The sequence below is a fragment of the Xenopus tropicalis genome, chromosome 2 (genome assembly GCF_000004195.4).
Source record: "Xenopus tropicalis strain Nigerian chromosome 2, UCB_Xtro_10.0, whole genome shotgun sequence".
Lineage (NCBI taxonomy): Eukaryota > Metazoa > Chordata > Amphibia > Anura > Pipidae > Xenopus > Xenopus tropicalis.
This window is the reverse complement of record NC_030678.2, coordinates 49,432,224-49,576,402: the sequence shown is the minus strand read 5'-3', so window position 1 is coordinate 49,576,402 and position 144,179 is coordinate 49,432,224. Positions and strand designations below refer to the sequence as shown.

General features: G+C 37.6%; 1 protein-coding gene, 1 long non-coding RNA gene and 1 pseudogene across 2 annotated transcripts; 1 reads left to right on the top strand and 2 right to left on the bottom strand.

Annotated features, from left to right (window-relative positions):
* Positions 1-54,954: 54,954 nt before the first annotated feature.
* LOC105946529 lies at positions 54,955-120,276 on the top strand. Its single transcript, XR_001169966.3, has 4 exons — positions 54,955-55,024; positions 79,458-79,554; positions 80,393-80,440; positions 120,004-120,276. It is a non-coding gene; the product is annotated as an uncharacterized LOC105946529 (long non-coding RNA).
* An 11,445-nt stretch (positions 120,277-131,721) lies between these two features.
* On the bottom strand, positions 131,722-137,745 carry LOC100495736 (protein kinase C theta type). The gene is made up of 10 exons (XM_012957590.3): positions 136,247-137,745; positions 135,325-135,410; positions 134,914-135,081; positions 134,545-134,636; positions 134,345-134,407; positions 133,966-134,104; positions 133,039-133,200; positions 132,636-132,758; positions 132,174-132,388; positions 131,722-132,092 (listed from the first exon to the last, which is right to left on the bottom strand). Exons 1-9 carry the CDS (start codon positions 136,887-136,889, stop codon positions 132,329-132,331), a joined length of 1,536 nt encoding a protein of 511 aa, XP_012813044.1. The 5' UTR covers positions 136,890-137,745; the 3' UTR covers positions 131,722-132,092; positions 132,174-132,328.
* Positions 137,746-141,392: 3,647 nt separating this feature from the next.
* LOC100490300 overlaps positions 141,393-144,179 on the bottom strand; it is a 9,799-nt pseudogene continuing 7,012 nt past the window's right edge.

Genomic DNA, 144,179 nt, shown 5'->3' with positions numbered 1-144,179 from the left:
TTCTTAAACAAAAAGTTTAGGTCTATTTTTTTCCTTTTGAATATATTAAAAATATCACAATAGTAATAGCAATTCTGGACAAAGACAAATGTAGTAAAATATAGAATGCAACAAATATATTAAAAATGATATATATATTCTTTGTAGACATTATCAAATTTTGCAAAATGATCTTTCATGCATATACAAACAGAGTTTGCTTCATAGGCCAAAAGCTGCATTTGTATTTAATCATCTTTTTCAGAAATGGGTTCAGGTGTCTGTTACAATAAATTACACCATTAAAAGGCTTTGTTGAAGTCTTTCTTATAATCCAATTTGTGGCAGTAGTGTAGATGGTAAAGCCTGTTGAAAAAGTCAAAGCTAAACACACATCTTGTTTTTAATGTGAGGCTTGCTTAGTTCAGTAAGGGGAAAATCAATTTGTTTTTGCTGCAAATAATGAATCCATGTAGTGCATGCCCTTTTCTTGATTAACTGATTTTGTTCAGAAAAAAATAATACAAAGCAGTATTGTCTGTATTCATTACTCTTGCCCACAAATATAAGCAGATTTTCCTATTTCGACTTATTTAGAATGAAAGCTTTCTTGAAATGCAAGTTCCTATATGTCTTTTAAAGTACTGTAACCTACGCTTATTAACAATTGTTAGTCTCTTTTATAGCTGGGACCAGAAGAGTTTGCTGATTCTCCATACTTCTTTCGGGCGTATTGATACTGTGTCAGCAAAGTTTTAAAATTAAAAATCTTTCAATACCATTGAATACTTGTACAGGTATAGGACCTGTTATCCAGAATGCTCAGGACATGGGGTTTTCCGGATAAGGAGTCTTTCCATTATTTTGATCACCATACCTTAAGTCTGCTAAAAATCATTATACATTACTAAAACCCAATAGATTTATCTTGCCTCCAATAAGGATTAATTATATCTTAGTTGGGATCAAGTACAGGTACTGTTTTATTATTACAGAGAAAAGGGAATCATTTAACCATTAAACAAACCCAATAGGGCTGTTCTGCCCCCAATAAGGGGTAATTATATCTTAGTTGGGATCAAGTACAAGGTACTGTTTTATTATTACAGAGGAAATCATTTTAAAAATTTAAATTATTTGATTAAAATGGATTCTATTGGAGATAGCCATTCTGTCATTCTGAGCTTTCTGGATAACGGGTTTCTGGATAACAGATCCTTGATCCTTGTCACCAAGTGTTTGGTGGTAATGCGGTAACACATTTCCTCAGCACTTTTTTATATATATACAGTGGCTTGCAAAAGTATTCGGCCCCCTTGAGCTTTTCCACATTTTGTCACATTACAGCCACAAACATGAATCAATTTTATTGGAATTCCACGTGAAAGACCAATACAAAGTGGTTTACACGTGAGAAGTGGAAGGAAAATCATACATGATTCCAAACATTTTTTACAAATAAATAACTGCAAAGTGGGGTGTGAGTAATTATTCAGCCCCCTTTGGTCTGAGCGCAGTCAGTTGCCCATAGACATTGCCTGATGAGTGCTAATGACTAAATAGAGTGCCCCTGTGTGTAATCTAATGTCAGTACAAATACAGCTGCTCTGTGACGGCCTCAGTGGTTGCTAAGGGAATATTGGGAGCAACAACACCATGAAGCCCAAAGAACAGACCAGACAGGTCAGGGATAAAGTTATTGAGAAATTTAAAGCAGGCTTAGGCTACAAAAAGATTTCCAAAGCCTTGAACATCCCACGGTGCACTGTTCCACCGATCATTCAGAAATGGAAGGAGTATGGCACAACTGTAACCCTACCAAGGCAAGGCCGTCCCCCTAAACTCACAGGCGAACAAGGAGAGCGCTGATCAGAAATGCAGCCAAGAGGCCCATGGTGACTCTGGGGGAGCTGCAGAGATCTACAGCTCAGGGGGGGGAATCTGTCCATAGGCAACTATTAGTCGGGCACTGCACAAAGTTGGCCTTTATGGAAGAGTGGCAAGAAGAAAGCCATTGTTAACAGAAAACCATAAGAAGTCCCATTTGCAGTTTGCCACAAGCCATGTGGGGGTGGCAGCAAACATGTGGAAGAAGGGGCTCTGGTCAGATGAGACCAAAATTGAACTTTTTGGCCAAAATGCAAAACGCTATGGGGCTGATTTACTAATCCACGAATCCGAATCCGAATGAGAAAAATTCGGATTGGAAAACGAACATTTTGCGACTTTTTCGTATTTTTTGCGATTTTTTCGTCGCCGTTACGACTTTACCGTAAATTGTCGCGACTTTTTCGTAACCGGTACGACTTGCGCGAATTGTCGCGACTTTTTCATAGCCATAACAAATTTCGTAAATTGTCGCGACTTTTTCATTGCCATTATGCCTTTGGAGAATTGTCGCGACTTTTTCATTGCCATTATAACTTTCGTGAATTGTCGCGACTTTTTCATAGCCATTACAACTTTCGCGAATTGTCGCAACTTTCGTATTGAGAGCTCGAAAAAGTCGCAAAGTACCGATCATTACGAAAAAAAACGCATTCGGACGCTTTCCGGACGTTCGTGGATTAGTAAATGTGCCCCTATGTGTGGCGGAAAACTAACACTGCACATCACTCTGAACCCACCATCCCCACTGTCACATATGGGGGGGCAGCATCATGCTCTGGGGGGGCTTCTCTTCAGCAGGGACAGGGAAGCTGCTCAGAATTGATGGGAAGATGGATGGAGCCAAATACAGGGCAATCTTGGAAGAAAACCTCTTGGAGTCTGCAAAAGACTTGAGACTGGGGCGGAGGTTCACCTTCCAGCAGGACAACAACCCTAAACATAAAGCCAGGGCAACAATGGAATGGTTTAAACCCAAACATATCCATGTGTTAGACTGGCCAAGTCACAGTCCAGATCTAAATCCAATGGAGAATCTGTGGCAAGATCTGAAAACTGCTGTTCCCAAAGGCTGACCATCTAATCTGACTGAGCTGGAGCTGTTTTGCAAAGAAGAATGGGCAAGGATTTCAGTCTGTAGATGGGCAAAGCGGGTAGAGACATACCCTAAAGCCTGGCAGCTGGAATTGCAGCAAAAAGGGGTTCTGCACAGTATTGACTCAGGGGGCTGAATAATTACGCACACCCCACTTTGCAGTTATTTATTTGTAAAAAAATGTTTGGAATCATGTATGATTTTCCTTCCACTTCTCACGTGTACCCCACTTTGTATTGGTCTTTCACGTGGAATTCCAATAAAATTGATTCATGTTTGTGGCTGTAATGTGACAAAATGCGGAAAAATTCAAGGGGGCCGAATACTTTTGCAAGCCACTGTATATAAATGATATACTGTATATACATTATTTATATCAGTCCCTGTCCCAGGTAAGCTTACAATCTAAAGTCCCTACCACATTTACACACAGTAGGGCCACTATTTTCAGGATTCAGTTAACCTGTGAGTGGGTTTTTCGAGAAAACCTACACAGCCATGAGGAGAAAATACAAACACATTGAAGAAAGTACCCTGGCTGGAATAGGGAAGGAAGCACTGATCCATTGTGCCAACCATAAGATTTGACCATAAATTCTATTTTATTATTAACAATACCATAACAGCATACACATGATAAATGCATGAAATATTTTTACAAATAAATGGCATTTCTTAATCCACACACATTAATAACATGTAGAATTGGTAGAACAGGTATTAAATAATGAATAACAATATCCAACCCAAATTTCACTAATCACATATATTGTTAAAACCCATCTTATTCACAATGATCACATACAAAGTGAAAGTGACTAAATTTTACAGGATAGAAACAATGATTAATTATCTATTCTCTCTATGTATGGATATTTTTATTTATGTAGCGTTACATATGTATGCACCACTGTACAGCAGAATATTATATAAATATAACAAACAGGGTAGCCCATGTTAACATGAAAATTAACCATATTCAATTGTTGCAGTATAAATTAACCGTGACTATGTACTGTGTGTAGTATTAAATCATTCTCAACCGTGACTATGTATGTACTCCTGTCTAAATCATGTTACATATAGCTCATTCAATTGTAAACCTTTCCAAACCAGCCTCACCCTTATGCCGCACTGGTAATAAGAAAGAAGGAGGAGTCCTTCTTGTAATATAGAAGTGTGATTATATAAGCCAGGGTAGTACACATAGCAATTTAGGGGTCAAATGTCATTGGAAACTAAGAGGAAAGGGAGAAAGTTACTAGAGTGGGAAGAAGGGAAGGAGAGATAGAAAGTAGAACAAAAACAGGCAGTGATGGTTATCTAACATTCTCCTCATCACAGCACTAAATATAGTCGGACTTCAATCTGGATTTTTTTCGTGTTTCAGTATCTGTCATATTAATTATTTAGGGCACCCCAGATGACTAAGTGCTTCTACACTGATCCTCACTCATTACCCAACCACCATACACAAAGAGAGCTCTCATTTATAGGAATGGCACAGAGCTCATTTTGGACTGTGCTATGTACTTCAAACTTCATGTTTAGCTTTATCAATTCATAAATTCAGTTCCCAGACCATATACTGTATGTATTAAAAAAAAAGCTGCTGATAGATGTTTCCCTGTAATGCTGTAATATCTGCAATATTCAATACTGAGAATAGTTTTATATATAATTGACTACATTGACTAAAATTTTCCGTTTAATCTTTACACATAAGTTTCATAAATAATACTGATTGTATTAATACATTAACCTGGACTAGACACATTGGTGAATGAAACTCTGTTGAAGTCCCAGTTCAGTATAAAGTTGAACACAGAAGCCACAAACAATATGTAAGGGAAACAGCCTTGATAAAACTTCAATGGAAACAAAATTGGGGTTGTACATAAAACATTGGAAAACAAGGGTTGTGCTAATAACATTTTCTAAAATCGAAATCATTTCAGTGACTTCATATAGAGATGAGTCCATAATTCATAACGAAATAAAATTTGCAGTTGCATGTACCCAAAGTATATATTTAAAGAGGTCACAATCAGAAAGATCTGCATTTATTGACACAACAGAACCTTATAACTATAAATAAAAATAGAGTGAAGCTCAACTGATAAGATCTCAATGAATAATATATTAAGCTGGTAATCTTACAGAACACTGCTCAGATGAGCCCTCTTTGCTGAGCACGGCCCTGGTTAATCATATGTATCCGAAAATTCATCTTCATCACATTCAACTCATAAATATTATCCTGTAGGCTGTTTTTTTTTTTTTATTAGCTGCTAATTAGATTTATCTTTTCATGGCAAGCTACTAAAGGAGATAAAGCGATGGAAAACAGCAGTGCTTTGGTTCTTAACAATATACTCCTTTTGGTCGCCTTCAGAATGTGAGAAATGATAATTATACTTGTAGTCACAGATTGATTTTGATTTCCAGTAGGATATTTATTTATGGCATTATTTCTAACAAAAACCAACTGTATTTCAAGCACATATACACAATAAAGAAGTCCCATTGTTTTTGGAGTGGTATCAGTAGGGGCACAGCTCATAGCGATTTGCACATTATCCCAGGGATAAACATTACTGTAATACACTCCTTTGTACAGAGGAAATACACTGAAAGCTGATACATAAATGATATATAGAGAACACTATAAAAAACAAAGTCCTTCAGCTTGTATCCAGCCTTTTTCTTTAATAAGACCCTCTACCCACAGGAGGTATATCCAGAGTTAAATAATGATGTGTATTGTAAATATACAGTTCATTTTGAAAAAAACACTACATTGGGTTATTCGTTTGGGAAAACATAAAGATCCCAATTTAAATTTTTGTTTTCTGCCATCACAGATCCTGTTGCATGTGGTACTTTTTGATTTATTTATTTTATAAATACTTTTACCTGCACCCGGGCAAGTTAAGTGAGTTAGTGGGCGTTCTTCCTCGTTGCATAAATATGTATAGGTATGGGATCCAGAAACATCTTATCCAAAAAGTTCCAAATTACGGGAAGGCCCATAGACTTCATTTTAATTAAATAATCCAAATGTTTAAAAGTGATTGCCTCTGTAATGATTAAAAAGTACCTTTTACTTGATCTCAACTAAGATATAATGAATCAATATTGGAGGTAGAACAATCCTTTTGTGTTTAAATAATGTTTCAATTATTTTTCTATTACACTTTAGGTATGGAGATCCAAATTATGGAAAGACTCCAGGTCCCAAGCATTCTGGATAATAGGTCCTATAATTCACTTTCTCTAAAAATGTAAAAGGAAAAATGGCAAAAGCACTCAGTGTTTTAAAGAAAAAAGTCTTTACTCCATCAACGACATAATAGTACTGTATATCTTTGGACATACTTTTATGTCTTTGATGGAGTAAAGACTTTTTTCTTCAAAACACTGTGAGTGCTTCCGTTGTTTTTTGTTTTGTATTATTTTTGGTAGCACCCAGTGGCTAAATGTCTGGAAGTTGAGTTTCAGTATCAACTATACTATATATATACAGTGGAGGAAATAATTATTTGACCCCTCACTGATTTTGTAAGTTTGTCCAATGACAAAGAAATGAAAAGTCTCAGCACAGTATCATTTCAATGGTAGGTTTATTTTAACAGTGGCAGATAGCACATCAAAAGGAAAATCGAAAAAATAACTTTAAATAAAAGATAGCAACTGATTTGCATTTCATTGAGTGAAATAAGTTTTTGAACCCTCTAACAAAAAAAAGACTTAATACTTAGTGGAAAAACCCTTGTTTGCAAGCACAGAGGTCAAATGTTTCTTGTAATTGATGACCAAGTTTGCGCACATTTTAGGAGGAATGTTGGTCCACTCCTCTTTGCAGATCATCTCTAAATCCCTAAGGTTTCGAGGCTGTCTCTGTGCAACTCTGAGCTTGAGCTCCCTCCATAGGTTTTCTATTGGATTAAGGTCCGGAGACTGACTAGGCCACTCCATGACCTTTATGTGCTTCTTCTTGAGCCACTCCTTTGTTGCCTTTGCTGTATGTTTTGGGTCATTGTCGTGCTGGAACACCCATCCACGACCCATTTTCAGTTTCCTGGCAGAGAGAAGGAGGTTGTCGTTCAGGATTTCACAATACATGGCTCCGTCCATTTTCCCGTTAATGCGAATAAGTTGTCCTGTGCCCTTAGCAGAAAAACACCCCCAAAGCAAAATGTTTCCACCCCCATGCTTGACGGTGGGGACGGTGTTTTGGGGGTCATAGGCAGCATTTTTCTTCCTCCAAACACAGCGAGTTGAGTTAATGCCAAAGAGCTCTATTTTGGTCTCATCAGACCACAGCACCTTCTCCCAGTCACTCACAGAATCATTCAGGTGTTCATTGGCAAACTTCAGACGGGCCTGCACATGTGCCTTCTTGAGCAGGGGGACCTTGCGAGCCCTGCAGGATTTTAATCCATTGCGGTGTAATGTGTTTCCAATGGTTTTCTTGGTGACTGTGGTCCCTGCTAATTTGAGGTCATTAACTAACTCCTCCCGTGTAGTTCTAGGATGCTTTTTCACCTTTCTCAGAATCATTGACACCCCACGAGGTGAGATCTTGCGTGGAGCCCCAGAGCGAGGTCGATTGATGGTCATTTTGTGCTCCTTCCATTTTCGAACAATCGCACCAACAGTTGTCACCTTCTCTCCCAGCTTCTTGCTAATGGTTTTGTAGCCCATTCCAGCCTTGTGCAGGTCTACAATTTTGTCTCTGACATCCTTGGACAGCTCTTTGGTCTTTCCCATGTTGGAGAGTTTGGAGTCTGCTTGATTGATTGATTCTGTGGACAGGTGTCTTTTATACAGGTGACTAGTTAAGACAGGTGTCCTTAATGAGGTTGACTAATTGAGTAGAAGTGTCTAACCACTCTGTGGGAGCCAGAACTCTTAATGGTTGGTAGGGGTTCAAAAACTTATTTCACTCAATGAAATGCAAATCAGTTGCTATCTTTTATTTAAAGTTATTTTTTCGATTTTCCTTTTGATGTGCTATCTGCCACTGTTAAAATAAACCTACCATTGAAATGATACTGTTCTGAGACTTTTCATTTCTTTGTCATTGGACAAGCTTACAAAATCAGTGAGGGGTCAAATAATTATTTCCTCCACTGTATATATATACATTCAGACACAGAAAATCAGGCACTCACGTCTCATAAATGGGTCACAGATGCCTGGGTGCAGAATGTCAGAAGCATAGACATTATGAAAAAATATCCCGCACAAACTTTTATTGGCAAATGACTAACGTTTCGGCTGACATGAGAAAGGCTGCTGTGTCAGCCGAAACGTTAGTCATTTGCCAATAAAAGTTTTTCGTATTCATAAGTCCTGTGAGTGCGGGATATTTTTTCATAATATATATATACATTAATATGGACACTTTACATTGGGAGCAGGAGAGGAACCATATGCACATAAGCAGACTTATTCAGCCATGGGTTAATATATATGGAGTTATGTAATATAAGGCACCAAGTTTGCCTGGGAGCAGTAACCCATAGAAACTAATCATCAGGTAAAATGTAGTGGTCACCTGTTTAAAAGCAAACATCATGTTACTTTTATTACATATAGAGGATAGTTTCACACATAGTGGGTCTCTTTTGAAATAGAAAATCATATACCTGTACCACTATTTACACTTCTGAAATAACATGTTAATATAACAACATATTCAATATTAATATTATATAAGAATTTTACTGTGATTATTGGCTATAAGAGATGACCTTGTCATCTGCAAAAGAAATTTGGACTAAAAAAATGTCTGCAAACTAGTAATTGGGCCTTCATCTGCAATGCCTCCATCCATATAGCCTTGTTATATTCCAGATACACTAATTTGGAAATGGTTTCTGTTATACAGTTATGTATAGAACAGATTGTACTTCCTCATGCTGTAGTTTCAGTGTAAATGATTTTACCATGAAATGACACAAATTTCAGTTTTCTTGTGTGTTGCTTCATTTATGTATTGAAAAAACAATGAATCAGTGCAATAAACACACAGAAAGGTCAGATGTGTTAGTTCATCCATTTTATAATGAGTCAAAAATCCTTTATTAGAATTTGCCAGGAACAGATAATAACAGAGAAGGGCACGGAAGGGCTGCTCTTTAAGAAATGATATTGTTCCTGTAATTGTAAAGCAGCGTGTAAATTGTAAACTGGCCCAAATCTGCACACTGCTACATTACTGGTATTAGTATAGTATTAGTGGTATTAACACCAATATTTTCCCCTATTCAAAAGAAATTAATATTAATATACCTTAGTCTAACTGGATTCTCGATTGATCTGTATATAAATGAATACATTTTTAACACCAAAAACTATGCGTTTTAAAGTAATTTAAATATAATATGCTGATGTTTGCTTCAGAAATAGTGATGAGTAAATCTGTCCGGTTTTGCGTCACTGAAAAATCTGAAAGTGAAAAATGGCACACGTAAAAAAAAATTGAGAAAAAAATTCACTCATCACTATTCAGAAACACTACTATAGTTTATATAAATGAGCTGCTGTGTAGCCATGGGGGCAGCCATTCAAAAAAGGAGAAAATGCACAGGTCACGTAGCAGATAACAGATAAGCTCTGTAGAATACAATAGGGGTCTATACAGCTAATCTGTTATCTGCCATGTAACCTGTGCCATTTAGCCTTATTTCAACTTGAATGGTTGCAGTGCATTTATATAAATTATAGCAATGTGAAGCAAACACATGAATTTCACAAGTGCAGGGCAACAGTACTTTTTATTGTAATAACTTTAAAACACTTTCATTTGGTGTTACTGTGCCTTTTTAGTTTTATCTATTCTCTTTATATTTATTTACAGCTATTCAATTAAAAATCTAATCTTGGGAACAACAAAGGAGCATCTAATTACTTTCAAATAACCAACTTTCTTCATAAAAAAATAGACAAGGAACACACACAAACAAAGAACAGAGTCTGAAAGCTCAGGACAATTTCATATAACAATCAAACCTCAGAGCACAATTTTGTAATTTATACAACAGTGTAAATTAATGCTAATTACTATAGTATAAGCTTCTTATCAGGGAGACTAGAAAACCTAAATCAGTGCTGTCCAACTGACCCCCCTCTGTGTGGCCCCCCACCTGTCTGGCTGCATTGATGGCTTACTCTTGTGTAAGCTTTAAGTAGGGTAGGGAAGGCAGAGTATGGCACACACAGGCAGGGTAGGGCAGGCACAGCATGGTACACACAGGCAGGGTAGGGCAGGCAGAGTATGGCACACACAGGCAGGGTAGGGAAGGCAGAGTATGGCACACACAGGCAGGGTAAGAAAGGCAGAGTATGGCAGGTTTTTGCTGTACTACAACCATTAATATGGGTATGTTCATGTGATAACACGGGTGTGGTTTCGAGTGGGTGCAGTTTCAAAAAGGGGAGTGGTCAAAACTGACTTCCATTATCGGCCCTCCACCACGTAGGTCGGAAAAATTCTGGCCCTCGGTACCACAGAAGTTGGACAGCACTGCCCTAAATAATATACTATTAAGCTCCCCCCCCCAAATTGCAAGAATCGTTACAAGGACCTTGGGGTAATGATGGCCTGGAGGGGCCTGTGAACAAAAGGAATAGCATGTCGGCATGTCGCCTTTTTGTCAAGGATACTGAAACATTCCTGTTGCACATATGAAAATCAGTTCAGAGTGCGAGGGGAGGATAAGATGGAAGTAATTGCTTTTATTGCGGGAAGCTGTAAGACAATAGGAACATTCTCTTATTCCTGCACATGGTGCATCAGGTAAAAGTTCCTAAACTACTTAACATATATACTTTTATACATGTACTTCAGTATACAGGTAACAGACAATTAAAAATATAATACTCTACCAACAATACTGTTCTGGCAATATATCTTATAAAACAGTATAACTTATATCTTGCTCCATAAAGGATCTGTAGCCAGCATTAACTGCGCAACATTACTGTGCAACATGTGCACTAGGGTTGACACCTCTGCTGGCATCTGTCGCCGGGCAGGGGGGGGGAAGAGGTGCGGCTGTGATGTCATGGGGTGGAGAAGAGGTGGGACTGCAATGTCACTGGGCGGAGCTATGACACAGCGATCACCAGTTGCCCGATTGTTGGCGTCAATTTCAGCGAGTCCTGCCTGAAAACTGGGCTGTCTGGGTCAAAACTGAACAGTTGGCAACCCTAATGTGCACTGATTCTGCAGGTATAATGGTCTAGCTGCTGTAAATCACTGCAGGCTGTCTGTGCTGGATACAGTGTAAAACTGGTTTGCAGTGGCATGTAAACACTTTTCAGTAAGTTTATAAAACATTAAAGGGCACCTATCACCCCTATATTGTTTCCCCCACCAGAGGTGAGGGTTAATAGCCTGCACTCTAGATAGGGGAAACAATAGATTTTTTTTTTTTTTTTAAAAACTGCCCCTGTCAGTGCTGGGCTACCTGCACCAGGAGGGTAGCTCATTATACACATATGTGCCAACCAACATGGCTGCCCACACAGGGAAGGAGCTCCACAGTAGTGTTGGTTGGGGAGTTCTTTTTTTAAAAAAAAACTATTGTTTTCCTGTGCTTTAAGATAAGGATTTCTACCTGTAAGACAACAGGAATGTAGGGAGGTGGTGCTGGGTCCCCTCCCATAGCTGTCTCCTGTAGGGGAGCAAGCATTGAGCCTGCATCTGTCTGTTGTCAGCAGCTTCCTAGCAAGCACCTGACCAGAGATCTCAGAGCTGCAGGAAGTTGCAAAGCAGCCTGGGAGCCAGAAAAAAGGGGCTTGTAGTTGCACTGTATGTCTGTAGGTGCTGGACTCACCTGAAGATTCAGTGTAACATATCCAAAGAGATTTTGAAATGAGTATTTTAAGTGACATTGCACTAAAAGAGTGCTTTTATTGGACTGAGTTAACGGACTTTACACTATTAGTTAGTGAACAACCCCTTAGGTATTCATAACTTAGACAGAAATATCATATAAAGATATGTTGTGTAGAACATAGATGGGCTTGTTTATTAGAGCAGGGCAAGGTGCTCTTTTCACCCTTACCCTGTGCTTAGCTCTCCAAAATTAAGACCTAAGGGTTGATTCACTAAAGTGCGTTAAAACGTGTGCTATTTATAGCATGCGTTAAAAATTTTATCGCGTCTAATTTTTCACGTCTTAACACATGATTCACTAAAAGCATACTTGCGTTAATTTAGACGCGATGCTGCTTGCATTATTTAAGTCGAAAAGACTATTTTCGTGCGGTATTTGATGGAACGTGCGCTAATCAACGCATCTCACACAAATAGTCGCTGCGTGCAAAAACACATATTAGCCATACACGGCATTACTTTCGTAAAACTACTTTTCTGAAAATGACCATTTCCCTGCAAACTGGAGGCTGCATCACTCTAGGGCCAACACAGACTTGAATAAATCCCACTGCAAAGTCCATATTGTGTTGCCAAAAGCTCATTAACTGTACTTTTCTATAATTACCGCCTGCCACAAGTAGGTGTTAATTTTCGCACAGACAAATGCAATATTTAGCGCGTCTAAGTGTTTGTAAATCATGCGTTAGTATTATTTCGGCATGCAAATTAGTTAAAAAAAAATGAACGCATGTGGTAGCGCGAAATTTAAAACATGCGATATGCAACTTAACGCATGCGTAAATACTTTAGCGAATCGCGCATTTTTTTCGCGTCAATTTTATCCCTGGCTTGGGTGAAAACTGCACTGGCCCTTGGTAATTTTCAGCAGGCATCAGTCCTGCACCACTTTAGATTTTGCAGGTTTCCAGTTAATGGATTCCATACTTGTACCTAACTTTTCCTTGGCCATTAAAGTAAAAGAAATGTAGTAACCTGCCTATAGTATTGGACACCATTAAAACTAGCAACTGCTTAAAGTAGAAGGAAAGTCATTTTGGCATTTTACTGGTAATAAATTTGCTATATTAGTGCCACCTAGAATACTATATTTATTCTGCAGAAAGCATTACCATACATGATTAAAAAGCCCAAGAAGCTTTCACTCTTTGTTTAAGATTGCAGCTGCCATTTTGAATTGGTCTTCATAGCTTCATGCTTGCAGTCTAGCCCTTATAGCTCACATTACACATTTCTAAAGGTGGGGGGAGTGAGTTTTACAAATTCTTATGGGAGGGGGGAACAGGAGAGGGGAGAGAGAAGAGACCTGAACTGCGCAGACTCTTACCCTGGGAATGAAGGATTTTTCTGAGAGAGCAAGTCCAAGATACCCTAACAACATGTTTACAAAAAAGGAGAGAAGAAATCCTGTGTTTCTTTTGATAGAGGACTCAGTGTAGCATTACTGTAAGTGCATATGGCTGTATTTACATAGACCTTTCTGATAAAGCTTACTTAGTTTTTACCTTTCCTTCTCCTTTAAATATTATGCATGTTACTGTAATGAAAAGCATAGGCAGATCAGGTAGAACCTGTTTTGCTACATGTATTTTTTGTCTTTTGTTCTGATGTTTTTGGAAAATTTGTATTTCTTTACGCTTGTGTTTTAATTAGAGAGAAGGTGCAGCTGTCCTTTTGGGACAATTCTGTCTAACATATGTTCCTGTGGGTTTTGTTTTAATAATGTATGGGTTTTGGCTCAAACTGCACACCTCTTTCCACATTCTGCAGCTTTTTTAAGTTATAGTTGAGAGGTGTGAATTGTCATTTGTGTTAAATTGACAAAAGGATGTTTTACAGTCCAATGTTTTTTTTTGCATGATTCAAAATATTTTTTGCAAAGCAATCATAAGAGGTGACTTATGTGTGGCAAGGTGCACAGTGCAAATAAACAGGCACAACATGGCGGATTTTGTGACCATGATACCAATTCCTTTTTCAATTTTAAACCCCTTAGCGCCACTGCACATGATCATTTTATGCCACTTAATGTGCCAGCACGAGTTCCTCTCCAGTTATTAGTTAGCCTTTTGGGCTTTTTTTCAAACTATGTGCATTTCGGTTTCTCTATTCTGTTAACTGCTATGACAGCAAAGATTGATTTCACAACCACCAGAGAACTATTTTGCCAGCAGGGGTGAGAGGTTATATTCTTAGGGAATCCAATATTGTTAGGTATTACTACAACTTTGGTTTGTGAATGGAAGTCAGTTTAATGAAAAAAAAACTATGAAAAGAGCGTTTAAAGGAAAACTATACCCCCAAACAATGTAGGTCTCTATAAAAATTTATTGCAGAAACCAGCTCATATGTAAAACCCTGCTTCAGCTAAATAAACCATTTTCATAAAAATATACTTTTTTAGTAGTATGTGCCATTGGGTACTCCTAAATAGAAAATTGCCATTTTAAAAATTGAGGGCGGCCTCCTGGGATCATAGGATTCACAGTGCACACGTACATGCTAGGTTGTATCAGCCAATTAATGAACAGAGTTCTGTCTTTTGCTCCCACACTATTTCCTGTTACAGTTGAGCTTACAAGCATATAGATTGTAAGCTCTACGGGGCAGGGACCTCCTTCATCTTGTGTTTCTGACTCTTATTGCAACTGTACCTTGTATTTATTTGTATTTATTGGTGTACTTTGTATTTATCCATTATCTTTAACCCCCTGTTTGTATTAATGTATTCTACTGTACAGCGTTGCGTACATAGGTAGCGCTTTATAAATAAAGATATACATACATACATACATACAGTTGGAGCTGCATCACTTCCTGTCAGGTGATCTCTGAGGGAGCACACAGCTCATCACTAAATGGTGGATCAAGGGAAAGGATGTAAAAGGGCAAAACTTACTGATATATATATATTCCCTTTTGGCAAGATTATTTAATAGGGCACTTAACATGATATAAACTATCTGTTGGTTAAGTATTCATTCTAGGGGTATAGTTTTCCTGTAATATACAATTGAGGAAGCAGTGGAAAATCATGAAAGTTCACATTTACTATTTTAGATCCTTCAATGGGAGTTTTGATACAAGATGTTTGAGTGGATTTCAATCAACAAAAGATACAAAAGGCAAGAATATTTCAATTTTGTGACAAGAACAATAACCACTTGGCAGCCAGTGCCCTCTATTCCATTGCTATAGGAAAGTGTACTATAAATATGTTTTATGAAGATCTAAACAACACTTAATAAAAAGATGGGAAGATATTTCTGTCCATAGCCTGTCACAGAACAAATCAGAGATGTATTTTAAAAGAATCTTTTAGTAGGCATCAACTTGACTAGCCATAAACCTGTGTTCTTTAATGGCTAAAGGTCACCGCAGAATACATGGAGTGAAATAGTAGAGCAGTTTGGTCAGTATCAGCCTAACTATACAACAGTGACTATATTTATGAGCTGCTCAGAAATCTGCTGTGACAAACTGTCCTGCTATCATGTGGATACAAGTGTCCCTATCTGAACCCTGCCTGATGGTTTAACAAGTAAAGGAGACCTTTTTTTTCACAGTCTACAGCTTCATACCAAAACATATCTGCTTTAAATTAACACCCTGCTTTAAATTAAGAGCAAATGCTAAACCCCCTGAACCCCTGTGGGATGCCAAGTTTTTAGGCACCCAACCCCGCCACCCAGTGATGACAATGGCAGTGTTAAGGGCATACCGCACAAAACCCTACCACTTTACTCAACCTTGTACCTCTATTCCCCTTGGAATCCCTTCCCCCAAGACACAATAATGACATGCACATTTTTGTGAAAAGACCACAGCTTTTAATTACTGATCAAGATACAGAAACCTGATATTAACATATTAACTTAAACACCAAAGATAACAACTAAGAACCTGAGTTAAAAAAAAAAACCCTTTCCAAGGGGTGCTTGCTTGGCAAAAATCAACAACTAGGCTATCTGACATGCCAGCCACCCAACCCTTAGGGGTAATGTAGTCAAGTGAAACCAAGCAACTAATTGTCACCACTCTTGAGGGACCCATGTCCATCAATATCCTGCATCACTACTCGTTGAATATTTAGTCAAAATAATCCATGATCATAGCTCCCTAATGGGAAAAACAAAAAAAGAAGCAGGCAGGCACTCCGGAATTTTCAGGCAATTGTAGAGAAAAACAGCCAAGAAAGGGATTTAAAGTAAAAAAGTATAAATTTTATTTAATCCATATGTAAAAACAAGTAAAGCCTTACGCGTTTCGTACCGATGGGTACTTAATCATAGGCTAAATTCAATATGCACAAAACACACTATTTAAAGGCAAGTTAGCCAATAGGGAAGTTTCTATAATTGGCCAATCACAGACACTGGGGTCATATGACTAGGGAGGGTGGATAAAAAAGTCAATGGTTTACATAAGGATATATTGAAAACAGTGTAAAATACATGTAAAATAGAAAATCTGTATAATACATAGGCTAAATATTCATTAGACATAGCAAGCTACATCATAATCAAAGTTTAAACCATGTGGTTGTCTAGTTTTTAAGAAGAATATCCATTTTGTTTTCTTCCATTTTAGTGAGAAAAGAAACAAAATGCATATTCTTCTTAAAAACTAGGCAACCACATGGTTTAAACTTTGATTATGACGTAACTTGCTATGTCTAATGAATATTTAGCCTATGTATTATACAGATTTTCTATTTTACATGTATTTTACACTGTTTTCAATATATACTTATGTAAACCATTGACTTTTTTATCCACCCTCCCTAGTCATATGACCCCAGTGTCTGTGATTGGCCAATTACAGAAACTTCCCTATTGGCTAACTTGTCTTTAAATAGTGTGTTTTGTGCATATTGAATTTAGCCTATGATTAAGTACCCATCGGTACAAAACGCTTAAGGCTTTCCTTGTTTTTACATATGAATTAAATAAAATTTATACTTTTTTACTTTAAATCCCTTTCTTGGCTGTTTTTCTCTACAATTGCCTGAAAATTCCGGAGTGCCTGCCTGCTTCTTTTTTTGTTTTTCCCATGATGGCTCTCTAAGCTGAAAGGTCTGGGGCATGAGCAATCGGACCCACCTATACTTTGGGTAAGATTTATTTCTACACATAAACAACAGTGATCACCCCTAAATTTGTGTTTGCATAGCTCCCTAAGGCAAACATTAATTTGCCTGCTGTGACAAAACTGAAGCCCGAGCACCCATATATATCATCCAGATCAACTCCATAGGTGGATTGGTGGGATGCTGCCTGAATCAGGTAAGAATGGTGCTTGTGCTTCTCTTCCTCCTGCACTAGTTCCTAATCTATGATGCCTCATTCCACACCCTTCCTAGTCCTGTTACTACTCTCCTCTCTTGCCAGCTACTTTAGAAAAAACACATCAGCCCTGAGTATGATTTGTTAATTGTCACACCTACATCTTAGTTTGGTGTCTCTTGGAAAGACTATGGGGGGACTCGAATCCTGGAACACCAGAAGAAAATGGAGGCACAGCGCTCAGCAAACAGTTCCTCATGTGACTAGAATCATTGGGGGTGCCAAACAACTTGCCAGCTTAGGAATTTTATCTCCTTTAAGACAGTTTACAACCTCACATCACAGTCTCTGTCTGTAGACAACAATATGTGCTCAAGCTTTTCAGCTTCAGTAGGGCTTTCAAATGACTATGACTGTCAACTCTTGGGTCAGACAAGCTTTTTACACAAAGGTAAATTATATCCTTTGCTTGTAACATTTATAGGAAAATAAAACTGCATTATGGGAACCTTCTTTTTATTTGGAGACTTCTTAATAAGTGGTCTTTATAAGTGTAGCACTGCATGATATTGCCGCCTGAAGAAATAAAGCTCACTTAAGTAAAAATGATGAACAATAAGTGTAAAGTGCTGTGTAATATGTTGGAGCTAGAGAAATAAAGGATATTTACTTTATTGTAGTTATTGCCATTTTTTAGACTGCACTTGCTTTTATTGTATAAAGGCCAGGGGGAATGCAAGTAAATGTTTTAAAAACAAGCAGACTTTATTTTATAGGTAAATAGAAAAGGTTTCCTAATTGTGTATAACTGAATATAGTTAAAAATAAACCAACAACAGGCACAGCTGGGCTAGATGCTTATTAAAGCTTTTATAAATCTGTTGCAGGTTTTCAAGCTTAACAATAGTCATTTCCAGCAGATTTGGTCAGACAGCGAGACAGATTTTATTTGCTACCGTTGTCTCTGACTATTTTGCAACTGGGAAGAATGGAGAGGATTTTAGCAAATCATGAGAGAGAATCTTATAAATAAGGAGAGTTAAGCTAATGGGGTTTAAAAGTAGATGTCTGATTGAAAGCTGGTCTACTTCACTGTCATGCCCTCTGGCTACAGTACAGCTAACAATCTCTCTAGAAAGATGACAAGCATTTTAGATCATATTCCGATTTTTGCTAACATATAAGAAGTTGCATTAAAATGCAAAGTTCTCGAAGCCCTATTTTCTTGACAGGCCACTCAGAAAATAATTGGTGGAATTTACCATGCATTTTTTACTCCCAATAGAGAGAGTTTTATAAATCTGAAACTCTTTTTTAAAAGTCTACCTCTAGGCTACCCCACAGGCCCACACCTTGTCAGTGCTCAAGATAACTATGAACAACATGTCTGATGAAGAATCAGTGCATATAGTTAGAGAATAGATTTGTGTTAATTAGGCATGCATACAGAAATAGAATAGAGTCAATGCCCAACAGACCTTACAACTGATTTTTTAGTGAAACTGATAGCTTGTGGTAAAACTTGTTGTAATAGTTGAGGTGCTGCAGATGATGTCTGCCCATATTTATATGTCTATCAATGTACAGCCAGATAAACATACAAACTAAACTTTTGTGCTAATCTAATGTAAAAAAGGCAAATGTAATACTTTGCAGACCCACCCAGTGAGTTGATGGCACAGCCAAGAAATGGTCAACATTCAAGATACAGGTATGGGATCCATTATGCGGAAATGCATTATCCACAGTCCATTTTAAAAAATAATAAAAAATGTTAAGACATTTTCTCTTTTTCTCTGTAATTATAAAAGTACCTCATACATCAGGGGTCCCCAACCTTTCTTACTCGGGAGCCACAGTCAAATGTAAAAAGACTTGGGGAGCAACACAAGCACCATAAAAGTTCATGGAGCCAAATAAGGGCTGTGATTGGCTATTAGGCAGCCTCTATGCACACTATCAGCTTACAGGGGCTTTATTTGGTAGGAAATCTTGTTTTTACTCAACCAAAACTTGCCCCCAAGTCAGGAATTCAAAAATAACTCCCTGGTTTGGGGTCACTGAGAGCAACATCCAAGGGGTTGGGGAGCAACATGTTGCCCCTGAGCCACTGGTTGGGGATCACTGTCATACATGATCCCAACTAAGATAACTTATCCTTATTAGATGCAAAATAATTATATTGGGTTTTACTTAATGTTTAAATGATTATTTAGTAGACTTAAGGAACGGAGATACAAATTATGGAAATATTACAATAACACAATAACAGGTCCCATACCTGCATATTCAATTCTTTACAAAGGCACTGAAGGGAGAGCTCTAAGCTCTGTCTCAAACAACATTTAGCTCAGCAAGGGGTCATCTTCAATAATCAGCTCTGCATATTGTTGTGTACACAAATTATGTTTTGTCATCCTTGTAATGATGATACATACACATTTGGACTGCAGATCATGAAATGTATCATAAAGAAGGAACTTAATAAACAATGTATTTTACGGCCAATTTACTCATTATATTTTCTGTCCCATCAATCCTTTTCAAAATCCTCATCAAACAGTTAATTGATCCACTCTAAAAGAGGAATATCAATGAGCACTGTGGTACTATCTGAGATCACTTTTCAGTATTATAAAACCTAAAGATTGAGATTGATTATATTGAAAAGAACCTAAAGATTTAGTTCATCAGTGGCTTAGACGCACATTATAGAGCACTAAGGGGGTGTAAAATTGCACCGGTTGGAAGTGCTGAGCGAATCTGTCCCATTTGGCTTTGCTGAAAAAACTGCAAAAATATTGCAAAAAAAAATTGTCACATGCGTCATTCTTTTGACGGGTGCAACAATTCTTTGACACATGAGTCAAACTAAAATGACGTACAACTTTTTTTGATGAGCGCCCTCTTTTTTTTACATGCGCGAGAATTTATTTTTTTTTGACACGAGCGACAATTCTTGATGCGGGCAACAATTTTTTGACGTTTCGTGGAAATATCCTCAATGGCGAAACACTGAAATTCATCACGAATCCATGCCTGACAAATTTTTTCGCCCATCACTACCCATTAGAGCTTAGTAGCAGAGCACTAAGACTACACTTTGTACCTTACACATTTAAAAATGTGTAGTAGTGAGCACAACTTTTCTTTTTTATTTTTATGGCAGTAGTGGCCAGCTTCATGTTGTTGCTCCCATCATTCCAACTGACCTTTGTGGTCAACCAAAAGGCCAACCAAAGGCCAACATAATGTATCAGATGAAGGTGAGTGTAGGACTGGCCAGTCTAGGGATGACTTTGAAGTAGTTAGCCGGCTTGAATATATATGTGCATTGTAGTATCTTTTTGAACAAAATAACCCAGGTTTCAAGCATTTCCAATAAAAGATCCTAAACTTGTGTATCATAAATATTAAATATATACGTACATATATTTTTATTTAAATAGAGCTACTTATTAATGGTGCCCTGTACACAGAACAATTAATTTATAGAACAGGGAAAGTTACCATAATAAATATACATAAATACAAAGTACTGTACAATTACATTATAGATTAGGGGGCCTATTTATCATGCTGTGCAAAAAAATGGGGACCAAATACCCCACAAATCATATCATAGCATAGAAAACAGCATGCTTATCAAGCTTTTTATTGATTTTCAATGATCCTTTGTGCCATCAGGCATTAAAGGTAAGCAGCCACTTGAAGTTGCTGTATTAAAATATGGCGTTCATCCATTCTGGGTGTTTTTTTTCATATTTTTTGTCACATTTTTTTACAAAGCGACTTTCACCAGAACTGCTTAAATTTGTTTCCACTGAATTTAATGGGTAACTGGAGGTCTGTGGTGGTGTAAAATAATGGTGTGAAATCCAGCTATCAGGCATCATATAAAACACACACCTTGATAAGTTCACCATTTATTTTAAACAGCCTTTTACACAGTTTTTCTGACTTTACACAGCATGATAAATATGTCCCTAAGTTTAGTGCTAGTCAATCCACTGGCCTCTGCTCATTTGTATGTCTGCACTGTAGACAAAAAGTGTATTTCAGAAAGAAAATGCATACTCACAAGTTTCCATGCCAAAATCCACTCTGTATGTACAGTAGATGCAGTGTTATTTCTTCAGCTCATGAGACATATGGTGCTATCTTTACTGGTGACATGCAGTTCTTATTGAAATAACAGGCAGGAGGAACTAAGTTTATTTGCTACTTTGTCAGGTGAAACAAGTCACCTGGCAGGGTCGCCAATAGAGCGAATCTTTCCCTGATATGGCTACCTTGAGATGGGCGATACTGAATTGATGTGATCGTTTAACCTTTGGCCTAAAGGATTGGATAACATTGACGGGATGCAGACCATCATGGTGAGGATTATATCAATGAGCCGAAGTATTTCTCACCCCAACAGGATTTTTAAACCTGAGGGCTCCATACATGGCCCGATAAGCTGCCAACGCAGTCCATCTGTAGCTTTTATCAGCCTGTGTATGGCCACTGTTAGCCTTAGCCCTGTTTAGAATTATCTCCTCTCTGCCCATGCTAAACAAAATGTCTTCAAGTACAGTACATCTTCCCCATATGCCACTTCTCTGTCCCCTGCCACCACCATATTAATTACTGATTAATAAATGAACACTAAACAGTGCTAACCAAATAAAGCATTATAATGAACAATAAAATAACATAAAACAGTAAATACAACATAAAAACTGAGCAAAGTAAATTCATGTTATAAACATTCATAGATTTGACAGTCTCCTCCTGCATCAATAGATAAAACATAACAGAGAGATGAAGGAGTGGAGAGAATATATAATACAAATTATGTTTATTGGTTCAGAAGGCAAATCTAACAGAAGGTTATGTGCACAAAGAGCAGGATTTACAGAGAGCTGGCTGCTTCTTATACTACTTTACTCAGAGTTTGGCTGTATTGACTTTTTACAGATCATTTAAAGCCTTTGGGGATGTTCTGTTAAAAATAAGAATAGGAAATCCAGAAAGTAACAAGCTAAAGATGCTTTAGAAGCACACAGCAAAAACACAGCTATTAGCAGATGCATATTCCCAAGCTAAAAGCTTTTCTAATGCTGGAGCAGAACAGTCTATGCTGAACCAAATGTCACAGATATTATATTGCAATTGAAGTTAAATGCCAAAGTAATATGATAATTTTTATTGTATTTGTTCCATACGGTTCTAGAATATTCTACTGAATTGAAAATGCAATATAATTAATCAGGCAGCAAAACTGTGCCTTATTTATCCAATATGAGTAAATACAATGCATGTTTTGATGCATTCTATGTAAGAAGGAACTGACTTCCCTGTGTCTAGTGATTTCACCCATTGACATGCATTTTTCAATACACACATATAATATATGGGTGTAAAACTAAAATGTTATTTTTCTTTTCTAAGCCACTGAGAAGGTTTTCACTGGTATAAGGGAATATAAACACTTTCTATGGGAAGGAAGCCTTTTGAATTTTTAATCTAACAGATATTTGTTCCAAATGGATTGGAGTTACACCCTTATATGTAATAAAAGGCACTAAGTTTGCCCATATGCAGTAGCCCATGGTAACCAATAAGGTGTGTTTTAAAGGTGACTAGTAAAAGCAACCTGCTGATTGGTAGCACTTTATTACAAAACCCTTATAGCGTTAATCTAAGAATAACAACAGCATAGCTTATGGGCTGTTGACCTTGCCCTGACAGCTTTAACTTTCAGTCCCTCTCTAAACCCCTTATCTTTTTCTGCCCATTTATGAGGGCATTTAAAGTTTGCCATCCCTAGGTTCAGGGAATGTTGCAATTTATGTACTGTGAAATGGCCTTAATTATAGTGGAAATTATTTTCATTGCTTAGTTAAATGATCATTCAGGACAACTGGCTTAAAGACTCCACACATTGAGGCAGATTTATAAAAAAATTTCTGAGCTTTTTTAAAATTGAAAAAAAAACACAAACTTGAAAATCTTGAATATGTGCTTATTTAGTAAAAACCTCAATCACATAAAAATGTGAACAAACAACTCACCAAATACTGAATTCACCTAACACCTTGAATTGAAAAATAGCATGAATTTTGATAATACAACTCCAATTGACTTCTTCATGAGCTTACCAGCTTTTAGGGAACTACGTTTTTGGGAACTTAAATTGAAAAACTCTACTTCAGATTTATGATTTTTGTAGCAAAAACTTTGTGGCAAAAAAGTTGAATTCTAGTATTAGTAAATCTGCCCTTAGAGTTTAGAACTTAATACAAAAAAACTCACTCATGTTCTAATTATTCCTATGGGATTTGTCAAAGTGTATTTATTAAATGGTAAAAGTCTCATAGTAGTAAATTGAATGTGGGTGAGTTTATGTATTAAAAGAGAAGGAAAGGTAAAAACTAAGTAAGCTTTATCAGAATGTAAGCCATAAACACTTACAGTAATGCTCTATCAAAAGAAACACATGGTTTCTTGTCTCCTATTTTGTAAACATGATGTTCCAGTGTCTGACTTCCTCTCTCAGAAACATCCTTAATAGAGTCTGCGCAGTTCTCTCCTCTCTCCCATCTCTTGCTCCCCCTCCCACGAGAATGCTAAGAACTCCCTCTCCCCTCCCCTAGGAATGTGTGATCTCAGCTATATCGGCTAGACTGTAGGCAGGAAGCTACTTAAAATGGCAGCTGCTATCTTAAGCAAACAGATAAAGCTTCTAAAGCTGTTTACTCAGGTATAGTAATGCTTTCGGCAGAATAAATATATTGTTTTAGGTGGCACTGATATGGCAAATCTATTGGCAGTAAAATGTCAAAATGACTTTCCTTCTCCTTTCAGCTCTAATCTCCCATTTTGATAAATCTGCCTCTTTGAAGCAGATTTACTAAAAATAATTTCAGTTTTTTTGTATTTTAAAATTCGAATAAACTCGTTTCCACGAATGTATCATTTACTAAAAAATCTCGCAGAAAAGCCACAAAATATTCAACATTTTTTGACTTGCCTCAACACTGCAACTTTTTTGAATTGTTGAACAAAAAACAGTGTCAAAAATCCAAAACCTCTAAAGTTGTCAAGCAAAAGAAGGATCCTCCAGGGAAGGGACATCTACCATTGACTTGACAAGTTTTCACTGCCAAATTGTCGGATTCTGATTTTTAGCGGTTTTGATGCATAGTAAATCTCGGAAAAGTTGCACCTTCTTATTTTTTCTGCCACTGTGAATCAGAAAAAAAAATGACGTTTTGTAAATGGCCTCCTTAGAGTAACATTCACCAGTTTGGTGGAATATGGGCAAATCAGCATGGCCACTTTAAGCTGAATCTGACTTGATTGTATCGAATTGCTCCAAAAGTAATCATTGCTACTGTATATGACAAGGAAAGGTATTGATTTCAAACTTCTATTATTCTACTCCATACAGTTATTTTTTATCTGTGTTTAAAAGCCTATAATATGTTCACTGACAAAAGGCTTTTCAAACACCCAAATCTCATTAATGTGTGATAAATATATTTATTTTCTCTGAATTGAAAAAGCAAGAGAAATTATATTTTTTGTTTCTCAGATTTAGCCAGCAAACTGCCTTGAAAATTGTTCTGTTTTATAATGAAACCCTGCAGGAAAAAAATATAGAAAATACTTATATGTGTTTTTACCATTCTTTCTCGCTTTTTTTTTTTTTTTTTTTTTAAATAGAACAAGACCTTAATGAGGCAAGAAATTCTTTTAGTGTGTGAAATAGTCAAGCCGTCTCAAACCGAGCAGCAGTGTAGAGGAGTATTGGAAATGGAGTCTATCAACAAAACCATTTTCCCTGTTTCTGTTGGTGTAGAAAATTAAGTTTATTTACAATGTAATGAAATGCCATGACAGACTGACAAGTGAAGGATGCATCCCAGTGTGACAGCAGGCAGACATTTCAAAAGGACATTACGTTTACCTCTAGGCAAAATACCTGCTCTTTTCAGCTGTAAAGGAAGTTTTATATTTAGCAGTCCCTTATTCCCTGCCCCTTCCAATAAATCATCGCAAGGGTTTCCAAACATCCTCTAACAGAAAAGCTCCATCCATTGGTTGTTTTTACGGTAGTTAAGAAAGTGTGTGACCAAAAGATTAACATCTGTTAAAGGAATATAAGTCCCAAAATGTGTTATTTATTAGGGTCAGGGCCATATTTATATATAGGCACTTGAGAGCCTGTTCCTAGGGCAGCAGCTTTAGTTGGCAGACCTTGTGTGCCTATATATTAAGTGAAAATTTTGTAAGGAAAGAAAATTTCCCCATGTCGTCACCAGAGACTTGCTGGCGACAGAGCTGGGGGAGGTGTGACATCACACACAACCTGATGTGACATCACGTGCATGCTTGGTTTGCAAGTCTGATGGGGGCACAGTGCCTAGGGTGGCACAGAACCTAAATACAGCACTGATTGTGTTTTCAACAACATCTGAAAGGTGTTTTTGCTGGGAAGCAAACAGTTGCAGGTAAAACTCAATAAAAAAAAACAACTCAATATATATTTTGTAAAATGTAAATGAAGCAGTATAATTCTTAATGAATCAGATGTAAATATAGGATTGGCCTGACTGGGGATGACTTTGATGTAGTTGGCCAGCTTGAAATATATTGCAATATATACTGTAGAAAAACAATCCCTGTTTTATTTAAAGGGGAGGGCATATCTTGGTAGCTTAATGCACAGAATGTCTTAATGTCCTATATATATTGATAACGGGTGAGTGCAACTTCCTTTTATAGTTCAATGATCACCAACCAGTGGCTCAGGAGCAACATGTTGCTCACCAACCCCTTGGATGTTGCTCTCAGTTCCCCCCAAATCAGGTCATTATTTTTGAATTCCTGACTTGGGGGCAAGTTTTGGTTGAATAAAAACAAGATTTACTACCAAATAAAGCCTCCTGTAAGCTGACAGTGTACATAGAGGCTGCCTAATAGCCAATCTTAGCCCTTATTTGGCACCTCCATGAAGTCTTTTTACATTTGACTGTGGCTCACGAGTAAGAAAGGTTGGGGATCCCTGCTATAGTTTGAGTATGATTTCTGACTCCGACTTTTGCTAATATAATTAGGAATAAAACAAGGGAATAAAATAGGATAAACAAACAATGCTTTTTCATGTTTTTTAATGGCTTTTTATAGCAATCCTAATATGCTATTGTTTCTTTACTTCTACCAGCTCCTGCCATTTTGTACTTGATGTTTTTTTTATGGCAAGCTGCAAATGTCTTAGCCATATATCTTTACTTTTTTTTTATAACCAAAGACTTACTTTTTGTCTTGTATGAAATCTCAAGACATTAACATTTTAATGAATTTTTTCAAGCTTACTGAATTGAGCTTTTTAATCAATGGCGCCAATGGGCTTTGTGATAGGAAATTGCAAGAGGGCAATTAGAATGACTTCTACAAAAACCAAATCCTCTGTTATTAATTAGAGTAATGATTTACTGCCAGTCATGTTTACCAGCAACACAGTCCAGATTTACCTGATAAGGCTTTAACGCACATTAACTCTCTGCTGTAATGTAGTATTGACAATTGAATCTATGGAGCGGAACATAACAGATCTGATTTGTTTGCTGCAAAAACAAAATTATTCAGTCAATGGAAAGAAAATGGACACAGGGAGAATGGCACATAGTATTTTCAGCCTCATTGTGCATGAGAAATATTTAGAGCTCATTAAATCTGATATAAATACAGGCGACATGTCCAGTCAGACATAGATAAGCGTTTTGCAATTAATTAGGAAAGTTTTGAAAATGCACTCATTAAAGTCACCATAGCTGAAAGATGATATTGAGATTTCCTGGAATAAAGAATGCTATGCAAATCAAACTGTAACATTTTCTTTTTAATGTTCAGCAGTTCAAAGATTTTTTTGAAATCAGACCTGCAAATTACATTTATAATGCCATGCATTCTATCCTTGATTTGCATTGTATCCAATCAAGAAAGGGATTCAACATAGGTCAAAGTACATAGTTGTTTAGAAATATGTGATCTGTTTACTCCCCTCTGTAACCTCTAAAGTAATACTGAGCATTACTGCTGGGAAATGAAGGAAAACATCTGTGGGCTGAAGGCTGGCAATAAGAAGAGTATATTACAGAGCAATTCAGTAATTGCCAACAGTTTCCCACTAGGCAGGGTAGCAAAGATTAAGATAAAGGTCAAGGAATGCTCAGTACTTAACAGTACAACATGGAATTGTCACTTGCCACAATGACAAAAGTGTTTAAAAATAAAGGAATAACGGCTTATATTACTGGGAGGGATGCTCCCATTTGTAAAATTCCCTTGCATGTTTCATAGTATGTTAAAAAAGTGGAGCTTCTACATATGTGTTAATGTCAAGAACACAATTAAGAGACAACCAAATCCAATTGCTGAAAGTAAAGGTACAGCAAATGTGACGAAAAGACGTAATAATTCATTGTACTTGATGTCAGACCAATATAGAAACTGAGGTTCCAAAGGAACACGCAAAGTATAATACAGACTTGTACAAAGATTACATACTGGCTCGTAGGGATATAAATAGAAGAGAGACTATAAATTGAAGGAGGACAGAGAGAAAAGGACAGGACCAACAGATCAGCTCAGGTCTTGGCATGGACACATTTAATGATACATACAAAATGTTATATTTTTAGGATTCAAGCATAGATTGAACTACTTACAGTGCAACTAAAACATTGCTGTGGAATTGGATGATCTTGTTCTGTTACTGAGCATTCGTGATATCTTTCTTTGTTGTTATTTGCAATGCAGTCAATGTTTTTGAAATGTGAAACTTTCCCTGAAAGGCACTTTATATTAAAAAAAGTAGGACAAAAAGGGAATAAACCAAACCCTAACTCAAATGTTTTGTATAAGGTATCGCACAGAGAGAAGATCTCCATATTGCACAAAACTAAGTTATCTGGAAATCATCAAGTCAATTCTAGGACATTAATTTGCTTTAATTGACATTTTTATTTACAATCATCTAGCAGAAATCTAGCACTAATATGGACACAAGCTTTTGGGCACCCAGCTATGCTTATTTATTTCTTGGTCATTATGCAGATATATTATTTTGTCCAGGAGCAAACTGACCCTTTCTGGAAATATTTGATGATAAACCAAAAATACCATTCTGTTAAGCCAAACTATCACAAAATCGTATAGCACCTTTTAAAATTCCACCAAAAAACAATTTATTAAAGCCAAGTATTGATGGTGACATGGTTCAGTAAGGCATGCTTAACTTGTAATCATATTATGAATTGTGCCAGCAAATTATTGGCAACAATAAAGGGTCATATCTGTGAGTAAGTGCGCTTGCGCACAAAACACATTAGGCGTGATGCTTTTAATGGACTAATTAAGCCGTTGCTGTCCGGAGTTTTTGAAGTCTTTTCCTTTGATTTGCTTAGTATGTATTTATTAACTTGTACAGGTGGCATTGAATTTGCTAGGCAGATCACTTAAAATTATATTTGTGAACCAAAACAGACAGAAAAGGTATGTCTCCTGATTCCAACATCCTTCCAGAGATAACTGCCTCTACTGACAACCCCTAGTTCTGGCCCAGATAACAGATTTCCCAGTCTCTCTTATCAATACTGTAGAGAATAACAATGTGTGCCTGACTACTAACTGATGGATTACAATCTTGTATCCACAGAGCGTCTGTAGAGGATAATGTCAGGAAATTGTTACAAACAAATAACAATCCAACTCTCTGTAATCTACAGATTTTACCCAGGCTTGGGAAAGGGCTTATGCCTGAAACATTGCCTGATTTGTTGGCACAACAAGATTCGGGGTGCTGCAGTGCATCTATATTTCAGTAACATGTGATCCTGGGCAGTGGGACCAGCAGCTTGCACCTGACACTACAAGTTGTAGGTATAGGTGAGCATAAGCAAAATTGTCTGCAGATTTCTCCAAAGCTTCCTAAGATTTCTTTGTTTATTTTTTCAAATGATGTTATAAATAGCTATGCTCCCAAGTGTAGATACAAATAGGGCACCAAGAGAATCCAAGAAGTTCATAGAGGGAGCATTATAAAATGGAGGTAGGGAGTGCACTGACTCAAAATAGAATCAGGATGTTAACAAGCTATAGAAATATAGCAGCTGCAACTACAGGTGAGAAATCAGCCCTTCTTCTGTTGTGTACACTCATCTAGTGGTATGCATGTTAATTAGTAATCAACTGGCATCTGCAAGCTCATTTTCCAGTACAACCTGTTTTTTATTTCAGTGCCAAGCTATCAGATTTATGTAAGTACTTTAGATGAGGAAAACACAGTGTTTTAATTGCACACAGGCAAGTTGAGTGTGTGTGGGGGGGCCAGCATGGTGGTAATTATAAAAATCAGGAACAAATGTAAACATTTTGCTTTTTTCTATCACAATGAGTCATCTTAAGCCAATATTCTTGCTCATTTGTAAATGATTACTCTAACACAATAAATGTTTTAACATGCAATTATCTTGATGTTGTATATATTGATCCCCCTTTCAAAGTTCCTCTCCTTGTGCCTCCATTCCTTTCAAAAGGTTCTTAAAAATCGAAAACAATATAGTCTGGGATGCCAAAGGTAACAGAGGCATTTCAGAAGAGTAAGAGATGGGAATGGCAGAGATGATATTGTAATTCTTAGATTATAGGACTGTACAAAGCTAGCCAGAACATCGCTAATAAGGTATAAAAAGAACACCAATAAGTAATCTCAGATCATTCGCCAGGCACCAGAGATGCCACTTAAAAAGACATAACAAAAAAAGGCACAGGAGGTCATTTCATAAAAGGAAACATAATCTTAATGAGATAAGGGGGTAATTTGACCCACTTTGGTATGTCAAACAAAAGTGTAAAGGTTGATATTAGTATGATAGTCCTGGGTAAATCACTGATACAGCTATGTGGCAATAACTGGAGGGCATTACATATATATCCCTTATTAAGAAAATCCTAAGTCCAAGCATTGCAGATAATATATCCCATACATGTACATATTAAACATATTTGTTCCAAAAAATATGAAAGAGAAGTGGGCAAAGAAAACATATAACAAACTAAAATAAATGAATTAATGACAACCTCTGTACAAATGAATACTGCAAAAAGTAGCAAGCAACAGTTTATAGTTTTAAAAAGGCTCACAGACTGTTGGAATACAAAGCTATTACATTCTATGTAACACCATAAAATATTGTCTTTCTAACAAAGTTTAATATTTTATAAATGGATATGATATAATAATTAGTTTAAAGGCTGAGAGTTCTGAAAATGTTCATACATATAAATTGATATGTCATACTCAGGATGAAAATGTAGTTCCCATATCCTATTTTATAGTAGGATAATGTGAAATATATAAAAGTCTCATGCTACCAAACTCTTGCAAGATGTAATTACACTGATTTAGAATAGAATGTGGAGCTTTCCATTAATAGATGAACCAGAAATGTTAGAGGATGGCATGCTAAAAGTCAAAAGGCCCACCAGTGTACAGTATATGTGGCAAAAACCTAAAAACCAAAGGCATTCACATACTGTAGCTCATGCTAAACACATTGGGGCCTATTTATTAAAGTACAACAGGCACGAATTACGTACCTGGTCGTACTGTGCGTATTTAATCATACTGTGCATATTTTCTGCAACTTTTTCGTATAGTCGCCCAACTTTTTCGTATTTTGCGCGACTCTTTCGTACTTTGCGGCAAAATTTGTGCGACAAAATTGTATTGTCGTGCCGAGTACGAAAGTTTTGGATTCATTCAAGCTTCAGTATGGTGACTTTTCCTGGGCCAGGTTGGAGCTGCAGAGTGCAGTTAAGTCCTATTGGAGGCTTTCATTTATCTCATTTATGAACACATTAAAAGCAAAGAACCAAAAACAAGTCACTGAGGTACCCCACTAACACTGGTCCAACTAGAAAATGTACACTCTTCTCTCTTTCAGCTAGTTATCTATTCAAATGCAAATAGTAGGGTGAAGACCAATATTCCTTAATTTGATGGTTTAGTAAAATGTTTGTAGCGACAAAATGTTTGCAGATTACATCCACTGCAACCCCAAATGTCTAGGCTTCTGCCCCCCTCTTCAAACCAATAAGGAAATTAAATGTGTCAATATTTATTAAATATAAACCATACTAGCGCAAATGTATTGTATTGCACATTAAAATGTATTTTAACATACTGTATATCCAATTGTGTGCAAATAAGTACCATCAAGCAAAATGAACATGTTCTGTTGAGTTGCATTTTCTGTTCTTGGATAACTTGTAATAAGCTGGAACAGTTTATACATGTTTAGATATATGAAAGTGTATTTTGTGCTAAACGCCCTGTATTTTGAACTAAGAAACATAAGTAAAAGCTCTTACTGCATCTCCCACTGTCAACCATTTCTTATACCAGAGTATAATTATATACCCTATAAGTCCCACAAAGCAGGAAGTTACAAATAAAGGGTGGATATAGATGTAGATGATGTTAGGCTGAGAAAATGCCTAATGTAAAGTGGCCCTTAGAGCCCAGCCCAGACATGAGAGGGGCAGCCCTTTAGTGACTAAACACTATTCTAAGGGGCATATTTATTATGATGTGTAAAACGAATTTGCAGAAAAAAACGGTGTAAAAAGCTGTGTAAAATCATCGTCCAAATGCCAGATTTTACACCATTATTTTATGTAAGTGCCAGCGGAAGAAAAAACGCATAAAAAATTACACCAATGTTACCCCGTTTGTTACACGCCAAAGCCTGGCAATGCATGGCAAATTTTCTCACCATTTTTTAAACAGCATAATAAATATGCCCCTAGTTGTTTAAACATATAATAGCATCTGTTGAACCAGGTGGATGCTCCAGGGAGTCTGGGATCAACAAGGCACAGAAATGTTCTGCATCTTGTAGAGTGTTGTAGAGTTTTTAATATGGATTTTTGAATAAAAATGTGATTTTTTCTTTTTAAATTTTGTGTTGAGTTTGGAATACATTTTGGATATTGTTGTTTGATTTGCCCTTTAATCTGGGGGCTGTGTCCCATTTACTTTGGCCCTTTTTGACTGGCCATTGAGGATCCTTAACTTTAAAAAATTGTGAACAGAAGTGTTCTGCCCTAGATGGATCTTTGCTTCAAGGGGCAGAGACCTCAAGAATAAGGATTAGTAAGAGCGGGTTAGTTCTTTAATAGCACTTTTTGGAAAGTGAGATAGTTCAGCAATGGGTGATAGGATTAGTTCTTTGTCCTCCAACCAGGAGAGACACTGGGGAGTAGTCTTCTAAAAGGCTCTGCTGCCTTAATGAAGGGTCCCCTGAAGTGACAAGGGAATCAGGCTTAGATTTATTCTTCTTTATCCAGGTCTGCTGTTGGGGATCCAGGCCATTTAAAGTGGAAACCCTAAGCATATATTATACTTTTCCAAGCTGGTCCTCTACAGTGGTGCGTTATTATAAAATCTGCTCCATTTTTGTGCATCTGATTTGTCTGCCATATCATCACAACATTTGTAAGTATAAACCATTCATTTGTCTTGGCCAATAAACCCAGTTAAGTTGTTGTAGCAAAAAAAAAAGAAAATGATCTTGACAAACAATACAATAAGTGATTTTAAAGAATTTTACAGAATTAGGTGGCAGGTTCCATTTAATAAAGTGTGCTATTACCTACAAGTATGACCATGTATGTATATTTGCATGTATATGTGTGTGTTTAAATATGCATAGAGAAAGAGAGTAAGGCATAGTCATAAAGAGTTTTTTTTTTTTTTAATAATGTGGGTCAGGGATGCTGAGAGATACACTGCAGAAGTGATGGACAGTTGTCTTTTTTAAACTTCCATTAACTATGTAATTCATCCCAGTATGGTTATTTTCTACAAGCTTATTACATACAAGCACATTCCCTATCATATTTAGTTCCATAAATATAATGGGAAGACAATAAAAAGAAAGTTATGTAGCATGCAGGAGATTGCCTTTCTCAGCACTATAAAAATGGACTCCCTCCCTAAGTGGCCATCTAATCTTCTTAATGATCCACAAAATGCATTATGTAATCATAATACCTGCCTTGCAGAAACACTTTTGTATCATAAAAGAGCATAACGTTCAAATTAGCAGCTATATGCCTATTATTATTCACTGGGATTGCGTGGAATTTTAATTTCAGAAGGGTAATGTGTAATGTGCAAGTCCTCCACACAATCCTCCAAGACACTGTGTAAAATTTATAGCCATATGCTTAGTGATGCTAATTGTGTTCCATGAAAGTCATAAAGGACCAGTTAGATTTTAACCTCTTATTTTACTTAACTAGGATTTTACAGTATGCTGTGGATTTTGGTAGTGGCTGCAAAATGATAATTTGCATATAATTAAACTGATTTATGCTGACAGTTGTAATTCCAGCAGCCATGGTCTATGTGTACGTGTTTTGTTTGTTTTATAGATTTGTAAGAGATGAAAGAAAGATGAGCTGAAATCCAGCAATGCAATATTGTTGAGCCATCAACTGCTGAATTATATCAAAGATTAATAAATTATAACACATTTCTGTGTATATGGCTTTTTTCTTATGCTATTTAATTTTGTCTAAAATGCTTTACATAATAAATAGGCATATGGTTATTTATTATTAATAATAATAATAATGATAATATGTACTGTTATGTCAGGGATGCCACATGTTCGTTTTTTACCCCGACAGTTCATCTTTTCTTAGGGCTGTTTGGGTCTCAACTATTTGGGTTTAAGCCTTATAAAACCTGAACAATTATCTATCCAATTAATTATATTAAAAACATTTCAATACTAAGATATTCACTCTGAATTTTTCTAGTAACATGGCTTAGTTAGAATCAAGTATAGTTAAATAATTACTTATTATTACAGAAAGAAAAGTATGTCAGTTAAAGGAGACATATCCTATAAAAATTATGAATGTACCAGTGAATTATACTCCTTTAGATATAGAAGGATTGTGCTTTAAAAAGTTGTGTTTCTGACTGATTTATTGAGAAATTCCACAAAAACCCCACTAGTCCCGCCAATCTGTTCCACTTCCTGCTGGCTGAATTCTCTGGATGAGCTGGGGAGCCGGCGGCCCTCCGTACACTGTAGGATAGGAACCAATCAGCAGCTAGGCTGACCTGATAGGGAACTGAGGCCTGTCTTTGCTTGTGTGAGTGCAGGGCTGTGATTGGCTATCCCCCTCCTACTGTGCTTCTGGCAGGGACTGTTAGGTCACGCCCACTCTTCATTTCACACTGGACGGAGAAGTGATACGATCTATAGGGAGCTCCAATAAAGGGGCCATTTTTACAGAGAGGATTAATTTTTAGCACAAAGGGAAACCAGCACCGTATATTATTATATTAATTGCCTACAAAATGTGCATTTTTCCCATTTATCCAATATGTCTCCTTTAAAAATGAGCAATTGTTTTTTCTAAATTAGCACAGCAGTATATCAGAGCTGTCTAGATAACTGGTTCTGTAATAGATCCCATACCTTTAATTAGAGAACTGGATTTATTCTTCAGGCATAATATAGATAGAGCTAGGGAAGCCACCCTCCTGGTTTTGAAAGGGCTGTCTGGTTCAAAACTTCCTGTCAAGTTTCACATTGGTTAAGCTTGACAGAAATCTAGCCAATTGTGATGCAATAACCCCGCCCAGCATCATAAGACCCCCAGACATTATTTTTCCTGCTCCCAGAGCATCATCATGCCCACCCCAGTGTCACTGCCCCAACCTCTATGCCATCAGCTCCTCCCCCTTTTGTTCAGGTTTTTTCTATGAAGAATAGTTTTAGCATAGTGAAAAGCAGCTTCTCTACAAAGGTAGGAAAGTGTATATGCTAATGCAGAGCTTAAAAAGCCCCTTAATAGCAATGTAACGTCACCATGTTTTCAAACAATTTGAGCACAACAAATAGTGCCCCTAGTGAATTTCTAACAATTTCTTATTCTCAAGTCCTACTTCTCTGTGGCACAGAATCTGTAACCATAAATCAGGTCTGTTGGGGCATTCCCTGCTTCTAAAAATATTATTCATGCCATCCATATAGGTTGTATAGTGTTTCCAATGCAAATGACGCCACATGGGTATCTTAATAAATACATAAGAACTGGAACATGCATAATATTTCTTCTCAGTACAGGTATGGGACCATTATCCAGAATGCTTGGGGCCTGGGGTATTCTGGATAAGGGGTCTTTCGGTAATTCAGAACTCCTACTAAAAAAAAAATATTTAAACAGTAATTAAACCCAATAGGATTGTTTAGGCTCCAATAAGGATTCATTATATCTTAGTTGGGATCAAGTACAAGGTACTATTTTATTATTACAGATAAAAAGGAAATTATTTTTAAAAATGTGAATTATTTGATTAAAATGGAGTCTAGGGGAGATGGGCTTTCCGTAATTCTGAACTTGATAATGGGTTTCCTGATAAGGGGTCCCATACCTGTATAAGATTTACCAGTGTCTGTTTGTTGGAACATCATGTGTCTAATTATACAGCTATATTATGAGAAATGTATGATGGCGATATTGATATACAGAGACAATTTAGCTTTTTGTTTAGCAGCTCTCCAGTTTGAAAGTTTATCTGGTTGCTAAGGCTCAGTTTACTTTAAAAGGACAGACTAGAATATGAATATTAAAGGGCCTAAATATAAAGATAAATTATACAAAGTAACAGTTACAATAAGATTGTAGCCTCACAGATCGACAGTTGTTTGCCTGCTAGGGCCATCCAAAACTATAAAAAATTCAAATTAAAAAATTAAAAGCATTAAAAGATCGACTGAACAGTTTCAAAGAATATGCCATTCTGTAACATACAAAAAATAACCTAATGGTAAACTAGTCCTTTAACCCTTTCACTGCCAGCCGTTTTGGTCAAAGCGAAACTTGTATTGCCAGACAGTTTTTTTTATCATTTAGGGGCCTTTCCTTGCGGGGACTTTTAGTTTATCCAGGAAAGTTTTTTCCAGGACAACCTAAGCTTTCAAAATATGCAAGAATTATTTTTGTGTAACAAGATATAGGCTTCTAAATGTCTAAAGAATGAATAAAAATAAAATTTTCCATAATATAAACACACATACCAGAAACAATATTATTTTATGCGCAAAAATACAACTGATTTGGAAAGTCCCATGTCTCCTGAACGTGCCAATACCCAATATATAAAGTTTTATGGAGATTTCTCACTTGTATAGGTCAAAAACTCCCAGCAGTACACTACTAAATTTCCAAAACATTGCTTCAGAAAGCGGCATACTTTAGATTTCAAGGCCAAAAATTCCACTAACAGAAGATTTATCCCAGAAAATTATACGTTTTTGGAAAGAACAGATTCTGGGGAATCCCAAATAGGTAAAACTGTCTGTCTACCAAGTTTCAATGCTTTCATAAGTTTTTTGGTTCTTATCAAAATTTGTGACAATTTTTAAAAATCGCTTCAAAGCTTCCAGTCTATAGTATTTTATTTCCTACAGGTCATTAAGTAACCAAATAAAACACCCTATATATAAACACCAGGGGTCCAATGAACAGTTTGATGCCCAATATGTATAGGTTTACGTAAGTATGTGGAATGTAGGGGCCCTAAAATGAAAATACCCCTATATGCTCTATCTTTTCTGTCATTTCAGCTCCTGAAAAATCAACACATTTACATAATTTCATGTGAGATAAAGCTACAAAAAAGTATGCTCATCCCAGAAAGCCATATATTTTTGGAAAGTAGACATTCCCCTAAATTCAAAATGGGTACACATGTCTCTCTACTGCAAAGTACAAAGCCACCAAGCTTTTCTAAATTTGGCAATTTTGATGACATTTCCAAAAATCCCCTCAAAGCTTCCACTTTGCAGCATCTTATCTCAAACATATCACTAGGTACCAAGATAAATCAAGGTAAATTTAAATGCCAGGGGTCCACTGAACAGTTTGATATCCAGTATGCATAGGTTTACCTAAGTATGTGGCACAAAGGGGCCCCAATGTGAGCATACCCCCATATGATCTATCACTTCTGTCATTTCAGCTCCTGCAAAATCAACACATTTACATTTTTTATGTGAGTAAAGTTAAAAAAATAGTACACTTGCCCCCAAAAGCAATATATTTTTGGAAAGTACACATTCCCCTGAATTCAAAATGGGTACCCATGTCTTTCTACTCCAAAGTACCAAGCCCCAAAGCTTCCATAAATTTTCCAAAATGACCTCAAAACTTGAGCATCTTGCAGCATGTTATTTTCTACAGGTCATTTGGTAGCTATATATTTACACCCTAAATATGAACCCCAGTGGTCTACTGAACAGTTTGATGCCCAATATGCAAAGATTTATGTGCTGTAAGACCCCTTAACTGTACAGAGACCCCCAGAAAACCATATATTTTTGGTAAGTACACATTCTGATGAATTGAATATAGGTTAAGATATTTTTTACACCAAAGTCCCACATGGCAAAACGATGCTAAAAATCAGATTAGGAACACTAATAGAGGGATAAAAATGCAATAAAACCACAACAATTTTGCAAATCAATGAAATAACAAAATAAGTCACACAAAAGTGTAACTAGTGGTCAGATTATCTGATCCAATAGTCATGCTGTCACAATAAACAGTTTTTAGAGAAAAACCAAAAGACAAAGGGGTAAAATGAATAAGTAAAAAAAAAATGTTTGTGAGTGTTTGTGTATACATGTGTGTACACATCTAAAAGTTTTGTGTATACATGTGTGTACACATCTAAAAGTTGTGTGATGGTGTGTAACTGTGTATATGAGTGTCTATAAGTGTGCTAAAGTGTGCAAAATGAAAGAAAAAAACAAACTGCGATAAAGTTTTTGCTGTATGTGTGTGTAAATGCGTGTAAATATATGTAAGTGTGCGTAATAGTGTGTGTAAGTGTAAATAATTGATACTTACCTGTTCTGAGGCAGGATCGACACAGGGATCACTTGTCGGGTCCTGGAGGGGCCTTCATGCAGAGACCTGTGCAACAGGAAGTGAGTGGGCGGTGCTGGGGGAGGAAGGAAGGAGCAGGGCAAGCTTGGAGGTTGGTCCTGCGATGATCGCAACACAGGATTGACATGACAGCCCCCCTCGCTCATTGCCCAGGGGGCTGTCATTGTGCCAAACTAGCACATGCTGCCTCTGCAAAGAGAAACCTTTATCTACTAAAAAATGTATGGCATACAGGCTTGTCAGATAAAAACCTTTTCTGAAAGCACGTACTTCATACATGCTTGGCATATAAAATGTTAATATATATATAAATAAAAACAGAATTTGTTGTTTTATAGCCTATTATATTGTATTGCATGGTGCATGCTAATCATTTTTACTTTACTTTACTTTACATTATTTCTTTATGTTTCCTTTCCACAATAGTGATATTATGACTGCACCTTCTTGTCACCAAGAACTGGTCTTTGAACCAGTGGTCCAAGAAGAAGTGGTCTCAGAACCAGTTGTTCTAGAAGTTTTCACTCAGGAGATGAATGTTAATAAGCAATATCATCCAAAACTATGAACACTGACACCCACTGTAATCCAGTATATCAGGTTAAAAAAGTGTACGGAGCCACCAACAGCCAATCAGATTTTGCCTACTGACTTTCAATTCCAACCTGCTGCCTTTTTGACAGTATTAATGCCAAGTCCCCAAACTCTTCACAGTTGGTCACTAGGGGAATGCAAGTTTTAGGTTTGCAAAAGTGGGCAGAGCCACCAACAGGCAATAATATTTCACCAATTGAATTTTGTTGGTTTAATGCCAGGGTTCCCAAACTTTGCACAGTCAGTCACTGCGTGATTACGTATTCAAGGTTAAAAAAAAGTGGGCAGAGCCACCAGCAGCCAATCACATTTCTTTAATTGATTTCAGTGGGTACATTTTAACTGCTGCCATTGCCATATGTTTGATGTCAGGGTCTCCAAACTTTTCACATGTTTAGAAAATGTAAACCAATAAAATTTAACCAGTGAAATCTGATTGGCTGTTGGTAGCTCCAGTGTTTTTTTTACTATATGACTGTTGTCCAAGGTTAGAAAAACTTTTTTTAGTAACTGAATTTCATTCAGTGACTTCACATGTTTTTTCAAACCAACATGAAGTTTGTTCTCAAACTTCCCTTTCTAGTTTTTCTGAAAGGATCAGTCAAAACAAAATTTCATTTTTTGATGAATAGCATCAGTTATTTGTATATATAATTGCTATTAACATCAGTGTTTGGCTGTCCAAATTAATAAAATAATTTTAGTAAATACTCTATTAAATTAATAAATGTGGCTAAAAGAATCTGAATTTGTAGAAGACATGGTCTATGTTCAGTATTCCCTAAATACATTCTATGATAGAGATTAAATAAAAAGGTTTTTCCGATTACCAGAGGACAGAGTCAAAAATAAATTGCAGATGACTAAAAATGACTTTACTGACAATGTTTGACCTGGAACTTAGATATTGATCAGAAACATCTCTGTAATGAAATGGGTTCCACAGCCAGATGCAGACTTAATACTTGCATTTGCTTCTTTGGGATCCTGTTATATTATTGTTCAATATTTTAACAAAGGCTGAGTATTCAGTACAGATTCATTGTGCTGAATACTTAAGTGCTTGTAGATTTCATTTCTTTAGGATTTGTTAGTTACGATTGCTGCTAGTTTCAGCAATATTACAGAAGAAAAAGTGAAAAGAGTGTTAGAAGAGAAGCTCTTGAGAAAGAAGCCCAAAAGGAAGTCAGTAGATAAACAAGGTAGCAGAACATTAGAATGATGCTACAGAAGGAAAGAATGCAAATTCTAAGGAAGAATCTCAATAGGAAGCTAAGTGGTTGGTGGTACAGCAGAAACATGTTTTTAGAGAAAGACAAATTCTAGAAAAAGAAGCTCAAGAGTAATTTAAAAGAGAAATTAAGAAGTGCAAGCTGAGAAATGATCTTCCTAATGAAAAAGGGAAAACTCTACAGATGTGCAAGAGGAAGCAAAGATACAGACTAAACAGCAAAGAAATGCAAGAGAAGAATATAGTCTAATGCAAGAAGCCAGAAAAGGGTGAGTTTGTGCTTAGAAAGGGTGGTCATCAACTATAATTAAATTATATGCGGAATAATTAAAGTAAATTAAGTATTGATATGTTACCAATTTGTTCCATGACCATATAAAGGTTAAAAAATTCAGGCCATTTCTTTTCATACAGGTGCAGGTGGATTATAATATTTTATTATTTTAAAGTAGTAGATATATACTTGCTTATATAATGTTTGTCCTCACGTTATTACATATTTAATATTCTCCTATCATTTCAGGTACGCTGGGTAATTATTAATTGCCAAAGCCTTCCTGTGGAAAGTGGGCTCCAGCATGTGAGCTGGACTACTGAAATGGATTGTCTGCCCACCTGGTACTTTCACAACACTCCAGGTTCCAGGACCTGACAGGAAGATTCTTTAAAAAGAGAAAACACTCTCTGTTTAGCAACACCTTTACCAAAGCTTACATCTCCCATCTAACCATCATGCCTTTCCCCTACAATACTGCAATACTGCAACCCCCCTCCTCCTGTTCTTTGCACATATACTATACTAATGGAATGAAAATATGCATATGGTCTTATATTTGACATTCCCTTTATTAAACTCACACAATTAAACTTCCTCTGCTCCACAGCAATTGCTTTACCTGTTCTAGGACCATTGTTTTGGTCACTATCCCAATCAGCAAATGTTGAAACCTTACTACATACGGAGCACACATCTTCAATTTCATGAGCCTTGTGTTAGCTTAAGATGGCTGATTCTTCTCCATACAGTAGGATAATGAGCTGCACCTGGCAGTATTTTATTTTTCCGTGTAGAACTAACTTACCCTTAGAATAATGTATGGTTGTAGCTGAACTATTTTGTCTCTAACACTTGCTCTGTCTACTATAACTGCATAGGGCTTTCATCACTATAAATCTCATTCTGTTTTGCTGCAGCTTCACTTGTTCAAACACTGTAAGAATTATTAATTGAATCAACATTGTGCTAGTTGTTTACTTTCAGAATAAATTCACAGTAAGCCCAAACTGTATATTTTTTACATAGCTAATTATAAAAGCATATCATTAAACCTGTCATCAGTTTTATCTTGCAGCATGATCCCATTCATTTCACCCACCACCCTTTGCTTTTTCAAGAAATAATGTAAGACAATGTCAAACACTGTAATGGTCCATTGGATATTGTCAGTACTCTCCCCATGAGCAATGCCTGACAGCAGCACAAGGGTCATCACAGCAACCTTGCATAGCAAAGTTAAATGATAATAATTGGTTTTCTGTGGAGGTGGTAAGCAGACATTAAGCAGATTGAGACTAATTTGGAAACGTACTCACAAGTCTCTGTGTGAGGCGAGGCATGCTTATTTTGTTCAGCCACAAATACAGCTTCTGCTTCAGTAGAAGTCAGGTGCTGGGATGATGAGTGAAGAAGCAGCATAAAAAATTATAGGGCTCAGCCAAGGCGAAAGCAGCTGCAATACCAGAAATATTTTCACTCAACACAACATTGAACTGTAGAGGAAATTACTGTTGGTACAACCAAGATATTAATTCACAAAATGCAGAAGAATTACTAAATATAGTTATAATAAAACATTAGAAAAGCAATATATATAGAGATTTGTTTGCTTCCATTAGAGCAGTGGCCCATGGGCTTTGAGGGGCATTTTGATGAGCTTGATGAGCAGAGAAGAAACAATAGGGCTGATTCACTAAAGTGTGTTAAAACGTGCGTTATTTATAGCATGCGTTAAAATTTTTATTGCGTCTAATTTTTCGTGTCTTAACACATGATTCACAAAAAGCATACTTGCGTTAATTTACGTGCGATGCTGCTTGCGTTATTTTAGTCACAAAGACTATTTTTGTGTGGTATTTGACGGTACGAGCGCTAATCATCGCGCCACATACAAATATTTGCCACGTGCGAAAAAACGCATGCCATGTTAGCCATACATGCCATAACTTTCGGAAAATTACTGTACTGAAAATGACCATTTCCCAGCAAACTGGAGGTGCATCACTCTACGGCACACATACTTGAATAAATCACACTGCAAAGTCCATATTTTTTTGCCAAAAGCTCATTAACTGTACTTTTATATAATTACCGCCTGCCTCAAGTAGGTGTTAGTTTTCGCATGGACAAATGCGATATTTAGCGCGTCTAAGTGTTTGTGAGTCATGCGTTAGTGTTATTTTGGCACGCAAATTAACGCATGCGGTGGCGCGAAATTTATTGCATGCGATATGTGACTTAACACATGCAGTAATACTGTAGCAAATCGTGCGATTTTAATCAATTTTAACGCAAAAAAAACGTGTGATAAAAATTAACGCACTTTAGTGAATCAGCCCTAATGACAGCTGGGTTTTTGAGACATAGAGTGCTTTCAGTCCACTGACATTCAGGAAAGGGTGGATGATTTCAATTAGTCCCCTATATTCAGAGCTACAAAATTCCTTTAGCATAGATTTCTACAGTTTTGGTGAACTTACCCGATTGAGTATATTTTTTAAAAGGTAATTTATCACTGTACAGGCTAAATGCATTAAGATCAGTACATTAAAAAACAGCTAATTGTTTCCATTAGTTTTCCAGTGTAGTCTTTAATATGCCCTAAATGGGATTTAAATCAAGTGTTGCTGTATCTTTCTCCATCCTGGAAGCATTTGATGAGCCTTGATTTCAATTTTTAGTCTGCATGGTAGGCTGACTCACTATGTGACTGATAGAGGAGATTTTCATTGGTTTTCATTGGGCACTAACTATAGTAATATTATTTTTTGTGTCATTGCTATTGGCACACACCTTTAAGGGTGTTACCACATCTCTTACACACATTGCACATTATTTGTGGCCTTCCTTAAACAATAGCTTGACTACAAAAATTGTTTCCAGAGCCAAACAGAAGGGAAAGAAAAAGGGGTCTAAAAATGCTCATTGCATAAGGTATTGAAGGACCAGGTAAAACACTGATCACATATTCACTTTGGTATTCGATCTTCTTCATCATTAGTCACCGAGTTGGTTAAAATGATTACAAGCAATAAATATATATACATATATATACCTACCTATAGTATATGGATTGGGCTGATGCCACATTTGTTCACTAGACATTCTTAAAATGGATCAAAATGAATCTTGTTCTCTCTCTATCTCTAGTCTCTCTTCAGGTTTGATTCAATTAGGTGTGCTTATTTATTAATGTTTTAATGTGTCATGCTGAATTATTCCTTGAATTATTTGTGTTCCCATTTGAATTTAGCATGCATGCATAGTTTTATCCACTTTAGTTTATTTCCCCCTATTTGAAATGACTATGGGATAAACTCTATAAGCGCTCTTGTCGGATAGTGTCAGAACGACAAAATGCACCAGTCAGATGTAGTCATGTGTGTCAAAATATAATGGGACTGATACAAAAATCTGCCGTGTAACTATATACCTTGCCTGCTTCCAGAAACACTGTCTCCGCCTGGTCGCAGGCAGATGCAGCCAGTGCCGGATTTGTAATGAAGGCACCCAGAGGCTGCCCGTCCCCCCTCCGGATCGTGCATGCGCATTTATGCGTCCACAGTGCTCCATATGAGAGCAATGTTTATGTGCGGCTGGGCGGCATGTTGCCCTGGGCCCAGGCCTTCTAGATAGAGGCAAAGTAGCAGGCTGGTGCCAGCGTAAAAAAACAGTAGCAGGGTGGTGCCAGCGGAAAAATGCAGGCTCCCCCTGAAGCACTAGCCTCAGGCAATCAGTTTTTTTCCTTCTATTCACAAATGCAAAAGCAGCCTTTCTGATTTTCAACCTTTAGGCTGATGCCAGATGAGGCGTAGGGCAGATATTTTCGGCAAGCGGAAAAGCGCTTGCTGAAAATTCCGCCCTACACCTCCTACATGTGCCTGCACCAGAATGAATAAGATACGCTCGGGTACAGGCACATGTAGCCGAAATATGCATAAAAACGCAAGACTTTCAAACTCTCGCATTTTTATGCGTATTTCCGCTACATGTGCCTGCACCCGAGCGTATCTCATTCATTCGGGCGCAGGCACAAGTAGGAGGCGTAGGGCGGAATTTTCGGCAAGTGTCTTTCCGCTTGCCGAAAATATCCGCCCTACGCCTGGTCTGGCATTAGCCTTAGGAACTTCATCCTATCCCTAACCCAGAGAAATATATACAGTACCTATATACAGTTCTATTGCTAAATATGTTTAACTGGCTTTAATACCTGCACTCTGTATATATTGATATTTTAATATAATCTGGTTGATAGTTTCCCCTTCAAAGTAATTATTTTTATATTATTTTTTATTTCTTGCACATTTTCATAGATCAGTAGAATAGAGGGTTGCTTTTGGAACTGATAAAAATGCACTTAGCTGCTTTTAAAAGAAGTGGATAAGTTTGCAGCCTTGTACTCAAGGCTGTGTTATGGTATTCCTGTGTGTAAATCATTAATTACACATTTAATTATCCCAAAGCAACAAATTGCTGGGATCATTTATACTTGGAATAGTATACCTCAAAGGGAAGGGCACACACTTTCCACCACACAGTTTCCTATGGCTTACTGCCAGCAAAGCAACACTATGGTGTGGTAGAATGTTGGGACTCTCCATGGGCCCATTTGGCTTTGCGGTCATAAAACGTGACCCAAACTGAATATGGAGAAAGCTACTGTGTGCTCAAATAAAATATATAATACACCACAAAGGAACATACTAATATTTATTAGTGCCGGCACCTTGCACAGGGGTGCAAGACAGCAAATACTCACATGAATATATAAATAATTAGTGCTGATGCATTAAAACAGCAGGGAGGACATGTCACTTTGGTCATGGGTGATGGGCAGGGGGGTATTTATAATAAGACACCCAGCGGAGCTGGGGAGTGAGTGGGTAAGGGGTTGTGCACTCTGTTGAAGTAACATCATGCACACGCTGTGTGTGACATCACTTCTGCAGCGTTGCTGTGTGACTTCACGTGTACGCTGCCCATGACGTCACGCACACAACATAGATGCATATGACTACAAGACTGTTTAACCCTTCCGATACTGCGTTTTTAGTCTGTTCCCCAGCTTCCTCCCAACTACAAAACATTAGGAGCCGAGCCTTTACAGTATTTATTTATTTTTTATAAAGAAAATAATTTGTGTAATGAGAATATTTACAGTAACAACCTATTGAATAGCTTTTCTTGCTTACTCAAATAGGTGTGTGCCTATTCCTGGAAGGGGTATGGGGGCAACTGGGGCACTAAGGTAGGCCATAGTAAAAAAAAAGCCTATATTTTGTTTCTCCAAGGTTGTATTTCAAACAGCATTTGCAAGGTGTAACAGGGTATATCACTACCCAGCATGAAGTGGCTAGGCAATCTCCATTTAATTAAGCGTAAATGTTTAATTATATTAGAGATAAACATAAAAACACTTAGGTCTCTGAAGACAGCCAACGGCAATTTAATACCTCTTTTGTAATAGGCTGTGAAATAGAACCAGACATCTGTGCAGAGTAACACAGGCAAAGTCAGAGGGTTTAGCTGCCCTTTTTTTTTTTTAAAGCAACATGGAGTTTAAATAGCAAACTGGTTTCCATTTAAAGGTACGGATGAATAAATTATGTGTAATTTATCTATGTGTCTGTCTATTTCTGTACTATCACAATGTAAACAAAACAATACAACTAAGTGCATTAATATTATTAATATAAATAGCTATAAATCAGAATTCTCAGCCTCACACTTAGACTGTCTTCCAAGTCATGAGTTCAATTTGCATCTGCACAGCTGTAATTATCATCTAATTATGTTTAAGCAAAGCTAATTTGCATATTGTTATAATTACTTTTAATTAAATAGAATCTTAATGTATAGCGTTGCTCACATCAATTTGAAAGGCATTAGACAGCATCCTCACATGTATGCAATGGGCTTGCATGCAGGTGTTAATTTTAACCAATTTGCTTTCTGCAGAACCAACTATTTGCTTTACTTTGACATAAAGGAAACTGAGTTTCTGGAATATTTTTGGTGACTGACTTTAAAGGCATTCTGTCATGATTTTTATTGTATAGTTTTTAGCACTATTTTAACTGGAATTGATTAATAAACCAATCAGAATGAGCCAATACTACATAACAGAATTGCTTTCAGATAAGCTATTGTTTCCCATATTCAATGTAACTGACGGAATGATGACTTGCCTGAGCCAAACTTGGATTTTTACTATTGAGTGTTATTATCATATCTACCACTACATGGGTCATGGGACCATTTTTAACAACTTAGGTATCAGGGAGCTGTTAAATTGCTACCTTCCCACTGTTCTGCTAATTGGCTGCTGGGGTGAAAAGGGAGGGAGGGGTGATATCAAGTCACATGATTGAGGGCACCTGGGAAACTAAGAATATGTCTAGCCTCATGTCAAATTTAAACTTATCTGTTTATTATTTTAAAAAAACAGGTTTCAGTGCATAATTTTTTTCAAGAAGCTCTATTAGGCTAATGCCAAACGAGGCATAGGGCGGATATTTTCGGCAAGCAGAAAAGCGCCTGCACCCGTATGAATGATATACGCTCGGGTGCAGGCACATGTAGCCGATATACGCATAAAAACGCGAGAGTTTGCATTCTCTATGCCTACACCTCGTCTGGCATTAACCTTAACCGATGCATTTTGTAAAAAATAAAAAGTAAATCTCTGAAAAAAAATAGTCTGACTTGCGTGATTAAGGATTTTTTTTCACAATTGTGAAAATCATGCAATCACAAACAAAAAAAATAATGCCGTGATGTTGAGTCAGGCCCAACATCTTATAGGATCAAGCGGTTCCACGGGTGATTATTTGGCTTGAAATTAAAGCTCTTCTACTCCCATCTATGCAAACAAATTCTATATGGACCTTAGCTTGTACACGTGAAGCAGGAAAGGGCCTGATAAGGGCAGCGCCAATTCTGTGCCCCCCTCAACCAACCCCTCACCCTTCTGCTTACCTCCTTTGCTCTTACCAAAGACACTCACACGACAACCTTTTGGGATAGAAAAGGCCGCAGCCTGTTTATTTGTAACAGTATCAAATTAGTTTAACAATAACATGTTAAAGTCATTAAATAACATAACTTAACAAATAACATAACAATAAGCCGCTGAAGGCTGCTTTGTGGGAGCTGTATCTGCCCCCACCATAAACAGTTCCCTGAGGTTAGAAACCCCCTTTCCCTGGTCACTATGGCAGCCCTCACACCTATGGGTTTCCCTGCCCTCTAGCCAGCGATAGGACAGAAACTCCTAGACACTTATTACCTATATAACCTACCCTTTCCCTTTAGGCCCTGTCTTTTTTCTGTCCTCGCCAAAAGAAGATAGGACGTGGTTTTGTGGAGTCTTTAGGCTCTAAAAGTTTTCTCACCTGGACCCTGTTGGGACCCTACACCTGGGGAGTTCAGCCTCTCTCCCCGGAAGGATCCTGCAGAGTATTTCCTCTTAGAGGAGGTCAGCGGATCAGCCCCCGTTACAAGGCAGCCCGGGGGATTTATGGACATGTTCACCTGCTTGTCACGGTCGGCACCCTAAACCAGAACAGATGCCAAGTTCCCTTGTCTCGGCTCGGCTTCACCAGTATTGTGACCGCCTTTGGCTTCGGGAGGAGCCCTCAGCTACTCAGATGCCACCTGGACTTAACGAGGGGAACGAGGCAGGAGTTCTGGCAAGCAAAGGGGCACGACTGTAGATAAAGTCAGTTAGGCCGAAGATCACGGTACAAATAGGGTTAAACAAGGTCGTCGTCAGGCAGGCTAGGTCGGGGCGGGCAGTAATCAAGGATAGTCAGACAGGCAAGGGTCAAACCGAATATCAATACAGCAGGATGAGACGAAATCGTAGTCGAAGTACAAGCCGAGGTCAGATATGGATAATCAGAATAGTCAGGAGAAAGCCGGGTCAAAAACACAGGAAGGCAACAAGCAGGATACAGGAACAAAATACACAAGGCTCAGAAAGGCACCAGGAATGAAATCCTATCACGGGCAATGAATGTATGAAAATGGCCCTTTAAATAGTTTAAATTTCGCGCCATTGCGCGCTGACGTCATGACGTCAGCGCGCATGCGCCTATGAGATGCGGAAGTGCGCGCGCGCGCGCCTTAAGAAGGAACCGGCGCATTGGGAGGACGGCGCGGCGGGCGTCCCCGCCGATGGCAGCGCGGCGGGCGTCCCCGCCGTGCCGGTAAGGCACTTTTCCTTACACTGCTCCTGTACTCTGATCCATTCAGTTTGGAGCGTGTGGGTGATGCTATGTGTCTCAGACCATAGCAAAGGGCAGCACCTTAGTTAGTTCCGGGTTTGCGTTCCAGCCTGGAACGCATAGGACACGAACCGGAAGTGACGTTGCGCTCGCAGCGTTCTCTCTCCTTCAGTGCGCATTGGCTTTGGCGTGGGGAGGGGAGGAGAAGGGGCGTGCAGGGAAGGCATATTGGGCCCTTCCAGATTTACCAGCGTGCTGCAGCACGAGCTTTCTGTGTACTGGCGTTTTTTCTCTTCAGCTTGGTGAGTTAACTTCTGTGTTTTTTTCTGTGATGTGGGTTTTTCAGATCACAGGGCTAATGGGTTTATTCTGTTAGATAGGGATGGAAGACCAGGTGCCTAGCAGCCCAGATAATGCTGCCAATGATGATAGGAGGTGAGTCACCATGTGGTAAGTTTGTATTGTGGTTAGGCAGGAAAAAGAGTGCGTAGCAACAATATCTGTTATTATTGTTTTTTGCAGTGTGTCCCCCCCCCAGGAAGAGAGTTAGTAAAGAAAAACACAAAGTGTGTGTAGCCTGTGATAATCCGGCTATGAAGCATTCTAAGCTGTGTCAAAGGTGTACAAGTAGACTATCAGGGGATGCAGCAGCGGATACCTCAAAAGTCATGAAATGGATAAGGGAAGCAGTGGCGGAAGGTTTAAGATCAGCCAAACGCTTCAGAGAAGATGAGAGTCAAAGTATTATACAGGAAAAAAGTGTGGACTCCCCTGATGAAGGAGATAGAGAATCTGAAGAAGAAGATAGACCGGAAGAAGAAGCTTACTCTTCCTTTGATGGGGCTTTAGTGGAACCATTAATCAAGGCAATTAGGTCTCAGCTTAATTTGCCAGAGAAACAACAAGCGCATCAGTCATCTTCTAATCCCTTTAAATTTTTGAAGAAGGAAAAATCTACTTTTCCGCTACATGAACTTATCAAGGAGGTGATAGTGAAAGAGTGGGAAAAGACTGATGCAAAATTTCCTATACCATCTAAGGTACGGAAACTGTATCCGTTTCCAGCAGAAGAGGAGCAGGTTTGGGACAAGGCACCCAGGGTGGATGCGGCAGTTTCACGACTCTCAAGAAGGACTTTACTGCCAGTAGAGGATGTAGTATCCTTCTTAAACCCTATGGATAGAAAGATAGAGGCATCGCTTAAGAAATCCTATTTGGCACTTGGAGCAACTTGCAGGCCTGCACTGGCACTAACTTTGGTATCAAGAGCAATGCAGATGTGGTTGCAAAACACTGAGTCAGCCTTGAGAGAAGGAGTTGACAGAAGAGATATAATAGACGCTATGGCGGAAATGAAGTTGGCAACAGATTTTTTAACTGAGGCTTCAGTAGACCTGGTCAGATCCTCTTCAAGGGCTATGGCACTTTCAGTGGCGGCGAGGAGAGCATTGTGGTTAAGAGCGTGGAATGCTGATAAAGCATCCAAAATGAATTTGTGTAACTTACCCTTTGAAGGACAGATGCTGTTTGGTCCTAAGTTAGATGACCTTATCAAGAGAGTTACAGGGGGTAAGAGTGTTTTTCTACCCCAGGAGAGAAGGATGGGAAGATTCTCGGAGGGGGCAGAAGATCAGCGGTCCTTTCGAGGTAGAGCTTCCTTTAAAACAAATCAAAAGTTCAGATCTTCAGGACAGGACAAGCGTCCACAGTGGAGAGGAGGACAGGCGTCACTATTCAAGACGCAGAAGCCAAAGGTTGAAGATTCCAAGTTTTCAAGGAAAACAGTCTGAGGAAGTGGCAGCCCAAACTTCAAGGATACCCAGAAGGCTTCAAGAGTTTGTAGGAGTTTGGGCAAAGTCCATTTCAGATCACTGGGTTCTGCAAACAGTTTCAGAAGGTTATTATTTGGAGTTCAAACAGACTCCAAAAGAAAATTGTTTTGTTATGTCTCAGATTCCTCAGCAAACAGAGAGGAAGATGATAATGATGACTTACGTTCAGCAGCTCCTGAGAGATGGGGCGATAAGTCCGGTACCTCAAAGGTTTTGGAAAAAAAGCATATACTCAGTTTTGTTCATGCTAAAAAAGAATACGGGGGATTTTCGACCAGTTCTGGACTTGAGAACAATAAATTCATTCTTACACGTAAGAACTTTCTAAATGGAATCCATTTTTTTGATAGTCTGTTATCAATAGACCTGAAAGATGCCTACTTACACGTGCCTATAGCTGCCGCTCATCAAAGATTTTTAAGATTCGCCATAGCTCAGGATCGGCACTACCAGTTCACATGTCTCCCATTCGGGTTGGCAACCTCTCCAAGGGTATTTACAAAGATACTGTAATAGCCGAATTGAGGAAACAGGGTATCCTGGTCTACCATTATCTAGACGATATCTTGCTCAAAGCAAGGAATGTGGAGGTTCTTCTGAACCACAGAGAGTTTGTGATAAAGACTTTACAAGAGCATGGCTGGGTGCTAAATCTGCAAAAAAGCCAATTGCAGCCAACACAGAATCTAGTTTATCTAGGTGCAAGATTTCAGACAAAGCATGCAGTAGTCACATTACCAGAGGTAAAGAAGGAGAAGATAAGACAGGCAATATATTCAGTTTATTAAGAAGAGATGCAATGTCAGCGAAGGAGATATCCAGTATCATAGGGCTACTGAACTCGACAGCTCCGATGGTGAAATGGGCGTGTTGGCATGCCAGGCCGCTGCAGTGGGCCTTTTTAGCACAATGGAAGAGGAAGAAACAGAACTGGAACCAGATTATTCAGGTGACTCAACAAGTGAAGATGGAAATGAGGTGGTGGCTGGAGGAAGCCAATCTAGCCAAGGGTCAGACATTGAAGGATATTCAGTGGAAAGTACTGACGACCGATTCCAGCCCCAGAGGTTGGGGGTCTCATTTGGAAAGTACCGGGATACAGGGAGTATGGTCAGAAGAAGAACAGTTTCTCCCAGCAAATATTTTGGAGCTGAGAGCAGTCTGGAAAGCAATTCAGGAACTGGCAGAGCAGCTGTAGGGAACATCATTGATGCTGAGAGTAGACAACGTAGCAGCAGTAGCTTATCTGAAGAAGCAAGGGGGCACGCGCAGCTGGAACCTAATGAAGGAGCTGCAACCGATTATGCAATGGACAGAGGTCTACTTGCAAGACATGTCGGCAGTCCATGTTCCGGGAGTACAGAATGTTCTGGCGGATTTCCTCAGCAGAGTAACAATAACCAAGCACGAATGGGAACTAAATCACAAGGTGTTTCTACAAATAGTGAAGAAATGGGGTTGGCCAGAGAAAGATCTGATGGCGTCCCCAAGCAATTGCAAGGTGAGAACATTCTTTTCAAGAGACACAGATGCTTTGATGCAGAATTGGAGCACAGGGCTCTTGTACATTTTTCCACCAATACCTCTGATATCAAGAGTCTTGAGAAAGATAAGAGCAGAAAGAGCGGAGGTCGTAGCTATCCTTCCGGACTGGCCGAGGAGACAGTGGTATCCTCTCCTCAGATCCATGCTAACAGACAAACCGCTGAGATTGCAGGCCAGGAAAGATCTATTGACACAGGGCCCAATGTTTCATCCGGACCCACAGGCGTTAGCGCTCAAGGCCTGGAGAGGCAGAGACTAGTCACGGAAGGATTTTCCATGGCGGTGATAGATACCATGCTGGCAGCCAGAAAAATGTCTACTAACAAGACATATGACAGAGTGTGGAAAGTGTTTTTGGCTTGGTTACAGCAGAGAAATGTGCTCCTGCAGGAACTTTCAGTGGTCCAAATCTTAGATTTCCTACAAGCAGGATTCGAAAAGGATTAAGCTTGAGAACTTTGAAGTTGCAAATTTCAGCCATATCGGCTTTAACAGAGATACAATGGGCAAAAGATGCGAAGATAATAAAATTTGTGACAGGAGTTATGCACCTGAGACCTCCATGCAGAGTTTGGTCAGCAGCTTGGGACCTACAGTTGGTATTGGAAGTGCTGACTTCAGATCCGTTTGAGCCACTGGAGGAAATATCGGAAATGCTTCTCACATTAAAGATTGTCTTCTTAACAGCAGTCGTGTCTGCTACGAGAGTGAGTGACTTGCAGGCTCTATCAGCCGAACCCCCATTCACTATTATCCAACAAGATAAATTGATTCTAAGGGCAGTGTCCGGGTACTTACCTAAAGTGGTAAAGAATTTCTACCTTAATCAAGAAACAATTCTACCATCCTTTTTTTCGAATTACACCTCAGAACTGGAGAAAACATGGCACATGTTGGACATGGTGAGGTGTGTGACAGTCTATTTGAAAGAACAAAGACTTGGAGAAAGTCAAACAGACTTTTTATTATACCAAATGGTAATAGAAGAGGTCAGGCTGCCTCGGTTACCACCATCAGTAGATGGATAGTCAACTGCATAAAATTAGCATATCAGAAGAAAGAAAAGCAATTCCCTAAGGGGGTGAGGGCACACTCTACGAGAGCTCTGAGTACTTCATGGGCATTCCAGGCAGAGGTGTCGGCTGATCATATCTGTAAGACGGCGTCATGGAATTCGGCCAGGACATTCCTTAAGCACTATCAGGTGGAAGTGCGAGCTAAAACTCAAGAAGAGTTTGGAAGCAAAGTGCTGGAAGCAGTATGCTGCAACAAGCGTTAACGGATTAAATAATTTTTTTTCTTGCATATGACTTGTTTCATTTCTCCCACCCTTTCTGACTGCTTGGGTATCAACCCATAGGTGTGAGGGCTGCCATAGTGACCAGGGAAAAGGGAAAATTTAAACCAATACTTACCAAAATTTTCCTTTCCTGGTTACTATGGGCAGCCTTCACACCGTCTCCCCCCCAAATTTAGGCTCGGACTCAAAGACAGGGCCTAAAGGGAAAGGGGAGGTTATATAGGTAATAAGTGTCTAGGAGTTTCTGTCCTATCGCTGGCTAGAGGGCGGGGAAACCCATAGGTGTGAGGGCTGCCATAGGTGTGAAGGCTGCCCATAGTAACCAGGAAAGGAAAATTTCGGTAAGCATTGGTTTAAATTTTCCCTTTTCTCTAGCCAACACATCCCCATTTACCACCTCCCTATGGCTGTAATCCCTATCCTCAGGCCTAACCTTCCGCCCGGATCACCTTTATTTATGTCCACCCCCGCTGCCACTATGTTAATACGGGAGGGTGGGAGCTGCTGGAATCAAAATGGCTCCTTCCTTCTGCGCTCCTCCCCGTTCGTTCTGTTCATTCTTCCTCTCCGCCAATCCCCTTCGGGACTACATTTCCCATAATGCCTCACACCCCAAAACTCTTATGCCCAGGCCTTTTCCTAGCCTTATCATGGCCCCGTGCCCTAACTCCTGCCTCGTTCTATTACGGGGCCCCTTTCTACAATCTTTTGCCACACAGTCAGAAGCACAGAATCATCACAAATATAATTATATGAAGTAGTGGCAGATGTTTAGGTAATGGTGATTAAAATAGTGGGTTCCAATAATTAGAACTAGTTATGAACAAATTTTTTCATCAGGCATGGATTTGCTGCAAAATTCCACATTTAATTGGCAAATTTTTATTTATGAAATTGCTGCAAAAATTTGCAGCAACAAAAAGTTTGCCGTGGTCACGTCAAAAAAGCCGCAGTCAAAAAAGTTGTGGTCGGTCAAATAATCCACTGCACTGAAGCGGAACCTGTAGTTTTAAGTGCAGGCAGCATAGGAAAGCAAATCAGCTTCTCTCAGTCTGACAGAAAACTGCAGGGCTAAAAGAAGTGGATCTACAGTACTTCATGTGACCTCGCCCTTACAGATACAGGATGGGAGAAAGGGGCTGTGTGGGGAGACTGTATGTGAGCTGGAGAGGAGAGAAACTTTTATGGGTTCGGCCTGGGAGGGGGGGTGATGTGGGGAAATTAATAGATAATTATGCAGAGCTGAAGAAAAACTTCACAAGCTAAAAAAAACCATTTACAGGTTCAAGGTGGGAGGGGATATTTGGGGAGACTGTGAGCTGCAGAGAAGAGAAACGTTTACAGATTAAGACTGGGAGGGGGGAGGGAGGGATTGTGTGAGGAAACTGAATTGGTGAGAGCTGCAGGGCTGAAGAGAAATTCTACTATTGCTGTGCAGTATTGGGCTTGGGGGGGCAGGGAGACTGATTTGGTAGGAGCTGCAGGGCAAAAGAGAAACTGTGATAGAGTCATACTTTGGGAAAAACTGAGAGGATGAAAGGTGCAGGGGTTTTAATATTGTCTTTTCTACATCATTGCTTATACTGTTTTGTGTTTTTTTTGCTCTGAAATCAATTAAAAACACTACAGTTAAAGCATACAAGCAACCAATGCATTACTAGGGGGAGGGCAGTATCGATGTCCAATAGGAGAAAAGTAAGGGCAAAGCCTGGGAGTGATGATGTAAGCATATAGGAAGTTCTCAGTGTGTCAGGTTCAAAATAAGCCCCTCCTATTCCTTCAGAAAACTGGTCAGAGAAACAGGAGAAGGACTGATTTAACAGGTATAAAATGTACTTTTACAATGGCTTTTTAACTTTTTATTTTGGAAATACTTTTTTTTTATTTTCTAAATCATTGAGAGCATAGTAAATGTGGCCATACACGTAGCAATAACAATCTTTCCTGCGACCATTGGTTCAGGGCTAAATCGTCAGATATGGAGGTAGAAACAATAGGGATTCTACCTCCACCTGAAGATTCAGCCCTAAGTGCAGATTTTGCTCGGGCCCCCAATGAGGCGACCGATATCCAAAGCTTTTGCAATATACTAGTCTCGTCAATCCACCATACACGCACCAAATATCTGAGCTGCTATAGCTGAGCTGAAGCTGGTAGCAGAATGTTTTATGGAAGACACTATGGACCTTGTCAGTTTAAGTGCTAGAGCTACAACCTGACTAATTGTAGCCAGAAAATGTCTAATGCTTTTTAGGGATCTTTACTCTTCCGCATAAGCTGGATGACATAGTGAAGAGAGCTTCAGGTAGTAACATTTTTTCTTGCTGCCAGGGGTGCTTCTGTCATGGGGAAAGTTGAGAATCTTGCCTCAGCTGGCAGCACCCCAGATTACCTGGAGCAGCAATAAGCCGCGCCTGGTAACTTTGACAGACAAAGTAGCAGTTATTAAACTGGAATTTATTGGTCTTGTATTGGTCAGACTTATATGATGAAAGATCAGAGCAATAAGTTTTGTCTAGTTTTGTTCTGACAGAGGCTACTGGAATGAGACCTACCCAGGTTCCAGGGGCGAAGGAAAGGTTAAAATCCTTTTTAAGTGCCTGGGCAGTCTGGTGCATGGACATCAGAGTTTTAAACATTCTACTGTCAGGTTACAGACAGTTCAGAAGATTCTCTCTTCTTATATAGACTACTTAGTGAAATCCTTCTAGTGACACAAAGGAAAACCTGCTTTAACACCTACTCAAGGGGTTTCCCTGCCTAACAACATGCGTCATCTAGTGGCTAGAGTAATAATTCAAGAAATATTCAAGAATATATAGAATTCAAGAATTAGAATTCAAGAAGTTGGCTTTATATTGTGTTTGGTGGCATAGACAAGGTTCGTGTTCTTTATGACTAGACATAAAATTATTTTTTTTTACTTGATGTTTAGTTCAGCAGCGACTTCATATGGATGGGAATCAGCCTTGTTGGGATTGTGGAGTTATATTGAACTTGTGTTGGTTGCAGTTAAAGCATTCCATGGTGTGAATATAATTTAGCTTGGCAGGTAAAGTTCAGTTTTTCACACTGATATGCTTCTAGTTGCAGCTGGTGCCTGACACAGATAGAAATCAAGCTGAAATGTTTAATTAGTTGTCTACAAGATTTGTTTTTTTTTAAATGTAAAAGTTTGATATATAAAAAGATTCTGCTCTTTGTATCTGTTCCCTTAGCTGTTTTACCTTTCTATCACAGTGCCAAGCTGCCATTTTACCTTGTTTTCCCAGTTATCCCTTGGTTAGGTTTTCACTTGCATCTGTGCATTAGAGATCATTTTTAGACTTTAAGCTACTGTGTAGGAAGGTAGACAATCCAACATTATCTATAACAAGGGACTCTTTAAACCATTCAGCTGTGTGCAGTACATAATGGGTTACATTAAGGCATTTTAAAATCTCTTAAGTACTAGTTGTATTGTAGGATGGAGAGATGAGTAGGACACTGTTTGTGGTCCTTATTTAATTTACCACAAAGGATAATTTGAATGCCAGTACCTCTAAAACCAATAGTAACAGCATTCCTGTACCAGTCTGCATAAAAAAATGTTCTTATGTGATACAGGCTGATTAATTAGCAACAGTTACATGTATTTTTATGCATAAATGTCATTATTAAATCATTCAAGGCTCATACATAGGGGTGTTTCCTCATACATTTAAAAAGCATGTTGAATGCACACTTATTTTAACTTAAATAAAACAAATTCAGTGTCCTGATAATGGGATAATGGAGATCCATTTGAAAAAGTCTGAATAGCAGAACTATAACTGAAGTGCTTTCTGTGGATCAGGACACTGGTTAGCTGTGTGTATCAGCATAGTGACGTGGGATTGCAGTGAATACTATGAGAAAACACCAGTACAAAATGATCACAAATCAAGTTAATTTATCACACCAGATGGAGACACTCTCACTCATCACCCCAATTATACAGCAGCCATTTATTTTGCATATAGTGTTAGTATGTCCCAAAGTACAGCAGTTTCACCAAAGTTGCTCCAAACCCCCAATTATTTTCCCTGCTCTCCCTATGTCCAGAAATTCAAAATTGTGTAAGTATTTCTGGCAGATTCGTGTGATCCTTAATCCAAATAAGATGTAAGGTGACAATTAGCCTTAAGGGTTTGTTCACCTTTTAATTAACTAATACTATGATGTAGAGACTGCTATTCTGAAACAATTTGCAATTGGTCTTCATTTTGTATTATTTAGCTTTTTATTCAGCAGCTCTCCAGTTTGGAATTTTAGCAGATACTGTATCTGTTTGCTAGGGAAGGCAAATTTAAAAACTATTAAAAAATAAAAAATGAAGATCAATTGAAAACTTGCTTAGAATAGGCCATTCTATAACATACTAAATGCTAACCTAATAGTTCATTAGTTGGCCAGGGGGTGTTAGAACAAGTGAAGTTGCTATGTTCTTGGTTTTATCTGCCAGTATAGGGACTCAAGCAGTTAGTTTTATGAACAGGAGATTCCTGGAGTAAGGCACCACTGTGGGCATCCGCTATGGACCTTATAGCATGCAATCGCATGGACCTATATTGACAGGCTAAATGACAGGATGCATGGACATATTGAAGGGCTTCTGCATTTGATTTTTTGGGGGGAGGGTTAAATTATTTAAATTTTTTTGTGTCTGTTAATCTTGGAATTTTCACTACTATCTGGTTGCTAGAAACCAGGCAACAGCTTGAAAGGCAGAACAGAAGATGAAAACAAGTGGGTCTAAATAAAAAATATAAGCAATAAAATATATGAATAACAATAAAAGCGGCAGATTTATCAAAATGTGAGTTTCCATAAAACTCGCTAACGTTCTATTCATTCCTATGAGATTTTTAGAAGCGCATTTATCAAATGGTGAGCTCTAACTTTCGCCTATTGATAAGGATGCTTCCAAAAATCCCATAGGAACGAATAGAACTTTGGTGGGTTTTATGTATTAATATCTAAACTCACATTATGATAAAGTTGTTCTTAGCGATCATAAACCCCTTCCTTTTTTTTTTTAATATCAATACAGATATTAAATATATTGCTAAATACAGCTAAATACAGTATGTAATTTTGCAATATCTGTAAAACAATGACTGAGAAGCACTGTATCGGACCCATTATCTAGAATTATTGGTGCCTGGGTTTTTCTGGATTAAGGGTCTTTCCATAATTTGGATCTCCATATCTTAAGTCTACTAAGAAATCATTTAAACAATAATTTAACCCAATAGGACTGTTTAGCCACCAATAAGGATTAATTATACCTCAACTGAGATCAAGTACAAGGTACTGTTTTATTATTTTAGGAAAATTATTTACAGAAATTCTTTGAGTATTTGATTAAAATTGAGTCTGTGGGAAATGGCCTTCCTGTAATTTGGAGTTTTCTGGATAATTGGTTTCTAGATAACAGATCTCATACTTGTACTAAAAATATAATATTTTTCATTCTATTTTGTATTACATTTTAACTTTAAATGCTCACGTCACACAGTTCGCTATGTAATATATCTCTTTCTAAATGAATCCCTGCGAAGATTTTAGTATTAATAAAGAAGTTTCCGGAACACTGAAAACAAACTACGTCTACAGAATTATAAAAACCCTCTCTCCTGAGATGACTGTGCAGGAGCCAAAATCATGGTGTCTGTTGAGTAAACACATTTAATATGTGGCCAGATTTCCACAAGGGCACAGTGGTAAATTAGGACAGCCAATTATATAGAGATGAGTGAAGTCATGCTTGAGTCTAACTGGTGACATTTGAAATATGTGTTTAGGGACAGTGAGCTTGTCATGCTTACAATGATTTTTGTGGACTCAACCCAAGGTTGCTATCATTTTTGGCAGATGCTTGGCAAGGATCTTACAATGCAATGTAACAGTAATACTTGGCATGTCAGTATAATCCCTGGTTCTAATTCAGTAATCTCTGAGATGCTATTTAACCTACCAAATATACAGCAATTATATATGTGGCACAGACTACATTGCTAATCAATGGCATTTTTGCTCTCAGCTAAACACTTCCTTGAGACAAAGAAAACATTGAAGAACTACTGTATAGTTGTAATACAGGTATGGGACCTATTATCCAAAATGCTCAGGGGTTTTCCCGTTAAGGGATCTTTCCCTGGATCACCATACCTTAAAGGAACAGTAACATCAAAAAATTAAAGTGTTTTAAAGTAATTAAAATATAATGTGCTGTTGCTCTGCAAAAAACTGGTGTTTTTGCTACAGAAAATCTACTATATAAATAAGCTGCTGTGTAGCCACGGGGGCAGCCATTCAAACTGGAAAAAATGAGAAAAGGCACAGGTTACATAGCAGATAACTAGTAGATAAGCCCCATGTAATCAGGGTTTCTCTGTTATCTGCTAAGTAACCTGTGCCTTTTCTCCTTTGAATGGCTGCCCCCATGCCTACACAGCAGCTTACTTATATAAACTAAAGTAGTCTTTCTGAGGCAAACACACCAGTTGTAGCAATGCAGGGCAACAGTACATTATATTGTAATTACTTTTATACACTTTAATTTTTTTGGTGTTACTGTTCCTTTAAGTCTATAACAATAATTTAAACATTAGTAAAACCCAATAGAATGCTTTTGCCTCCAATAAGGATTAATTATATCTTAGCTGGGATCAATTACAAAGTACTGTTTTATTATTACAGATTACATTTTAAAACTGTGAATTATTTCCTTGTAATTCTGTAATTCAGAGCTTTCTGAAAAATGGGTTTCCAGATAACAGATCCCATGCCTGTAAATAGAATTGCATATCTACATAGAGGCTTACAGATCCAAAACTGAATGTAAGCAGTAAGTAATTGGAAAAATAAAGAAGGTGAATAGGTGTGACATAAGGCAATTCCACATCCAAGGAGAGTAATTGAATTCCGATCTAGATATTCTTGGGCCTCTCCTTCATATATTTGGATGCCACCTGGTTTAATGGAAGCTAATCCATTGACTCCCACTGGGTTGAGTGTTGGAGCCCAACATATATCTCAGCGAAGAAGCTGTAATGGATTGAACAAGGCGTAGGTAGATGGAGGGTCAGAACCAGAGAAACAAATAATTGTGAGGCAAACTCAAAACCAGGGCACCCAGGAATATCCTACAAAAGGGAGTGAATGGTATCTTAAATCTTTTTATTTATATGATTCTGAGCCCAGTTAATAATAAAAGTGTGACATTGATTTAAATTCTATAATTCTGTAATTTTGTATTGAATGTTGCTTAATAGTTGGGTATTTCTGTTTCATCTTTATGGAGTTTTTTATCTGTTCAAATCTATCAAAAAATGATCAAATTTATATGATGGTGATATGAAGTTCTAATTGGCCCTAAACTTTTTAATGAAAACAAAAATGTATTTTCCTTATATTTGGTCCAATGCTGTGTTTCTTATCAATGTATAAAAATTAGAACATGCCAGTACTATAGGATTACCCTTTGCAATGGATTTAAGGGATAATAAGGTAGCATGTAGAATGTAACGGACAGCAGTGTTTTTCTTAGTTTGTTTTCAAACGTGATGGGCTTAGGACATTTTTTGTTTTATTTTTAGTTTCTTGAAAAGTATGAAATAGAAAACTTTTGATGTTGTTATATATAGTTTATGTATGTGAGTGTATAGATAGGTTTGTATAAGTTTGTGTTCGCCCTGAAGCTGGGTGAAACTGAAAACAATGAAGGGATTAACTTGTCCTTGAAAATGTGTCAAGGCCAGGCTGTCACTGACTATTCTATTCCTCTACTATTCTAGCCTCCATAGGACTCAATGGTACTCAACAGATCAAACCTCTCATTTTTATTTTTTTTTACAAAAAAGTTAACCAAACCTTAATAAATCACGAATTATGGAATTTTTCAGGAAACAATAATGAAAAAACGAGTTCTAGCAAAAACCCATTCATAAACCTTGAAAATATCTAGAAATAAGAAAAAATCCGACTTTATCTCAAAATTGCTTAGTAACTCTGCCCCTAAATGTAAATTTTTGCGTATTCCACCTCTGACGTGTCTGGCAAGTATGGGTTAAATACTCACGGGTAGGACTATAGGAAGTTTGTCAATGTTGATACTGGCCATGAAGTAGGGATCTTTCTCTCTTTTTTCTCTCTCTCTCTCTCTTTCTCTCTCTTTCTCTCTCTCTCTCTCTCTTTCTCTCTCTCTCTTTCTCTCCCTCTCTCTCTTTCTCTCTTCCGTGCTCAGCAAAGAATAGTCTGACATAAACACTTATAAGTAGCAGCACATGCCGTATAAAATCAATTCAACATGGCTTGCACAAACTATATACCTTTACTGCTTTCAAGAGACTTAGCAAAAAGCACAAAGTAAATGCTAATTAGCTACAAAGGCATCTGTTTAACTGCATTGTTACACGATGTTAACACTTCTCTTCACAATAAAAATGCAAAATATATGCATTTTATTGTTTCAGCATACCATCTACATAACCATTCTTCCTAAATATGAGGAGGCAGTAAAGGCAAAAATATTTTTTTTTATCTTATTTGAAGTTTCAGGCAAAGCAGAACACTTTTCTAATGCATTCTCATTATTTCTTTGTTTTAGTTTTTGAGCTATGATAATTTAAAGTGCCTTTTACTTCTGCCTTCTCATTCTGTTTCCTCTGTCTGCCTATTCTGTATTAAGTATGCATACAAGCTAAGCAATGACAATACTATCTGCCTGTATGTAACTGCAGCCCTGCTATGACACAGAAGTCCTTTGTTCACAACGTACTGCTCTAATCCATTTAGCATACTTTCCGACTGTCCTGATTTTCGAGCGCTGAACACTAAAAATGATACAATGTTTCTCAACCTTAATTTAAAAAGTAGCTTTTGGCAGAGAGCCCAGATAACTTAACACTCTACACCTGCACTTAGATACAGTTTCTCAAACTTTATTAAAAAAGTAGCTTTTGGCAGAGAGCCCAAAAAGGTAACAAGCTACACTTGCACTTAGATACGATTGAACTAATAAGCTAAACAGGTCTCTTGGGGGAGACTTGCAGCTTAAAGGGCAATTTATCTGTAATAACACATAAAACAAGACCCACAAAACCCCCAGAAATGTGCTCAAACTTTAAATAACCTGCCAAATTTTGTAAAATGGGAGTGGTATTTGGGGGGTGTGGTTGCAAAAATGTGCATGGCCTTTACATTTTTCAAATGTTGGGAGGTATTAGTGGTACCACAAGCAAACTGTGTGCCTTTTCTTTCCACCTGTACCAAGCACAATTACATAACGTTATTTGTAATTTCAAACGCTGTTTGAAAATAATCAAAATTGTAGTTTAAGAGATAAAGATAGTGTAGTGTAGGTGATTAAAGTGGCCTAGGTTTCCCTAGACAGCTGCCTTTTTTGTTTACTCTTATTTCCAGCCCAGAATGATCAAACCATTTACCGCTAACTTTGCCAAATGTACAATAAGAAACATTGTGTTTCTTAAAATTTTAACTAAAAAAGTTGCTAGGAGTAGGGAGATCTAATAAGATTACCATGGTAGCATTCAGCAGACCTCCTGTTGGCAGCAGTAAAGTATTATTTTTGCAAAGCATTTAATTTAGATGGGAGGTCTGAATGTATTTGCTTGCACCAGTTAGCTAAGAGATTACTGTAATACTCTACAGTATCTGGTATTCCCAGTAATTCAGGGACGCAGGAAAAGCAGCACTCTGGGAAAAGGGGTGTTTCGCTTTTAACGCCACAGTTGCATTTTGAACTCATGTTGAATCTCAACAACAACGAAACATTTGTAAAGCGCTTTTCTCCCATGGGACCCAGAGCACATAAGCTTGTCTCAGATCATGTTACCACAGACACTTTTTGATAAAGGGTCTATGGTAACCCAAAACATATAATGTGTGAAAATAAAAAACATTTGCACAAGTATTCTCCTTAGTCCCTATTTTTTCTTTTTGATCACTGTATAATTGAGAAGAGGCAAAAGTCTAGGGCAGGACATTGGAGGAACACTTGGGACTTCTTGACTTCCTGGTATCCATATAGCGCACACACTATGGTTAACTTAGAAGCAAAGTAACGTGCCTGAATGTTTTTGTGTAAGGGAGGAAACTGGAGTACCTAGAGGAAACCCATGCAGACATGGGAAGAAACTCACTGAAGATATTGCTGTGGCTGAAAACAAACTCAGGACCCCAGCGCTGCAAAGCAGTGCTACCCACTGAGCCACCACGTTGAACTTGCACCCAGTTAGCATCAAAACACAATAGCATCTATTTTTACATATAAGGCGTATAACTATTTGTGTTTGAAATCACACTTTGCAGACTATATTTGCAGTAATAAATATGATGAGCAAAATGTTTTCCCAGGCACGAATTCACAGTCAAATTCCCCATTGGAGGATTTTTTCACAAAACAGCCACAAACATTTGCCAGAAAAATTAATTTGCCAAGTGAGGAAAAAATCGTGGTCACGTCAAAAAAGTTGTGGTCTCGCCAAAAAAAGGTTGCGCTAAAATAGTTGCACGGTACCCACATTTTGGCAATTTTTTTGCTGTTTTGTGAATTTTTTTGCAAACGGGACAGCTTCGCTCATCACTAGACATAAATGACTCCTATAATGTCTGCTCTGCTATCTTATCTTCTACTTCACTTTAGTGAACATATGGTTCATGGCTTGCTCATTTAAATGTGCTTGAGATCCTGAAGTTTTCTTCTTGACAGTACCTGATGTCTTTCTTCATGCACCTTTGTCCTGCTATTCAGCAAACTCATTTCTTTCAAGATATTACTGGAACATAAAGAGGGTTTAAATAACTCTCTGGATCTTTATATATTAGATGTTAGTTCCCGTGAGTAATCAATTTGTTGTGAGTGATTCTGTGACACTGGCACTCAAATGAAACATGAGAAACTAATAGTCTTGTAATTTTTATCATCTGTATGGTATACTCATATTTCCCGTTTTGAAGTTATACTAATGACTGGTGCACCTGTAGACCTTTCAGGCTATTTAATTTTGGCACACAGAATCTAACATTATGACACTACTATGGGTAATTTGTAAAACGGCATGTGAGCTCCTCTCATTATCTGCAGGGAGAGAAATGTGTTAGAATTACAAACGCATAATGTGCATGTAAATTAGAGATGGATTAGTAATAGGCAGATGTTGAGCTAGCAATTGTCCCTTAATTCAACTATTGCTTTCTTCATCCTTCAAATGTACCATGTGTTCCAGCAGTGATAAACCTATAACTACACTCTAGCACCTGGTGTCCATTGTTTTCCAGTTACCTCTGCCATTGTGAACAACTGCAACATAAGCTTCTCTTGACCTATTTGTGTCTCAGTCTGTTACAAAGAAAGCTTCTCATTTTATTATATTATAAGCAAATACAATTTACTGCAAACAAATTGCTGCACAGTTTATGAGATCCTTCTGTTCAAATACAAGTACAGAAGCTGGTAGAACATTATTCTGATGAAAAAGGGTAAAGAAAGCTAGATAATGATGTGTGCTTAAAAGAGAAGGAAGTTAAACTTTATAGTTAAGTCCAAAGAGGAACTCCACCCAAACAAAACTTGAGTGTTTTGAAACATGAACATAATTTCAAGCAACTTTGCAATATACATCAATTAAAAATATGCAGCCTTTTCATAATTTTTAATGTAATAATATGGTTTGGAACCGTCACCTAAGCCTGACCCCCTGTTTTCCTGATGATCTGGCTGACTACTTTGGCACTCAGAGTAACAGTAGTTGACTGTCCTTAGCCTGCCTTCAGCCGGCATCCTCCAATTGCCACAATTCCCTGCACACATGATGTGAATAAGGAAAGTGACATCACAGGGCAATGCATTGTGGGTTGTGTAGTTCCTTCATTTTGTCTGTAAGTTGTGGAAAAGTTGTTATAATTTGTAACATCAATGTTTGAGTCCCTTCTCCCCTGGCAGGATTTCAAATGATACAGATAGAAAAGAACTGTTTTGCAGCTGGATTTCAGGATATAAAAAAATCTTACTTTTTAAGGAACAGATTACAGTATTACATTGAAGGGTATGCTATGGGTTTTTCTGTTGTGTGGGCCTTTTTACTAAATTTTGGTTTGGAAACTGGAGTTCCCCTTTAAATGACTTTAAAGGAGAAGAACAATTATTATGTAATTGCCTATAGATTTGCCACATTAGTGCCACCTAGAACAATATATTTATTCTGCAGAAACCATTAACATACCTAAGTAAACAGCTTTAGAGGCTTTCTCCCTTTGCTTAAAATAGCAGCTGCCATTTTAAGTGGCTTCCTTCCTGCAGCTCTAGCCATTATAGCTCAGATCACACATTCTTAAGGGAGGGGGGAGGGAGTTCTTAGCATACTCGTGGGAGGGGGAGCAGGAGAGAGGAGAGAACTGGCGGACTCTGGCCAGGGGAATTAAAGATGTTTCTGAGAGAGGAAGTCAGACCTCATGTTTACAAAAAAGAGACAGGAAATCCTGTGTTTCTTTTGATAGAGGACTCAGTGCAGCATTTCTGTGAGTGCTTATGGCTGTATTTCCATAGACCTTTCTGATAAAGCTTACTTAGTTTTTACCTTCCCTTCTCCTTTAAAGAGAAACAATTTTCAAACATTCTTATCTTTCAGTGTAGTCCAGTTTGTTCAGTTTTATACTTTATTCATTTCTACTGTTGCAAAAAGTCCTCTTGAAAAAGTTCTTTTAATTTACCTCTTTGATGATGAGTTGATGAAGCACAGTTTATTTTAATACCTGGCATCTACATGACACTTTTTGCTACTGAAATATGTTGCCTTTCCTTCACTTCCAGTTTGAAACTACTGTAGGACACATACTTCAGTGTGCATGGGGGAAGATTTTAATCAAAGGGATCAGTGTGGGGCCCCAAAGTAAGCATTCTGGAATCAGCAAACCAGAGTTTCTTCTTCATTAAAAGTTGTCGATTAACTGTGAAGGCAACAGGAATTAGCTTTGATGTCACTTCTGGTCAATTCGCAAACCTTTATGAACTAGTCAAGTGGACCAAAAGTAAATTGCAGTAATGTGCTTGCTAGGTCCTAAAAATGGCTAAATATGAGTCACCTGAGAACCTAAGAGATAACTGGAAACTGTGCAACAGCAAAACACCTATAGGTAATATTATTGTTATTTCATAGGCAGGGGGCTTCAAGATGAGGTTATGGTTCCTTTAAATTCACAAAACATTGCCATTTTAACAACATGGTACACCATGTCAAATCACAGTTCTAAAGCTGTGTGTAATGCTGTTTAATAATAAAATGTAAATTTGTAGCTAAATGTAAAATAATTGTATAAAAAATCCTTTATCCTGGTATATGGGGATTAGTTTCCACCATTGTTTTTCACTGCTTATATCAGGTGGATTCCATTCAAGTAAATGACAGACTGCAAGGTCAGGTTCGGGCGCTTCTCCACTGGCTCAAAATTGCTGGTTAACAAAATGCCGATGTGCAACAGGCCTTAGTGTAAAAAAAAAAACATTTCAGGACCAAACGTCTTTGTTAGCTAGATATACCCAACTGATTTAAATGAATTTACCTAATAATAGCATAATTTTAGGTGTGTGGCATAAAAAAATACACCTTTTATATAAATTATGGAATTACATAAATTTATATAGAAGCTACTAAGTTCAGAAAAGCCTTGTTGTTTAGTAATTAGTAGTAGTAAAACATGGTTACCCATTTTGGCCAATTTGGTAGTTTTCAAAAATGTACACCTGGGGTACACCTAATGTTGGAGGATTTTTGGCTTTGGAATCTAAAGTATGCCATACTCTGCTGTAATCTTTTATAAATTCAGCAATTTACAGCTTTGAGTTTTTGATCAATAAAAGTCAGAAATCTCCATAAAACTATATATATTTGGTATTGGCATGTTTGAAAGACATGAGGCTTTATTATTAATGAATCAGGTTGTCAATCATGAACAGTAAATATGGTTTCACCCCAAAATTCATCCTAACTGACATTCAAGCTGGGCTTTCAGGAGACCAAATAGTCTTTCTTCCCAAATCTCACTCTAACCAGGCTTCAGACAGAGCCCCTCTGCCATTGTTCCAAGTTTTGAGAACCACAGATTTTTTCTTTCTCAAATTTGCTTTTGTTTTGTCTTATTAACTTGATATAAGACATGTATTCATTTTACCCATTAATTATTATCTGTTTCAATTCATTTGTATCTCTGTTTAGCTTTAATTTAAATCTCAGGCAGTATTTTGTCAATTAGCGTCACAGAACACAATGCACAGTACAAGTGCACTCTTTTATCTTGTTTTCTTTTTTTAATGAACAGATATGTTGTTGCCTGTAAAGCTTATATTTATAGACCCCTATAAACAGCCTTATTATATATAAATAATTTAATAGAATTCCATTAAAATTGTAGCTGCATCTCTTTATTATAAATTGCTCAATTAACCTGTTCTGTCCCCTCTCTCAGTTCTGCATTTATTGCACATATTTGTACTGATTCCTGGGTATGGTTTGCATATTGTACCTACCACTCAGCTCACAAGCTAATGCTGCATTCTTTGCTCCGACTCAAAGGCTTGTCTTGAATTCCTTGTAAGTCCAAACATATTCTATTTGTCAGGACCTTTGATATTTTCCTGTTTGAAGCGAGGCACACCAGAGACTAAAGATTCCTAACCTACCTTGCAGGTATTATTGATTTATTTTAGTATCTAGCACAGAGGCACTCCATTTAGTCTGAGAGTTTGTAGTTTTGAAGGAAAGTAAATATTTAAAAAAAACTAAAATTATATATCCAGGGGGTGAATAAAAGGAAGGGCAAATTTTGGATAATCAGTTATTTTGGTCTTTTAAAGGTACAGAATCCTCTATACATCAGAGTAAAAAGAACAAATATTACAGTTACAGTAGATCGAGACTGTATTCAGCCTGTTACATAGCACAGCACATTATTATTATTGTTTGTATATGACCAACACATTCCACAGTACTTTACAGATAGGGCTTACAGGGCCATCATCAGGGGGGATGGGGGGACAGTTCTCCTTGGCCCAGTGGATTTTAGCTGTTAATGGCCTGTACAGGCTGTTATCCAGGGCAGGGCCCCCACAGCTGCAGACTCGGGATGGGAAGGTGGAGCCATACTCCCTGCATCTTCTTTGACCCATACAGTTTTCAATACTTCTCATTTTTCCACAGTAGTTAAGTCTCGGCAGAGCTGCATGAGATTTGGATGAGCTGGGAGGAAAGTTCAAGCTTCCCCCCAGAGAAAATGAGAAAACGAGCAGTATGGAAATTTGTGTAGGGCAAAGAAGATGCAGACATGCCAGCGTAAAAAAATCCAAGTAAGAAGTTAAGACTGGGGAATGAGGCACTTAACAGAGATAATGGCACAGGGGGTGACTGCTATTTAAATAAAAATAATTATTATAGGTAATAATATATTTGTGTTTTCTCTCAAATATAGGCTAGTGCTTAAAGGAGAATGCAAATCAAAATTTAGAAAGCATACTGCCCAATAGTCCTCCTATTGTTTAGTAAAAACGCCACACTTTTGGCTCACCTAATCAAATATTTACTCAGTCACACTTACTTCACATTTTCTGGAACAGGCAGCCATCTCTAAAAAGGTATTCTCCCTTCCTTTCCCTCCTTGCCTCATACTACACATGTGTTTCATTCCCTCCCCCCCCCCTCTGCCAGATCCGCTTCTGATTGGCTTGTGGGTATGTGTAGCTCAGAACAGGAGACAGGATCAAGTTACACACATGCTCAGAGAATAGGAAGGCTGCCGCTGGCAGCCTACAGGAAGGGGAGAGAGATTTCAGTGATGTCACTGCAGTCTTCACACTGCTGTAGGCTGCCAGCACCATATCTCAGAGAGGCAAGCAGGGATCTGGGAATTTAGATATGCAGTAAGTACTTAAAAAGAATGCCTTTAGACTTTAGAATTTATATTAACCTTTCATTGTCCTTTAAGATAGAAAAATGGCTGTGGGGAGGATGGTTGTGTTAAATCAGCCTCCCTATCTACAGTCTGGTTACAATTTGCTATAGACTATAACTGCATAAACTGTTTTTTAGTAGGCATTATCAAACGGATGCATAACTACACAGAGGTTAGTAGTATGACTGGGTTATTTATATGTAATAAACCAAATCTTTTTATAATACATCATAGCATTTTGTCTTGCCATTTATTAATAGGGCATACCATATATACCAGTGAATAAAAAAAGATAATTTAAGTTAAAAATCACCAAGTTATTTCAAATATATGCATGTCTATGTTATTTAGAATGTGCTTTAGTTTTAAAATGTTATCTGTAATTTTGTGGTGATCATAATGTAGCTCACCCAGTGACCCCCCTGCACCCAGTCTGGCAGAGCGCTAGAGATGTGCTGCTCCCTTCATGTGTTGCTTAGTAACTTCACAACTGGACAAAGGCCAGTTAAGCATCTGTCTGACAAGCATTTAATCTCTTGTTTTTAAACTTCCCCTTAATAGCTAGGAATGCATCACTGTACAAACACAGGCACCGAAACACAGTCAACAGTTGCTCAAAATGATTACCTGCCGTTCAGGCTCAGATGTAAAGATATATATATATAGCAGCATATCTCATTTTCATTTACAGCGTAGTCTGTCACATTTCAAACATCCGTGTAGAAGCTGGTTAATTAGCTAGGACCTGCTAGAACTGCAAACATGGAGGTGAGATTGAGAGAGAAGGGGTGTTGGGGTTGGTTTGAGTTAGTTATACAGATATTATAAATAACTAAGTTTACACATTTTACTGTAATTAAGTCATAATCCTGAAGGAATCCTAGACTGAATGCTATAACTATCAGGAAAGTATTCTTTGTAACTTATGTGAATTTTTAATTATTTTTACCTTGCAAAAGACACTCTGTACTTGTTTTTATGAAATAACATACAAAAGCAGTACAAAGTGATTTTTCAAAAAATGTAGAAAAGAAAACAACAACCAACATAAGGAACCATACAAACCTAGAATAAAAAATAATCCATTTGATGTGCAGTAAGAGGGATAGTTGGGGGGTTAACAGTTGGCTCAACAAAGTTTTCAGAGTTTATAACTGATCATGGTGTAGTTAAGGTCAGACCTTGTAGCTCCCACAATGACCAGACACATTGACACATTTATCTCCTTCTTTGTAGTGATAAGCGAATCTGTCCCATTTCGCTTCACCAAAAAATTTGTAAATCTTACAAAATATTTGTGAAACGGCGAAAAATTAGCAAAGCCTCAAAAATGTTGAGCGTCAAAAAAAAATTGTAGCGTGCATCAATTTTTTGACACACGTAACAATTTTGTGTTGTTCATTTAAAAAAAAAATGACACATGCGTTAATCATTTTTTTTATGCACTCAACAATTTTTTGTGGTGTGGCAAATTTTTCCACAGCAAATATTGTTGCCCATTGTCGCAAAAAAAAAAAAAGCGCAGAAATTTGCTGCAAATCCATGCCTGGCAACGTAATACATTAACAATATATAAACAATAGATATCTGTTTGGTTACCTGAGCCCCATTTCTAGATCATTGCTCTAAGAATGTTTACTATTTACACCATATTTCAAGAAAGAAGGCTGTTTACGTGAAAATTCTAGGGTTCTGTATCAAGAAAAGAACATTTCTCGTGAAGGGATAATTTTTTTGCCCTTGTCACCACTGTATTAACTTATAACAGCTCCGTATCATACCTTGTGGTACACTTTGGGGCACATTTACTAATCCACGAACGTCCGAAAAGCGTCCGAATGCATTTTTTTCTTAATGAACGGTATTTTGCGATTTTTTCGTAAATTGTCGCGACTTTTTTGTAGCCATTACGACTTGCGCGAATTGTCGCGACTTTTTCGTAGCCGTCGCGCCGAGTACGAAAGTTTCGGATTCATTCAAGCTTCAGTATCGTGACTTTCCTTGGGCCAGGTTGGAGCTGCAGAGTGCCATTGAGTCCTATGGGAGGCTTCCAAAATCATGCAAAGTCTGAAAGGTTTGCCCGCCGTTTACGAGCGCTCAATACAAAAAAGTCGCGACAATATACGAGCAAGTCGTAACGGCTACGAAAAAGTCGCGACAATATGCGCAAGTCGTAACTGCTACGAAAAAGTCGCGACAATTTACGAAAAAGTCGTGACGCAGACGGAAAAATCGCAAAATATGAAAAAGTCGCAAAATGTTCGTTTCCAATCCGATTTTTTCCCATTCGTGATTCGGATTCGTGGATTAGTAAATGTGCCCCTTTGTGTGACATTTGATGCATGTGGGAGTTGGTTTATGGAATTGTTCCATGTATAAAAAAATGAGTCTCTCTCTGCAAAGCGTCTTCCATCCTGTACTTGTAAAATATATTATAACGTTTTCGCTTTACCAAAACTATTGAGGAGGCTGTTTTTTTTGAGTCATTTAGTTGTCTTCTGTAGTTTATTTATTGTCCTTATCCAACCTCACCTCATTCCAAAATTCTTTGACTATTGGACATAACCAGACAGAGTATTAAATTGAATTTTGGTGTATTACACTTCAGACAATTATCTGGCAAGAGAGATTCTGTGTCTTTTAAATTGGGTTAAATATAATTAATGTAACAGATGTAATTTCCCATTTCTTGATATTTACTTAAAGGTAGTATGCTCATCATGTGTTCCTGCCTTATTATAAAAAGAGTTACTGATTTTGAAATATATTTGGCCTATCTACCTGGTTTTAAGTAATCATTCTCTGAATAAAGAGTAATTTTCAAATGAAAATTGATGAATAGCAGTACAATTTTCCAATACAAGTCTATCTATCTAGATTTCTATCTAATCCAGTGACTGGCAGCCTGATTTGCACCTTCTCGAAGCAAGACTTCTTTTTATCTGTGATGATTTTGCTTTTCAAATTGTGTTATCTTTGTTGATACCCTTATCCCTTAAGCTGGCCATACACGCAACGATAATATCATATGAAACCTCGTTTTGTACGATATTCGGTGCGTGTATGGCAAGTCGGCGAGGCGACCGATATGGCAGGAGGCTGCTGATATCGGTCGACTCGCTGATCGGGTGGGTTAAACTATTTTGATCGGACACCATAGAAGGCGCCTGAGCAAAATTTGCTTTCAGAGCTGAATCGGCAGAAGGAGGTAGAAATCCTATTGTTTCTACCTCCATATCTGCCGTTTCAGCCCTGAACGTTAGTGGCCATTTGGATTGATCTTTCGTGCGACCGATGGTTGCACGAAAGATCGAAAATCACCACGTGTGTGGCCACCTTTATTCTAGGGGATTGTTATTGGTGGATCTGGTAGTTTTGTAGGTTTCTGGGCCTGATAAGATGTTGCATTGGCTATACAGTATGTATTCCTCCTATGATACACAAGTAGTTGGTAAGTGCACTTTATTGAGTTAGCCCCCTCGTTAGTTTCCCCTAACTAATGGCGGAGATGCTGAGTATACTATCAGGCAAAGATACTGAATATTGCAACTTAATTGTTGAAATAAAGTTTTGTATTGTTTTGCCTAATAAAAGTTATATCATGACTATATTATAATGCTGAGTTTCACCCTGTCTCCTTTTTACTGGCTGCATCCATGAATAAGGATGATCTATTGAGATGTCAGTGTTCTTTTTTTTTTTTGCAGCATTTTGCTAAAAAATGTGTAAATAAATGTGAAGAGGTCTGCACTCAGCATGATATGAGCAAAATGTGTGTGTGGTCTTTCAATTATTATTATTTAAAAATCCTCTTAATCCTCTCTATCATCACCACCATCGCCCAGCAGTTCCTGCTCTGCTTCCTGGCAGGGGATCATCACAAACCTGATTAATTAGAAATGGAAGTTGTACCAGAAAAAAAAACATCTCATTAAAATCCATTAGTTATCTGATGGGAAAAGCTTGTGTTGATAGCATCTGTTATCTTAGTAATCGGCAGAAAGAACAGCAGAGATCCTGAGAAGCTTTTGCAAGGAAAATGTGCTTTTCTTGTTAATATCACTTTAATTCAGGAAAATACGTGGAGCTGCAAGTGTTTGGTCTGGCACTGGGCATGCTGAGGTTCTGTGGATCTGTTTACCAAGAAGACTGTTTAACAGAGGATAATTCTTTTGAGATTAAATTGTCTGGCATTTATGCATTCAGCATGAGAGCTCAAACACTATGAAAAGAAGAACTCATGGATATAATTTTGCTGGGGGCTATAAAAATTGCATTGATTTCATCTGGAGAGAGTCAGAGAGAGAGAGTGAGAGACAGAGAGACTGAAAGAGAGTTGCAATTAACTCTTCTAGTGCACTGGCACTGGTTTGCCAATTAATAAAAATAATTAATAATCAATTAGCTACATTTTTTTTTTTTAATTTAGGCAAAAGGATCTCTATGTAACAGGTTTTCAGACAATGGGCTACCTAAGATCTCAGTTACCCTAAATGGATTAAATCAGACTTGGTCAAATAGGTCTCAACTTCCAGCAACACTCAGGAGGGCACCCAGGTGGGCCCTCGTGTTACTTGTGTTACTGTTGGAAAAAGGGTTAACCACACTGATTCCACATACAAAGCATAATCTCACAAATAGCTTGGCTCCCAGTGGGTGCCAGAGATGAAACTCTTTATTGATAGTATAGCTTCACAATCTCTTTGGTAGGTACTGATATGATGGTACAGGCTGTAGTGTAGTGTAATGTAGCTGTTCATAATACCCAATACCCAAGAAGCAATACTTACTGCCTTTGACACTCAAATAATCTCTGTATCCCTGAGCCTAACCATTTGAGTCCCAATACTGGTGGCTTTGTCACAGGAGGGTACTCACCCTTTCTGGCCTCCTTGTTGGAGCCTCTGGCTGCTCTACTAACTACCCCAATTCTGCCTTTAACTCCTAGAGCGTGCTATTACAAACTTCCTAACACTTAGGGGCACATTTACTTACCCACGAACGGGCCGAATGCGTCCGATTGCGTTTTTTTCGTAATGATCGGTATTTGGCGATTTTTCGGAAAATTGTCGCGACTTTTTCATTGCCATTCCGAATGTTGCGCAAAATTTGGCGATTTTTTCGTAGCGTTACTACTTGCGCGAAAAGTCGCGACCTTTGCGGAGCCTTCGCGCCGAGTACGAAAGATTCAGATTCATTCAAGCTTCAGTATGGTGACTTTTCTTGGGCCAGGTTGGAGCTGCAGGGTGCCATTGAGTCCTATGGGAGGCTTCCAAAATCATGCTAAGTCTGAAAGTTTCGCCCGCCGTTTACGAGCGCTCAATACGAAAAAGTCGCGACAAGATACAAGCGCATCGTAATGGCTACGAAAAACTCACGTTTTTTTGCGCAAATCATATTGGTAACGAAAAAGTCGCGACAATTTCCGAAAAGTCGTAAAGGCGCCGAAAAAAAATCGCGAAAAAGTCGCAAAATGTTCGTTTTCCAATCGGAATTTTTCCAATTCGGATTCGTGGGTTAGTAAATGTGCCCCTTAGTATTCCTACTGGGACCTACCTCTGTCCCAGGCCCTACAGTACCTCATCCTCTAGTGGAGACTAAAAGAGAAAGAACATGTGGTGAATTCCCCTTTTATAAACTAGGAAATCCTGACATCCTCTAGCTAGTTACTAAACTGCCAGGAAAACACTTTAATCTAGCAATGGGGGATTCAGGGAGGGTAATTTGTACATTTGGTATTCTCTCCCACAGCGCTAGAAGTGGAGGGACTGCCAGTGAGTGGCAGTAAACGAGGGTGGCTGGTAGCAAGGAGGGGAGGAACTGGCGTTGGGACCCTTTGGCACCATTTCTCTTGGGTTGACACCCTATCTCTTGGGAACCTTCACCTTGACCCAACCACTTGTTACATAATAACACCAGGAGACAGAGATGGGGTAAAATGGCCACAGCATTTATTCACATTTTTATCAAATAGACAAGACCTTTGCCAGTCTTACCCAAGGCGATATTTTAAAGCCAGAATTCTATAAGAGATCACTACTATGCTCTGCCATTTCTCACTGAAGGCTTGAATCTCATAGTACTTCCATAGTTGCCATTTGAGATCAGCACTATTTCATTATATTAGCCTCTGATTAATAGACTGCCTCTACCTACAGAGAGGATGTCCCCAAATTCTGCTACCAGCAGGAGCTGCATCTCCCACCATAAGAGAAGTTCAGCAGCCCTGCTGCCAGTCTTTCAATGATAGGAAATCCAAGCAGGCTGTCATCTAGCACAAGCAGTAGTAGTGTCTGCATTTATCAATCCATTGTGCAGTCAAAGGAGAGAACCTCCTTTCTGCCTCTGCTAAAATTACCTGTGCAGTAGTCTGGCAAGTCCTACTACTGCTATGACAGATACACTTAAAATATATTATCATATATCCACAGTTTTGATCCAGAGGAAGGCAAAAAACCCAACCTGAAACCTGTGCCAATTATGCCTCAAGAGGGAAAAAATTATTTTCTGACCCCAATGGTGATCAAAATATTCCCTGGATCAAGCAATTGTAGTTAACATGAATTAATATAATGCTGACTCTCGAGTTTATACTGTATAAAAATACAGAAAGCACAATATAATAATGTATCAGGAAAACATCCGCATTCAGTTATTAAATGATAATATGAGAACATAAAGAAGAGACTGACATTTTCACAAAATATGCAAAAAGGGGGAGGGTAGGTGGGACAATTCTACCTGCTCAGAAAATAAGAAAGTGAACTGCTTCTTCCTCTGACATCACGTCCCTCTTATTCTCCACCCCCTCGGCCCAGCTTTCTCCTGCCTTAACTCATTCCTTCTCACCTAATCACAGCTACATCTAATTCTGCCAATCTCTAAACATAAACCAGTGTAATCTGGCTGCTGGCCATTCAGACCCATTGTCATGCAATCCCCTTGCACTTATAACTCCAGGGCTTTCCTTTTCTACTAAAACATTTACAAAAACACATTTGAGAGTTTTCAATCAGCTAAAAAGTACAACTGAATGTTACTAAACTTCATGGCTTGTAATCAGTGAGGGGAAAACATTCGCACAAGTTGCAATCATCATGTTCACTGATCCTCAAATACCTCAAAGACAAGTCACCCACAGATGTTGCAATCATTTATCAAGGGCGAGTTTAGACTTTATTGAGGAAACCCAAGTTTTTGAAATTAAACTAGCAAACAACTCAAAAGGTTTACCTATTATAGACATATCCAAAGCACTTGTAATCATTTTAGAAACCAGATGTACTCTGACTGCAATCAGTAGAAAATACAAACTGAAGGTTTTTTAACAAAAAACAATTGAATACATAACCTTAGTTTGTTTGTACCTAAACTTAACTCTAAGACCCAACCACAGATTCTTCCTTAAAAAGTAACCTAATCTATAAATAACATGAATAGGCTTTTACGGTGTTGGTATCATCACCCACAATAGAATCCAGTTGTGATTAGTCTTAAGTAACTGGACTTACTAAGTAATCTTGAAATTTTTTTGAGTGGCTTCTTCAGTGTACTGGGTGGTAGGCAATTCCCAGGCATTTTGAACCCCAGAGGCTAATATTGAACCAAGTATTTTCACCATCTTACCTCCTACTCATTCAAAATGCACACTTCAGCGTTCTTTTCTTGAAATAGGACCATAAAATAAAGATGTTTTAAGCACTAAATATGGGTGTTGTGTTGCTTTCTCCTCTCCTTTCCAGGTTGGCATAAATGGCATCCTTTATACCTCTATGAAACTTGCTTAGTCCTAAATATGTACAGGTATGGGACCCGTTATCTACAAAGCCCTGAGTTATGGGAAGGCCATTTCCCATAGACTCCATTTTAATAAAATAATTCACATTTTGAAAAATGATTTTCTTTCTTCTGTAATAATAAAAAAGTACCTTGTACTTGATCCCAACAAAGATATAATTAATCCTTACTGGAGGCAAAACAATCCTATTGGTTTTGTCTACGGCATTTTTGATTTTTTGGCTTGAAACACATTTTGGAGGCATAAAGTCATGTGTCCTGCCAAACAGAGCCTTCTGTAGTCTGCCAGTCCACATTGGGCTACCAAATAACCAATCACAACCTTTTTTTTGCACCCCCTAGGAACTTTTTTAATGCTTGTGATGCTTCCCAGCATTTTTTATATTTAAATGTTGCCCACAAGTAAAAAACGTTGGGGACCCCTGATCAGTTGGGGGTGATTTTCCATGTTTGAATTCAATTTTTTATTTAATTTAATTTAATTTTTTTTGCACTAAAACTCGCAAAACGGCCATTCAAAAACTCAAATGTCTGATGTTTATTAAGTGCAAAAAACCCCGAAAACTCGACTGTATAACTTCTGCATACAAACGTTTGCGAGTTTATGTAGAAAGCAATAGGAGTTGTCCTAGGAACACTCAAGCCATTTGAGTTTTTTTTTAACCAAGCAAGTTTTCTATATTAATAAATGAGCAAGTATTCAAGTTTTTTATTTTTAATGTGAGTTTATTTGTATTAAAAAAAAAATCTCGAGTTCACAAACTCGAAAATTGATAAATAAGCCCATTAATGTTTACATGATTTTTTAGTAGAGGGTTTTTTTTGTAACTTTTTTTTATAAAGGAAACAGAGTGTACAGAAAATATGTTTTTTAAATATATATAAGGTATGGTGATCCCAATTACAGAAAGATCCCTTATCTGCAACATTCTGCATAGCAGGTCCCATGCTTGTACCTCACTGTTCTCAGAGGAGTATCCCATTTACTAATGGTGTAAATTTGGGAAGAATTTTGTCCAGTCTCTATTGCCTTTTTTTATTTCAGCATCAGGATTCAAGCTATGTATTCAATATTTGCAACTATTGCATAAATTGCATATATAATCAATCAAAAAATGGTCCACTCCACACAGGACTTATGACAAAATACTGTGATTTATTAGGTGTATAACAGAACTGACGTTTCGCCCACTCCTGCAGCCTTTCTCAAAGTTATCAACCAAACAACAGGACAAACTTAAATACACAGTGTGGTGGGAAAAAAAAAACTGGTGATGTGTATGCATGACCTATAACATCAATGATATACCGAAAATCCGAAAAAAAAGAAAAGAAAAAAACAAAGAGTATTGAGAAAACATATCACCCTGTTTCCATTGCATTAAAATGAATTATGTTAATAAAAACAATAAAGATGACTTCAGCGATCGCTGTTTTGTATCTTCATTCAATCCTATGAGCACGGGTCTAAACACACATCAAAGGCATTTGGGAACAAGTGTTCCAATTTGTTATCAAAATTAAATTCATTTTAATATTGATATTTGATAATATGTTGCAAGGAAAATAGAGCAAAATGTATGGAATACAATACGCGTTTAGATGCACAAGGGATCGTTGTCAGGATCCCTTCGATCCCTTGTGGATCAAAATGCATTGATGTGAGTGTGGAGCAATAAAATCCTTTTTGATTTTTTGAATTATATTGAGCCGTGAGTGCTTTCAACTGGTTACGTATGGATACATTTTTGGTGAGCACCCGGCGTGTAATTCTAGAGTGGTGAGTGCCGTCAAGGAGAAGATATATATCTTCAAAATAGACCAGCCTGGTTCAGCATGTTAAAACCAGATTTGCTTATATTTGAAAATAATTGTGGTTGCCAAGGAAAGTCATTAAGGAGTCAGTAGACAATGAAATTAACATTCAATTTAATTGTGATATAGTTCCAAACAAATGCATCTCACTATGTGCAGACTAGCAAAAAAAAAAAGTGCAGTATTTCATGCTATATTCTAGATAGCTTTATTAGCACTTTGTGGGACCATGCATTTACATTTAGCTTTGTATCTGACTGCTCTGCAAGGTTACTGGGCCTTTGGCGGAGATTACAGCTGGGAGAGACAAAAGAGTGACTTTTTTACTTTACATATTGCTCATGTCTGGTCAGTGTTACTTACATATGTTACACATATATGTTTAAAGAAAAATACAAATATGAATATTAAAGTGTTGTGATGCTGAGTTTTAGCAAGTAAAAGCTGGTGAGGCTGTGTAGAAGTCTATGGGAATATTCTCTACCATATTTAGTTATTTTACCAGTTCACTGGGAAAAAAGAAACAGAAAATGTAAAAAACAATGCCTCACAAGGCCTCAAATTCATAATTTTTGTGTAATTTTTTATGGGTTGCAAAGTTTAAAGATACCGGCATACTCGAAAAACTAGAATTGACTAATTTTCATTTCTACATAGTTCCTGCAAGTGCTGGTAATCCTATGTTGAGATACTGGAGCATTGTTTCCAAGTGGTTGGACTCTTAAAGGACCAAATGGAAGAACGGGACATTATGGTGAGTTGGGCCAAGACAATCCCTTCTATTGTGCAATGAATGCCCTTATTGAAGGGGAGTTTATACCCTCTATGAACAGGGCACTTTTTCCCTTTTCTATTGACCAGTATCTGTATGTTTGATATATACATCCATTTATTGTACAGCACTGCAGAATATGATGTCGCTTTATAATAATGCCTCATACCATACTAATTTTGACTTCAATTTAATTGACTTAAAGCCAAAAATTAGATAGTTTAAACCTGTACTTTAGGAATTATAGGAAATTATATTCATATTACTCCTTGGCACCACTGGAATATACATTAGATCAAAAGGGGGTTGGATGGCTTTTTAGTAAGTGAGGAAATACAGGGTTATGGGAGATAGTTCATGGTACAAGTTAATCCAGGGACTGGCCTGATTGCCATCTTGAAGTCAGGAAGGAATTTTTCCCCCTCTGCGGTAAATTAGAGAGGCTTCAGGAGGAGTTTTTTGCCTTCCTCTGGATCAACTAGACGTTAGGCAGGCTAAATATAGACATAAAAGTTTTAACTTGATGGATGTGTGTCTTTTTTCAATCTAACTTACAATGTTACCACAGTGGTATACTTTCAAATTGCAGACAAATCATTCTAGTCTTGTTAGGTGTTATTGGTGCAAGATAAAGGAATACAGGTAGCATCTCAGAGGTAGGACTTGGAAAGTAGCAAACAGAAGAACCACAGAGGTAGACTTAAAAGAGTTGAACAGCAGCCCTAAACTGTGTATTAAATTCTTGATGTAAGATAATGCTTTGGGAGTAGAAAAGTAAACCTTTTCTGTTAAAAGAAGGCTTTCTTACTTCTACTTACAGCTCTAGATGTTGCACATTATCTACACTTGTGGATGATTACTTCAGCAGGTAAGAACATGGATATGCAGTATTTTATCTCAGTTCTTATAGATAATTAATAGTGATGAGCGAATTTTTTCACCAGGCATAGATTCACAGCGAATTTCGCAAAACTTTTGAGAAAATTAGCCACCGAAAAAGTCGTTGCGCGTCAAAAAAAAATCACGGTCGCGTCAAAAATGGGCGCAGGCGACAAAAAAAGATGCAGGCGACAAAAAATAGTTGTGTTTCAGTTATTTGTTTATGTGTTCGTGCTTTTGTGTGTGTGTAGCAGGTTCTTTAGCTTTGCTATTACAATGCTGCCCTGGAATCTAATGATGAGTTGCTCCGGTAACCATTAAACACTTAGCTATGAAGTCAAATCAGAAATATCCAATTAAACAAGTTTCTAAAAGTATTCCCCATGATACCAAGTATGGATCAAAGTCTGCTGTAGTGCTAATGTTCTTGTGCTTTTAACAAAGTGAAATTACTCTTTATTTATTTTTACTGAAGCCCTATTTTCCTTAATTGATAAAGTTTTTTGTTTGGGTGGTGGAATTGGTTTTCAGTGAAACTATACAACTTTTACACCATCTATAATGCTATACTATTATTTCACCAATTTTATTTTGAGTTAGTTAACATGATCTCCCATGTGTCATGTCCACTGTAGTAGATCCATAAACTGAACACAGTCAACAATTATTTTTAAAAACTGAGAGAGAAAGAAAACAAAAAGCTTCCAGCTGAACAGTGCACATTGATCCTCCGTTATGCGTCTACGGCTCTGCTCATAATAAATCAGCTCTCTTGTGCAGAAAAACAAATTACATTTCCTTCACTATTAAATGGTGGAGTGGGAAGACAAATAAATCATTATTGTTGTTGTTTCTGTGGCAGCCTTGCGCTTGTTCCATAGTACTGAAGAGATGTCCATGAGCGGTGAAGCATGCAATTTCCTTGCTTAAACTGCTGAGAAATCACTCCTACCTATTGATAAGTCTTGCTGATTACTTTTACAGACTCAAATATGCACCAATTATGGTTTTTACTGCAGTAAAGATTACCAATATTATTAAATATCAAGAAATATCTAATGAATACACAGAGAAGTCAAATTATGAATCCACAGTGAACTGCTCATATAGATTCCATCCTGTAAAATGAACTCTGTATTTCAAAATAAAGATAAATTAGGAATTAGATGCAAAGTGCAGGATTAAAATGCAAAGTGCCTCAAAAGTCATTCAACTCAACAATATAAAGTACTACAAGCAAAGCAAACTGAATATACAGCAGGTCTAGACTGAGGTTCAAAATAGACCCAGGAATTTAAGGTACACAGAGACCCAAACAGCCCCCCACCAGCCAAATAAACAGTGATTTATATGGCATCTTACAGCGGCCCCTCTGGCATTTGCCAGAATTGAAAGATTGCCAGTCCATGCCTGCCATACAGTCAGTTTCCCCAGTCCATATACTAGAGACAGAAATTAGTTCTATAACCCTACTGACTACAACAACTGAGCTGGAGATACAGTGTGGCCCACATATATAGAAACCCTCTGTAAAACTGATAGGGAAAAATATTTATTTAACATGAAAACACCAGACAAAGGACTCTTGTGGTCTGAAACATGCAGGGCTAGGCCAATAGCAAAGAGTGAATCTGTCCCGTTTTGCTTACTGGAAAATTTGTGAATCTTTGAAAATATTCTCGAAACAGCAAAAATTCCTGAAACGGCGAAAATGCTGCACGACAAAAAAATTTTTGTACATGTCAAAAAATGACACATGCAACAATTTTTTCAATGTGCGTAATTTTTTTGACACAAAAAATTATTGTACCTGTTTGCAAAAAAATCTGCCAATGGCGAAATGTAGAAATTGAGAAAATTAAGAGTTTCCAAATTGATGGTCTTTGAAAAGTTATCTCGGTTATGTTTGAACTCATGCTATCTACACACTCTCCATTAAATTTATATCAGCTCTGTAACATTCAAAGCAGAGTGAGATCAATCAACCTCCTTTTTTCACAGAAATTCCTGGGTCTGGGCACAATCATGCGCAGTAGAATAATCGAAAGTCCTGGGCATGCTTTGTAAAACCACAATTTTTACTATAAATTAACTTTTAGTATGACATATTACATGAGGTAATTGATATCCTGAGGCAATTTAAAATTGTTTTTCCTTTATATTTGTTGTGGTTTTTCATTTATTTAACTTCTTGTTCATCAGCTCTCCAGTGTGGAATTTTAGTAGTTATCTGGTTGCTAGGGTGTTTATGAGAAAATGAGAGACTGGAATATGAATAGGTGAGGCCCTGAGCAGAAAGATAATGAATCAATAACAAAACTGTAATCTCACAGAGCAATAGTTCTTTGGTTGCCGGGGTCAGCGACCCCCATTTGAAAGCTTAAAAGATGTAAAAGAGGAAGGCAATTAATTCAAAAACTATAAAAAATAAATGACAAAGACCAACTGCTAGGAATAAGACAAATGTTAACTTAAAGGAACAGTTTAGTGTAAAAATGAAAATGGGCAAAATAGATAGACTGTGCAAAATAAAAAATGTTTTCAATATAGCTAGTTGGGCAAAAATGTAATCTATAAGGGCTGGAGTGGGCAGATGTCTAACATAATAGCCAGAACTCTACTACCTCCTTTACAGCCCTCTCAGCTGTTAGCAGTCAGTAACAATCAGTGACTTTTGGTGGCTGGGGGGGGCATATGGGACATAACTGTTAGTTTGCATCTGAATCTGATCTGCATGCTCACAAACTAACTGAACAGTTATGTACCATGTGCCCCCCCTAAAGTCGCTGACTAACTAAGAGGTTAGAGAGCTGAAAGTAGGAAGTAGTGTTTTGGTTATTATGTTAGAAATCTGCTCAATCCAGCCTTTATAGATTACATTTTTGCCTAACTAACTAAATTGCAAATATATCTATTTTTTGCTGTCTATCCAATTTAACCAGTTTCATTTTTACACTGAACTGTTCCTTTAAGGCCAACATTCTTTCCTGGGTGAATGTTATAACAGACAGGAAACATGGAAGCTGCAATATACTGGTAATGCAGTGAAGTTAACCTTTCCTTCTCCTTTATGAAAGGAGACTAAAGGCAACTGAACACTGTTGTCCAACCATAAGTTAAATTTTCCTGAACTACAGTACAAGTAATAGCATAATCCAAAATATCTGTGGTTAGAGCATGTTGTTTGTTGTAGTCCAGGGCTGTATTCTTAACCCAGAATTCCCAATAGATATTTTTCTTTGTACCTGGGACTTGTTAATGAAACGATATACTGTAGAAAGGTTAAGCAAATGCCAAGCTTTACTTTCAAGATATAAATAGTGTTACAAAACGCTGAAATATTTTACAAAGTAAATGTACCTACAATCTAAACCTGCAGTTATATGCAACCATATGTTTCAATGGTTTTTCAACACTTCTAACAATGCAATTTTTGGAATCTCTTAAGTCCGCACAATGACTCTTGCAATTACACTGCTGGAAGATGTTCCAAGCTCAGAGTGCATATTATAGTTCCCAGCACTTGTACTTTTGAAATACAAATAAACAATGGGCAGAAATGAACATGAATACACTGGACAATGAATCCACTTGGAAAGCCTGTACATTTTCTTTATTTATATATTTTAAATGTTTTTTTTATCTGTAGCAGATATTCAGTAAAATCATAGGATGCATTTGTTCTGCAATATAATTATCAGGTCATTTGCCTCAGGTAATGACAATTACACACAGTATGCAGGGAACTAAGTGCCATATGGAGGAAGTTATCATTCCTTTTAGACCCATCTAATGTGTTTTGCTCTCTGAACTGAAGCTATTAGTTTACCAGCTGCACAGGGCCAAAGATACGCCAGTATAGTAGTTACATGCTTAAAATTCTGAGACTCAGTCACATCAGCCTTAATTATTTAAAGGAATAAAGAGAGGCAATTTTCTATTTAAATATATCTTATAGTTTTACTAATGGTGATTCACAATTTTTCCGACTGAGGACTGTTGTTTATCCTTTCCACATTATGCAATTAGGAACCAAATATTCCCATTACAAAAAAGCATTAAATAATGTAAATGATAAAGAGACAGTATTAATACAACCCCTGGGACAGTGGAGCTTTCTCTAGTGCAGTGATCCCTAACCATTGGCTTTTGAGCAAGATGTTGCTAACCACCCCTTTGATGTTGCTCCCGGTGGCCTTAAAGTAGGTACCATTTTTAAATTTCAGGCTTAGGTGAAAGTTTTGAAAGCGCAGAGACACAGTTTAAGACTAGGCTAGCAGTCCACATGGGGCAACCAAATCACAAATCAAAATGCTTATTTGGCATCCCCAAAGAGCTTTTTTCATACTTGTGTGGCTCACCAATAATTTTTACATCTGAGTGTGGCTCACAAGTAAAAAACGTTGGGGAAATTGGGGAAACCCTGCTCTAGCGGAGAGCTGCTATTTAAATCTGTGATTTTTAAGTAGTATTAAAAAAAATAAAGTTTGATAAAAAAAAAAGTTTGATACAAAAGTTTGTTAAAAATTATTCTAATTCTATTTTTTTCTGCTTCCTGTTTCCTATGAGTGGCAGCAAGAGAGAAGGTCTGATTTAGAACAAGAATTCCATAGTGCGTTCCACTGTGGTGGATGTGAGTAAACTGCCACACAAATTACTGATTGATTATTGATTTTGCAGATCAAGTTAAGGTTGGAGTAAAAACTCTGGAATGATAGTTGTAATTGGGGCTGATCTTTCTAAAAGCAGGGAGAAGACCAGCCTCTCTAGTAGCGGTGAGGAGGAGAGCAGTGCTGGTCCTAGGCAGATTGTTATTATAGGGGACTCAATAGGAAAATGGGTAGGCTACAACCAGTTTTCTGTATTCCTGGTACCAGGCTGGCATATGGTTAATCGAATAGTCAAATTATTGGGTGGGGTTGGGCATGTCCCAAATGTATTGGCGCATATTGGTACTATTGACAAAATTAATGGTAGATGGAGTTCAGGAATCTAGGAGCAAAGATAAAGATAAAGTTTTTTTGAGCTGTGCCGTGTGCAACTTGGGGAGCTTAGGAAGTTAAATGTGTGATTTTATGTACAAAAAATTATGACATAATTGGTATCACTGAGACCTGAAAAATGACTGCGATGTGAATTTATTTGGTTATGGTTACACCCTTTTTAAGAGTGACAGAAGAATTATAAAGGGGAAAAGGGCCATGCACTAAAGAAGTTACCAGGGATAGCACTGGGTAGGGTATGGAATGGGTAGAGATTTCCGCTGGGCTAAAGGATACAAAGAAAATTGTCATTGGTGTATGCTATAAACCACCCCGTAAGTGAGGAGAATGAAGCCCAGATACAAAGGAAGCTACTTTGGTCCTTGTGCATAACACAGAATAACTAACCTCAGTTAACTCAATTATCCCATTTAACACAGAAAATTGCATCACAGCGTCCCATATAATGAAGGAGTCTTTTTCTGAGGCCTCATTTGACCATTCATTTTATCTTGTTAGGATGCATTTAATACATGGATCCACTTGGCAATCCTGCCTATAGATGGTGCTAGAGTGTAAAGATTTGCCAGCAAAACACAATAACACCATAGACCATGCACCAACCTGGTGGCAATTTTTTTTTTTTACCTTGTGTTAACTGGAAAGGACATAATGTGACAACATGGTAAAAGCACTTGGTTGCATCTGTAGGTCAAGTTGTTATCATGGGTGACTTCAGGTATCCAGACAGTGACTGGAGTAATGGGGCCAAGTCAGTAAAAGCTATAAGGTTTGTAAATATTTATGATTTAAGAGTTTTTTTAACCCATGAAAAAACACTAAAACCACAAATTCCAAGTGATTTAAGATCCAAGTTATCAAAAAAGACTTTTAAAACAAGCACAGACTGAAAAAATTCTGAAAAAATACAAAGAACACCAATTAATGCACAAATGAAAGAGTAAAAAATACCTGAAAAACACTGAAAGATGAACCAATTAGAAAAAGGACAAGTGCCATTGACTTCTACATGACATCGAAAGCTTTTCTACTTTTGGATTTGTCTCAGTTTTGATGCAAAATATTGGAAAAAAGTACTAATCACGAAAAAAAACAACCTTTAATAAATGTCCCCCTAAGAATATGATTTGAATGTGCATTAATATTGCACAATTTTGTTTAAACATGCATTATTACAACAAATAAATGATGAATGTGTTGAATAGCAACATGATTCCTAGGCTGCCTTTACTGAATATTTAAGGTATGTGGCAATGCCTGAGGGATCCATAACACAGAGCAGTACAATACCAAATTTTAAAAGCGCTGAAGTGTTAAACTTAAATGGATAGCTAAGAATTGTTCCCTCATCAGTTTAAAAATGAAAGAATATAGTGGTCCCATGATAAAAATGTTAAGCTTGACTAAAATTAATTTTATTAATTTTGTGATACTTTTGGAGAGTTGCTTTTTTGCTATTGTCAAGTAGTGAGCAGACTTCAGTGAATTCCTCATACTTTACACCCCTAGTGCTGGGATGGCTTGAAGGACTGACTACTCTGTTCCCTTTCCCACCTCATTGACTGTGGTTTTCCCATTTCATTGTTGTGCACAGTTTGTGATATAAATCAGCTGAAGGCAATGAGAGAGCACTTTTACTCTAAAGAAGAATATTTCCCTTGATGTCCTTTCTGATCATATAATTTCTGTCGGATTTTTATCTCACCATGAAATCACCTTTTTCAAAAAGCATTTACTCCACAGGCTTTCATAAGACTAACTACTTTTACCAGGGCAGAATCTTCAGCTTCAGGTTTTTTGGCAGTGTGATACAGTGACAGTAACTTTAATTTATTCTCCTGTTCATGCACAAAATGCCAGTGTTTATTAAATACGGAGAGACAAGGAAAGCAGGTGACAGAACTTCTGTGCCTACAGATCTTTTAAATCAGCACAATCTTTTATGTGTCCTGTGACTGACAGTGAAGTTTTATGTGTTGCAATAATTCTACAGGCATCAGTCACCCAGATAATTCAATATTCCCTTTTTTCTGTATTACATGCTGAGCTTTAACAGATTCCTTATGGCTTAGCTCATGAGTTGCTCCTTTCTGAAAACAGAAATTGAAAACAAATACTAAAAATTGACCAGATGATATGACCATTTATAGTAATATCATTTGTATCACCATTTGATATCAGGTTAATAAGCTGTTCTGTCAAAATTGAGCCTCCCATGCAAGATGCCATACATGCCCTGATAGTTGGATAATATGTTCAAAATCTGCCAACCAGATTTGGGCATGTTTTAGTGATGAGCGAATCTGTCCCGTTTCAATTCGCCGAAAAATTTGTGAAACAACAGGAAAACAACAGAAAAAAATCCACGAAACACATTTGTCACACAACTTTTTTGCTTCAGACACATCGAAACATAACTACCAAGACTCACACATTTTCTAGATGATATATTATACAGGTATCAAACCCCTTATCCAGAAACTCATTATCTAGAAAGTTCCGAATTAAGGTCATCTCCCATAGACCCCATTTTAATGAAATAATTCACATTTTTAAAAATTGTTTCCTTTTTCTCTGTAATAATAAAACAGTACCTTGTACTAAGATATAATGAATCCTTATTGGAGCTAAAACAATCCTGTTAGGTTTAATTACTGTTTAAATAATTTTTTCAGTAGACTTAAGCTAGGAGATCCGAATTACGGAAAGACCCCTTATCCAGAAAACCCCAGGTCCCGAGCATTCTGGATAACAGGTCCCATACATATACTAGTTAGTAATAAGTGAAAAGATTTGCAAAACTCCGAAAATGACGAGCGTCCAAACAAATTGTCTCACACGTCATTTTCTTGATACACGCGACAATTTATTTTCACACACTGTCATAAAAAATGATCATTTTTTGACACATGCATACATTGGCAACTCATTAATAAAGTACAGCCTACTTCTACAATAAAATGCCTATTATAACAGACATGCCAAATCTTTATTCATATTTATGTTTATTGGCTGGCATACTAGTCATCATAATGCCTAATTTCCAAGTCCTCAGCTTGACAATATATTTTGATCTATGTAACACATCATTCTACTGAAATAGTTGCCCCACTACTGTATGTATCATCCTAAACTCCTGCAATAAACACAACTGCCCGATGAGCTTGTACATATCTGCTAATAAGGTAAAGCACTGATGACTGTTTAAATTATGGAAAGATGTCTATGATATGTTACATGATACAAATTGTTTGTAAGTAGCTATATTAACTATTGGACGAATAGCTTTCAGATTCTATCATCGGCCTTGTCCACTTTCAGAAATATGAATAAGGTATCATGTTTAGTTTAAAGGTAAGATGGTGTTAATTGCAAACGAGGCTAATGTTCTGCTCATCAAGATTGCAATCAAAGAACAAAATTAGTCTGACATTTCATTCATCTCTTCTGAATAATCTTGAGAGTCCCTGGATGCTAGTTATTTCTGAGTCTTTCATTGGGACTGACATTTTTAATTTCTCCTTGATATTTTCACTGACATTAACCTAAGTACCATGCTTTAAAGGGGCACATTCATCAAAATGCAACATTTTTAATATCAGTTGTATAAATACAGTGTGTGAATATGTGGTCTATGTGTTTGCACCTATTTATTACCTACATACAATAAATTTAGGTGCAAGTTGTTTATGGTATAGTATGAGAGTCTTGTGTGGGCAAAACTGGTTTTGCAACATGGTAAAGGCACAGGTTGTAACAGGTGGTGGGGCAGCTGGTTCTATACAATATCAACAATAACCCAAAGTGAAATAATAGAGAAATCATCAGTAACACTAGGCTTCAGTCAGATATGGGAATAAAATCCAAGATCACACCAGTAAAGAATAGGCTAGTGAGCAATGATGCTCTTGTGATGCAGCATACACACAACAATACTCTAATAAGACCTAGCATAAGGACATATATACATAGTCTATACATGGAAAATATTGTGTCCTAAGAAGTCCTCTGAAGTTAAATAAATATTTTTATTTTAAATGCAACATTTACTAAATAAATTTAATAATAGCAGGTAGGAGCTATTTTTGTTTGTGACAGATCTGTGACATGCACAGCTTCTAATTGATGTCAAAACGTAGTGATCCATACCAAGTAGCAGGCATTTTAATCACTGCTACAGGTAATGCAGTGCCACCGCTCTTCTTAGATTTTGTTTCAGAAAACAACTGTCCAACAAGGGTTATGAGACACAAAGGCACAGATGTTCAGGATTTGAGTCGATAATTAAAAGCACATTGATTCACATTTTTCTCTGAAACAATTTTGAAAAATTCAGTAATCTCTTTCTAAATCCTCCCCTAGTAGCATCTGTGACTGGATTTCAGATGTACTGGATTTCAGATGTACTGTATACACACATTTTGTGCCTTATAAATAAAAGTGAATGAGCTCTCCATGAAATTTGCTTTGCCAACTAGGAATCTCATAAAAGCCAGACATTCTTAGGGATGTAATTAAAAACAGCATTGAACATCGAGTAATGTAATAACAGTGGCAAAAGTGCCAAAAAATTGCCAAAATAAACATTCACATTTCTACAATGTCAAAGTCTTATAAACTATTACTTACAGTCTATTACATACAGTCTTAATAGTTATTGCACTGAAAAATTTGAATTCCACATTGCAGTTTTAAGGCATGTTTGCAGGTGGCATAATTTATAGGCGAAAAATAACTTTTTTCAGAAGTTTTATTACATATACATTGCACAGTCTTTCTTCCAATGGTGCATGTGGTCACCAAACAGTTTTGCAAAGCTATAGTATATATACAAAAGCATACATTTTCCTATTGCAAAATTTTTTTTTCCCTTAACTTACATTACAGTTTGTGTCCAAGTTGGGTCCAAATTGCCCTAGCAACCAGGCAGTGGTTTGAATAATAGACTAGAATATAAATAGGAGAGGGACTGAATAGAAAGATAAGAGATAAAAAATTACAATAACAATAAAGTTGTAGCCTCACATAGTTTATGGGCTGCAGGGGTCAGTGACCCTTATTTGAAAGCTTTAAAAAGTCAGCAGAACAAGGCAAGTAATACTATCTACCCCTTTAAAATGTAATACATTGTTTGTTTTTTTATTTTTACGCATAAGGCGATATGTATGCAGGAAATAGAGATAAATATAATTTACTGAACAGTTAAAGGTGGCTTGATTTTTCTTTTAATTACAACATAAACAGATTATAAAAGAAAATGTAATAATGGGGTCATATTAAATGGTTTTGTAGTTACTAAGTCATAGGTATCGTGCTTAGCCAGGGTTAGACTAGGCTAGTTGCTGTCCTTAAATTTTAGAACTGTTGACAAAGGACATAGCAAAAATAAAAACCTGACGCATACAGATACTTTCATTGCTAAAGAGCACTCTAAATATGCCTCCTCTTGTGCAATAAGGAAGGATTTCTAGCATTTTTTCATACTTATTTCTAACACTAATTACATATAACTGCAAATCACTCTCACCCTCGGAAGGGCTCTAATTCACTGCAGTGGCAATAAGTATAAGGAAAAAAATAAAAGTAAGCTAATTGTATTTTCTATTGAGGAGATTTGATACTGTTGACTGCTCCCTTTTAATAAAAAATCTTTATTTTCTTGGTATAATTGAGCTGCAACCTTGTCCCCTTCTTGCCTTTCTAGCTGTTCCTCATCTTATCCCACCATAATTGATGCAACCTGATGCTAACTGGCTATTTGCTGCTAGAATTCTCCTTCTTCTACCTAAGAAAGAACAGATTTCTTTGTATTGAATTCTTATGGCTACCTGTTCAGCAAAGTATAACTTGCAAAATCTTTCTCATAATTCCAGACCATCATTCCGCATTCTGCCCCCACTACATCTCCCACTACTTGTGTCTCTATACAGCACACCAACCACTTCCACTACTGTATTATGTATGTCTGCTTATTACCTCTAGAATTTCTGTGAATTTGTTAATAGAGAATCTTCCCTTGTAATGATTCAATATTATACAGGTAGACTTGTCAAAGTTTTGTACTCCCCTGCATAGTTCTCCATTCTATGTCACTTATTTTTGTTACTACAGTAACAACATTAGATATAGACACTTAAGCTAGTGACAGTCCATGTGAGTTACCTACCTCTAGTAATTATGCTGTTCTATCTTTTCATATTAAATGGTCAGTTATAGCTATAAACCATTCTGCATGTGAAAGCAAATTGTCCTTGCACCTGTAAAAATGGGTTCTTTAATACATGTTTTAATATATGTTTTGAAAAATATATATATATATATATAATGTGTAATTTGTGTATTAGTCAACAGTTGAGCTTTGTTATGTGGCACCTCTCAAGACTCTGAAAGTATATATGAACTCTTTATACAGGTATATATAAAAATCACCATGTAACTATTACTATAGAAATATCCCTTATATCCATTTTCATCCCATTGTGCCAGAATACAATGCATTGAAACACCAAGATACAGTATGCCTCCCCTAGGAAATTATGTGAGAAACTGCCATCAATGTACTGTAGCTATGGTGATAGGTCTATACATGGCAGAATTATCAATCTAAAGCACAGAAGATAATCATCCAATTGAAAAAAAATGTGTTACATATCTGTATAAGAAATAATGTACAACACAAATGTAGCATGTTAAAAGTACAAGAAAATTACTTATAGATACAGCCTGGGCATACCTGCAGAGAATAAATTCAAAAGTAAAAAAAAAAAAATATATATGTACTATTAAAATAATAAAATGTCCACAAGACAGCACCACACTCCGAAAGTTGCTACAATGTAGCTGGCCCCTGTGCAGGGAATACCATATAACCATATAGATACCAAATCAAACACAACCAGCACCAAGGGTCTTGTGGTTTAAACAAATATTAGTGTATTATAATTGCATGTACAACCGACGTTTCGGTCCCCTTTGGGACCTTTTTCACGGAACCAAAGGGGACCGAAACGTCAGTTGTACATGCAATTATAATATATATATAAACAGGCATAGGAGTGACGGCACACGCAGGATTTTCACACACGGTTGAGAAGCATTGCAAAATAATAATCAGAGGTTTATTTAGACCAACGTCTCAGCTCCACACAGGAACTTTCATCAGGAACCACACCACAGTGAGAAACAAACAGTTATAAGCCCAAAAAGGGCACCAATGCTGTTGCTAGGCAACCCACATACACAAAAAAACAAAAAAAGGAATAAAGCACTAAACAAAAGTGCTACATATTAGTTATGTGGCCTTCACAGTATAGTATGCCACTATGTAGTCAGGGAAATAAAATGGGCGTCAAAGGTGTACACTCCCCCCGGACAGGCTCATTCCTGTACCCAGAACTCCAAAATAAGGCGCCCAAACCTGTATGAGGAGGCTGTGCTGCAAAATGTGCAAAGTTTTAAGCCCGATCGGCAACCTTATCTAGCCCATATGCGCGTCCAAAGTTAGTGTCAGCAGGTAGCGCTACTGCCATGCCGTTGCCAAGCAACCGTACAGAGGTGCGCGGGCGCTAAGACCCAAGCGTGTCGGCAATGCTAGTGCTAGTCAATAGGGGCATCGGCCCACATCCCGTGCTTGCGTAGCAGCCAGGGGTGTCTGTCGTGCCAGAGAGGGCACAAAACAGGCCCCCTGCTGCTGTCATATCGGGTTGGTAACATCATATGTGTAGTGGGGTTAAGGAGACCCTGCGCTGTGGTTGTATTGCCTGTCACTCTCTCTCACATGTAGGTCCCTATTAGTAGCTAGCCACAAAGGGTCCTGCCTATTTTAGTAGACACTGCCAGGTAAGTGAGCGAGGGACTCGCCATCTGTCCCCCGATATTTGGGTAAAGTGCACAGATTTGAGTATTCCACGCGGGAACTCACAGCAACAAGCCAGAATAATGCAGGTACTCCTGCTATTCAAGGAGAGCCTGTATTTACAGGAAATGGCCACCAGGGGTCAAATGTACACCCAACTAGATGTCCTACAGCCCAATGAGGGAATTGCAACAATGTTATCAGGGAGGTTACACATAGTAACCAAAAATAGATCAAAACGCATGGAGTCTCGGAAACATGAAACATTTGTGTCTCTATGTCATAAAATGAAAAGTCAATGCTTAATAGAAAAAGTCAATGTGCCATCCTAGGACTCCGAGATCCGAGATATTTAGCAAAAAGTAGGTGAATAGACTGATGTGTTAAGTGCAAAATACCATTAGAAAAGTAAAGCAACAATATATGTCATAAATCCTGTGGAGGAAAAATATATAGGCAAAGGACCCATAGGTAGTTCATCGAAACATAGTCCCAGGAGCGCATAGAGAATATCTGAGCATAGTACTTATTAAATAAAACAGCCTAGCGGTAAAGTTTCATTCAACCCACGTGGGTTTACACAGTCAAGTCTGTATATCCAACGTGATTCTCTCTGCAGCAGAGCCACGTCTCTATTGCCCCCTCTAGATAAAGGTGGTTGAAAGTCAATGGCCATGCACCTGAAGGTAAGTAGGGGGTGGTGCATCCCCAAAAAGTGTCTGGCAACCGGTTGTTTGGATTCTCCCTCTTTGAGTGCCTTGCTGATAGCAGAGCGATGGTTCCTGATTCTCTCCCGTAGGGTGGTGACGGTTTTGCCAACATAATATAGACCACAGGGGCAAGTGATAATATAAACAACATATGAGGATAGGCATCCTAGCCTGTGGTTGATTCTAATCCTCTTACCAGTGTGGGGGTGTGGGAAATCAGGGCCAGTCAGTAAGCATCTGCACGTGACGCAGTCCGGGCACTTATAGCACCCAAGTTTTTTAACGTTTGATAACCAATATTGTTGTTTCCCCTCACAGCCTTTGAAGTATATATATATATATATAGAAAAAGGCTGAGGCACACACTTATAGGGATAACAACCTGGGTGCAAATCAGATAAACAATGTAAATATGTAAAAAATGCTGATGCACACCAGGAAAATTTAATTAAAAAAAAAGATACTTATTTTATTTAGATGCATATATATATAAAGCATTATAGGCCTCCTCAGGGTGTTGGTAAATTCCAGCACCCACATAACCTTGTGGGTTAACTTGACAGAGGCTTCTCACTACTAGGTTCACATCTATGAGATTGCACTTGTTATGGAGGCCACCAAAGCTGCTCCTCCACTTAGATCAAATTTAAATACTCTTGTCAAGTGTCTGGAGTACCAGAAAGACCAACAACCACTGAATAAGTCATCTGACCCAGATTCTCATTATGATTTTGAGGATTGTCATGTCCCTCTGCATCCTGATAGATAACTGCCTCATTGTGAGTTAAAAAAAAGGTCATTCACAGCCGGAACTACCAGCTTAGGGACAATACAAGACTTACCCAATCAGGTTCAGGAAACACGCAAGTCTGCATAAGGAGTCTCTCTTAAGCAAATTAGGCCTTTTTGAAATTTAGGGTTTGTTTAAGTTTTATTGATGATAACTTTATCCTTTTTAATTTTAACTCTGACTGTCCTCTGTGTTGCTATTACAAGTGAATAGTCTCCATGAGTCATGGTCCAGTGCCTCGTCACAACTGGTTGCAGCATTATGCAGTTAAAACACTCTGCTGGATCTGAGATGGATCTGGCATATATCAACCAGCGCCAAACCAAATGTAACTAGCGCCCAAGGCAATCCCCACCTTCTATCACTGCTTCCAGTGAGGTGATGAGCGGGAGGCGGGAAGTGTGATGTGTGGGGGGAAAGGCTGTGACAAGTGGGGGAGAAAGACTACATACTGAGGAGCAGTCTCAGTCTCAGAATCAGCTGGCAGGGGTAGAGAGGGCTGCGCTATGGGTAGGCCTTGAATCCTTTCCCTGTTGCACCCTAGCTACATGCCTCTTCTGGCTACCCATAGTTCTGGTCCTGATATCAACATGTCTTAAGGCAAAACAGTGGTTTGTAGAAATTGAAAATTAGTACAAGCACTTCATTAATGGATTTTCTCTGATTATGGATCCTAACACTGCTCTCAACAAGAATAACTGAGAGGTAAAATTCCAAAAGCTCAAGCAGAATTTAAAAAATCTGGAAAAAAAAACCTCTGCACCAATCCTTTTTCATGTTCATTGATTTTTCCTTCATAGGGGTATTTGCAATTAAGTTTCCAGTGGGTTCTACATACTTATGCCTACTTTTCCAAGATACTGGAAAGAAAGAGCAGTTACATTTGTTGAAGAGTACTATAGATTCTTTTTTCAAAATCTCATCTCAATCTCAAACTCAAAATCCCATAAATTAGTTTTGCAACCCGGAATCTTTGTTTTTCAGTCTTTGGTACCACAAGCCCTGTATGAGACTTATTCAATACTCTGGTCATCTGAGTGTCAAGTAATATGCTGATCTGCTCCTTCAGTACATTAAATAACCAAACAGAATATTACTCATATATTACCCTGCAGCTTCAGTTGTGTCCCTGACTCTGACCCTTGGACCATTGTTTGTAAGGACTTTATTGTCAACCTTCCTATTGTGGCTGGTGATAAGTGTTGATGTCCTGTACCAGCTTTGTCAAATTTGAAGGGCTTTGTCAGATACTGTATGTCTCCCATCACTGATAGTGCCTTCTATTACATTTGGGGGTAAGTTCCTTTTCAAGCCTTGGAATGCCATGAAGCATGCTTTTAAGGGGTCTTTTGGTGGTCACTTTTTTAGCTTGTCCAAGCATCTGTGTCTTGGCATGTGCAAGTCTTGCAATTTTCAGCATTCGGGATCAGTTCCATGGCACCAAAGCATCTTTACATGATCTCAAATGTTCCTACAGAATTATGCTTTATAGAAGGAACATTTATGTCGGCATAGATTTGGGATACTTCATTGTACAAACCAAGATAGTTGTCTATGCAAAGGAGAGTACCATTTATAAACTCTTATAAAGTTGGCCTTTTTCTCAATGATGTCATACCCCGGACTGACAAATATATTCTACCCTGACCCAATAATTGCCCTATCCTGCACACCATTTATTATTTTAAATGCTTTATTAGAAAATACCTGCTAAAACTTGGCTTCTGGTCATTTGAAATAGGGCGATACGGCGATGCAGGAAGAATCCACTATGCGACGATTGATTGATCGATTCTAGCTCGACTCCTTCCTATACAGAAGGAAGGCTAGGATCGATTTCAAATGTCCGGAAGCTAAGTTTTAGCAGGTATTTTCTAATAAAGCGTTCAAAATAATGAATAGTGTGCAGGGTAGGGCAATTATTGGGGCAGGGTAGAATAGATTTTTTACTTTACTTAAAATTTTAGTGTTACTTTTCCTTTTATACATCCTTTAAAACTCACTCACGTTCTATTTATTCCTGTGGTTGAAAGTTAGAATACACCAATTGATTAATACGCTTCTTAAAATTCCATAGGAATAAAAAGAACATGGGTGAGTTTTTATGTATTAAGCTCAAAATTTACAGTTTGATAAATCTGCTCTTAACTCTCAGTTTCTCAGCATTCATCTATTTCGGTATATGAACAGCATAAGTAATACATGATTCCATTAATTACAGACACTGCATTGTGCACAATGCATCCTATTTGCTTCAATAAGTTGGTTTAGATTCATTTGTTTAGAAAAAAAAATCATAAAAGGACTAAAATGTTCTTTATTTTACAGCTTAATATTTTTATTGGTGTATCCCAGCTGGGGTGCTAATAATATTCCAATACATAAATTGCATAGTACATTTGTTTTATTATCATATTCATTTAAATTTCATCCAGCTGTGTGGAGGCTTGATAATACCGAAATAATCAATCTGAATTAAGTGTATATTTAGATTGTTGTGTGCAACGCAATTAGCAAATACAGAAAGGATTATTTGCAGTAGTAGTATCATGTGACAAATGATCATGTTTTCTGATGCCAGAAAGGCCAATACTGGAATCGGATGCACCAGTAAGTAATGTATAAGTAAAGCACCACGTTCTCAGATATATTGACCATTAAATGCTTAGAGCAAGTTTGTCATTTTGTTTTTTATGAGAAAGTCATGACGCTCATCAGATAAACAAGAAGCAGTACAGTCATTCATTGCATGGCAATGTTCTGAAGAGAGAAATGTAATCCAATTTAAAGAGCTCTCAAGTAAATAGAACAATTAATTTCAGAGTGTGCTTCAGCAAGAATAGGAGCCTGCTGAGGGTCTTTAAATCTCTGCTGAAAACACAAAAAGACAATGAGAATTCATTTTATTAACCATCACATTGCAGCAAATTACTCTTCTAGTGCATTTAATCCAGACTTCTATTCTTTACATGGAATGATGTGTTTTCATAATATTGTTCTTGACATTATTTTCTTATCTTTGGGGGTTTTATGTTCTGATCAATAGAATGAAAGTTAAGCACTCCACCTCTGACACCGCTAAATGTTAAGTGTCAGTCTAGTAGCTGAGTGGGAAAAATAGCACATTTTGTAATGAAAAAAATCATTTGGGTCAAAAAACAGTACATTAAATGTGCTGCGACTGAACTGCTGCATTGGGTCCCATCTCCACATGGATATAACCTTTGTGATTGGAGTTCCAATCTGATAGGAATTATATGTTTGCTGCCTGTGAAATGTTTTACATACAGTATGCATGAATAAAAACATTTTGCCAGCAATTTCTAAAAACATTTTGCATTTTAGAAAGGCCAGAAATTAACTGCAGAATAAGGAAATTGCCAGTCTCAGTTTGTTCTGCTTTTATTTCACCCACAGAAATACTGATTGACAGCACAAGCCAGGTAGACAGCTAGTCTTTTTCTCCATAGGCAGTAACTGTCCATCTTTTGCTGTATAATATATGAATCATTATCAAGGCTTTACCAAATAAAACATTGTCAACATTTTCCCTTGGGTTGCCAGATATCAATAACCCTTTACGTGCCACAGATAATAGGATCCACAGTGTCTTATACTATAGATTCAATGTTTTTGGGGTTATATTTTGACCTACCCTTAACCCATACTCTTTTCTAACAAATGAAACTTTGGCAGCTTTTAAGTGCCTATGTTTTTATTCCTGTCTGGGGAAAATAACAAAAGTTGATTGATAAGGTTTTCCAGCCCGAAACCCAGACTCATGCTGAGTTTCCTTTAAAACTAGGTACAACCTACATGCTGACATAGAACTTTTAAAAATGCATGTAATTTATATCTCTTTAAATATAATTATACCTGTCTTTTTCAGTAGAATTTAATATTTATTTTTGTTCAAATTAAAACACATAAACACCTAAAACATTTGCCCAAGAGAAGTCAGATATGTAGAAATGAAGTGATTACTGTTACAGACGTATATTTATTTTGTTAAAGAATAGTATGTTGTAGAACAATGAGTATATTTTATGCTAACTCCCTGTCCCCTACCTCAAAACATTAAACAATGGGATGATGGAGCAATAAACCATATTCGAGTGACTAAGAATAGGATAAAAATATAGACCCTCATGTCTAGTGAACCTTTCCTATTTTTATTCCTATGAATGAAGACAGCATGAATTGGTATGAAGAGAAGACGTTGCTTTAATCTCACTCTCGCTGCCACTTCTAAATTCTGTGGGATATTTAAACTATTATCATTCAGCTGAAGACACTTGAGGGCTCATTTACATCCACTTGCACAATAGACAATAGTGCTCTGTGTCACTCAGTCCTTTCTGCCTTCCATTTTGAATTGAGCACTGCTGTGCACAGGGGAACCCTGGAGCTACTGCCACTTCCTAGCACCTTGCATCAATAGGCTCAGCACACTTGGGCCACACCAAACACACCACACCAAACACTGAAAATAACACTAGGTAGACTATGAAAATATTTGGAGCAACTGGGTACAGTTGCATCACTTTTGGTGATTCGTAGTTGTGGTAGGTGCACAACAATGACGTTAAGAGAATCACCTGTTTACATCTTCAATGATGCCAGAATTCTGGGATTAAGTGCTGAATTGTGGGAAAGAAACATTGCTATTGTGCTTTTTTCTTACTTTGCTTGCTGACGTAAATGAGCCTTTTGGAGTGGAGTGGCTCCCGGAACATGTGCTTTATTGGATATTAGGCTCACAATGTGGAACATGTTGAACATTACTGGTATAGGCAATGGTAAAATCAAAAACAGCAAGAATGAATGCTAAAGTTCATTCATCATTTTATTTTGGCATTAATTTAAAAGCTTGTTAACAATAGCCACATTATATTGACTAATGGTGGATGTGTTTTATCTCATAAGGTCATTGTCATTCAAAAAATAATAACCAATCACATAGGAGCAGATTTATCAATATGTGAGTTTAGAGCTTTAAACATAAAAACTCACCCATGTTCTATTCATTCCTATGGGATTTTAATAAGCATAATTATTAATTGGTGAACTCTCACCCACTGATAAATACACTTCTGAAAACCCAATAAAAATGAATAGAACGTGAGTTTTTATGTATTAAGCTCTAAACTAACATTTTGATAAATCTGCCCCATAATGTTTGTTCTTCTTTAACATTCTGATTCTTGGTTTATTTTTAATATGTTTCATCTCTTCACAAATTGCAAATTACTTCTCTTACCACAGGATCAGCATGAAATAATCGTTTGAGATTGCTCTGGGTTTCTAGCCTTAATTGCCTATTCGGAGTAGATTAAGATTCTGTATTATCTTTGAGCATAATTACTGTGGCCGGAAACAAAATAACTGTACAATTGAGCCGCTATATTTAAAACCCACAAGCAGTGTTTATGAGCATTCTTGTTGGATTGTGTGCTAGATGAAAAGGAAATAAACATTAGCATAGAAATTAAATGTGAATGTGCAAGGTTACAGGAAATTTAGTGTTGGTTACTTTTTGCTGTAGACGGCTTGCAAATCAGTAAATGTTGTAGGTTAATTGCACCTAACGTGAACACAAACATGCAAGCTTTCAGCATTTCCTGGTATCACTGTGACATCATTTTGTGTCTGTTCAATAAAAAATAGATTTTTTTATGCTACTGAGTATTCCATTTGAGGTTTGAGATTGGGGTAATGAATCTTGCCTACATGCTGTTTAGTGTAGAAAAACAATTTTGCATTTGACCAGAAAGTTTCTTTTAAAATTTGAAATTGAGCAATGAAGCTGCTTCTGGGACCTTCAAGGACCCATAGGGTTACACTCAAAACAAATCTCTCCATGTTTGTAAAGAAAGAAAACTTAATAAATGCCTAAAATGGTCACTTTTGGCCTCTTAATGTTACACATTTTAATAGTTTTCAGTACTTTTAATATAATATAAAGAGCTATATTCTCAGACAGTTTGCAATTGGTGTTCATTTTTTATTTGTGTTTTTTTTAATTATTTAGCTTTTTGTTAAGCAACTCTCCAGTTTGGAATTTCAGCAGCTAGGGTATAATTTAACCTTACAACCAGGCAGTGATTTGAAAGAGAGAAATATGAATAGAGGGAGGGCTTAAGTATCAATAACAATAAAGTTATTTAAAGTAGGGCTAAGTAGTAATAACAATAAAACTGTAGCCTCACAGAGCAATCATTTTTAGTGACCTCCATTTAGAAACTAAAAAGAGGCATAAGAGGAAGGCAAATAATTCAAAAACTGTAAAAAATAAATAATGAAGACCACATGAAAAGCTGGTAAGAGCTATGTCACAGTGAGTATCAGCATGGCTTTTGCCAACCCAGATGCTAATTTGTGTCTGTATTGTAAATTTGGTGCAATCCATGCTATTTTGTGTGCTCCTACTATTATTTAAGAGCCACGGGGCAATGAACTCTTGAGAGGGCATCTGCATTCCCCTGCAATGCTCCAGACCTATGCTCCACTGTAAACTTATAGTTCTGTAGGGCCAGAAACCATCTGGGGACTCGAGCATTCTTTTCTTTATTTTATGACATCCACCAAGGGGAGCATGGTCAGTGACCAATCTAAACTTACAACCCAGCAGATATTTAGGGCCTCCAATGACCACTTAATTGCGAGGCACTCCCTCTCTACAATGGAGTACCTACTCTCAGCAGGTGTAAGCTTTCTGCTAAAGTACACTACTGGGTGTTCCTCACCATTTACCACTTGGGAGAGGATAGCCCCCAGTCCTACATCTGAGGCATCAGTTTGCACCATGAACTCTTTTTTTAAAATCAGTCATTATCAGTACTGGTTGTATACAAAGGGAATTTTTAAGCTCTATAAAAGCTTTCTCAGCCTCTGCAGACTATTTAATCATCACTAAGCTTTTCCCTTTAGTAAGCTCTGTTAGGGGAGCTGCAATAGAAGCAAAGTTATGCACAAATCTGCGATAGTAGCCCAGGAAGGCTCGAACTTGCTTCTTTGTAACTGGTTGGGCCACTTTTGTATTGCCTCTACTTTATTTATTTGAGGCTGTACTACCCTTCTTCCAATCACATAGCCAAAGTACTTGGCCTCTTCCATTCCTACTGCACACATTTTAGGGTTGGCAGTAAGTCCAGCCTCTTGTATTGAGTCTAGCACCATCTGAGCTTTTGCTAAGTGAGACTCCGAATTGGTGCTAAAGATGACTACATCATCTAAATAGCCTCTGGTGTAAACCTAGTTATTGAATTGTTTGTCATGAACAGCCAAGTGACTCCAAGGTGGACCAGGATTTCCTCTTTCAACTTATTATAGTTATGCGAGTCCTGTTCCTTCAGGTCATAGTACACCTTTTGGGGTTCACCTGTCAAGTGAAATATAATCTGCAGGTTCTTTGTAAAATCACAGTGCAATGATGGTAATATATTACCCCATTCAAGAGGCTTCAAGATTCTAGCTCCTGTGCAGACCTATAATTAGAGAAGGTACACCATCACCAACAATATCTTGGTTGACATACACTTTTATTTTAAAGTTTAAAATTGCATTGAGTAATTTGTGGCTTTGAAACACCTTTAATTTAAATATTCAATAAAGTTCCGTCATATTCAAAAAGGCATTTTGGTCTCTGGCTTTCAGGTATCTGAGAGGTTGGTCAGATAACATTTTGTTTAAGTTAATAGTATAAATCACAAGTAACATGTTTTTCCAGATAAAGATCTAAGGGTTTATTATCTATTACCAATTGCACAAGTGCAAGTGTGATAAGGGACACAAGAATTTGTTCCAAAGTGCTCACCTAATGGGCACTTGCGCTCCAAGGAAAGCTGTGCTCTGATCCTTGCATTGGATTAATAATGTGTCAGATCACAGCATAAGGAGGCACAGGCGAGCCCTTAGGGTACCCACACCTCCTATTTTTGGGGGGAGGGAGAGAGGACACCTACATCCCTCCCCTCGCCTGCCCCTCTTGAAGAGAGTGCTGCCTAATGCAGGCAGTGCTCCACTGAAGGGACTGGTCACAAGTTTCTGCTCTAAAAATGGAACAGGAACATAGAGGCCTGCGGCCATTTGCCAATGGCAGAACGCAGAAGTGCAATAGTAGTGCAATACTACATAAACTGTAGTTGTAGTAGAGTAGGGATTCCCAAATTATGTCACTAATTGTTTTGCACCTAATCCATACTGGAAGATACACTAGAGGTCTCATTTATCATTGCACAGGGCAGAACTGCAAGGGAAGCAAAACTTTGCCCAGAGGCCCCATGCACCTTGGGCAATGCTTTGCACATTTTTTGGCACATTACCCATTGCATAATAAATTAGCCCTTATATATGGAATTCAGAAACTGCAGCAACAACTTTTCACACCCTCAATGGACAGAACAGGTTGGTCATACTGTATCTATGAAATACATAATTAATTCAAGCATGCCAGAAGTTACCCTCTATAAAGATAACCGTACAGTGCAAAAGAAGTTATACAATCATTATTTTTATTTATTTACATTTCTCTTATTTGCATTTCTCTGGAACAAACACATCATCTACATCAGAAATATCAGAGTTCATTTCAGATCACCAAAAATACAGTAGCTGTTTCTTTTCTTTTTTTCTTTTTGCTTTACCAACTGTGCTATAGTATAAATGAAGCATGCCCTACATAGCTGAAACTCCAGAAGTGCAAAGAGACATTGACTAGGTAATATGATTTTGTTGACTTTTGCATTTTACCATGCCACATAAATAATTACAAAATGTACTGGAACTATGTTGGCTACACCCCAGGGGTATTGCTGTTTACATTTCCCATTTTGCAAAGGACAATTTGAGTTCTTGAAATCAACTTGAATGCCAAGGATATCTAAGCATTCTCTAGGTGGCCTCCTATTTACTGATTTTAAGTTGCAGATTCCTCTGGTATTTGCTAAAAAGTAATTGCATTTATTCTCTGAGAGGGTCATAAAAAGAGTAGTTAATGGAACTGTACAAATACATTGCAGTGTTGGCATGATAATTGTTGGCTAAATAAATGGGTTACCTACCTGCTCTACAGCTTATGGGTAGCTCCGTTTATTAATAGAGATGTGGGGGTAACCATTATAGGTTATAAAACATTACAGCATTTAATTATGTTATAGAATGGCCAATTCTAAGCAAATTTTTAATTGGTCTTTATTATTTAGTTTTTGTAGCTTTTGAATTATTTACCTGGTTCTTCTACCTCTTTCCACTTTACAAATGGGGTTCACTGAGCCCAGCAGCCAAAAAACTATTGTTCTATGAGGCTACAACTGTAATTGCAGCTATAATTGTTACTTTTGATTATATTTCTGTGCAGACCCTTTACTATTCATATTTCATTCAAACCACTCTCTGGTTGCTAAGGTCATTTGGACCCTAGTAAGCAGATAGCTACTAAAATTCCAAACTTGAGAGCTGCTTAACAAAAAGTGAACTAATTAAAACAACACAAATAATAAAAAATGAAGACCAAATTGTCTAAGTATATTACTCTCTACATCATACTAAAATGTACTCAAAGGTGAACAACCTCTTTAAGAGGCCCTGGTAGTAGTGTGGCTATCCAGGTTTGTAACTATGATCCATAAGTAGAACATCTCAGAAAATGCAAATGAAGCATTAAAAGATTATTCAAGTCATGTTCAGGTTAAAATACCTAGTGCATTCCCTGGTCTCTTAAGCATATGGACAAAGGCATATCAGTAAACACTAAAATAGGTTAATACTAAAAAAAATGACACGCCAATAAACATAATTGCTGAGCTTCCCCACAATCATTAGCCTGACAGTTGCCAGAATCCCAAAAAAATTATATTTGTTTACGTTATTCATCTTGGTACATTACCTGTTATTTAATGTAGGGCTAGACAGTCCAAAGAGAATGAACAATAAATGGTGCATCAACACAGCTCTTTCCTCTGAGCCAGCAGAGGTAATTGATATGCAAAACATAATTATCTGTTATGAGTACCTTCAAGCTTGCAAGGGAAATGTGAAAGAAAATTCATCATGTAACAACCAATGGCACACGTTTTTTAATCAGCATTTTAAGTTTATCGTTGGTGTCCAGTCATCCACAAAGAAGAATATATAAGAATATAGTTCAGTTGGATGTTTGAAAATAGGTTAAACGAGTCTCTTTTTGTCTTTTTTCTTGCATTGATGTTTTAGTGGAAGTAAAGAAGTAAACAAAACATAGGGCTTTATTCTTAGGACATGAATCCAGTATAAAGTATACAGATATACAGATTTTATAAAATTATACAGGCACTTTTTGAGAAAATACAAATGGTTGTGCTATAAATTCTCCTGTAATCTGCTCTCTTGCTTCTCATGGCTGCTAAATTACAGGGAATGTATATGTCTTTTGTGCTTGCTAAGGATTCCATTTAACATCGTTGCTCAATTAACATGATCCAAAAATATAATCCCCATGCGTCATAAGTGGCAGAATGTGATGTGGTTGGTTATCTAATTTGTCTTTTTATTACAGATAAAACCAATTGAACAAATATACATCAAGGAAATGTATCGATGCCCCTCTTCTTTTCATTTAGGGTAATATAATGATTTATTGTTACATGATTGGATTTACTGTAACTATGTTCACAACTATTATTTTGTTATTGTTATAACTTGCCTTTTGAATGACTTATGGTGAACAAATGGGAACTATGGACAATGGACAATTGTTCTTATGTTCTTAATTTAGACTTTTCACTTTGTAGATTATGCCCTTTTTTATATTTTTTTTTAAAACATTTGAGGTATACAGTCTTTTGTAGAAGGAGGTGAGCTTAGTGCCTAGGTATGAAATAAATAAATCTGATTTCCATCAGTTTTCCTGATTTTCTGATTTTCCATACTTAGGGGCCCATTTACTTACTCACGAACCGGCCGAATGCGTCCGATTGCGTTTTTTTCGTAATGATCGGTATTTCGCGATTTTTTCGGAAAATTATCGCGACTTTTTCGTTGCCATCCGAATGTTGCGTAAAATCTGGCGATTTTTTCGTAGCGTTAAAACTTGCGCGAAAAGTCGCGCCTTTTTCGTAGCCATTCCGAAAGTTGCGCAAAATGTTGCGATTTTTTCGTAGCGTTCGGATTCATTCAAGCTTCAGTATGGTGACTTTTCTTGGGCCAGGTTGGAGCTGCAGGGTGCCATTGAGTCCTATGGAAGGCTTCCAAAATCATGCTAAGTCTGAAAGTTTCGGCCGCCGCTTAGGAGCGCTCAATACGAAAAAGTCGCGACAAGATACGAGCGAATCGTAATGGCTACGAAAAACTTGCGTTTTTTTCGCGAAAATCGTATTGGTAACGAAAAAGTCGCGACAATTTCCGAAAAGTCGTAAAGGCGCCGAAAAAAATCGCAAAAAATACGAAAAAGACACAAAATGTTTGTTTTCCAATGGCAATTTTTCCTATTCGGATTCGAATTCGTGTCTTAGTAAATCAGCCCCTTAGTTTTCAGTGTTTTTAAAGTTCATGTCCCAATTTGCAATGTAAGACCTTTTGCATGCCAGATGTTAATCTTCTAACAAGTGTGGGGGTTTAACTGGTAGCAGCCGGTAGCGGATGGAAATTTGGGCTTCACAGATGAGACAGGCAACTCTGGTTTGCAACCAAAATGATTAGGCTGCTGCCTGTGCTTTATTTCCCACACGGCATTTGGAAGTAAACAGTTCAACAAACCAAGTCTTACCAGACTGTAGTTTCCACAAATGGTATAACCAAACAAAAATCAAACCTGCCTGATCGAGATCAGCCCAATTTCAGGCCAGATGATGGCCGGGCAGGTCCTTCGTTGGTGCCCATGCATGGGCAGATAAGCTGCCGAATTGGCCTTAAGCCTGTATACAATAACTAGGTGCCAAGTTTGTAGGAAATTTATTGGCACATAAAGTCAATCGCAGCTTACATAATTGTATAACTAAGGGGGCTGTTTAACCCAAATACCACACCAATTTTACCAAAACAAGTCCCATATGCCAGTATAATTACTACAGAAAATGGCTAATCTGCATATTAACCTAATTAAAACTTGGTAGATACCTGTATCTACTGAGTAGTGATGGGTGAAATAATTTGCCAGGCATGGATTTGCGGCAAATTTCCGCGTTTCTCCATACACAGATTATTTTGTGAAACAGGTAAAAAAATTCAGCACAATTCATTGTGTAACCAAAAAAAAATTGTCACCCGTAGCAAAGTTATCGTCTGCAAAAACCTTTTCTAAAACCCAGGGTTGTCTTTAAATGAAACAAGTTTAAATATAACATTTTGTTTTGTTCTACATGCAAGGCCAATATTTTCGTAAGAAGCGAAGTCACTATGCTGCAAGCAGCCACTTGATTACTCTACTGTATGTGTTTTCTTTATACTTATCAGTAGGAAAACTACTCTCTTACTTCACTGCTCCAATGTCCTTGATGTCTTTGAAAGACTTTTATTCTTCTGCTCGGTTTCAGGATATATTCTATAGCACATAGTGAATAGATATTCACATAGGAACAGATGCCTCTTCTACCATTGTGCAGTGGCACCTGCTTCAATCTTTCTCTGCCTGAGGGCTCTTCATCACAGTAAGTCATTACTTCAGAATGCACTATGTACCCTTCAGCAGTAAAGAAATTAAACAACGGCTTTAAGGCTTTTTCTCCTTTACATTCCCTCCTCTTATTGCAGTCAAGATGCCTTAAGGATTAACATTTGCTATAAAAAAAACAGCCTTCAAAGAGAAAAGGTAAGACAAATTAAAAAAACAGCTCTGCTAACCCTGTAATTATTTATTTTGCTTTGAAACCTATGGCCTCATACATTCAGTTTAAAACCAGATATAATTTTAAGAGATTATAGAGAAATTAAAATGGCTGCTGGCTGCATTGTTGCACTAAGACTACCAAAACACTGAACAGCATCAGATGCACAAGCATTTATTTGTATATATACAGGTATAGGATCCCTTATCCGAAAACCCATTATCCAGAAAGTTCCAAATTACATAAAGACCATCTCTCATAGACTTCATTAAAACAAATAATTCTAATTTTTAAAAATGATTTCCTTTTTCTCTGTAATAACAAAACAGTACCTTGTACTTGATCCCAACTAAGATATAATTAATCCTTATTGGAGGCAAAACAATCCTAATTGGTTTATTCAATATTGAAATGATTTTTAGCAGACTTAAGTTATGGAGATCCAAATTATGGAAAGATCCCTTATCTGGAAAACCCCAGGTCCCGAGCATTCTGGAAAACAGTTCCCATACCTGTACTGTATTTTTATACTTTACATTTTGAATTTCATCTGCCATTGGGTTCCCCTGCTTTTAACAATATACTATACAGGTCTTGTTTAGTTCTGTTATTTGAAAAAGGATAGTATTTGCAAAATTCCATGTACAACCATTTTCCAAATAAAAACTATAGAAAAAATGACGCAAGGAAATGTAGGTAATGAGGGTAAAAGTTCCACTTCTAAATGCAGGGAACAGTAAATGAAGGTAACAGCAGTTCTCATACAGGTTATTGTGCAGTAGTTTTCTGACTTTGTTTGATTTAAGCTCCCTTAACAGCCAACATGTGATAATTAAGGCCCCCATTACTTTAAACAAGGTTACAGATATGTTTTGGATAGATGCAAACCTACACTAGCATTCTACAGTTTTCTATAGTGCTTTAAAGGATATAGAAAGAACTGTTCCTGTCTATGGGGGAAATATGGTAGGAACATTGTTCTACAGGCAGACCAAAGATACTGCAGGAGAGAGCTTCCCAAACAGGGGTGCTGGACCCCCTAGTGGGGGGTTAGAGTAGTGGTTGGTGTGGCTCGATCTAAAGTCCAGTTAGGGTGAACTTTAGGAAGAATGCTTAATTGCTTGTACTGGTACTGATGCAAATTCAGCCTGAAAATCAGGCTATTCAAAAGAAATACTTACTCGCTTTCATAGACACAGTAATGTAGGAACTGAATGGCTGATAAACCTGCTGTTAGGTAAGAGGGTGTTTGCCCAAATGTTGGACCTCAAAATTAAGCCCCAAACATCTAAAAAAAAGCACTACCTGTAGAGGAATATAACCACCACCCATTTTGATAATAAAGATGCAATAAGACTCTTTTTCAAAACTCCTTTTAAAACACCTAGAAGATTGCCACAAAAAACATCTAAAAGCATAGTTTATTAGATGGGTTTCTGATGGCCCTTTCTTAGTTTATTATCAATGTAGTGGGTGATGTTAGACAAGCCCTTCATCAGATTATTGACATCAATTGTCAGAGGAAGAGAAATTTAAAAATCATTAAAATAGCTGCATTAAAATAGCAGTATGTACTGTACGTCATGTGTCTGAAGCACAAAATCCCCAATAGCCCCCTGAGCTAAAACTAGTTAGCATAGGGAAGATGCACAAAGCAGCATGAACTAAGAATATATAGGGCTGATTTGCTATGGAGGGTGGGCACAACTTTGCGCCCCCTAGTACTAATTTAGCAGCCCTTGCTCCTTCCCAAATTGCTGTTGCTTTGCACAGAGAGTAATATGTTGCTCCTTGCAAACAGCAGTGTCACAAGGTGCACTCAAGTCCTGTCCTTACTGTCTGTCTTGGAGTGAGAGGTAAGGCCTCCAACCACTACCTCCCTTGCTCATCTAAATAACACATAAGATAAGGGCAGGAGGGGACGAGGGCTACCTGCTTCCCCCGCCCTCCATTTTTAAATTAGGGGCGTGGGCACTTGATTTAAAGAGCAGTCTGCAGGTCTCTACATTCGGAAACAAAACACAGAGGCCTGTGGCTATTAGCACAATGTCCCATACTGTGTGTAAAATAAAAAAAATGGCTAACTGTGGGCTTTTTTATACTTTGCACATTGTGTGGGGCATTGTGAATGAGTAGTGATGAGAGAATTTTTTCACCAGGCATGGATTTGCAGCGAATTTCTGCATTTCGCCATTGACGAATTGTTTCGCAAAACTTCTGTGAAATTTTTTTTGCCGTGCGTCAAATTGGGCATGGTCAGGTCAATTCGGGTGCGGCTACAAAAAGGGCACGGTCGTGTCAGAAAAGGGCGCAGTCGAATTAAAATTGGACGCGGCCTTGTCAACAAAGGCGACAAAAAAAATGGACGCGGGCAACAAATGCATTTCGCATTCGCTCATCACTATGAATGAGCCCTCAAAAGTAATTGAATATGTGGCAGAATACATTGATATCTGAAATCATTACAGTTCAGTTAGACCATGATCATTAAATGAAACATTTTAATACTCAACAAATGAAAATAAATTGTAATCCAAAATGTGTATGGAGCTCACCATATTGTGAATTTGTCAGGCCATCTTTTGAGTGGCTTATCAGAAAGATGCAGAGAAAAAAATGATAACAATAAACTCGACCCTCAGAATAAATCTGCTTCCTCGCTGCTGAGTTTGGCTGCTGTCTCCAACCATGCTGAATTTTACATTTCAGGTTAGAGAGAAGCAGAATAGAAATGGAGATAATCCAAAAACCACACAAAATAGAAAGATAAGACCAGCTGGTTATGATTTTTGAAACAATATAGCAGACATCAGTTCTCTCCAACCCCTCCCAAAGTCTGTTAATTAACTTGCTTCTGCTACATTGTTTCAGAGGAGAGACGCAGCAGTGCTAATGCAGAACATATAACTAGCCAGGCAGCTACTGCTTTCAATAGCATTTACATTTACAAATAATTTTAAAAATGTTGAAACCTTCTAAAATTTGAATTAACGTATATTGGAAAGTTTTTATATTTTACATTTCCTTTCAGTGTGAAAGTGTGGAGTTCCCCTTTAAGCAATCCTCTTTTCAGCATTTATTCATTTTTATTTTTTTTTATATTTTCATGTTTTAAGTTATTATGTATTTTTAACCTTGGAACAGAATGCTGCCTCTGTTTCACCACTACAGAAAAATAATGAGTATATAGAAGGTGAAGGCATCACATTGGCCCTGTATACAATGTAATCTACATAATAAACGCAATGCAATGTTCTATAAAAGGAAATCCTTTGGGTTAATATTTCAAATGAAATTATGAATGGCTTTAGGAACAGCTAATATTGGATCAAGCCCTGTTTCGCCCATTTTACATTCATACGGCTTACAAGGACCCATAAGCCCCATCTAAGTATCATATTGTCAGCAACAGGTGCCAGAGTCAGACTGGGACACCAAGAGCCCACCAGCCAGAGCCCTAAAACCTTTCCTTCTTACTGAGAAAAACCATTCAAATTATTATTATTGTGACCTTATCTTTGGCAATAAATTTGGTGTGGGTCATTTCCCTAACCCTTAAACTAACTCTTTTATATCACGGGTGGCAATAAATGAAACACAAGCAAAACCTGGAGAAGATAAGAAAGAGTTATTGATCTGTGCTCCAGAAAGGGCAAAGGGCCTACTCAGGTCAGGGCCCACTGCGAAAAGTCCTGGTCCCCGGAAGGCCAGTCCGACATTGCCTGTAGCGCTATGAACTGGCCAGGGTCTAATATTTATTGCAAGTAACATCAACAAAAAAAAGCCCCTTAAGTCCAATGCATTGTGACCATGCTGTTTACCTTTGCCCAATCCTTACTGACCTGCTCATACTCCTGATGATGATGTGAAGGAGGCATAGACACAGGCAATAAGAATTCCATCTGCAGTCTTCATATGACTGATGCATTTTACAGAGCTACACTGATGCAGCTGATAATACATTGATTTGGTACTGCTGAGAACATCTCTTGTATCAAAAGTAGTCAATAAGTAATTCTGACTTTAACCCAGGAGACTGAATTTACAGGCAATTTAAATGATTTATGAAAAAGAATAATAAAAACAAAGTTAAAATAATTTGTTTGGAATCATATTGTAATTACATTTGTGTGTTAAATTTTTTTTTTTTAAAGGTACAGTATAACTATATCTAAAAATCTGCTAAAAATTAACACGGTAAATATGACTTGTGTTGAAATTACATTCTGGCAAATGCTTTAATTATAAAGAACTAATTTGAAAATCGGGCTATTCTAACTTAACCCACTACCTTTTTAATAAGGATAATTTATTCAGAGCTCCCTATCTACCTTTGAACAAACAAACCCCTCCCTTCTCTAAGCAGCAGCCTTTGAGCAACTCATTTTCAGGGGTCTCTCTGTGAACTGGTAATTAGTTGTATCAGTGCCTTTAAAGTGAAATAGGCTTCACATTTTTATTTAGTGCCATTAAAACCATAAATATTTCTTAATTAAAACAGTAGGAAAAAAAGCACAAGCCCTATTCATTGAGTGCATGTTGAAAAGGGCTCTACACTGTCTTTTTAAGCACAAAAATAATATCTCTTTTAAAGGGCATAGTATCCTGGGATTTTTTTTATTATAAAGCATAACCATGGTTTTTGTCACGTTTATCTAAATCTACAGGGATATTTATCTCTGCTGGACAATACAGAGGCCAAGGGGGCTCATAGCTGTAATCCAAGATGTGAAATAGATCATTTAAGGAACACATTTTCTTTTAACTGATAGTTTGAACGCTAAGCCTTGGCATAGCCTGACTGAATAAGAAACAAGAATGGTGAGCACTCAAGCTAAGGAAAGAGCCACAATGACCAGTCCAGTTAGGGTCTGAAACAAGAAATTAAATCTCAAAAATGCAAACATTAGGGATGCACTGAATCCAGGATACTGTTCGTGATTTGGCCAAGATTCAGCCTTTTTCAGCAGGATTCCAATTTGGACGAATCCACGCTCCTGGCTGCACGTGATTCTTTTTAACCTCTCCGTATCCTAATCTTTTACAAAGGATTCGGGGTTTGGCCGAATCTGAAAATAGTGGATTTAGTGCATCCCTAGCAAACTTTACCTTGATCCACTGTTCATTTTTTAACTCGTTATTACCAGAACAATAATACCACACAATGATACCAACTGTAGCAAAATGACATACATGCATTCAGGTTTAGTATCGCTCAGTGGATAATTCGCTCAGTGGGTGGGCAACAAAAAGCCTGTAACTGCTCTCCATTGATTTGAATAGCAATCATCTTAAATTGCAGGTAAACCCACAGGTCAGTCGAGGCACTCAGAAACACAGCAGTCAGCATTTCTAAGTGACTGTCACCTGACGACAGTACACACAATTTCAGGAGATAGCAGTATAATCAATTGTCAGCAATTCCAGGTGCTTTTTAACTTGCTCAAGGCCCTATTAATCACCTGGGTGACAAAAACATCTAGAATTGCTACTTGTGCCATTGCCCCCAATGGATTTTCTATATTTGACTAGTTGTAGGCACTATGCACTGCACACAACAATATTTTGGAACAGGGCATTTATTCCAATTTCTGTATATGTCCTACTGCTGATTGACAGAAGTCATATTTGATTCTGATACATAGTGATCTTGTGATCAGAGAAATTGTAAGATATTACATTACCACCATAGCTACTGTAGGTGTTAGGTAACTCCAGGTTATTATTGCAGCCTGCTTTATTCTGATAACCCTGTATTCTTAATTCCTGTCCTAAAATTGACTGTTTTTCAAACACAGCATATTTAGGCATCTATAAAACTCAGCTGACTATATTCTAGTCACACATTGTGTGTTTCCTGGCCCTCGTTATCAACCCTTGGGGCAGATTTAGCAAAATGTGAGTTTAGGGCTTAACACATAAAAACTCACCCATGTTCTAGTCCTATGGGATTTTAAGAAGTTTATTTATTAATCGGTGAACTCTAACTTTCACCTGTTGATAAATATGCTTCTAAATATCCCATAGAATCCCATAAACCTGTCCCTTATGGTGTACACATAGCTGCAATTACAAAAGTAGATATAGTAATGTCATTCATTGTCACTTGAGGCCATAGCCATTTTTATTAAGCCACAGCTTAATTAATTTCAGGAGCCTGAGAGATCTGCACTGTGAGCCTCGCACTAGGCTTTTAATCCAGCACAACGTGCATTTGAGTGCATCAGTGCTGAGTAAATGAGTAGTAAGGGGCACAATGGCATGCCTCTTAGTGCACATGAACCTGCATCCCAGCTGTAGTATAGTAAATGGCCCCTGTACTTTTTAGCATAAGCCAACTGAGTGAAACTGTGCTCAGTGTTGGTACTGTACTTATGGTAAATAGGGTGTGCATTATTCCCCTTTCAATTTTCTTAGCAAATTTGTGTGTTATATGCATTTGTGGTTTATACATTCCTCTCTCTGAATGTCTGTATGCTCTAACTGGGTTCAGGATAATGTTGGGACAGAAATGCAGAAATAAAGTGCAAAATGTATATTCAAAACCAAAAGACATTGTTTGACTGAATGTGAAAATTGTGAGGTCCCTTTTTATAAAGGCCTAGTCAATTCTCAATACTGCTATACGGTCTGTTTTATATAACAGATTGTATTACTGTATTTATGTAATCTGCAGCTGTATTCTGGGTAACAGGAGGAGAGGAATAAACAAACAATGTTTAGCACTGGTGCTTATTTCTAGGTGGAGAGAAAAGTCACCTTGATGCCTCTCACAAGGGATTAGAAAAGTGAGTTATTAGCAGAGAACCAAAGTGTTATATAAGGACTTTCATTTCATTTGGAGCAGATATACAGGATAGCGATGGGTTAAGTATGTGTGCTTAATAGTGTATAGGCAATGACTAAAGCAAAAAGACAGAGGTATAGGAAATCAAAAGTAACATAAAAACAAAAATGATATTGCACAAGAGAATGTTCCATTTTGCTGAGAATTTCAAGTCAAATAGGAGAATATCATTGCCTCTAGCACCTAGAGGTAATGTGGCAATTTTACCACAACTGTTATGCAAATATCAATAAATAGTGCAGATCTTTCAGAATGATAGGTAGTCAGTATTATTCATATTATTATTGTTGCTGAAATGGTTACTAATAAGAGTACACCCATATTGAAGACAAGAGATAAAACAGATAAAAACCACAACTATTAAATGAAATAACCTGCTCAGCTCGAAGGCACTATGCTGAAATAATGGAAAAAAGGCCAAGATGAAATTACTTTTAATTGGAAAGAACCCAGGCTGAAGGATAATGCATATAGAAATTCCATTACTGATTTATTCTTTATTCATACAGAATTTGGAAAATGTGGAATGTCTGTAGGTCCTTTCCTTTACTGCAACTTGTTTACCAAATCAGAAAATATTTGAGAGTTTTGATTTTTTTCTTCTGGAGAAAAAAGAATCACATTGTTATCAAAAACATAAACTAAAAGGATTTATGTTTTTAAGGCAAAAAGGGTCACCTCTAGCTAAATATAACTCCACTTTCCAATGTATTTCCAATGTGTTCATAAGAGAGCAATATACAATATATTTTGATGTTTGACATAGCGAGATATACAGGTTTTGCCTTACTAGAACTAATACAAGCACATACACATTGGTGATTAAAGACAGAATCTGATTGCCACCTTGAGGTCAGAACTGCAAGAAAAGGGATTTGTTCGCTTTTTCAAGCAACAGAGACATATTCTGAAAAGCTAAAATGATACATTTCTGCAGCATTAAAATCTTTAATGTACTTGCTACAGTTTAACTTCATAATAACCAAACTATCTAATGCAATGAAACAGGAGTATTTATACCCTGCTGATTTATAAAGGGTAGGATTAAAAAAACATAATAAAAAATATATATAACAGAAGCAAAGAATTTCTGGGCTTTGGAAACCCTTGTTGTTACACACTGGTTTACAGAACCTTGCAACAATTTATACATCCTTCAATTATTCTCCAAGCGGCAATAAACATTTAGCTGGTAGAATTCAAGCCATTATCTTCAGTAGCTGTTGAAACGTTCCTGAACTGCGGTTGAAAACCGAGATGTGATGAGTTCAGTCATCAGCGTTCAGCTGTAGACAAAAATGCCATTGTGACTAAAAGAACCATTTTCATGTCATTTTGCCTCTTTGTAACCATCCCGCAAGAACATTTGGAAATCATTATTGTTTACTGTACACTTTTTTTCTATCAAATGTTCTTTTAGAAATGTCTGTAATGGTAGCTCTGTATTCAGGATGTACTTTGTGTTCTGAAAGTAAACAGCACCATTCAAGTGGATGAGCTAAACTCAAATACCCAAGCTGAAGTCGTGTCCTGAATTGTACTTTAGTTGTGAAGACCTGCTTACATTTGGCTCGGAAAAGAGACTATAGAGCAATCAAAAAGGAAATGTTCTAGGATGCATCTTTCCCAAATGTTCTTACAACAGGATAACTGATATTATTATAGGTGTTGCTTGTCTGTGAATTGATTCTTTATTTTGTATAACTTACTCAGTCTGTGAGTGAGTTCTATATATTATCTAGATGTTTTTTAACAGATGCAGAGGGAGCAGAAGGGCATTCTGTAAGAAGACAGATATGGGTCATCAGCATAAAGGTGGCACTAAGTCCAAATGACTGAATACTTTTTACTAGAAAAGTTGTATTGAGTGAGAACTGCAGGGCCTAAGAAGAGCCTTGTAGAACTCTGAGAGAGAGAGAATCAGGTAGACATGGTGAGCAAGCTATTGCCATGGGAAAAACAGATTGGGGTGGTCATGTGTTAAGATTTTTAACTGGTTTATATATTTGAATCTGTTGTTAAGTGTTTAGAGTGCAATAAGAGAAGTGCAGTAATGAGTAAGTAATGCTGAGATTATCCAAGCCATATAGGAGGAGTTTACCTGATAGCATTAAACAACATACTAAATAACCAGTAAATATACAAACAGCAGTGTAATGGTCCTTCCAGGCTGGTAGCGTTTTCACCAATGTTTCAACCTCTGCTCAGTTCGAACTTTGACAGTATAATCGTTTTTGATTGTTATAATAAATTAAATTACTACTTTATATGAAGGTTTTCTATTTTTATATCCTCCACATAAATTTGGTAGCAGTTTTTAATATTATTCTACTGGTTTTCAGCATTTCAACCCCTGCGTGAATTTAAAGACAAAAAAAATTGAAACAAATTTTGGTTCTAAAGTGAAAACATTTAGAACCAAAAGTGGTTTCATGTTTGTCTTTAAATTCACTTGACTATTAATAAGTGCTGTCCAGGATCTCAACAGTATTGATTTGGTCCCCTGTAGGTTCAGCACTGCTATACAGCTGGCAATTTCAGTCAAACAATCTCAAAGCAAGATAATCTCTGGCTACATAGCTGCCAATAAATGTTCCCTCTAATTCCTTCTTGGCTATGTTCATAAAAAATTATTTTGTATGCACATTTTAAACTTGTTTGCGTATTTTTAAGAACTGTGTGGTCACATCATAATAAATGCAAAATCAAGTGTGTAACACCCCTAATTTAAAGCAAGAAAAATGAACAGCAACAAGAACCCTGCATTTCTCTGTATAGTGTTTATATGGCTAGTTAACTGGACTACTTTCCAGCATGTATCCGAACTAAGGACCCTGCTGGGATTTTGATGCCACCAATCATTGAAAAGGTGCAAAATGATTGTGGAGGACTGGTGTCTCTGACTGCTATATAAGGGGAGTGATGTGAGTCAGGGGAGACACTTCTGACTGCTGAGTACCTGCTGACCCTGCTTTGGGCAAAAAACTGCCAGAGGGGTAGAGAGAGCCATCTGCAGAGATCCTGACCCAAGGGGAAGCTGCTACAGGGAGAAGCTGACCCTGCTATCCCAGCTTTGGACTAGCACCTGTAAAAGAGCTGTTATATGCTAACTTGCAAAATAAAGGAATAGCACCATTAGCCACTGAATTTGAGAGACTTAATAAGGGCCCCAATGTGCACAAATTATTTGGAACTGTGACAGGGGAGTTAAGTTAAAGGAGTTAGTATAATATTGTATTTTTTGCTGCATACTCTATATACAAGTTATTGAAATTGTGTTACTGTTTTATAATATACTGTTGCCTTAGTATTATCATTTATATACAGATTCCTGCAGCTTGTTTACTCAATAAAAAAAGATCTTATTGTTTAACAATTTTACCATTTTACCAAAGGCTGGAGTTACCCTTACTTAAATATTGGTATCACGCTAGGGTGGGCTACAAGTGTTTTTTTACAAAATATTTTGTGTGCACCACAATTTGTTGTGTGCACTGGCCTCAAAATCTGTGTGCACAGCTTAGAAGAAGCATTGCTATTATCCAGAAAAGAACAACTAAGTTCTCTGGTAGTGCAGCAATAGGGGAAAAAAGCAAGAAAAGGATTTCTAAAGTAGGGTAATATCTTGACATTTATTAGGCAATGTAAGAAATCATTTTTGTGGTTATACTGAAGACAGCACTAGAAAACTTAAGTCTCTGGCAGTTCAGTAACATTCAGGATACAGCAAATATGGAGAAAAGCAAAGAGTTACTAGTCGCAAAGAGACAGAAAATAAACAGACTCTGGTGCTGGAGGCTACACTGTTGTTGAGCAGAGTAATAAGATTGCAAGTTGAAAAGTGGTCACAGGACAGACTGTGTGGGATTATGCACTGCTGCTCAATAGACAGGTACATGGAGACTGTTTACAGGTTATAAGTCTAGTAGGAATCCAGGATGTTTAAGGGAGGAGAATATAATCCAGAACAAAAAACAATTGGAAAGTTGGTAGAGGCAGCCAACTTGGGTTCTTGAACAAGCATAGTATCCAAGGTTATTGTGATACTAATATCTACAGTCAGTATTAATGGTTAAATGGCCCTTATGGCTTTAAATCCCTACAGGTTCAGTTCCCTTAGTTGCTGGGCAGAAGGGAATGTATCTAAGTGAGTTCATTAACATATGTATACTATTGGTTAGAAGGTATGGTGACCACTTCCTTACTCACTTTGGTATAGTGCTGGGAAAGGAGTGGCATCTTCCTGTTTGCTTCCATCTGAGGAACAGGGTGGATATGTGCTGTGAGCCCAGGGCATGGGCCCAGGCCCAGTGAAGTCGGGGAACAGGGCGCCGTGAATGAGGCATTAGATAGTGGCAGGTTTAGCTCCCTTTATAGTACCACTCTAGGAGTGTAAGGCAGTTAGGGTTAAGCTAGAATGAGCAGCTCTGAGCTCCTGCATAGGATTTGCAGTTTTTGGAGAGATCTCTCCCAGGCCACATTGTCTGTAGTGTAGGGATCCAAGTGAATAGTGAATCAGGATAGAGAATTCCCTGAGGGATCCACTACGAGGTGTGTTGCAGAGGTGAAGGGAGATTCCTGCAAGTCTACCCGCAGGGGAGTGTCGGTCTGTATATACACTCAGTATGTGTTGCCTGTACCACTGGCTTCTGAAGCTGTATTGTGTGTAACCCTGTGGATGTTCAATAAACACTTATTACTTTGTTATTTGCAAGAACCTCTGGTGCCCTCTGTTTTAATTTTTCTGCATAGAAGCAAGAGAGGTGTAGTTGTACAACACCCTCACCTTCCTCTTCCACCTAGAGAAGGCCCATTCTGGGTAAGAGAGTACAGTATAACCCATGTTCTACTGGTACTAGTCCGGGAAGGCAGCCATTGAGCTAAATTGAGGTTACACTTTATTTATAAAGTGCCACAAGGGTACGCAGCGCTGTACAATCTAACAATATACAAAATTACACACAGGTCCTATTTATTGTGCTCATTTTTTAGAAATGTTGCTTTTAGCTGTAAACTGTCCATTTTACCATAGTAGTGGAAAAACCAGGCATCTGAGTCAGTCCAGCAGTCTGAAAAATGAATCTATCCTTGGTGGAATATGAATTACTTGAGTGACTCAGAAGGTACCTGCTTATAAAATACTTTTTTCATTCCATTTACTTTATTTTGGTAGCTTAGTTGACTTGCATTCTGCTTCTTTGAAAATAGGGAATTTTACTGTGTTGGTGTTCCACCTGCATTGTTCACAAATCGCAAAACAAAACATCGCAAGATTGCACTTTATTAAACAGAATGCTAACTGGAGCCATTTTATTAATCATAATACTCTAAAATACTTTTTGATTTTATATTTGGTATAAGGGAAATAGGTACAGTGTAAAGGTACTGTAAATGTGGCACTGTGCTATACTAAACCTTAGCACATCAGAGGGATATAAATCAACAGCGCCACAGAGCTTTTAGATACTTGCAAGATCCCGTATAAGAACAGCTGCATATTATGCGTATGGCCTTCTCAACTACCTTTATATATCTTTTCCCCCTTAGGATCTGAAACAAAGAAAATCAAACATTTCTTTTTATTGTAGCCAAAACAGCCGAGTGTTCCCAGGAGAATTGTATCAGCATCAGTGGTGAGATGAATGTGTTTATCAGATTTGACTTCTACTTTACCTTTACTTTTATTATTGCCTGATCCTATTAGAAGACGGTACCTGCTACTTTATGTTAAGTAACGCAGTATAAATTCCCACTGATAGCAAGAAAATTGTATTGCTTTCTTTCAATGCATAAATAAAAATACTTATCAGGAAAACGCCAAGGTCCAACATTTTCTAAATGGGTAAGTTCCACCACATTTACATGGAATAGATAATTAGCTCTGTGCATCAGTGATATTTTGTGACTGCTTTGGGTCCTCACAGCATTAAATTATTTCCATCATAATGACAAGTAACACTGCTGAGGTTAAAAAGTTATTGTCCTACTCAGAAAAACCACCAATAAACAAAATACAATTACCTCACATTATGAAACCCACTAGACCAAGGATTATTGTTATTGTGTACGGTACAGTTTTATGGCATCTGTAAGGAAATCATAATGCAGAAGTGACTGCAAGTCATTACATGGTGTCATAAAACCCAGTTCAGTGGGAGTGGGCAACGTGTAATTAGATATAAAGGCTATCGAAGCATATATTTACAATGTTCATTAGAATGAAAGGTAGCGGGCTCCTAGTAATAAAAACAAACTAGATGTGAAACTTACCAAGGCTTTTATTTATGCTGGATAACTCTTAAGACATTAGTGTTAAAGCCAATGACAGCATTCACCCCTTAGTTTACTTTCCATATTTAATGGCTTAATTACATTATTCGTGAAACACATTACTCTACTACAATTCCAATCTGAGATGTCAGCCAGGGCTAAGTGGAAAAGAAAGACACTTTGTTGGAAAATATTAAAAATTATCAGCTGCCTTGCTATCTGCAATTTATTAGCATAATGAAATAAATGTTATATCTGCCTCCCCCCCCCCGCCGCCATTGACATAAAATGAGCTGTATCCATAACCACTGTGATAGCGCTAATGGTGTAGTCATTAAAGAGATATATACCATGGCAACTGAAGATTTATTGTCTGCATTTGTTCTCTGCAGTAAAGAGTGTCCTCCATTAATTAAGGGTTGTGGGGGAGGAGTGAGGGGGGCATATAGTTTATCAGATAAGGAGCTTCCGTTACAAGGAAAGCAGTCTCATAATTGCCTTAGCTCTAATTCTCCCTTAGCTAATGTAAACATCAGAGGGAGAAGTAATAATCTCCGCTGCATGCTGGCTAATGCGCGTAGCTTGTCGGGTAAATTAGGGGAGCTGCAAGCTATTGCATGTATTGAAAATTATGATTTAATAGGTATCACTGAGACCTGGTGGGATGATAAATGCGACTGGGCTGTGAATTTAAATGGGTATACACTTTTTAGGAGGGACAGAGAGATTAAAAAGGGTGGAGGGGTTTGTCTTTACGTAAAGTCAGACTTAAAGCCATGTAATAAAGACATTACCAATGAAAACGTCGAATCTCTTTGGGTAGAAATTTCAGTAGGGCTGAAGGTCACAAAGAAAATGATCATTGGTGTATGTTATAAACCACCCCGTATAGATGAGGGGGATGAGGCCCAGCTATTGTTGCAAATGGAGGAGGCTTCAAAACTGGGTCAAGTTGTTGTTATGGGGGACTTTAATTATCCGGACATTGACTGGAGTAATGGGGTGGCTAAGTCAGAAAAAGCTAGTAGGTTTGTAAATATGCTAAATGACAACTTTTTATTTCAGGCAGTTCAAGAACCCACTAGGAATGACGCTATTTTGGACCTGGTGATTTCTAATAATAATGAACTTATCTCTAACATTTGTGTGGGTGAGCATTTGGGGAACAGTGATCACAACATGGTCTCCTTTGAGATAATGCTGCAGAGACAGCGCTATAAGGGAGTAACTAAAACACTCAATTTTAGACGTGCAGACTTTGCCAGTATAAGGGCATCTCTGCAATGTGTCAACTGGGAAAGGCTTTTCATGGGGTTAGACACAGAAGGAAAATGGAACATCTTTAAAACATTGCTTTGTAGGTATACGCAACAGTATATCCCCCTAGTAAGCAAGGAGAGGCATCGCAAAGCAAAACCTTTATGGCTGAATAAAAGTGTTATTGTCGAGGTTGGTAAGAAAAAACGTGCTTTTAGGGCATTCAAGTTAGCTGGGACAGCAGAAACTTTCATCAGGTACAAGGAAGCAAATAAAGCATGCAAAAAAGCTATCAGGCAAGCTAAAATAGAGATGGAAAGGGATATTGCTGCTAGGAGTAAAAGAATCCAAAATTATTTTTTAATTATGTGAATAGTAAAAAAATGAAGCAAGAAGGGGTGGGAACTTTATTATCACGGGGGGGTACGTTGGTTGATGAAAACGGGGAAAAAGCTGAAATTTTGAACTCTTATTTTTCATCTGTCTATACATCTGAGGAGCCAGATAATGAAGGCTTCCCTTGTAATATGCCCAGTTCTAGTAATTTAGCTACTGACGCATGGGTCACTCGGGAGGAAATTCAAAAGAGACTTGAACATGTAAAGGTAAACAAAGGTCCAGGGCCGGATGGGATTCATCCCAGGGTATTAAATGAGCTGAGCGCTGTGATTGCCAAACCTCTTCACTTAATTTTTCAGGATTCATTGAGGTCTGGCATGGTGCCAAGAGACTGGCGGATTGCTAATGTGGTGCCGTTATTTAAAAAGGGATCCCGTTCTCAGCCTGAAAACTATAGGCCTGTTAGTCTGACATCAGTAGTAGGAAAACTTTTGGAAGGGGTAATAAGGGATAGGGTACTTGAATACATTGCAGTTCACAATACTATTAGTTTGTGCCAGCATGGTTTTATGCGTAACAGATCTTGCCAGACTAATTTAGTTGCCTTTTATGAGGAGGTGAGTAGGAACCTTGATGCTGGAATGGCAGTTGATGTCATCTACTTGGACTTTGCTAAAGCGTTTGATACAGTACCTCACAGAAGGTTAATGATCAAATTAAGGAATATTGGCCTAGAACATAATATTTGTAATTGGATAGAGAACTGGCTGAAGGATAGAGTACAAAGAGTGGTTGTAAATGGAACATTTTCTAATTGGACCAGTGTGGTTAGTGGAGTACCGCAGGGGTCAGTCCTTGGGCCTTTGCTGTTTAACTTGTTTATTAATGACCTGGAGGTGGGCATAGACAGTATTGTTTCTATTTTTGCTGATGACACTAAATTGTGCAAAACTATAAGTTCCATGCAGGATGCTGCCGCTTTGCAGAGCGATTTGACAAAATTAGATAACTGGGCAGCAAACTGGAAAATGAGGTTCAATGTTGATAAGTGCAAAGTTATGCACTTTGGTAGAAATAATATAAACGCAAACTATCTACTGAATGGTAGTGTGTTGGGGGTTTCCTTAATGGAGAAGGATCTAGGGGTTTTTGTTGATAACAAGTTGTCTAATTCCAGGCAGTGTCATTCTGTGGCTACTAAAGCAAATAAAGTGCTGTCTTGTATAAAAAAGGGCATTGACTCAAGGGATGAGAACATAATTTTGCCCCTTTATAGGTCCCTGGTAAGGCCTCACCTTGAGTATGCAGTGCAGTTTTGGGCTCCAGTCCTTAAGAAGGATATTAATGAGCTGGAGAGAGTGCAGAGACGTGCAACTAAACTGGTTAAGGGGATGGAAGATTTAAACTATGAGGTTAGACTGTCGAGGTTGGGGTTGTTTTCTCTGGAAAAGAGGCGCTTGCGAGGGGACATGATTACTCTGTACAAGTACATTAGAGGGGATTATAGGCAGTTGGGGGATGTTCTTTTTTCCCATAAAAACAATCAACGCACCAGAGGTCACCCCTTTAGATTAGAGGAACGGAGCTTCCATTTGAAGCAGCGTAGGTGGTTTTTCACGGTGAGGGCAGTGAGGTTATGGAATGCCCTTCCTAGTGATGTGGTAATGGCAGATTCTGTTAATGCCTTTAAGAGGGGCCTGGATGAGTTCTTGATCAATCAGAATATCCAAGGCTATTGTGATACTAATATCTACAGTTAGTACTAGTGGTTGTATTTATAGTTTATGTATGTGAGTATAGATTGGTAGGTGTGGGTTAGGTGTGCTGGGTTTACTTAAGCAGCAGCTGTTGGTTTAATAACCCTGGAAAAGATCATTAAAGCACTGAACATTTCCCAGAACCAGATGGAAAAGATATTTGAAAAAAGTGTCCAAACATATGGATGAGCATATTGCAACTAGGCAACATATTCCTTATTTGCTTGGAACCCAAATGAGATAATAGTTTCATTGGCTTCAGTTGCTTTGATTGCATTGCAAGCTTTAGTCTCCAGCATGGTATTGGTTAATATGGCTCCAGAAAAGTTGGTAGGGGTGTGAAGTCTTGACTCACATTCTAGAGTTACTAGATTAACAATCATTAAAATGTATTGATATTACAGGCTGTAATGGCCCATTCATTTTCACTTTCTGGACCTCTCTGGGACAGTTACTGTGAACAGCCTTTTAGATACATTGCCCTCATGTTAGGACATTTGTTATTTGGCACATAAATAGGGTTTCAAGGACAGCATAAAGGGTGGACTGGTATGGTAGATGGTCATAGGTGTATTATAATGACATGCATAATCCCCCAAAAATCTAGTTCAGAAAGACAAGATACATAGTTACACAGTTAACCTGGGTTGGTCCATCAAGTTTAATCTCTCCAAATGATACCCAGTGTATAAATATACACACACTCAAACTGACCTCACATATATAAGCTATATATACCAATATCTATAATAATTGTTGATTTTAGTGTCACAATAGCCTTGGATATTACACTTGTTTAAGAAATCATCCAAGCCCCTCTTAAAGGCATTAACAGAATTTGCCATCACAAAATCATTAGGAAGGTCATTGCCCAACCTCACTGCCCTCACCACCTACGCTGCTTCAAATGAAAGTTCCGTTCCTCTAATCTAAAGGGGTGGCCTTGGGTGTGTTAATCTTTTGACTGGAAAAAAGATCCCATTATCTGTCTATAATGTCCCCTTGTAGGCGCTACATACTACAGATGAATGTGTGGGAGGTTCCAAATTGGATCAGACGATAGTGTCTATGTTTGGCTAGTGGAAGATGCATTTAAGACCCTGAAATATTAATAATAAGTATATTTGTTAATATTCAAGAATCTTAACTTTGCCATAGCCTTTTAGTTTTTGTAGTACCTCAGTTCACTGATGGTTGCATAAAAAGGATCATGACAAGGCTTCATTAATGAGACTGTAGCTCTTTTTTGATACAAATAAAAATATATGCTGCTAGAGCAGGTTTTGTGTTTTCCATGCCAAGCTCTGTCTTGAAGAATGTGTTACTTATGCATGGTTAGTTATTATCAAAGGGAACAGTCACTATGTATTCAGTAATATATTGTATTAGACTTCTTGCTGTAATGTCTTTGGCCTAACACATTTGTCTTACATTTCAAACCAACAATTAAAAGTCTTACAGAATTCTTTCCACCACTGAGAGATTTAATGCTCTTTCAGAACATGTTGCTCCTTCAGAATAACTCCCTGGGGTACCACTGTCTGCACAATTAGTTACAAAGCTTTTTTTTTTAAAGATCAATAGTGCAATTATAACTTTGGGTCAAGCTTATGAAACAGCCCTCAACCAAAAATATATATTCTTTAGAACTTAATACACTGAATTATATATATTTGTACCTTCAGTAGAAAAAAAAGGTATAGGATGTAAAGTTATTTTATGTTATATAGACATTTTGTTTCAGTACCATAAAAAAAAAAAATTGGTTAGTTAAGTAACCACACAGATATAGGTTACATTAAAATGTGGCAAGAAAGAACTATCATAAAAATATGTTTCTATGATCTACATCTTGTGTAACTAAGAAACTTTCTAGTTCTAATTAATTAAAAGTTCTGTAGTTTCTTAAAAATCAATTTACGCCTCAGAAATCAATTTTACTTTCAGAAATCTGTCTCTGTTTATGCAGGAGACAAAGTCAGAATATGATTGACAGATAGGACAAATACATTGGTGAGTGCTTCCTGTTGTTTAGACAATGTTCTGAATTGGCAGCTTATCAGCACGTGTATGGGGCCCTCAGATGGGCCTGCCCGACCGATATCTGGCCAAAAATCAACCAGATGTCAATTGGGCAGGTTAAAAAATCCCATAGATCAAGCGTGGATGCAAGCGTTGGGATGAGGGTTGCATCAATGTGCCCATGCACTCCCTGCCCAGAGGTTGCATCCTGACAATGTGATCCAATTGGTTGAACCTCAAGGTGGCCCTATTGGTGAAAGATCTGCTTGTTTGGCGATCTTGCCATAAATCAGCATAAATAGAGGAAAATTGAGAGAGGATAGCGAGGAGTAACATGATTTATTAAGAAATGAGACAAAATTTTAAATACATTAGAATTATTTTATTGGGATAAAGCTTATATTAAATGTTTCTTTTGGGACATATCTTCTTTAAATCTGAGGAACATTGGGTGTGCATATTAAGTTAAAAGCCAGGAGATGGTAGGCCAGGTAAGTGAGTCTGGACATAGGGATTAAGGGAACAGAAAGTAACCAACGTGAGGGCAATTAGAGCTGGTTGTTTACCATGATCCACGAAAGCTTCATGGAAAAGGACTTCCGATATTAGAGTCCTGTTAGTGAAACCGCCAACCTCATAAACAAACATAATTTTGTGGCTTTTGACATTACATATAAATACTCTGTTGTGATATTGTGGATGGAGCATATTCTGAAACGTACCTGGCAGGATACCATCTATTGAGGGGTAATTAAATCATTGACTTAAAAGGGATGGGGCTTACTAGAAACAGGGTATGTTTACAGGTGGATTGGGAGTGTCAAGGTGTAATTAGGAATGTCAAGAGTTGAATATGTAATACAAGGCACAAAGTTTGCCCAGTTGCAGTAACTCATATTTGCTTTTAAACAGGTGACACGTAACTGTAACTTTCAGTTTGTTGCTATAAGTTCAGGGGCCACAAAGTTAAAATATTACTGTGTTCTTACATACTGTTTGCTCTATTGTACATGACAAAAGCAAATATAGAGGATACACTACAGTGCCAGCGCCCATTAGCTTGGGGCAGATAGATGGCAGATAGAGAGATAGAGAAATAGATAGCAGATGATAGATAGATACAATAGATAGAGAGGCAGATATATAGATGATAGATAGATAGGGATTTTCAGAATGTTGTCTTTTGTATCCCTTTTAGTTGTAGATTTATTATGTTGTGTATAATGAAAATACTAATTACTTTTTATGAATGCTGTGAAAAATAAACTATTACTGTAACATTCTTCTCTTCCAGTACAAGATTACTGCATTTTGTATTTTCTGGGAAATATTTATCCTCATTAATAAAACATAGAAACAAAAAAGTCCAAACAAAACAAAATATGAAACCTTGGAGCTTCATTTGTTACTAGGAAAACAGGGCACTGTTAATATAGAAAAAGCCATTTAATAGGGCTTTGTCTGTAATATATAATGGATGGGCAACATATTATTGGGCATGTTTCTTTGTCTCTGAAAAATGAACCATCTTTAGAAATATTAAACTGCAGACATGATTTATTTTGGAGTGTAGTTTGTAAACTAAAATATAGTGCGAGCAGCTTGTTAAAAGTAGTTTTTGAGGCCGCGTATAAAGACCTCTAGAATAACTGACTTCAGACTTTAATTATGGAATTTTATTGCTTTCATAACTCTGCACTTTAATGGTTACTGGCCCAAGGACTCTTTGACCCTGCTTTATAGAACTTTTATATGACACCTATTTCTCCTGGAATCTAAAACTAAAAAAACTAACATCTGCATTTCTCGCTCATATCCACTTTCTTGTTTCTTATGCTATATAATGATACTATTTAAATCAACAATTTTCCACATAAAAAATGAGGTAAATCCCCATTGCTCCCCTACCACTGAACGGGCAGAACAAGCAAGTTAGTTGGAATTAGCGATGTTTTCAAAGTGATGTACTTTGCCATGTTTTTTTATACAGCGTAATAAATAGGCCCCTCAATATTTTCCTGCTTCCATCTTGCTGTGTCATGTTGTACTGAATGTACTGAATCTGTCTTTTGGTGTAGACATAGATATTCTGAGACAATCATTTATTTTATTTTTTCCTTTATTTGGGTTTCTTGTTTGCAATTCTACAGTTTGGTTTTCAACAGCTATCCAGTTGCTAGGGTCAGTGGTTTAAATGAGAGACTGGTATATGCATAGGTGAGGTAATGAACAAAAATTCTAAATTATAATGTATAACAAAAATTAACAATAAAAGTAAAATTGTAGCCTCACAGAGCAATAGTTTTTTGGATGTTGGGGGTCAGTGAGTGACTCCCTTTTGAAAGCTGAAAATAGTCCAAAGAAGAAGACAATTCAGAAACGATAAAAAAAAAAAATATATAGCATTAAAGCGCAATTGCAAAGTTGCAAGTAATAGTACATTCTGTAACATACCAAAAGTTCAACCACCCATTTCAGCCACGAGAATAGATTAACATTTTTAAAAATAATTAGCTTTTTCTCTGTAATAATAAGACAGTACTTTGTACTTGATTCCACTAAGATATTATTAATCCTTACTGGAGGCTAAACAGCCCTATTGGGTTTATTTAATGCTTAAATTATATTTTAGTAAGCTTAAGCTTTGGAGATCCAAACTATGGAAAGAATGGATCCTTTATCTGGAAACCCCAGGTCCCGTGCATTTTGGATAGCAGGTCCCATACCTGTACTTGAATTTTAAAACTATAATGTTCATTACATGCCATACAACTTCTGGGACCTGTTATCCAGAATGCTTGGGGTTTCCCCGATAAGGGATCTATCTGTAATTTGGATCTCAATACTTTAAAGGGTTGCTTTGCCTTCAATAAGGATTCATTGTATCTTAGTTATGATCAAGCACAAGGTACTGCTTTTTTTTACATAGCAAAAGGCCATCATTTGTAAAATTATTTAATTAAATAATGGGAGAATGGGTTTCTGGATAACAGATCATATACCTGTCTATCAAATTAAAATCTACATTTAGACCAAAAGATGCAAAGTCAAACATTGAAGTAACCACCAGATCTCCTTTCAATGTGCTATTAATAACATAACCCCTCTCCAATCTTTATTATACTTATACCCAGTCATTTTTGGGGTTCTTCCCATGTTACATAGTTACATAGGGTTGAAAAAAGACCAGAGTCCATCAAGTTCAACCCTTCGTGAAATCCCCCCTACGCTGCTTCAAATGGAAGCTCCTTCCTCTAATCTAAAGGGGTGACCTCTGGTGCGTTGATCGTTTTTATGGGAAAAAACACCCCTTATCTGCCTATAATCCCCTCTAAAGTATTTGTACAGAGTAATCATGTAATCATCAACCAACTTACCCCCTTAATAATAAGGTTCCCGCCCCTTCTTGCTTCATTTTTTTACTATTCACATAATTAAAAAATCATTTTGGATTCTTTTTACTCCTAGCTGCAATATCCCTTTCCATCTCTATTTTAGCTTGCCTGATAGCTTTTTTGCATGCTTTATTTGCTTCCTTGTACCTGATGAAAGTTTCTGCTGTCCCAGCTAACTTGAATGCTTTAAAAGCACGTTTTTTCTTACCAACCTCAACACTAACACTTTTTTCAACCATAAAGGTTTTGCTTTGCGATGCCTCTCCTTGCTTACAAGGGGAATATACTGATCTGTACACTTGCAAAGCAATTTTTTAAAGATGTTTAATTTTCCTTCTGTGTCTAACCCTATAAAAAGCCTTTCCAAGTTGACACATTGCAGAGATGCCCTTATACTGCTCTGCATGTCTAAAATTGAGCATTTTGGTTAATCCCTTATAGAGCTGTCTCTAGCATTATCTCAAAGAAGACCATGTTGTAATTATTGGTCCCTAAATGCTCATCCACACAAATGTTAAAGATGAGTTCAGTATTATTAGATGTTACCAGATCCAAAATGGAGTAATTCCTAGTAGGTTCTTGAACCACCTGAAATAAAAAGCATATTTACAAACCTACTAGCTTTCCCCAAGCCACCCCATTTACCCCAGTTAATGTCCAGATAATTAAAGTCCCCCATAATAACAACTTGACTTTGTTGTGAAGCCTCCTCTATTTGCAATAATAGCTGGGCTTCATCCCCCTCACTTATACGGGGTGGTTTATAGCATACACCAATGATCATTTTCTTTGTAACATTCAGCCCTACTGAAATTTTATTTCATTTTCATCCCACCAGGTCTCAGTGATACCAATTAAATCATAATTTTCAATACATGCAATAGCCTGCAGCTCCCCTAATTTACCCCACAAGCTTCGGGCATTAGCCAGCATGCAGCGGAGATTATTACTTCTCCTTCTGATATTTACATTAGCTAACTGAGAGTTAGAGCTAAGGTGAATATTATAAGCTCCTTATCTGATAAACTATATGTCCCCCTAACTCCACCCCCACAACCCTTTGCTTATCCCACTGCCCAATCTACACTAGCTTTCCCATAAAACTCTAGCTCACCCACCCCCCTTGTATAGTTTAAACACTCCTTTAGTCTCTTAACCATTCTCTCCCGTAGCACAGCGGACCCCCTTCCATTGAGGTGCAATCCGTCACGGCTGTATAGATTGTACCCCAAATAAAAGTCAGCCCAGTGCTCTAGGAACCCAAACCCTTCCTTCCTACACCAAGACTTTAGCCACGCATTTAGCTCCCTAAGCTCCCGCTGTCTCCCTAAACGTGCATGTGGCACCGGCAAAATTTCCGAAAAAATTACATTGGAGGACCTTTCCTTAATCTTAGAGCCTAGATCCCTGTACTCACTCTTTAAGGTCCTCCACCTACCATTCATTTTGTCGTTAGTACCGATATGTACCAAGACAGCCGGGTCATGCCCAGCCCCTCCCAATAATTTGTCAACCCGATCAACCACATGCTTAATCATGGCACCAGGAAGAGAGCAAACTGTTCGGTTGAAGTGATCTGTTGATGTGCCTCTTTAAAATCTTTTGATATATTATGTATTTCATTTGTTTTAAATATTATTGATATGTTCAACTATATTTTTTTTAGATTTCATATTTGTCTTTCCTCTATACTAGAGCAAGGCAGGCATTCCAGCATATTGTACCATTGGCTGATTCACAGCTGATTATCTCTTTAATACTAACATTTTCTCCTGTAGTTTTGCTTCACAGAAATATTGTTTGCTTACAAAAAATAAATGCTCCACATAAACCACAAGGGTAGAAACCTTGTATTTTTATTCTTTTCCTAACAGATATAGGTATAAAGGGATGCACCAACTTCTGTTCTTCATATTTAAATTCAAAACATTTCATTCTTTTGCAATAATTAATTTTTACTTTTTTTTATTTGCTCCAGGGCAAAAGGTTATGCCTTTTATAACTTAACCATAGAAGACTGAACCTTCCAGAAGCTGTACAAGAGTGCTGTGGGTCTATAGGTGTTTTTTATTGCTTTCTGTGGGTACCCATTTGCCAGAGAGGTAGCATATAAGTTTGTGCTTCCTTTGTGTAGGATATAAGCATGAATGTTAACCTGTGTCCACAAAATGTTTGGTGGGATTTACAACTGAATCATGAAAATCAAACAAATAAAACACTGTCATCTTAAAAACACTGAAAATTTTATTGACTTTGTCGCATATACTAGAGTTTCGCAGAAATAGCCATGCTGTTTCCTTAATCCTGTTTTTTTTCTCTTTGGTGTCTAAGACACTCACAATAACTTCCACGTCTTTTCCTGTCTGTGTCTTTTTGTTGCACTGAGTGTATAATGCCATCATTACATAACTACAGTGTCACACGAAGACATGTTTGCATTGCTCTGGAAACACTTCGACTTTATCATCCATATGATTATTCCTTTGACCTCCTTTTTGACATCATGCCCCCTTGTGGGCCTATCAATCCTCCCTTCCCACCCAAGGCCCAGGCTGTTTAGTCCTCTTCTTTTCTCATAGGGCTGGCATTGTTTTTGCTGAAAAGAAAGGTGGTTGAATTAATAATTGTTTAATAAATGATTATAGAGGCTAGAATAATAACTGTTGCTATCGCTTACCTTTGATATCTGAAATTGTTGACTGAGAGTCTTAACATAACTTGAGAATGTGGAAAATGACCTATATCATCAGATATGCCCAGGCCATCTTCCAAGTATCTATGGAAAGGAATGTGCTCATCTTTAAGCATTCCTGCTGGCTTGATTAGAAATTTTCAGTTTTTCGCACGGTTCAAATAGATTTTCCTATCGCTCTGAATTTTGCAGTGTCTTCGCTGTTAAAAAAGATAAGATTTGATCATTATTTTGAAAAAAATACACCTCAACAGGTCAGGGCTGGAAAAAAGAAATGTTTATGTTTTTGTGAATTGTGTTGTGATCTCTGATTGATTTCAACCTGACACGCAGCATGGTTGGGTTGTTTGCACTAGTTATTTTAAAACAACACAGTAATAATCTAAGTAAACATCAAAAACTACCTATTATCAAAACTACTACTATCAATTTGGGATATGTACTTACTAGAATTAAGGGCGCTTGAATTCTTCCAGATTCTACAGCTGGCCAGCTAATTGTTGCGAAAAAAGGATGATCCATTATGGATGCAATAAACCTCATCCGCTCATTAGGATTTTCACAGAGGAGCTATGGAAAAAGAGAAGATCAATCAGTAAAAATACAAGAATTGTAGACTGTCTTCTATGCTTGACAAATGGCAAAACATTTCAAATAATACAATTTATAATAACTGTTACAAAAGGACCTTGGCTGTGCAATAGCAGGTAGGATAAAAGGTGACAAAAGAACAAGATGGCAACAGCAACATCAATTGCTCTGTTATCATGTTACCATAGGTGTTTCTGCACTGCAACAAATCAAAGGATTTTTACCTACAACTACTCTGCCCTCAAATCTCTATACTTACCTTTAAAATAATATCTCTGAGCTCAGGTAAGACTCTGATTAGATATTCTGACTTGTTTCTTTGGCGGGCATATCGTGGCTCCATCCCAGTAGCCATCTGGAAAAGTATCAATCCTAAAGAATAATAGTCCACTGAGTTATTGTACTTGCAGTTAGTGGACACCTGCAAACATATAAGTGAGAAAAGATTTTTTAGCAGCTGTTTTTTGAAAGAATAAAAGGAAAAATAAGGATTGTTAACATGGAATTTCACAGGGTTCATTTGGAGAGGATGAACTTGTTGGACTTTTAACCCAACTTTATTATGTAACTGTGTAAAAAAGAATTATTTATCTAAAGAATAATCTGTAGTTTAATGTGAACAGAAAGTTTTTAAGGATGGGATAGAACAATAATATTACTGTTAAAAGACATGTAATGTCTATTTCACTGGGGGGGTGCCAAAATATTAGGCACCCCCCTCCAAGTGAAATACATCATTAGGCTTTTCCATGGGCTGGTGCTCCTGTTGGGAGAAAACTGTACTGGGCCATGGCAAAGCTACCTAAGCACTGTGCCGGCATCTCCTTACCTGAGATATTCGCCCCTTTGGTGTTCAGCATTCTGTGCATGCGCAGTAGAGTAGATTGTGTAGTATTACTGTATTACGCATGCGCGAACAGGGACGTCTGCAACACTGGTCAAAGGGTAAGTAAAATGCCAGCACAGCATTGGTACAAATATTCCACAGGCTGGTGCAGTTTACTCCTAACAGGAGCACCGACCTGGGGAAAAATGTAGCAATCTATTTCACTGGGGTGCCTAATCTTCAGTGAAATAGTCTTTACTTGTCCTTTAATACGTTTTTCTGTGGGGGTCTAATATTCTTTAGAAATTTGGCATAAGTTAATAATTATGTATAGTAAGCAGAAAAAAAACCATCAGTTACCTCAGGAGCAACATATGCACGGGTTCCACAGAAGCCTTCGGCCATTCCACCGGTTCTCCGAGTGTCTGCAGCAAGTCCAAAATCTGCAATCTCTGCATGGCCTGTGCTATGCAGCAGAATATTATGAGGTTTCAGGTCTCTGTAAAGAAGCACAATCAGCATGTAACATAAAGAATTAGCAGAGCTGAATAGTGTAATATCAATGAATTGTAAATTGTCATTCATGGCTACATTACTAATACAATAGCCAGGGTCCAAATTTAGACAAAACTTCCAGTCTTAGCAACTTGGCTTGAAGACATTGCCTTTTCTAAAATATTACCAGTGTAAACATTACTTCTGGCTAGAACATTTTTATGGAAAGAACTGTTGTACTTACCGATGAATAAATCCACGAGAATGGAGGAACCTCAGTCCACAGATAATTTCAGCAGCAATGAACCTTAGGAAAGAGAAAGAAAAAGATCATCAGACTAAAACTTTAAGGTCAGATTATAAAGGCTTTGGTTTAGTGAGTTTAATTGTAGACAATGCATTGTTATAACTACTGTAGTCTACTTCCATTTTCCTTGGACTTACTGTATCGTGCTGTAATCCACCACATGTCCTATTCTTATGAAATCTCCTAATGTTCCTCCAGATATATAGTCCAACACAAGATAGATGCTGTCCTGTAAGAGAAAACAAACACCACAGATGTTACAGATTATGTAACAGATCTGCTTGCTCTACTAATACCTTCATCAATTTGTCAGTTAATTACCCCTTGCCTCTTGCCTCCTCCAGGAAGACAACAGAACTTTTTACAAACTATTGTCGAAAACAAATATAGCTAGTAGCGTCTTGAGACTGAGCGAAATAACTTGATTATAGTTATTGTAGTATGCTATAATTTTACTAGTACAATGAAGGTATCAGTACAAATACAAAGTAAAATGAAGTACGAACCATAGTCTCAAAGCTGGCATTAAGTTGTGTAAGAAATCTACACTGGCGTGCCACATCTAGTACGTTCCACTCGATGCTCACATCAGCCATAGACTGCATGAAACGATTCTTCATTATTCTTTTCAATGCTACGTATCTCTGTTTCACTAGGTCTTTTGCTAGTAGCACCTGAAGGAGACAATATGAAATAAAGGTTACAGGTACACAGGGTTGATGTCAGTAATTCTGGGGGTACATACACCTGCAGCCCCCACCTCACCTCTAATCCACCACTTTAGTGGGAGCCCAAGTAGGAAATCAGGGGAACATATAGAAAAATCAGGACTGTACTTCAATGTGATTAAACTTGACATAATAGCATCATTACACCTTTTTTATTCTTACATTGATTTAGGAAAGAACACTACTTACATGTCCAAAAGATCCAAATCCTAGTTCAAAATAGATTTTAAACCGGTCAATAGACAGATTTGTCTCCACAGGTGCTGGTCTTCTAGCTGGTGGTGAATAAAAGTAAGATTTTAACCTCTAAAATAAAATACAATAAATAAAAAATTCCTAGTGTACAAACTCATTCAGCAATATTAGTTTTTGTTCAGGAGTTACTTAACCAAAGGCTTATTTTTAATCTACTACATTGTATGCAGCAACAGGTTCATACAATTTAATGACTGCTTTCTTTGTTGGACAAGCAATGGGTTCAGCTTCGAACATTACCATTTTCATCTACCCATAGAATTATTAGTTAAAGCACACAATTTTTAGCATCTTTCAAAAATCTTTAGAAATACAAGGATAAACAGGTCTGTAGCTCCAGGGCTTTGCAAGTTAGATATAGACCTGCCCAAATATTCTATTAAAATTACACATTTAACTTATATTATTATACTTATAAGGGTAAAGGGATGGTAACAATGTACTCTACTTCTATGTAAGGCAGTTTTTGAAAGCAATCTGTGATTATGCATGTACAGGTATGGGACCTGTTATCCAGAATACTCGGGACCTGGGGTGTTCCGTATAAGGGATCTTTCCGTAATTTTGATCTCCATAACTTAAGTTTGTTAAAAATCATTTAAATATTGAATAAACCCAATAGGCTTGTTTTGCCTCCAATAAGGATTAATTATATCTTAGTTGGGATCAAATACAAGATATTGTTTTATAATTACAGAGAAAAAGGAAATCATTTTTAAAAATAATTATTTGCTTATAATGGAGTCTATTGCAGATGGCCTTTCCGTAATTGGGAACTTTCTGGATAATGGGTTTCCAGATAAGGGATCCCATACCTGTACCTATACCCAGGGACAATCACTTATATCCTACTTACTTGGTTCAGGGCCATTTGCAGTGTTCCTCTGTTGGATTCCCTGCATTTCACCCCTGATTCTTGTTACTGTGCAAGGTTGGTTTTGTCCTTCTGCCTGTTGACGGTTTTTTATTTCATCTTTTCTAATTTTCTTTCGTCGATCTTCAGATTTCTCTTTCTCTGATCTTTGGCGCTTTGTTCCACGGTTAGGGAAAGGAATGAAAGGCTTCAATGTTTCCCACCATCTTAAAGCGCTCTGGCTTGCCTGAGAAACAAAACTTGTAGCTTTAGATTGTAGCCACATGATTGCATTGGAAGGTACTATTGATGCAATGCGAGGGGCTGAAGTCTGGATTCTGTTCTTCTTTTGTTCAACAGGTTCATCCTGACATTTGTCTTCTGCCTTCCTTTTCCTGCTAGGGGACGTCCTCTTCACAGTCATCTCATTCTCACTTTTCTCAGATCTTACCCAAGAATATGGATTGACTGCAGTCATTAAACCCTGGTACAGATTTCCAAGAACAGTGAAGGCCATGGCTGTAAAACCCATTCCCACACGTGTTCCAGGCGGTGTATGCCTTGCCTCATCGCTTTCTTTGTTCTTTTTCTCATCATTCAATTTGTTCTTTCGTGATTTGTTTCGTTTAGTATTTTTAAAAACCATAATTTAAAATGTGAATATTGTAAAAATGTACAAGCAATTACAGGTCCTTCTTCTTCCTGTACTCACTCACAAATGGTAACACTACACTGTGTTTATGAGATCACATGACGTGCATGCATTATGACATCACAAGGATTCTTTGCTTCTGTGCTATGCCTATGTCATGTGACATCACAGTGCTGGCCCTGCAGTTATAAAGCATGATGTTCGTGAAATATAATCTCTTTATGTCTTAACAGTGATATCGGTGTAAATTATCTGTTATTCCTTGCTGCCAATATGGGGTCCCATATTACTTAGCATTTTTTAAAAGATATTAAAGGGACTTAACTTTGAAAAATAAACTTTTCACTTCATTTCACTAAAAGAAGAAACTTTCTACATATAGACCTACTGTAACCACAACTCTGCATGAAGGGAGACAGATTGCTGGGAGGGGTAATAGTGAAGATACATGGGATATATGTTTGAGTCATTTCATACTTTAGGTATAATAATTTGTCTTATGCAACTGACCCTCAGATTTTAGGATAAACTAATGAAAATATTGTAATTTATGCTGGATTTATTTAGGTATGGGACCAAAAGTACTCTGTGCAATGATCATTCATATACTGTACATCCCAACATTTTAAAAATAACAACATCTGGGCAGTGTAGGTCATGCCTTCAGTCTACACCAGTCCTGCTCTGTTATGCCTACACATGCTCTGCTGACATACCCACCACTCACCTACTTTCTACTCTGTATATTTACCCCAAGGCCACCTTATGAGGAAACTCTTGCAAGTAGCATGGGAATAATGGGATGAGTACATTTTGAATTCAGCCCTTTTAAACTATTTAATTTAAATAAAGCTATTAAAGCCACCAACAACCAATCAGATTTTACCTATTGACTTTCAATGGGGAAATCTAACCTGCTGGTGTTACAGTATTAACACCAGGGTCCCCAAACTTTTCACAGTTGGTCACTAGGGGACTGCAGGTTTAGTTTTGAAAAAGTGGGTGAAACCACCAACAGCCAATCAAATGTCACCTATTGATTTTTATTGGTTTGATGCCAGGCTTCGCAAACTTTGCACAGTCAGTCACTGGGTGACTATGCATTCATGTTTCTTTAAAAAAAAAAAAAAACACAGCAAAGTGGGAGGGGCCAACAACAGCCAATCAAATTTCACTCATTGACTTTTATGGGGAAATTGAAACTGCTGCCAATCTTACAGCTTTGAGGCTACACTCGCCAAACTTGAATCAAATAGTCATGGGATCAGCCTGAATGAAAATATGATGATTGTTGGATGCCCAAAAGTGGGCAGAGCTGTGAACAGCCAATCAGAGTTTACCTATTGACTTTCAATGGGGAACTTCAACCTGCTGCCATTCTCACAGTATTAACCCCAGGGTCCCCAAACTTTTCACAGTTGGTCACTAGGGGACTGCCGTTTTAGTTTTAAAAAGTGGGCAGAGCCACCAACAGCCAATCAGATTTTACCTATTGACTTTCAATGGGGAAATCTAACCTGCTGGTGTTACAGTATTAACACCAGGGTCCCCAAACTTTTCACAGTTGGTCACTAGGGGACTGCAGGTTAAGTTTTGAAAAAGTGGGTGAAACCACCAACAGCCAATCAAATGTCACCTATTGATTTTTATTGGTTTGATGCCAGGCTTCGCAAACTTTGCACAGTCAGTCACTGGGTGACTATGCATTCATGTTTCTTTAAAAAAAAAAAAAACACAGCAAAGTGGGAGGGGCCAACAACAGCCAATCAAATTTCACTCATTGACTTTTATGGGGAAATTGAAACTGCTGCCAATCTTACAGCTTTGAGGCTACACTCGCCAAACTTGAATCAAATAGTCATGGGGTCAGCCTGAATGAAAATATGATGATTGTTGGATGCCCAAAAGTGGGCAGAGCTGTGAACAGCCAATCAGAGTTTACCTATTGACTTTCAATGGGGAACTTCAACCTGCTGCCATTCTCACAGTATTAACCCCAGGGTCCCCAAACTTTTCACAGTTGGTCACTAGGGGACTGCCGTTTTAGTTTTAAAAAGTGGGCGGAGCCACCAACAGCCAATCAGATTTCACCAATTGAATTTTATTGGTTTGATGCCAGGGTTCCCACACTTTGCACAGTCAGTCACTGGGTGACTTCATAATGAAGGTTAGAAAAAGTGGGCGGGGCTGCCAAAAGCCAATCACATTTCTTTCATTGTTTTCAGTGGGGAAATTTTAATTGCTGCCATTCTCACATGTCTAATGTCAGGGTCCCCAAACTTTCCACAGTTTGTCACTGGGTGACTATGTTCCAAGTTTAGAAAAGCGGGCGGGGCAACAACAACCAATCAGATTTCACCTATAGACTTCATATGTTTAACTGTAAACTGCTGCCATTCTTTAAATATTAATACTGAGGTCCCAAACTTTGCAGATCTAGTCACCAGGTAACTTCAGTTCAGTGTTAGAAAAAGTGGGTGGAGCCACCAACAGCCAATCAGAGTTTAACCTTTGATTTTCAATAGGGAAATTCAACCTGCTGCCATTCACACAGTATTAACACCAGGGTCACTAGGGGACTGCATTTTTAGGTTTTAAAAGTGGGTGGAGCCACCAACAGCCAATCAGACTTCACCTATTGATTTTGTTTGGTTTAAATCTAAAACGCTGCGTTTCTCACACTATTTATGTCAGGGTTCCCAAACTTTGCACAGTCAGTCACTGGCTGAATACATATTCAGGGAACAAGTGGGTGGAGCCACCAACAGCCAATCCATTTCCACCCATTAAATTTAATTGATTTATATTTAATCTGATACCATTATTTAAGTATTAATTCCAGGGCTGATAAACTTTTCAGAGTTAGTCACTGGGTATTTGCCACAACAGCCAATCACATTTCACCTATTTACTTTCAATGGTGAAGTGTAAAAAGCTGTCAGTCTCACAAGTTTTATGCCTGAGTCCCCAAACTTTGCAAAGTTGGTCACTGGGGGACTGCAGTTTAAAATAGAAAAAGTGGGTTGGGCAACTAACAGCCAATCAGAATTCATCCATTGAATGTTATTGGTTTAAATTTACAATGCTGCCATTCTGACACTATTTATGCCACCAACCACCAATCACAATTTACCTATTGACTTTTATTAGTTTGAATTTAAACTGCTGCTGTTCTTTAACTATTAATCCTAGGGTCCCTAAACTTTGCTGAGTCAGTCACTGGGTAACTGCAATTCCAGGTTAGAAAAGAGGGCGGAGCCCCAACTGCCAATCAGATGTCACTGGTTGATATTCAGTAGGAAAAATTAAATTCAGACAGTATTAAAACCAAGGTCCCCAAACTTTGCACAGTGGTTTTTACTGTATAACTGTGGTTCAAGGTTATAAAAAAGTGGACGGAGCCAACAACGGATCAGATTTCACGTTTTTCAACCCAACATGAAGTTTGTTCTCAAACTTCCCTTTCTAGTTATATTATAGTGTATTATATTATAATGTCCTATTAGCAACTTTTTATTTAGTCTTCATTTCCTGTTTTTCATTGGTTTTTTTAATTATTAACTTCCTTCTTCTGGCTATTTCTAGCTTTCACTGGGGGTTCCTGACCACCAGCCACAATATAAATATAAAACAGACTACACTTTTATCGATATTACTACTACTTTTTACTTATTTTTTAATTCAGCTCATTCAAACCACTGATTGCAAGGGTAAATTGTTTATTAGCATCCAGAGAAATTCTAAACTGGGGAGCTGCTGAAAAAAAATCAACATTAGGAAGTGCTGTGAGTATCGCTTCATCTGTATTTACTACCCAATGGGAAGCAAGTCTTGTGCAAGAAGCATTAAATACAATTGTGCCATATCCCTTAGAATGCACCTGAGCATTCCCAGCAGTCTCAGTACAAAGGAAGATTGCTACCCAATGCACATTAGGTACCCCATCATGGCATTACGGGGAAAATATGTTCATGGTCTGCAGTGTATTTTTGGCACTGAGACAAATTATATATATAAATTATATATATATGATATATTATACGTCAAAACCCCAAAAAACGCAAATATAAAAATACTGCATCTAAAAGCTGTCAAGGTCATGTAGAAGTCAATGGGAGCTGTCCTGTGAAATTATAAAAGTTTTTATTTAATCTGCGGTTTTAGAGGTTTTGCTGTTTTTTTCATTTGTAAGTCCACGAAAATTGTTATGAAAACGTAAGAACCTTGATAAATACCAAACTTTCGTGTTCTTTTAGTTTACGTTCTGCATTCTAATTAATTCATTCTTTTTCAATTCGGATTGTTTAATAAATGACTAGATGTTTTTGGTTTTAGTGGAAATGAGTTTATTTGTGGTTCCATAAATCTCTAAAACTACAACATTCTGAATGTTGATACATCTGCCTCTAAGGGGGTATTTAAGAATGTTCATATTTTTTTCTACTTTGGTCACTTTTAGCTCAACATTTTTTGGTGTAACCTGAAGCACCTGAGTTAAATGGAATGGCTACTTACGAGTGAACAATAATGTATGGTAATAACCGTTGCCTTGTTGGGTTTCAAGGTTTCAAGGTTTCATTTCAGCCAGGGCATTATTTGTAAAGAGTCCTTATGTTCTCTGTGTCTGTGTGGTATTCCTCTTTGTTTTTTGAATACATTTTATAAACAAATGTGATCGTAAATGTGTGTGTGAATGTGATAGAAACCTTAGACTGTAAACTCCATTAGGGCAGGGATATTAACATATGGGTGATGTGTCCCTATGCAAATAAAAAAAATGCAGCTATTTTTTAACTAATGTCTGGGAAGCTGCATTGCTGTTCAAATGTAATTTTCACAACTGGGTTAATATTAAGGCAAATTAGAAAATTCAGGGGAGCTGGTAAAATATGATACACAGATGTTTGGCTGAGACCAACAGGGGTTCCTGCTTTGGCTGAAGTTTGTCGGAAACTTAACAAGGAGCCATTTCCATACTGTCAGGAGAAACATATCAGTAATGGCAGGGACGACTAATTGAATTTACATAAGTTACAAGCTGGTGGCAGTATATAATGTATGTTTACTAATACAAGAAGCTTGGCTTGTAAAATGGGAGAGCTGGAGGTAATGGACCTGGGTGAAAAATATGATGTTACTGACTGCTGAAGCATGGCTCAATGAGTCACACAACTTGGCAGTAAATATGGAAGGCTATATTGTTTTGGAGGAACAAGAAAAGGAGGAGGGTTATGTTTGTAAATAGTTCTAATTTTTAAAAATAATTTCCTGTTTCTCTGATATAATAAGAAAAGTAACAATCCAATCCTACTAGGTATTGGTGATCCAAATTAGAGAAAGATGAAAATCAGGGTTTCCTTGCTGGCCTCCACTGCTTTATTTTCAGGAGGAGGTGAGAAAGAAAACAGTGTTAGTTTAGCAAGGGTTCTAGAGGAGACCTTTCCTGAGTCAGACCCTTCATTCAGTTTTTTCTCATGAACACAAGCTGTTGCTGCGTTACATATAGAGTTACTCTGCTGTGTGATTACAGTCTGTTTGTACTATCTAACTTGTTCAACCTTTCTGATGGTGTAGGTTTCTGGTCTGGTTGATCCTTTTGGTTACTAGATGATCGGTTTGTTTCATGGTTCTGTGCAATAGAAGTTGTGTCAGTCTTCCCTCCAGGTGAATGCACTAGTTTTGAATGTTGTTTAAATGAAAATCTGGCCAACTGAACTAGCTGTGCTTGTGTGTCTGGATCCAGCATTTCTGGTTTGTTTCCTTTTCCCCCTGGGCAATAATCTTTTTCCTTTTCCGGGGTGCCTCAGGAGTACTATGAAGAGAACAACTGGAGCAGACTGTATGTGAACCTGAATTCTCAGACTGAAAAGATGTCATGTTTGAACCAGTTTTACCACAGAGGGAATTTTTATTTAAGTTCTGCCACTTATTAGAAACATGCTCAGTCACTATACGATTTGCCGAATGTCTTTCATTCCCCCAGGGCTGCTTCCACTCTTTTGCAAAACCTCAGATTTGTTCCCCACTAAATCCACAACTTTTTTTGTCAGGATGGCAGCTACCTTCCGCTAATACATGCAGGACTGCTGGTTTTCAGCTGTGCAGCCTTCTCTCAGTTTACTGATGGGAGAAATCTGAATGGACTGAAGTGAATCAAACCAGCCAAGACTCTTATCACTGCATGTTGTAAGGTGATTTTCAGACAGATGCCCACCAGCCAGGGGTTGTGTATTATGTTTTGAAGAGAGCTTGGACTCTAATTGTTTTGTTCAGCAGGTATAATGGTGCCCTTACTAATAGTATCATCACTTTTGGTCATATCTAAGATGTCTGGAATGGTTTTCCCAAGAGTCTGTAGGGGTGCAGCACTGCCAGTTATTCCCATGCATGTTGCCTCTGGTGAAGAGAATTTCTTCCATGACACTGTCACTGTGCACTTTCTGGGATTACAGGAAATGTTTGCAGCACTTTCCCCATGATCGCACTCAAGGGAATCTTCATTTTGCTGCCTGTTTTGAGAAGCAATAATAGTAAACAGTAATAAGCAAATTATAAAACAAAGATTACTAAGAAAGCAAAGTTATTAAATGTCATCGAACACACCAGAAATAAGCAACAAATCTAAAAAAGCTATTTTAACATTAGAGGGTATAAGTCCTAAAAGATCCATTACAGCAGAAAAGCTGGCCATACACTCAAAGATCCACTCATTTGGCAATATCTGCTCGATGTGGCCACCTGGGTGTCTTTCCTATGGGTGCTCTAGTTTCCATCCACAGACTGTTATTTGGCTCCTAATTAAATTGATTATAGTGCATATGCTTACTGAATGTGATTGTAGAATTTAATTCCAATGTCCAAGGTGGCAGGGGCTAATAGGTGTTATAATATATCTATTTAAAACACTGCTAAACATAGGTAAAATAAAGGATAACAATATTGTGTAATTTATGAACATATTAGGAATGAACAGGATTTGGTTAGGGATTTTGCCAAATCCCAGTGCTTTATGAAGGTTTCAGATCTGGGAAAATCCAGAACTGTTTAGCTGAACTACAGCCATTAAAGGTCACATGTTACAAATGGGGAAGGTTTTTTGTTTCTTTGTTTTATTCTTTTATAGAACATTTGGTCAAATCCAAAAACCATTAAACCCTAGTAATATATTATAATTTGTAAAAATTATCTTAATTTGCAATGCAGGGGAAAACCTGTAAGAAAATAAGCATCTATGGTGCATGGCCAGCTTTAATATTGGCTTGGTTCAAGGCAGGAAATGACTCC

Coding starts and splice junctions, on each gene's coding strand:
- LOC100495736 (XM_012957590.3), bottom strand. CDS start 136,889: ATGGTTTTTAAAAATACTAAACGAAACAAATCACGAAAGAACAAATTG. Junction 134,637..134,913: donor ATGCCAGCTTTGAGACTATG/GTTCGTACTTCA, acceptor TTTCTCTTACAG/GACAGCATCTATCTTGTGTT. Junction 134,408..134,544: donor GTGGATTACAGCACGATACA/GTAAGTCCAAGG, acceptor CTCTTTCCTAAG/GTTCATTGCTGCTGAAATTA.